This window comes from Phyllostomus discolor, chromosome 13 (genome assembly GCF_004126475.2).
Source record: "Phyllostomus discolor isolate MPI-MPIP mPhyDis1 chromosome 13, mPhyDis1.pri.v3, whole genome shotgun sequence".
NCBI lineage: Eukaryota > Metazoa > Chordata > Mammalia > Chiroptera > Phyllostomidae > Phyllostomus > Phyllostomus discolor.
Window position 1 is genome coordinate 39809581 of NC_040915.2, and position 106708 is coordinate 39916288.

Genomic DNA, 106708 nt, shown 5'->3' on the forward strand with positions numbered 1-106708 from the left:
GCCCCTGTGCCCCGACCTTCTCGTGAGGACCCCGGTCCTGTGGGGTCGGGCCCTCGCTCGGGGCTTCCTTGTCCCCCTCCCCTCTTTGTTGGAAGCCTGTTCGGGCCGATCACCTCCCCCACCCTCCCCCCCTACCCCCGCCGGATTTAGGGCCGAGCGTGACTGAGCCTCAGGGGGTGAGGTGACCTCGCTCAGACTTCTCTACGAAATGACGCAGTCAGAGGTGCCACCCACCCACTCCCAGGAGCCGACTTTGGGACGAGGAGGTGAGTGGGGCCGTTTCCTGGGATGCCCACCGGTCCCAGGGAGCCTCGCGGAGACAAGTAGGGTGGGCGGGTCCGGCAGCGCCCGCCCCCTGACGAGGTGTCCCATCCCTGTCCCCGCCCCCTGCGAGTCCCCCCCCCCCCCCCGTCAGGGCAGGAAGAGACTCTGCAGATGTGGTGAAGGGTCTGCAGGGTGGGGGGGGCTCTCCTGGATCCCTCGGGGGGCACCTCGTGCCGCCCGTGTGCACTGGTGACAGGGAGGCGGAGGGAGACTTGGCTGTGGGAGCAAAGGCCGTGTGGCGACGGAGGCAGAGACCCGAGCATGGCGGCCGGGGGCAAGGGCGTCACCGATGGCTGGCGGGGACGGACCCCCCCCCCCCAGAGCCACAGCAGGGAGCGTGGTCTGCCGACACTGGGTGACACTGGGTGGCACTGGGTGTCAGTCCCCCGACACCGATTCTGGACTTCTGGTCTGCAGGCCTGTGAGGGAGCCGCGCCTGCTATTTTAAGCCACCGGGTCTGTGGCCACTCGCTGTGGCCGCCACAGGAAGCTGACACAGGGACACAGCCGGCGTGCTCGCCGCTGCGGGTCTCGAGCTCCGTCCTGCCGGGGGACCTCACCAGGGGGCCGTGTGGGTCGCCTCGGAGCCTTCCCAGCCCGGGGACGAGGAGCTGGAGGCGCCTGCACTGACCCTCCTCAGTGGTTGGTTGGAGGCCGGGCCTGGGGCTCCGCCTTCTGTCCCACGAGGGACCCCGGCTGTGAGGGGGGGGTGCTCAGGGGGAGCGGGGGCTGCCGCAGGGGCCCGTGCGTGCGTGCGAACAGTGTGCATCCAGGGCACGTGGGTGGGCACTGGCACAGTCTGCTCCAGCGACGGAGCAAAGGAAAGCTCAGAGGGGAGTGCCCAGAGCAGGGCACGAGGGGAGGGCCTCCCGTGGGGCCCCTGTCGGTGCAGAGGTCGGAGGCGGCTGAGTGCCGGCCGAGGCTCCCGCTACCCTGGGGTCTGGGCCGCGTCTGCAGGGCCGCGCACGAGCCCCGCCTCCCACCGCTGCGCCGTCTTCTCTCCACACTCTTCCCGCTACCGAGTCCGCTTCCCGGGGCTGCCGCACCACGTCACCTCAACCGGGCGGCTCAAGCCCCGGAAATCTATTCTCCCACGCCCCCCCCCCCGAGGTCCGAAGTCGCAGGTCAAGGTGTTGCGGGACGGGGTCCTTCTGGGGCTCCCGGGGGACTCGGCTCCTGCCCCCTCCCCCCGCCTCCTTTCGGGGCCTGAGGGTTGCTCTCCAGGTGCTCAGGGGGCAGGTGTATAAACACCCCCTGCGCCCCCCCAGGTGAGAACACACTGACGTGTTCTAGGCCACCCCCCTGGGCCCCCCCCGGGGCTGAGCTCAGCGCGCACCTCCAGCACCCTCCGCTCCCAGCCGCCCCTGGGTGCCGGCGTCACTCCCCTCGCCCGGCCCACGTTCCCTGGGATCGCCCCCCCCCCCCACAGAAGCCCTCCTCTCAGCCCCAGTGTCCGGGAAAGCCCGAAGGGGAGGCGATGCAAAGTGACTGTGAGGTCCGTGGCGATTCGGGGTGAGGGGCTGGCGGGGTGCCGGCAGGCAGGAGGGTGCGTGGGTCTCAGAGGCCCTCAGAACCGCTGGGTGGGCGGGAGCCGCAGGAGAGAGGCCTTGTGGAGATGAGAGCTGGGAGCGGTCCAGGTGGGAGGCAGCAAGTGGGGGAGTCACCTGCGGACGCACCACCCTGGGGCCGGTGGAAGAGGGGCCAGGAGAGCCAGGGGAGGGCTGGCTGATGTCACACAGGAGGGACCCCAATGCTCCTAAACTCGTTCCCAGCGGGAGTGAGCTGGGCTCCTCAAAACCCGTGGTCCCCGGCTCTGTGTTAGCTCTGTCCTCCCCGGGGGACGGGTGGGTCTGCCATCGTCCCTGGGCCCCAGGGCACATGGGAAAGGTGGCCTCCTTCTCCTGTATCGCCCTTGTCTCTCTTCCTCTTCCTCTTCCTCCTCCGTTGCTCCGACAGTTCCCATCCCCTGGGGCCCACAGCCTCCCTGGAATCGGAGCACGAGTTCTATCTGCAAACCGCCCGTCATCCACACAGGCCATCCCTGCATGGCTCCACCCCCTGTCCCAGGCGAGGGTGGGGGTGGGGAGGAAGCTGACGGCACCCCCCTCACATGCTTCCCCCAACAAGCCCGAGAGGCGGGAATGACGTGCCCGCTCACAGACACAGAGAAGAGGCCTGGGCAGCAGCTGTCCTGGTTTCTGCCCGGTCCTCACGTTTCCAGAGGGCTCCCCACGGGGCCTGGGGGCCTGTGTCCACCTACAGCGCCCTGCCCAGGGAGGGGGTGGTGGAGGAGACAGGTTCCTCCAGCCTTCTGCACCCCCCACCCGTCCGCACCCCCAGTCAGCGCCCCCCAAACCAGACCCGCTCGTCAGCGCGCGGGAAGCACGGTGGTGCGGCAGGGCGTGCGGAAAGGCTCCATTTCTTTCGGGGAGACAGGTGAAACGTGCGATGTGGTGGCTATTTCTGCACGCTGTCACGTTCTGAGAGTCGCGGGGCCTGTGAAGACGGGGGTGTAAGAGTGCTGTGTCGCGTGCGTGCAAGCTGCTAAGAAAGGAGCTCTTCCCGGCTCCCTGCTCAAGGAGAGAAACCTGTCACTCGCTGAGCGGCGGAGCTCGCTAAACCGACCCGTATCGATCAGATGTCGGCCGGCTTGCACGGACCCTCCGCCACGCAGCAACCGTGTCTCCACAAAACCGGGGGCGGCAGGGAGGCCCACACAAGACAGAACAAAGCCAAAAAGGTGCGAGCCGCCCTCGGCTCCCGGACTGCAGGTGGGACTTGGTCCAGGGGCTGCGAGGTCGCTGACCACCTGCCGTCACAGATGACCGATCATCAAGCAAAAAAGTGGGGGTGGCCCTGGCCTCTCTCAGACCACTTCCTCTTAGCGGTCCTTCTGTCTGGGTTGGGCCCCCCCGCCCCCGCAGCAGACCCTGAAACAAAGATTCGAGGGCGGGTCATTGATGTGGGGGCGTTCTCAGGACCCCGGGAGGGGAGGGAGGGGTGTGGCGATGGGGCAGGGAAGGTGGGGGGGGAGGGTTTGCTGTGGAAGAGGGCCAGGCAGGCAGGCAGGCCTCACCCCCCACCCCCCGCCCCTGAGCCAGAGACAGCCTCGGGCTGCGAGCGGCGGGGCCCTGAGCGGGCACTGCTGGCTGCTCCTCCGGGAGGCCGGTCTTCCTCCCTCGGAACGATGAAGGGTCCTCCGCGTCGGCCCTGAAGGAGCGGATCTCGGTGAGTCAGCACACGCAAGGAAGCCACGCTCTCCCCACTTCCCCTCGTCCACGTGAGACACTGAAACACAGCTTGAAACACATTTTAAGACACATTTCTGACAGGCCCAAGGAAGTGAGCCCCTGGAGGAGCCGGCTGATAAAAGCAGGGCCCTCCTCCCTCTCTCACTCACGAGCCTCCGTCCAAAAGCTCGGGAGCTGGGCCGCGTGAGCAGAGCTTCCCGCCCCGGGCTGGGCAGCGAGGGGGCGGAAGCCGAGCAGCCGACGCAGCAGGTCCAACCCGCAGAACAGAAACCGAAAGGGCCGCGGCCGTGGGCCCCGCATCGAGTGGGGAGGGGTGGCGGAGCCCCTCGGCACTCAGGACGGCGTCCTGCGGCCCCGTCATCCTGTGCCCTCGGACCACGGCCCAAGAGCAGCGTGGAGAGAGGGGCGCAGTGCCCCTCACTGTGTCCCCGAACCTCCTCAGCTGGGGAGGGGTCCTCTGTGCACCGGAGGGGAGGGGACCGAGATGGTAGGACGTGTCCCCGAGCGACCAGGTGTGTGCGTCTGGGCAGGGTTCACAGGGTGCCTGGAAATCAGGGCGGGCATCGGCGCACGAGGGGCAGGCGGGGCAGCGGGGCATCTGCCCCAGGGGCGGGGGCGGGCGGAGCAGGCACGAAGCCCGCGGAGAGTTCCAGAGCAGCCGGAAGCCAGTCTGTTTCAGCGGTCAGAGCGGACCGGCGACTCGGCCCCAGGCCAGCGGTGAGCTCCGCCCTGAAAATACCTGCGCTCGGTCCAAGTTCTGAACCACTGCAGGGGGCCCGGCGGGGTTTGAATGCCAGAAATGCGAGCCTCACGTTCGCCCTTTCCTGTGACGTGGACGCTGGTAAATTCTGTGGCCCCTCCGGGGGTCGACCCCGCCCTGCAGTCTGCCCCAACCCCCGACCAGCTCGGCTGCGCACCCCGCTCCTCGGAGTGTGTTGGTGTCTCAAGTAAGTTTCCATGGCAACGAGACAGGGATGCTGGCCTTGGCATTTCCGCTGTAGGGTCTGGCCAAGGCAATTAGACAAGAAAAAATAAATAAGAGGCATCCAGACGGGGGGGAAAAAAGAAGCAAAGCTACTTCTATTTGCAGATGACATAATTCTGTACAGAACGAGCCCCAAGGAATCCGCTAAAAAGATTATTGAAACTAATAAATTCAGCAGGATTGAGAGATACGAGAGCAACGTACACAAACCAATGTCTATGCGCTGGCAATAAACACCCTGAACACAAAATCAAGAAGACAGCTCACTTACCGTAGCACCAAAGGGAATAAAACGCTTAGAAACACACTTAACGGGAGAAGTGAAGACTTACACACACTGAAAACGATGAGACATCGTTGAAAGAAATTTCAAAAGATCTAAATAAGCTGGAAGGCATCCCACGTTCATATGCCTTAAACTGATGTGTAGATTCGACACGGCTTCTACCAAAATCTCCCCTGGCTATTTGGCAGAGGTTGGCAAGCTGACCCTTAAATTTCATGCAGAAACTCAATGGGCCCGGCGTGGCCAAGGCAGCACTGGAAATGAAGGGCACCGTGGAATAACTCCCTCCTCCCGGTTAGAAACGTACCACAAAGCTGCTGTCATCACGACAGTGTGGCAGTAGCTCGAGAGTCGAAAAGGAGAGAATGAAATAGAGTGGACAGCCCTTGTTTACGGCCGGCTGATCTGTGACCAAGCCGCCAGGACCGTGCAATGAGGAAAGAAAAGTCGTTCCAGCCACGGCTCCGGGACAGACAGATGTCCACCGAAAACCAGAGTTGGAGCTAGACTTCACACCATAAACAAGTATTACATCAAAATGGATCGTGGACCTAAACATAAGGGTTAAAATTGTCACACTCTTAGGAAAAAAAACAGGGAAGTATAATTTGTGACCTCGGGTTAGTCAATGATTTCTTAGATAATCCAGCAAATGAGCAAGTGTCAAAAGAAAAAAAACAAACCAAAATAAAAATAAAAAGTCAAAATCAAAATTAAAAAAATACAAAGCTTATAAAAATGAAAAGTTTTGCACTGCAAACCATGCCATCAGGAAATTGAAAAGGCAACCCACAGAACAGGAGAAAATATTTACAAACCATAAATCTGATAAGGAACCTGTATCCAGAATATATAAAGAACTCTTACAATTCAAGGAAGAAGACACCCCCATTTTTTAAATGGGGAAAAGGTTTTTACAGACATTTCTCTAAAGGAAATATACAAATGGTCAATGAACCCACAAAAAGATGCTCTACGTCATTAACACATCTAAGCCACAGTGAGACACCATTTGACACCCATCATGTAAGACAGAAGACAGTCGCAAGCGTTGGCAAAGGATGGAGGAATCGGAACCCTCGTGCACCGATGGTGGAAACTTAGGATGGTGCAGCTGCTAGTGGGAACAACCCAAATGTCCCTCAACCGCTAAAAAGACAAACAAAATGTTGTACATTTATAAACAGGAATAATATTTGGCAATAAAAAGAACACTGCCCTGGCCAGCATGGCTCAGTGGATTGAAGTTGCCGGTTCGATTCCCAGTCAGAGCACACACCTGGGTTGTGGGCCGGGTCCCCAGTTGGGGGCGCAAGAGAGGCAACTGGTCAGTGTTATCTCCCATGCATTGCTGTTTCTCTCCCTCTCTCTCCCCCTCCCTTCCCCTCTCTCTAAAAGTAAATAAATAATTTTTTAAAGAATGCTAGGCCCTGGCTGGCGTAGCTCAGTGGATTGAGCACGGGCTGCGAACCAAAGTGTTACAGGTTCGATTCCCAGTCAATGTCCCTGGGTTGCAGGCCATGGCCCCCAGCAACCGCACATTGATGTTTCTCTCTCTCTTTCTCCCTCCCTTCCCTCCCTAAAAATAAAGAAATAAAATCTTTTTTAAAAGCTTGCTTTAAAAAAAAAGAATGCTGATACATGCTACAACGTGGATGAACCTTGAAAACGTTTTGCTAAGCGAGATACAAAGTCACTGTGTGTGATTCCATTTATAAGAAATGTTTAGAATAGACAGACCCATAGGGACAAAGAGGAGACCAGTGGGTGTGGGGGGGCGGGGGTGCAGGGGTGCGGGGACTGGCGGGTGGGGGTCGGAGAGTGACTGCCGACAGGCGTGAGGTGTGTTTGGGGGCGATGAGCACGTTTTGAAACGAGGCTGCGGTGCGATCACACAACTCTGCAGACGCACCAAAACCCGCCGGAGTGTGCCCTTTCGGCAGCTGAACTTCGTGGTACGTAACGCACAGCTCAATCAAGCTCTTGGAAACAGAAAGGTTCCGGAAAGTTCGGAATCGCCGGAGCCCCTTCCAGGCTGGTCCGCGTCTGCAGGGCCCGTGACAGACGCCTCCTGTCCTGTCTTTAAACAGCGGCGCCCAAACACACGGCCCGGCAGAGCGGCGGTGACACCGAACTTGAAGCAGCTCCTCGCTGCCACTTTTGCAGCCGTTTGGGAGTGTTATTCACGTCTCCATCCAAGGCAGGGCGGCAGAAGGCGAACCACACGCTGAAACACTTTCGTGTGGGAAGTACCTACGTGCGATCTCGCGCTGACTTGAAGAGTCTTTAGCGTTGACATTCATTCTTCTTAGAACTGATCGTGGTTTTTAAACCCAAAAAATAACAAACGACAACTTGTAACTGACTCTTGCGGCATTCTCACTGAAAGCCGTCGGGAAGAGAGAAGCGACGGTGCCAGCGATGGGCTCCGGCTGCCGGGGAGGCTGGCGCGGCTGCTGGCGCCGCCACAGAGGGCTGGCGGTGCGCTTTGGGGGCACTGACGGGGCCGGAGCAGCAGCCCCAGGCCCGGGGGGGGGGGGGGGGAGGTCTCGGTGGTTGTTAATAAAACGTGGACGGGTTGTTACATTTCAGGTCAAGTGGTTTCCCACGATAGGGGCCAGCCCACATCATGATTTAATCTCGGCAGCCCGGAGCTGGAGGCAAAAGTGGCAAAAGTGTGTCTGCAGATCATGTCACTGGCACGGGTCATACGTGTGGGGGGGGGGGGGGGGCCGTGTGGTTGCTGCTTCCTTTCCGTGCGGCTTTGCTCCTCGCGTGCCTGCTGTCAGAGGCTCTCCCGGGGTGCCGCAGACAGACCGAGGGCCAGGAGCAACCCCCCGCCCCGCCAGGAGCGACTGGACCCCCTCACGGTGCCTCACGGGCCTCGACGCTGGGGGCCGAAAGCCACTGAACCTCACGAGCCATTCTCAGCGTCTGCCTCCGCCGGGTGCAGTCTAATGCAGTCGGCCCTCGCTCTTCCTTCCGATAATCCCGTTCCCCCTTCCACGCCCGCGCTGTGACTTCCCCCACCCCCCGGCCCCCCACCTTGCTCCCTCGGCTCATGGGTTCTGGCCGAGGTGACGTTTCTCCCCGTTCTTACACGCTGAACTCAGCCGTGTTCACAGGAGCGCGTCACACGGACGCGGCCCTTTGACTAAGAAACGCAAAGGTCAGAATCACAAATTCTGCCAAAACCTCTGTGCATGGTCAAGTGCCCCTAGTTGTACACCACGCGGAATATTCAAGGGCTCGAGCCCACAGGATTAGGCTCCAAGAGGCATGGACTTCCAAGCAGTCGGACACAACCGCCACGCCTTGGTGTCCACGCCGGCAGTGACCGGTGTGCCCCACGCTGGCGGTGGGGGGCGGGGGGGGCCTGACTCCCCCGCCAGCTGGCGTGCTCTCGGGAGCAGACAGATGTGCACGGTGCTCACACACACGCAGAGGCCCTCGTGAGGCCCTGGCTGCTCTACAGCAGTTTGGGGAGCGCTGGTGTGCACACGGCCGTGCTTAACGTGGCTCATGCGATGAGCTGCAACATTCGTACTTTCAATGAGCCCTGACTGCGGGGCTCAGACACTGTGTCCTGCGAGCGGACAGAACTCAGAGCCATTAGTACGGCGCGGGCGCCTCCGGCTGCCGTCTGGAGAAGCAGGCGGGGGGGGGGGGGGGGCCGGGGGACGGGCCCTCGGTGGGCACGGGGGTTGACGGACTGGCCTGAACGTGCTCCAGGTTTCAGCAGGGGCCAAAAGCAAACACCAGGCCGCCTTGCGGTCCCGTGCAGAGAGGAAGGAACTGGGAGGTGGTGGAGCAGCACCTTCCAGGCCGCGGGTAACCCAGAGCGCTTCACAGCCTCTTCGGTTCCGGGCCGGGCGCACGGTTTCTGGGGACGAACAAAGCATCCATTCTGGGCTCGCCGCAGCCGCTGTGCAGACCGCCGGCCCTGCCTGCGACGGCTCGTCGCTTGTGGAGAGCCCCGAGCGCACGCACCGCCCTGTAGGAGGGATACGACGTGCCGGTTCCCCGGATGCCGCCTGACTGAGGGAATCTGGTGCTGGGGCCGCCACCACCCGCCCTGCCCTGCCCCCGGCCTGGAGAGGAAAGGGGCCAGCACAGCGGTCTGTGCAGAATGGGCCAGTGCCACATTTCTCCACGTGTGCCTGCCGCATAACGTGGCACCTGGTGGCCTCTCGTGGGCCCCCTCCTGTCCTCAGCCCAGGGCAGCGGCGGCCCCAGCGCCAGCCCAGCGTCGCTCCCCTGTCTGGGCAGGAGCGCCCCCGCCCCCCGCAGTGCCGTGATGGAGTGAATTTCAGGATCTCTTCCCCCCTGAGATACGTAAACGGCCATCATCATATTTCACAGCTCGGGCCACTGAGAACGGTCATGTGTGTATTACCAGCCTGCAGATGGGAGCGTTTTCCTCTTGGAGCGAGGCCGTGCCTTCTGCAAGAATTAAAAAATAATAATAATAATGAAGTCGAGGGTCATTTAAGGCATTTGGCGCACGGGCGAGGAGCTGGGCCTTTCGGCGGGCCGGCTGCTCTCCATCGGTGTGGGGGGTGCAGGTGCGCCGACGCTGCTCTGGAGCCACCCCCGCGCAGGGACGTGGCGCGGAAACAGCTCGGAATCCGGGGGAACGAGCTGGAGGGGGCAGGGGCGGCAACAGCAGGATAAACGCATAGAGTTCGTAAAACTTAATTAAGGGCCTGGAAGGCTCTGGTTTGCTCGCCATGCTATTTTGGGGGGTACTAATATATACCACGGCAGCGAGGTGCGGCGTCTGGGGGGAAAGCAATATATTAATTCTCAGATCAATAGTTTGTGAAATGCCTTCCTGCTGTCCCAAGTGTGCGACTGTTCCGCTGATAAGGAACGATTTTCCCAGAGTCGGAGGCAGCAGGCGGGATGAGATGGCTCTCAGGGGGGAAGGGCGGAGGGAGGGGGAGCAGAGGAGGGACGTTCAAGAGACACAACCACGGCCCCCCACCCCCACCCCCGGGCCCCTCTCTCAGTCCATCTCCCTCTCCGCACCGCCCGGCGCTGGCCCCAAGCACAGCGCTGTGACCGGGTCCAGGCGAAACCAGCCGCTGGCCTCCCGGCCGTCTCCGACCTTACACAGGGCTCAAGCAGCCCGGCCTGCTGTCTGCAGCTGAAATTTGGCGGGGGGGGGGGACCTGAAGCCGGGGAGTGTTGGTAAACACATCAGTGGAAGCCAACAGGACGGGGCGTAGCAAGCAGCTGCCGGGTTCGGGAACGGAACTGATTTTGTCAACCCCGCCCGGCTCCGCAGCCAGCACACGGAGCCCCGGAGTTCACGCCCCTGCCGTCCCTAAGGTGCCAGTTCGGGGTGGGCCTGTCCGGAGAGCAGGCTTGTTCCTCGCGCCTCCCCCCGGGGGCAGCCTGCAGCCCAAGGGCGGCTCCCTCTGGGGGGCAGCTGTGGCTCCAGACTCCAACGGGGTCCCCGCCCCCCTGCCCGTGTCTGCTCACCCCGCTCTCCCCTGCCAGGAGCCCCCCCCCATCTCCCTCCGCTGCTCCTCGTCTCTGCTCAGACGGGAGGAAGGCGGGCAGACACGTGTGCGTGGATGTGCGGGCCCCAGGGGGACGCTGCAGGGGCTGGGGCTCCTCCCGGGAGCTGGGCAGAGGGACAGAGAGAGGATGCCCAGGGCCCCGGCCGAGAGTTTTGAGGTCATCCCTGCAGAAGCTGCGCTCTGCCCGGTGCCCCACCAAGAGGCCTGGACCCTGGGCCTTCCCAGGCTGGTCCCGAGTCCCCCGGGGACGTGGGACTCCAGGGAGAGCCTGCGATGGCACACGGGACGGCCCCACAGCGGAGGCTGCGGGTGGCCCTCCTGGGCGAGGCTGGGGCGGACACTCACCCACACCCAGAGAGAGAGCCCCTTGTCTCCCGTGACCTCCAGCAGGGTGGGGGGCAACCAGGCCAGGAAGACGTTGTCCTGGACCCCCAGGGGTCAGAAGTCAGAGGCTTGGGGCCCTGTGAGTCCCTCTGGACCCTCTGGGTCCCACTCTTCTCTGCCCCCTTGGACCCACTGTTGCGATTCCTTCGGCAACGAGGGTCTTTGCCGGACACACCCCAATCTCTCTCAGCCAGCCGCTGGTCCTTTTCCTCGTCCACTGCACTTTTCACTTCCTCTCCGACCCTTGTGGTCCTTGTGCGTCCTCGGGGACTTTCTGTCTCGGCAAGTGCTGGGGAAGCCCGTGTCCCGAAGCCCCGCCCGCCCAGGACTGTGCTCGCTCGGCTCTCACGCTGGCGGCCGCGTGGCCGGACGCAGAACTCGGCGTTCACAGCCAAGCCCCCGAGAGCGCGGAGGTGCCCCTTCGCCCCATCCTTGCCCGGGGCCGGCCGGCGCTGCCAGCGAGAGCCCGGACCCCACGGGACCCTCGGCAGGGCTCTCCCCCACCCCCGCCCCCTCACAGATGTCAGGGTCTCCTCATCACCCGTCGCCGCCGCTGCTGCCTCCCTGGGGACACCGCTGGGAGCAGGTCCCTCGCTCCCCATCGTGTGGCTTCTCTCGGCTCCGCCCCCCACCCCCCGTTAAGGAGAATCGCGTCACTCTCGGGCTCCGACAAACACTGGCATGGGTTCATGATGAATTCCTCCTCCCAGCCTCTCTTCTCCGGCCCGGGATGGTTTTTCGGTGTCCCATGGTCTTTCTGAGTCGACCACTTGCGTCTCAGCATTTCTCTCCCGTTTCCTGTCTTGTGGGGGGGGTTTACCCCCCACCTCGGCTTCCCTGCCGGGACACAGAGGGGACCGGCCCCCTACTCTGGCCCTTCTCCGGATTTTATGTGTGTGTCGTACTGTCTTGGGGACGCATCTGGGACTTCCACCGCCTGCTCCTCTTCTCGGCCTGCCCGGGTCAGAGCAGTCCGCTCTTCCTCGGACATGGTTTCGAGGACTCCAGCCAGGGCAGTGTGGGGGGGGTGTCCCACTGCCTTCCCGGCACCGCCGCCCCCTCCCCACCCCCCCCCACCGTGGGAGACGGTGGTTCTGTGTTCGCGCTCTTTCACGGCGCCGGATGCGGCCCACGTGTGCGAAGGTCCACTCTCGCCGGCTGGGCTCTCGGGGCAGACGTGGCGTCCCAGCAGGCCACGGGACTCCAGGGCGGCGCCACGCAAACCCCGGCCTGTGGCCCGTGTCCTCCAACACCCGTCCGCGACGAGACGAGAACAGACGTCGAGACCGAGCGCTGGGAAACCCGTGCAGCGTGTTGACGTTGCCACGACAACCCAGCGCGATCAGCAGGCTAATTCCGTTTTCTGGTGATTCCCCTTTATGACATGTCGTAGAAGTACGGGCATCACCAGGCCGTAACGGGTGAGGAATTTGGTGACAGACGGGGGGTGTGGGGGATGTCCTCCGGCACAGCCGCTCCAGGGGGCCAGTGGGGGGGGGGGCTCTCAGGCTGCCCCCCTGCTGCAGGTCCCACCAGGCGGGGTCTCCCTGGGCCTCTGTGGAGTGTCGGTCATTTGCCCGCGTGAGTGACGGTGGGTGGGGGCTGTGGCTCATGGAGTGTCACTCCGGAAGCAGCCGGCCCGGGAGGCTGCAGCTCGGCTGCTGCTCCCCACAGATCACCGTCGCAGCAGCGCCGGAAAGCGAGAGGTTGTGCGTCTCCACCCACCCTACGTGGGAGACCGTCTGTGCTCCGGCGGTCCCCAGTGATGCACCTAAGTTTTCCGGTAATGCGGCCAAGCATCGTGTTTAGGTCTCAATTCATTACAATTAAGTGAAGTTTAAAATGTGGTTCCCTATCTCCCCGGGCACGTGTCACCCGCAAGCGCCCAGCAACCAGGTGTGGCCCGCGCCTGCCCTGCCGGACCACACGGTTTCGTGGGACCACAGGGCTCCTCAAGGCCACACCGTTCTGTGGGACCACGTGGTTCCATGTCTTCGCAGAATTCGGTGACGCACAGTGTGCTCACCGCTGCCAAAACCCATGTCCGGACACGGTTTAAATCTCTACACGTCTCACCCCGGGAACCTCTCCAGTTCACAAGGCCCGTGCGGCGGGGCTGGCTGGCAGGTGCCGCGTGCCGACGCCCTCCATCGCCGGGAAACCCGTGCGGACCCGGGACGCGTGGCCGGGAACCAGGTGAGGATGTTTGTGGCGACGCAGACCCGGCGGAACGCCCGCCGTGGCGGCACTGGCGGGGTGCACGGTGCTCACTCCACAGCCCTCTTCCGAGTGTTCGAACACCCTGATCCCAACCAAGGTGTTCGGGGAGGAAGGGGCTTGTCGCCGGGGAACCACACCTGTGTGGGATCTCGCCACCGAGTCTCCGGAGCAGACTCGTCGCTCGAGGGAAGGCAGGCCCCGAGGAGAACCTGCGTGCGGCTCCGCGGAGTCGGCGTTCAGACGCCCCAGGCGACAGGTGGGGCGGACCGCTCTGCGTTGTCACAGAGGTCAGCCGTGGCCGTCCGGGCGGGCGGTGGCGGAAGGGCAGAGGAGGGAACTGTGGGGAGCAAAGCCGTTTTTTGTTACAAGCGTGGTTTCACCAGGCGCGTTTGCTTCGTTAGAATTCCTTGAGCTGTTGGCAGAGTCTGTGAGCCGCACGGCGGGGCACGCCTACCCTCCCCACCTCGCAGAGGGGCCGCCTGGTGGACGGGCCTCGAGAGCCCGGGGTCAGGGTTGCGCCCGGGCCCAACCGCCTGGGGATGAGGACCGGCCGGCCGCGGCCCTGGGCGTTCACCTCGGACCCCTCCCTGCCTGCGGTCCTTGGTTCCAGTGTCGGACATTCTGGGCGGAAAGCAACCTCGGGGTCCCCCTGCCCACGGACCCAAGTGTACCTGCACAACTGCCCCCTCCCAGACCGGCCCAGGTCCCGGAGCCGCCCGGGCTGGGCCCCCAGTGCTGTTGGTCATCCCTCCTCCTGCTTAGCTGCTCTGTTGACAGAGTGGCTTTTCTCGGGGACTTCAACCAGGGGTCAGGAGGGTGTGTCTCTGGCTGGGGGGGGGGGAGAAGGGAGAGGTAAACTGAGGCAGAGTCGACCTGGAGGTGGTCGGCAGTGGAGCCCAAGATTCTCTGGTGCCGGTTCGTCCAGATTTTTACGTTGATCCACGTGAAACCCCGGCCCCGGCCACCCACAGTGTGTGGCAGAGCGGCTTGCCCACGGTCCCCGCCGGGGCTGCCAGGGGCAGGGCATCAGAACACCGGCACGCGGAAATCACAGCTTCTCCCACGGGCCCAGGGCCCGGGGCGCACTGGCGGGCCTGCGTGTGCGGGGGCCCCGGGCTGTGGGTGAGGAAGGGGCCGCAGCCTCTGTCACCAGGAAGTCTCCAGGGAAGGCCCTCGGAGGCCTGCCGACCCCAGGCCAGCCCCGGGAAGCTTCCAGAAAAGGCTTAGGCAGGGAAGAGGCCTGGGCTGTCCAAGGCTGCAGGACTCACTGCTCCCAACGATTCCGTGGGACCCCTCCCCCAGAAGGGGCGTCTCCCCCAAGGCCACATCTGAGCTCTGCCAGGTTGTTGAAGCGGGGTGGGGGCCAATGGCCCCAGGCAGGAGTCCCCCACCTGAGGTAGTGCCCTTACCTGAGCCCCCCCACCTCCCTCGGGGCCCACCAATCCTGGCCCCACACCTGAAATCCCACCCCAGGGCCCACCCCCACCACACCCACCCCGTTACCGGCCTCCTCCCAGGCCTAGGACCCAAACTCCTCCCTCCCCCTCTTCCTTATCTCTTTTTCTAACCTTTTGCATGTTTTTAGTCTCATTTCCTGTCGGGTTTTGCATTTCCCTCCCCCACCCCTCCTGCTCGGTGACACACTTTCTCTCCTTGTCTCTCTCCTTTGCCTCCACCGGCCTCCGGCCTGACTCCCGCCTGGGCGGCCCGCTGCCCGCTCCCGGCCCTGCAGCCCCCCGGCGGGCAGGCGGGACTGAGGGCAGGGCTCCCGGGAGGAAGCCGGCGGCCTGCACGGAGGAGGCGCGCCGCGGTTGGCAGAGCATGAGCGCCCCAGGTAGGCAGGCGCCCCAGTGGCCGCGCGGGGGTGGGGGGACGGGGTGGGAGTCGGGGGAGGCGCCGGGGGAAAGCGCGGTGGTGGCTGGGGAAGCGACTGGGGTGGGGGAGAGGAGACTTGAGGTTACGGGGTTCCCGACGGTGTGGGGGGGGTCCCTGGGGGCCGAGGAGGGGCTGTGAGGGGTGGCGGAGGGCGTCTGGGAGTGGCCGGCCGGGCTCGCCCGGGGCTGGGCCCCCAGACCTCCATTCTGTCTCTCTCCCCCTCTCTCCGCTGTCTGTCCCCTTCCGAACGTCCTCCCTCTCTCCCGCTTCCACCACCCGTGTCTCTCCTCCGGGCCCCTCTCGGGCGTCTCCGAGCATCTGCATCCGGCACGGTCCCCAGCCCCTTGGGGGGGAGGAAAGGGATGAGTAAGGGCCCAGCCTCAGAGGCCGGGCAGGGCTCCCTTCCTCGCACCTGCCCCAGAGGGAGGAAAAGAATCTCTTCTAACACCTGAGAGGACAGGAAGTTTCCAGACCACAGCCAGGCCTGACTCAGAGGCTCCTGAGAGCAGGGGCCCCGGTGGGGAGGGAGGAGAGGACAGCCCCTCTCACAGGGACTGGGTGGGAGGCCTGGGCAGGGCCCACGTCGCCCCTGAAGCCAGACTGAGGGTGAGGTCACCTCCCGGGACACTGCCCAGGCTGCGGACTGTGTGCAAGGCGGAGGATGGGACCCTCCCAGGGCCACGGGGCTGCAGCTGTGCCGAGGGGGCAGCCTGCCCGGCGGGAAGGGGTTTGTCGGGGCTGCAGCGTCTGCCCAGGCTCCTGCGTGTCAGCCGGGGGCCACCTGCACTCGCTCGGTCCTGGACCGGACTGACCTGCAGGCCCGGCCTTCTCTCAAAGAGAGCCTGAGGTTTGCCGTCGATGACACCTCCCCCGACCTGCAAAGGGCACCAGCCTGGCAGGCGGCGGGGGGTCCCTGGTGCCCTCGGCATGCACCGGGGTTCGCGCACACACGGGACCGGCGCTCCACGTCACGCTCCGTCCTTTCCGAATCTCCATGTCTGTCCACCCAGAGGCAGCTGCAGAGTGATGGCTCCGCGCAGGCCCCGAGGTGACCCGAGGGCAGGGGGCGCCTGGCACCCCGCCTGCCATCCCAGCAAAGCGGTTTGGACCGACGCAGGTTTTATTGGCGCCGGTATCAAACCAAAGGCCGGGGGCCCGCCAGTCCAAACGGCCTTGAGGCCGCCCAGGATGGTCCTTTGTGTGATTTTTTTTAGATTGTGGCAAAACGCACATAACATAAAAGTCAGCACCTCCGCCTCTGACCGGTGTCCAGTCCAGGGACAGTAGGCACATTTGCACTGTGGTGTGAGCGTCCGCACTGTCCACCTTCACCCCCCACCCCAGTGAGACTCCGCCCAGAGAAGCACTCTCCCCCCAAGCCCCACCCCTGGGCCCGGGCCCCACCCTCGATTTGCTGTCACTGCCACCGACCGACCACCCCAGGCCCCTCCCTTCGGTGGGCTCTTACAGCGCATGCACATCCTCCTGCGTCTGGGCGCTGTCACTGGGCCTATCGACTTCAGGGTCCGTCACCGTCACAGCAGGTGGCCGAGCGTCCTTCCTTTTCAAGGCTGGGTGAGCGTCCCCTGTCCAGGTGGACCCTACGTTTCTGTCCATTCATCCTCTCTACGTGATCTTTTAAAATGACGTGCAACCCCAACTCTTCTTCCAAAGCTGGTGGCCCTGGTAAGAGTCAGTCCGTGGGCACCCTCTAGGGGGCGCTGTGGGGGACCCAGACGTCCCTAAGCAGGTCACCCTGTGCAGGCCCAGTGTGCCCTGGCCAGCGTGTGGCTCGGACCCCCCCCCCCCCCCGTGGACAGAAGAGAATTTGGGGCAGAGAAGGTGGTGGCGGGAGGCCAGCTGAGAGATGCTGTGTCCCGAAGGCCTCAGAAAGTCAGAGGTGCTTCCGGGCTGGGATGGTGCAGTCTGGGCCGCCTCCCGGCTCCCTCCCCGCCCTCCCACGTGGAGTTTGTCCGTCCCTGGAGGCCAGACTTGTTCGGGTTCGGTGGTGGGGCGGACGGTGGGGGCTGCGGGCCCTTCTGTGGCCATAGCTCCTGGCGCCACCTCTCGCGAGACAGCCAGGTGGAGCCCCGACGTTCAGACGATGGGGGTGGACGGGGGCGTCGAGCGCTGAAGCCTGGAGCGTCCTCGCATCGGTTTAAAAGTGGCCTCTTTTCGGTTCGGCCGGGCCCTGTGCTGGGCCTTGGAGCCAGCGCCCCTGGGAGCGGGGACGGGGTTCAGTCCCCGCGGGCCGGCGTTCCCTGCGGCCACCCTGACACGGCCTGGCTGCTGCTGCTGCTGTTTCTCACACCCAGACCTCGGAGATTCGTCTTTAAAACAACGCAGGCCACGGGGAGAGGACGGTAGGAGTCCGTGCGCACCTCTTGGGTGTGAGGCCGGGGGCAGAGGGGAAGGTGCATCACGCTGCGACCGCAAGCGTGGGTTCGAGTTGCCGCCGCTCCCCTGTGCTCACCGTGTGACCTTGGGCGGGCCTGCGGCCACTCCGGCTCCCGGAGAGTCGTGTCTCCCCAGTGCAGTCAGGATGCTAATGTTGATCATGTTCCGGCCCGTCAGCTGCACGGAGCACAGAACGAGAAAACATGAGATGTGACATATCATTGCTTTTGCTGTCACTCCCAAGGTCCCGCCGGGGGCAGGCAGGCGGCCTCCCCAATCCGGTGCGGTGGGCTCGGTCACCTAGCTTCCCGGCCCCCCGGCACCGAGGTGAAGGGAAGGCCACCCCGTGCCGCACTGTCCCATGGGTCCAGAACCCGTGGGAAGTGGTGTCCATACGGGAACAGAAAGAGAAGGAAAAAGCAACTGCCGTGAAAGTCCCTGAAAACCACTTTTCTGCTAAAGAAAGCTTCAATAGGCACACTCCTGGGTGCCAGTCCCCTCCCTGCGCCGCGCCGTGTGGGCAGAGCCAGCTCGTGGGGCGTCCCGGACTCCCCGAGCTGCTCCCGCTCCGGGTCGGTGGTTCCTACGGGCAGTGAGTTTCAGGGGGCAATCGCTTGCGTTGTGGTCTGCTCAGGCCTCGGAGGTTACAATGGTCACTGTCCGATTTGTGGAACGGGTGTCGGTGGCCTGGTGGCTGGGGCTCTCTCTCCCCTGCTCTGGTCCTGGGGTCCGGGCCCCCAGGCACGTTGGTTGTGTCACCGTGCTCTGCCTCCCCCCCCACCACCCTGGCTGGTAGTATGGAAGCAGCTGCAGACACGTGGGGTGGCTGGACTGGGCCAGGGGCGGACAATGACCAGAACAGGAGGGGGCCCTCGACCAAAGATGGCTGACTCCGGAGTCAGGAATTCTACCCAAAGACAAAAGCTTTGAAAGGGTCTGAGCGAAGAGAACTCGAACCCACCCACCCACCCGCACGGCTCATTTTCTGTTGGGTAGGTGGGAAGGAGTACAGCGGGGACGCGCCCTTCTCACCTGGCAGATGGGTGAAGACCAGAAATGCTGGTAAAGCTGACCAGTGGCAGGGCGAGAGGTGGCAGGTGCCCTCGTGCCTCGGGCGGACGGTGCACCCGGTCCAGCAGGGTGGGTGGACGGACGCACCCCAGGGCCCAGGGACTCGGCTCTGAGACGCCCGGCACAGCTGGACCTGCCCGCCTCCTTGTGCACCCCGGCGGTAACTGCCCCGTCCTAGTTTCCTGCGGGGAGAAGCTAGAAGTCACACACAGAGACCCCCACAGGCCGCGGTCCCCACAGTGGGATTCTGCGAGCCATTCACAGGATGCAGAGGGGTCTGTCCAGGGCGCACACGGGAGTTTCTGGAAGGAAACACCAGCACGGAGAAGGAGGAGCTGCTCCTGGTCGGGCGTTGGGGGAACGGGGCTCAGGGGCCCCGTCCGGGGGGAAGAGTTTCGGTGTTTGTGCTGTATCCTTCTCTCCGGGTTGTTCTTACTGCGAGTGTCTACCGTCTTCATAAGTAAGACGCAAGCAGGAGAAAAGTAAGGTTAAGGAAAGAGGGGCCAGGGCGGGTGCCCCCTCCCCCCACCCAGTCTTCTGTTGCCAGCCCAGTTCTGGGCATCCCTGTTTCCTGCCAGAAGGACACCTTTCCCTCTGGAGCGGCTTCCAACTCCAGCAGGTCCCAGTCAGAGAAACCCCAGCCCCCGCCCCCCCCGTGCTCCCGCCGAACAGCAAACCGGGTTGGGGAAGGGGTCTCGGCGTCGAGGCGCGGCCCACAGCGCACTTCCCGAACCCGATGGGTTCCGTGGACGAGGCCCTGCCCCTCCCGGCCCCCCGCCCGCCCTTGAACCTCTCAGAAGTGGCATCACACATAGGCTTCCCCCGTCTCCAGCTCGGGCTTCCTTCGTGTTCTGTGTGGCAGTCATGGGGGTCGGCGGGGCGGGGGTTCCATCGCCGCAGGACCGCGTTGTACGAATCCACCGCGATTCACCGTCCTTCCTACGGCTGAAAGGGTCGTGCTGTCTGCAGCTCGGGCTGCCCTGGCGCAGCTGCTGTGCCCGTGCCCGCGGAGGCCTTGGTGGCCGGGACCCGAGCTTCTGATCGGAGAGGGCCAGCAGACCCCCGAGCCGGCATCGTCCGAGGGCCGGGACACGGTCGTTTCCCGGGGCGAACGCTGGTACGAAGTGAAACCGCCTCCTGCCAACAGCGGAGCTCCCTTCCCGGCCTCCGAGTCAGCTCATGTGATTCGTGGACGTTTTCGAAGAAGAAATGTCCTTGTTCTAAAAGGGATTCCAGCACGGCTGGCTCAGGGGGAACGTGCCCTTGAATAATAGCGATACCTCGCACCTGTCTCCAAGCTTCCGGCCTTCAGTGCTCAGACGCTGCTTGAAAACCAATTTGTTAACCTCCGCGGGGCCTGGGTGCTGGGCCCAGGGCCACCCTTCCTCGCCGGTGAAGGGTGGAGGGTGTGGGGGCCCCCTCCTCGTGGGAGTTCTCCATCTTTGAAACACTCGGCTTCCCCCTCGCTCAGGGTGGGGGGGCTCTTCCCCCGGGGCCCTGGAGGCTCCTGGGTGTTGAGTCGGGGGGGGGGGGGGGGGGGCCGCGGGCTGGGGGCGCAGAGGAGGCCGGCTTCGGCAGGAGGGTGGTTTTCTGTGGCCGCCCCGAGTCAGAAGGCCGCCACCGGCGGCAGAAACAGAGGGTGCTCCTCCAGGCACGGTGTGCTCCTTGGGTAGAACCATTACGGCTTTTCCTTCTCGAGTCTGCACGGTGATGGAGCTGAAGCCTTCTCTCCCACCACAGCCGCAGGCGGAGGTCCCAGGGTTAGGGCTCCGCGTGGAACTTGGGAGACGCCGTCCCGCCGGTGACGGCGTTCCGGCTGACCGCTTTGGAAGTGTGGTCTGCCCTCTCCGCCCCCCACATGATGGCCTCCATGGCCAAGTCCAGGGGTCCACTCTGAGTCCTCACAGGGCCTGGCCTGGCAGCATCCCTGGACACGGTCAGTCCCTCCCTCCTGCTGGACCCGGGGGTCCCGAGGTCCCGAGGTCGGGGGGGCCTCACGCCTTTGTTTCTCCCATGTCTGTGGACCCCCTCCTCGTCTCTCTTCTCCAAGTCCCCATGTCCTCCGCCTCCCCGGCCACAGGGCCTCGGGCCTCTCCTTTCTTCACTCTCCTTCCGGGGGGGGGGGGCACACGGCCTGGGCTCACTGCTCTGAAGGTCAGGCGTCCCCGCGCTCACACCCCCCGAGCTCACGACCCCCGAGGTGCGCCTGGCCCCTGCCGGAGGCCCCTCTGGAGCGCTGGGCTTTCGTGGGCAGCGGCCTCGACGTGGGTCCACCTGGACTCGCAGGAGGTCCGGGACCAAACTCCGGGTTTTCCACCCCACGTCCTCTCTCCCGCCCTACCTGGTGCTCTGTGTAACACCCCGGCCGGCCCCCCGTTTCCGCTCCCGGGGACACGGCCGCGTCCTTGAGCCCCGCACAGAAGGCCCGGGGCCCCGGCTGGGCGGGGAGGAGTGGGGTCCTCGGGCCCGCCCCTGAATCTTTCGGCGGGGACTTGCTTACCCTGCACGCGGGGCATAGAGCGAGCCGTGGGCCGCTGGGGCGCGTCCCTCCTCCCCTCTGCCCTCGGCTTCCTTGTGCACCAGATGCGACGCCGCCGAGTGGAGGCGAAGGGCAGGTGGCACGTGGGTTTCCTCGTGAGGGCCAGGCCCCGGCCGGCAGGGACCGCGGGCCCGAGGAGGCCCGGGCTCCGTGGAGAGAGTCTGTGATCGATTGCGCACGTCCGCTGTGGGCGTGAGACTGAAAATTGAAGCCTTGTGCCTCCGATTAGTCATCTCCGCCCTCGCTGGGCAGGACCGGGCACCCGCCAGCTTTAAACATCCAGGACGGCGCCGTGACCTTGAGCACATCAACTGTCCCAAGGTTTTGTTTCCACCCGGGCGCGATGGAGATAAATAAGGCCCGCCTCCCTACCGCACCAAATTGCTCCGAGGAGCACGGGAGATAGTGGGTGAAAAACTGCCCTGGAAATAACAAAACGTTCTAGAAATGGGAGGTTTTATTGTTATTAATTGACCTCGCTCGTCATGAATTCCTGTTAGTCACGCCTTCCTCTGAGCCATCTCACGGGGCCGGGCAAAAGCTTTGCTTTCGATTTGCCCTCCCTCTGGGGAGACGGTGGGTGGCACTCGGATGCTCTGGGGACGGCGAGGAGGGAGGTCGCCGTGGACGCTGGGGGTGCAGGGTGCGTTTCTCTGAACGACCCCCCCCCAGGCAGGGGGAAGCCTGGTGCCGCCCCCAGCGCCACCCCCCGCCTGCCAGCGCCATGCACCTTGCAGCCTCAGCCACGGTCCCCGCCCCGTGCCCACGCTTCTGCACAGTGGGTGGGGGGACTCTTCCCGGAGTGAGTTTTCACATCCCTTCCAGGGTTGTCCTTGTCACCCCGACCTGAGGAGTCCGGCGAACGCCCCAGGCGGGCAGCGGGAGCAGTGGGCCCCCGGGAGGTGCCCAGGGCCCCTCGGGTCCGTTTATGCCGCAGGTGCCTGGACGGCCCGTGGAGACAGCCCAGCACGTCCGCCGTTGTTACCTAATGGGAAAGACAAAAACAAAACAAAACAAAACAAAAAGCCCTGCCTAAATCAACAAGCCTGCCTCCTTCCCCCGCGAATGCCGAGGACGCCCCGTGTTTTCTGCCGAAACCCCAAGCACGGTCGCTGTTTGCAGCCCCCTCTGGGCTCGGACGTTTCCTGGGGGAGCCATCCGTCCCTGCATTACCGGGCGCGAGCAAAGCTTCGGGGCGTTTCTGCTCGCCGGCGGCGTGTTCTGAGTGGGATTCATTGCTCGGGCTCTTATTTATCAGCGAGTGTGTTTTATCGTAACGTGTTTCATTTCCTCCCGCCTGCGACTCGGGCTTTCTTCCTCGGCCCTCGCCATGAGCGATGCTCAGTGCGGTATGGAACGAGCGGCATTCAGAACTCCTCCAAGACACGCAGGGTTTTTTTTCTTCTGGTTTGATTTTTTTTTTTCTCTCTCTCTCTCGTGGCAAAAGAAGAAAGGACTCGAGTTTCCTGTAGGACTGGAAACAGTGAATCAGATTTTTGTTTTGCTTCAACCCTGAAAATCTCAGGCAGGAGCACAAGGGCTCTGGACGGAGCTGATGGCTGTGTTTCAGGGTCGGGGGGGGGGGGGGTCGGGGGCGGGGCTCCTTCCAGGCAGGCCACCCACGGCCGCCTGAGTCACGGCGCCGAGGGGGCCCTGACACCGCCCCGTCGCCTCTCCTGTTCCTCCCGTGGGCCTCGCAGCCATTCCGCACCTGGTGTTATTCACACAGCGGGGCGTGCCGTGGGCGTGGGCTCGGCCTCCCACCGGCCTGGACACCCGGGATGAGCCGCTGGACTTCTCTGCCCCCCCCCGCCCCCCCCCCGCTCCTCGCCTGCGAGGCGGGGACAGCAGCGCCCTGCTCGCGGGAGATTAAACTGGCTGCCGCGCAGCGCGTGCCGGGCCGGTGCAGTGCACATCTCGTTCGGGGACACACGCAATAGCGCGTGCTCGTCGCCAGAGGTGGGGCGCCCTAGAGTGAGCTCTGAAGGGTCCCCCCCAAATCTGAAACCCGGCGTGAGCCACCTGCCAAGCGTTTGCTTCCATCCCTTCGTCTGGTGCTCGTGCATGAACATGCATCACCACCGTTACCCACGCACACGTGGTCCCGGTGTCTGCCCGTCACGGGCCCTCTGCTCGGTGCTCAGGGGGCGGGGAGGATGAAAAACCGGGCTCCCCGCCCCCACCGGGCTGTGGTCCGGTGCAGAGGCCGTCAGCGGCCAGAGAGAGCATTTACGATGAAGGAGGCCCCAGGCCAAGGCCGCCTGCCCGGGGGGCTTCCCGGAGTGGGGCAGCTGGGACGGGCGGGAAAGGAGTGGGGCTCCTCGCAGGCAGAGAACAGCCGAGGCTTTCCGAGCAGAGAAGCAGAGGGGGGCCCGGCTGGGGGCGGGTGGGCTGTGTCCAAGCTGGAAAAACATCCTGAAGCTGTGGGGCCAGGGGGAGGAGAGGCCCCCAGGAGCCCCCAGAGGCTGCCCCACGGAGGCAGAGGCTGTCCTGAGGGTGAGGGCCGGCTGCCGGGGGCTGGGGCAGGGGTGCAGGGTCCGAGGGCACCACGGGAGGCCCGAGGCAGGGCCCTCCTCCCAGGGCACACGGGCCAGGGTCAGTTTTACTATTTTAAGTAAACGTCACGTGGAGGTGTCCCGTCTACGAGAGACACCCCCACATCCCGAGGGGGGCGCTCGGGGGATTTTCACAGCGCCACCTGCACCCAGATCGAGAAACATAACAGGGGCCGCCTAAGAAAGGACCGGGCTCGGTCATCGCGGTGACTTCACCGTCGGATTAATTCTCGGCGTGAGGGTGTCCCAGATAGTGCTAGGGGCATTCACGCATGGAAACAATATCGGGTGTTCGTGCAAAATGCCCGTCGGAGCCGGAGCCCTGTGCTGCCCTGCCCTGTCCCCGAGGTCACCTGGGGTGGCCGTTTTCCCTCTCGCACTTTCACTGCCCAGAAGTCGGACTATAAATATTTCACGTCCCACCGGCGTGACTGCCGAGGGCTGGTGAGCTGGCGGACCGGTCCGGGCCGCTGTGGGCGAGGCTGCTGCGAGCGTTCTTGTTCTCACCCTTTGGAGACACCCGTGTGCGTCCCACCCGGGAGGGTCTCAGAGGACGCTTGCACTCCACTCTGCCCAGCAGGGTCCCGAAAGCCCCGCAGCAGCCACGCCCCCATCCGCGGCCAGGGCGAGTGCCGGGTGCCCCGCATCTGTGTCCACACTTGGTATTGTCTGTCTCCTCGTTTTAGCCACTCCGGTGGGGGTGCCGTCAAAACAGATACTTCTGAGGTTTAAATTTGCGTTTCACTTATGGCAAAGTCGGGCGCCTTCTCACACGCTGGCTGGCCGCTTTGGATCTTCTTGGGAAGCTTTCGCTCCGGTCGCCGTGTTGTCATGGAGTCGCTGGAGTTCATACGTGACGGGTGGGAGTCCTCTGTCAGGTAAATGGGCTAGAGGCACTTTTCTTCGGTTTACGGCCTGCCCTTGAACTTCCTTAATGGAGTCTGCTGGTGAACAGCAGGTCTCATTTTAATACGGGGTTCTTTTCCCCTTACGGCGAACTCTCGTTTGAGTGCTGTTTAAGAGAGAGAGGCTGACCCCGAGGTTCGTGTTTCCTCTAAGAGCTTTATTGTTTCATTTCTCACAGTCAGATCCATAATTCACCTAGAATGAATGTTGCCTTTTAAATCTGCCTTGTTAAAGTGTAATTTACATACGACAAACTGTACCCACTTTCAGTCTGTAGCGCGGTGACTCGGGGTGGAGGTAGGCACCCACGTACCACGACCCCATCACGATGCACGGGCTGTTCCCATCTCCCCGCCCCGTGGCCTCCGCCCCTCTGCTGTGCAGGGCATGGTCCGAGGGCCAGCGCGCCGCCCCTCCTGGGAGCTGGTTCCATGCTCGGGGCCTGGGGCCCCGGCCTGGACCCACTGGGTCAGAACCCGCGTTTGAACAGGGCTCCCAGGTACGTCCCATGCACACGAGCGGCGTGGCTGCAGCCCGAGTTCCTCTGCAGAGAGGCGAGAAGCCACAAACGCTGGTCCTGTTGTCAGGAGCAGCACGGCCTGAAGCAAGGCCAAGGAGGCGATGGATTCTGGAGTTTGGGAAGAGACAGGAGAGAGAGGGACGAAGCCGGGAGCCGGCCTTGAAGTCACCCGGGAGCACCGCCATCCCCAGCGGGGCGTCGCCCAGGGGAGCGGCAGAGCTGCCCCGCCCGGCTGTCCCCCCTCACTTCAGTTCCCCCATGAGTTACCCCTCAGTCTCAGCTGGGGGACGGCGCGCTGTGTCCCCCCCAAGTAAGCCCACTGAGGATTCCTGCGTCTCCGGCAGGCGGGGCCCGGTTGAGGTTCCTTCCGGCTCTAAGAACCTGAGGTAGCTTCTTTCCCACGGAGGTGAAACCCGCACAACATCGGGCTGACCGTTCCCAGCGTGCAGTGGGGGGCATTTACTGCTGCCGAGACCCGCCGCCGTGGCCCTCGCCCGGCTGCACGCCGGTGTCCGCGCCCAGTCCTCCCGCCGCCTGGGCAGCCGCCCACCGGCTCTCCATCTCCAGACGCCGCCTTCTAGGGTTTCAGGTGAGCGGCTCGAGTTCTGGGCTCAGGCTCCCACCCCGGCGCCCTGGTCTCCGGGGCCTCCCCGCTGCGCCTGTGAGCCCCGCCACCTCCTCGTGGCCGAAGAGCAGCCCGCCTCGTGGACTCGGCACCGTCCACTCACCCAGGCAGTGCACCCGTGGACGCACGTTTGGTGTTTCCACGGCTGCTGGGGGCAGCGTTCTCGTTCCCCTCCGGGTCCAGAGGCCGTCTGAGCCCCTCCTGTCGGCTCCCCGGGGGACTGACCTAGGAGGGGAGCGGCGGGGTCGCTCCGTGTTCGACCCCCGGAGGGCTGCCAGGCCGGCTCTGCTGCGGCATCCTGCATCCCCAGCACGACTCCGCCCACCCTCACTGTGTGCGGCAGAAGTTCAGAAGGGAGGTGGCGCACCGAGGGGGAGGTGGCCAGAGGGGGCGCTTTGGTGGGGTCGCAGGGCCTGTGGGCGCTGCAGCGGAGGTGGGGAGGGCAGCCAGGCGCCTCGGGTGGGAGCCGGTCGGCGGGTCCAGCGACGGCCCAGCTGAGCGCCCACTCTCACAGGGGGTTTGCACGGGCCCTTTAGCGGAGGGCAGCCTCGGCCGGGGCTCCGGTCCCTGACTCCCGTGCAGCTCCTCCGCCTCTGAGCGGAAGTCTGCCGTGAGAGGCAGGCCGGGCTGTGAGAGGGAGGGCAGGGGACCCCGTGACAAGGTCCTTCTTTCGTCCCGACTCCTCCACGGCGGAGGCAGGGCCCCCGAGCTATCATCTGTCTGCTTCCCACTGTCATCAAAGACGTGTGCCCGGCGGGGAGGACAGGAAGCTGGAGTCGGAGTGCCATTGGGGCGGGGACCGCCAGCTCCCGCTTCCTCCCCCTCTGGCTTTAAAGCGAACTCCGGGGGTTACCACGGCGGGCCGGGCACCACCAGTCCTCACCAGGGGAGCTCAGCGCCACACCCGCGGGGCACTCTGCGGTGGCGGGAAGGGCGGCGAGGAAGAGGGGACAACAGGCAGCCCTCCGGCAGTGGACCCAAGGGCCAGCGAGGGACTTAGCGCCCCAGCAGGGCCCCGTGGGGCGGGGGCGGGGGCTGGGCGCCGTCAGCGGAGGGAGGGTCTACGGGGCCCTGTGTGAGCCCCTCCAGCCGCCTCGCCCAGCACCACAGGCTGGGTGGTGTCAGCCACTGAAATTTATTTTTTCTCAGTCCCGGGGCCGGGGTTCCAAGATCAGGGGTCCGCCGGGCTGGTTGCTCCTGAGGCCTCTCCCCTGGACGTCTAGGCGACCTTGACCTCTAGAGCACCTGCTCCTTGTCCTCACGCGGCCGAACCCCCGTGCCTGTCTGTGTTCTGATCTCTTCTCCTCACCGACACCAGCCCCGAGGGATGACACCCCGGTCCAGTGCCCTCGTCCTGGGTCAGTGCCGCCTCAAAGACACGGCCTCCGAGCACTGTCACGTCGTAGGTTCCGGGAGCTAGGACACCCACGGGTGCATTGTCAAGGGAGACAAGTCAGCCCGTAACACCCCCTGAGGGACTTTGGCTCTGGAGTGGCCCCCGAGCCAGTCCCTGCCCTCACCGGCGAGGCCGGTCCCCGGGCCGGCACAGCTTCCAGAGCCGGCCCAGGGAGGTCAGCCAGTGTGCCGAGACTGTGAGGCTTAGGACAGCAGGCACCCTTAGGTGCAGACTGCGGGGCCGCACCCAGGAATCTCACACCACCCTGGCGGCCCCTTTAATTAAAACTCACAGCATCTCTGGAAACGTGGGTGATCCGTCCAGTCCGCAGAGGGGAAAGGGGCGGTCCCCAAACCCGGAGCTCTGAGAGCACCCACCTCCCCAGTCTGGGGTGCCCCGGCCTGAAGACCCTGGTGGGTGAGGAGGAGGGGCCCGGGCAGGGAAGGGCTGTTCCCACGTGGCAAGCGGCAGGTCTGGAGGGGGCCTTGCCCGCCCCTCCCCGTCTGCGCCTTTCCTTCCCGCCCTTGTTCACCGTGGGCAGCGCTTTTACTCCTCTTGCTGGCCTTTCTCTGTCCAGCAGGCACCGCGGGGAGGCAGCGTATCCCGTGGGGAGGGACGCGTCTGGGCGCTGGAGCCGCGGGCTGGGGCCCCTCCCACCCGGCCTCTGCCAGTAGGCCGCCCCGGGAATGTGGCAAACTCACACCGGGCTGCCCTGAGCTCCGCCCCCTCTGGGGGGGGCCCAGGGGTGGGTGTGGCTGGCGTCCACTGGAGACGGGAGTGTGGGCGGTGCAGTGCGCGGCTTGGGGCCTCCTCCCCGAGCACGGAGCGCGCAGACAGCTCGGTCCATCACGGTCTACGGTCCCCGCTCCCTCCCCAGCCCCCTTTTGGGTTTTCACGGCGGCCCCCAGCCCAGTCTTCTCCCTGGATAGCCGGGGAGGCCGCCTAACTTACACCCCGACCACGCCACTCGGTCTGATGAACACACGGAAGACCGGCTGCCTCTGGCGCGCAGTCCTTTGGATTTTGGCGCAAAAATGGATCCAAGCGGCCACCATAGTCTGGACGCAGAAACAGCTCTGTCCCGTCCCCCCCACCCGCAACAACGCCCTCGCGCTGCTCCTTCGCGGCCCCGCCCCGGCACCACCGCCGCGTTCCAACACGGGCGTCTCCTGTTTTCGAGAGCCTCGTGGCAGCGGAATCCCCGCCCCGTGGAGCCCTGGGCGACCGGCGTCCTGCGTCCGGCGCGCTGTCTCTGAGGTTCATCCGCGTTCTCGCGTGTCCCCGCCGCCGGCTCCTTGGACGGCCCGCAGCAGCCACGCCGCGGTGCGCCGTGCCTGGTCCCCAGCGGAGGACGTGGGGGCTGTTTCCAGGTTTGGGTGGTCAGGCTCGGAGCTGTTGGAAACGTCCGCGCACGGGCGTTTGGGGGGCCACCCGTTCTGGGGTTTCCGGGGCCAGCGCCTGAGCGCGGCGTCACTGCAGAAGCCTGTGCTTAACTCCGTGAGACACCGCCGACGCCGCCTTCCAGGCAGGCCCAGCGGCTGCACCTCCTCCCCGGTGTCGGAGCCCGCAGAGTGTTGGGTGTCGGGGTGCCGCTGGGAGGGTCGGGGTGTCGTGGAAGCTCATCACGGCTTCACTCTGCCCGTCCCCCACGGCTAACGAGGGTGACGCATTCACACGTCCTTCTGGTAAAGCGCCTGTCCAAGGCTTTCGTTCATTTTTAAATTGTTTTTTTTCTTTTTCCTTAGCGCTCACTCTTTGGTCCCTTTTATGTTCTGGATGCCAGCTCTTTGGCAGACAGGCGATAGGCAGGCCCTTCTGCGTCTGGGGCGGGTCTTCTCCTTCCTGTGTCCGGGTGGTTGCGGGGGCAGCGTCTTCAGTTCTCAGGAGGGAGTCCCACATGTCCCCCTCCCTCGTGATCACGGGCTGTGCTCCTGTCCTGTCCAGGAACTCTTCTTCGTCTGAGCCGTCGCTGCAAACGTTTCCCGTTTTCTCCTAAACGTCGTGTCGTTGTAGGTGTTATCCTTAAACACGTGATCATGATCGAGGTTGAGTCTGTTCTCACACGAGGGGGGAGGCGTAGGCTGACGCTCATCATTTTGCAGACGGATTTCCAGGGAGCCCGCCACGAGCCACTGAAAAGACTGCCCTCCTTCCACACGTAGCATTTGAACCTCTGTCCAAAAAACCCATCAACTGGCCGTACTTCCGTGGGTTCCTCTCTGGAGTCCGTCTGTCTGTCCCCTCACCAGCGCCGTTGTGCTCTGTCGGCTGCTGCAGCTCCGCAGTCCTTTAAAAGTCAGGCTTTCCAAATCGCTTTCACTATTCTAACGCCTGTGCGTTTCCGTGCCAGTTTTAGAGTTGGCTTGCCCCTGTTAGAACTCCCGCCGTGACTCTCCGACACAAACCAGGGCGCTGGAGAGAGTGAGAGGCAGCACTCTGCACCGACTACCCGGGGTGGTCCCGGGCGAGGGGGGGGAGGGGCGGCGGGGAGGGGCCCTGGCCATGGATGTCTTTCTTGACGCGAGAGGCTCAGGCGGGACACGGAACGCCCAGGGGCATCTGACCCTCATTGCGTGCAGCGGGGCCCTCACCTGTTAGGAACCGGAGCCCGTACTCTCAGTATTATGAAGTAGCCAAAGATTGTATCGGTGTTTGGGTCTGTTCTATACTTCCTTTATTCTTTATTTTTACCCTTACCGGAAGACATTTGGTCATTGTTTTTAGAAAGGGGAGGGCAGAGGAGAAAGAGAGAAACATCCATTTGTTACCTTTCACACGAGCCCTGGTCGGAGATCGAACCCACAACCCAGGCACGTGCCCTGACTGGGAATCGAACCTGTGACCTTTCAGTCTTCAGGACGACAGCCAACCCACTGGACCACCCAGCCAGGCCAATCTTTTGTGTATTCTTCTTTCTAAAAATTCATGCCTCAAACATTCTTTTAAAATCCTCGAGGACCATAGCCAGAGCCACCGTCCCTCTGACTGATGAACGTGTCGTCACCCCCGGGTGCCCCCTGCGGAGAGCGGCGCTGAAGGTTAGGTGCTGCTCGCCGGACCTCTTTCGAGGCGCAGAGAAATGAGCTATACTTTGGGGGCATCACACACCTTTTTCCTTCACTTGAAAGTACGTGTCAGCTCTGGCTGGCGTAGCTCAGTGGATTGAGCGCGGGCTGTGAACCAGTGTCGCAGGTTCGATTCCCAGTCAGGGCACATGCCTGGGTTGCAGGCCATGGCCCCCAGCAACCGCACATTCATGTTTCTCTCTCTCTCTATCTCCCTCCCTTCCCTCTCTAAAAAATAAATAAAATATTTAAAAGAAAGAAAGAAAAAAGTAAGTCTCAGAGCTCTTTCTGCATCGGTACAAACCCCGCCCCATTCTCGACACCTTCAAGGTCCTCACCGGGGCAGGAGAGCACCAAGTTTCACGTGCCCAGTCCCGTGCCGATGGGCATTTAGGGTTCCTTCCGGTCCTGCTCTTCCTCGGAGGCACACACCTCCGAGCAGAGAGGGGGCTGCGTCTCCCGGCGAGGCGCCCACGTGGAATTGTCCAGTGCAGGGTATGTGCGCTGGGTCACAGGGATATTGTTAGATTTCCCCCCAAAACTGGCTGGACAGTTTATATTCTCACCAAGACAGTGTGAGAGTATTTTTTGCCCTGTACCTGGGCCAAAACTTTGTACACCCAAGACTGAAGTGTCGCCACTCAGATTGCCAGAACACGCTGACATAACGACACAGACAGCTGACCGTGTCCGGGGCATGCCTGCACGAGCTCTGGTGATGTCCGTGGGCTCACGGACCCCATGACGCAGCCCCACAGCGACCCCGCAGGACGGGGTCCCTCGTTGCTCCAGCTCCACGGCGGAGGACACTCAGGTGCAGAGCGGCCTCTCGTTGTTGCCCGGACTGTGCGCCCTTGCTTCCCCCGAGCCTGACCGTGACTTCAGGGTCTCGGTCGCAGAGGCCCCCATGGCCTGCGGGTCGGCTTCCTTCTTTCCTCTCCCACCACATTCCTTGCCTTCTTCTTGGAGCTCTGCACAATTTTTGTCTCCCGTGTCTTGGGTGTGCTCCTGGCCCACAGCTCACACTTCTAACTCGGTCGCGCCGTGTCCCGTCCTGCGCTGTAAGTATGTCGGGCTCCGAGGCATCCAGGGTCTCCCTGAGGACTCGGGCTGACTGCGCCCTGCTCGGGAACGCTTTCCTGCCCGGGACTCTGGACATGTTTTAAATTCCTTTCTTCTAACGCTTTTGGGGTTTGTTATTTATTTTTTTAAGTCATTCATGTATGCTGAACTTATTTTTGCCCAGGGGCCCGATAGGAATATCGGTTTCTCCAAATTGTTAGCAAATCGTCCCCACGGTCCCCGAATACTGCTGTCAGCCCTCCCGCTGCCGTGCCGCGCGCCCTGGCCACGCACCAAACTTCCACACACAGTGGGGCTGTTCACGGGATTGTGTCCACCGATCTGCTTGTCTGTCTGTGGACCTCGATGGCCCGCGGCTCCGCAACATGGTTTAACAGCCGGAGAGAGAGACGTTGTCTTGGGTGTAGCCGCCTTGCCGAACTCTCATTGGTCATAGCAGTTTATGGTCTCGTTGTTGTTCCTTTTAAAACAATGCTTCATGTATGTCTTTACAGCACTTTTGGTGGATAGGCTGGAGGTCGTGTTGTTTCGTAATTCTTTTTGCTTTTGTATTATTCGCAGCAGAAATGCCATATGTTATTTCTGCTTTCCACTGCTGCTTGGAATTTCTTCTGTGGCGAATGCACGGCGGTAAGATGCCCATGTGCCCTTGAAACCAGCCCGTCCTCTCCGTTATGGGGTGCAGAGGCTGCTGACCCATTAGAGCAAACGTTCATTGTTTTCGCTCCTGGGACCGTGCATGCTTGTCCCCTTCGTGGGGGCTTTATGAAGTCCCTCGCCGTGACAGCGACTTTGCCGGTTTCTTCCTGCCCGTCTCGCGGCTCTGCCTCTCGGGCGCCGGAGCCGGGCTGCGAGGCCCGGGACACGCACAGGGGAGCTGGCTGCTCTTCGCGGCGTAAAGCCCTCCGTCGCCCCTTCTGGCGTTTCCCCTTCGGTCCACATTCCTGTCGGCCCCTCTCCCGTCGGCCCCTCTCCCTTCGCTGTAATTTCTGATACAATGGACTTAACGTTTACTATTCCTAATCACGGTGACTTGGAGTTCGCGTCACTTTTTTAGCTCCCTGCCTTGTGTAGAATCGACCGGGTCCTCTCTTCTTCGTTCCGTTTTTCCTGCGATGGTCCGCTCATCGCTGTTCCCCATCGATCTTCCGCCCGGTGGTTGCCTCCCTTGTTGGGAGCGGGTGACAGGCGTCCGATCACGGCGGCAGAGCGGCTTCTCCCTCTAACTCGGCCCATTGTTGCGTCGGCACCTCGGGCGCTCTGTCGCTCAGTGCACGTATGTTTGTAATTGTTACATTCGATCGATGTATTGACCCTTTCAGCAACGCGAAACGTCCTTCTTTGTGCCATCACAATTGCTACTTAAACTCTATTTTGGCTGATGCTCGGGGAGCCACCCAGCTCTCTTGGGCTACCATGTGCCTGGAGTATCTCTCTCCCGTTCTGAGGGTCAGGCGGTTGGGGGGCGACACTGGGGGCTTGGGGGACACAGTTCAGGCCCCAGGAGGCGGGACCATTGTTTCCTACGCCCTGTGTCTCCCCCTCGGGGTGTTCCCCTGCTGCTGATGGGCATTGTTTGGTGGTGGTTTCCCTGTAGGCCTGTGGATGGGAAACACTTTGAGTCCTCGCATGTGTGTGTGTGTGTGTGTGTGTGTGTGTGTTTTCTTCCCTCCTCCCCTGGGGTCCCTGTGTAGCCGAACATAGAATTTCAGTTCACAAATTATGTTTCCCTGGAACTCTGGGGGTACCACCCACGGCCTTCTCCTTCCAGGGTCACACCAGCCGGCCGGACCCTGTCTCTCGTGGGCGGCACACGTGGGGTCGACCAGCCCTTGGGATTATCCCCCCGGAGCCTGGCGTTCCCACGTCCATCGCCACGGGCTCCCTCCTCCCGCCGCCTCCTGGCCATTCTCAGCTGCAGGCTCTCGTCTTTTCCCGGTCCCGGAACTTTTTCCCAGCGTTTCTCTGAGTGTGTCTCCCTCTCCGTCCTCCATGTTTCCTCCTCCTGGGTCGCCTGCCGGAGGAATGCTGGGGCGTCTGGTCCTCTCCTCCGCGTCTCCTGACCCTCCTTTCATCCTGCCCGGCCCCCTTGCCTGGGTCCTGGGAGACCCGCTCAGCTCAGCCTCCCAGCCCAGTAACCCCACCGCAGGCTCTGTGCGTCCTGCGCACCCAGTCCGCCCGCTGGGTCCTGCTCCGGGGATGCTCCAGATCTCGGAAGGAGGGGTGCTGGTTGGGCCGGGGTCTCTCGCACCCTCCTGAGGACGTTCCGTGTGCCTGTTCGAGTGACTTGTTCTGCTGCTCCCTCCGGGCACAGGCCCCTGGCAGGGGCTCTGCTTGTCACACTGGGTTGTTTCAAACGTCGTGTCTCTCGGTGAGGGGACGGAACCCACACTGGGCGTTTGTTCTCCGCGGCCTGTCTGCCACCACTGCCTCTGGTCCTGGCAGCCTTTTGTGTGAGAGAGAGAGAGAGAGAGGACCCCAGGGGTGTTGGGGAGAAAGAGAAAGGTGCTTTTCGTGGCTCAGGGGCCCCTGTTCCTCCCCCCCAGACACTGCCCCGGCTCTCGGACCACCAGGCCCGGGGAAAAACAGCGCCCACCGTGGTTTGCAGAGGGTCAACCAGCCCAGCGGCGCCCGCCCCTGGCAGGATTCTAACTGTCACCTCGGGGTCACTCCTGCGTCTGGCACGTTCAAGCTTGGAATCAGCCCTTTCCATTTGCACTTAGGTTTCCTCTTCCAGTCCCAACAGAAGGCTCCCCTGGGCTGGGGGTGGGAGGGAAGGGGTGATGCTTCGCACACAGCTGCCCTCCTCCATCCGATCCTGCATTATTGTTTCACGTGCCTGCGAACCACTACCGGGTCGCTCGGAAGATACGGTTCATCAGAGACCCAAGACTTTTCTTCCCTTTCCTTTTCCTTTCCCCACGAGCCCTGGCCAGGCCCACTCTCCCCTCTCCTGTCCTCGTAGACATGTATATATGTTTTCAAGGCGCGTTCCGAGCACTTCACTCCCATTTTTATTGAATTCCATCCGTGGTTTGGGCCTTGCCTTCGAGCCTGTCGGGCCCCTTTGAATAATGACAATGAGCGTGTGTCACGGCCACCGTGTCCTCCAGCACCGTGGGACGTGACGGTCTGCAAAGGCTCCTCCTTCTGTCTCCGCCGACCTCGCCGCCGGAACCGGGCGCCTTGGGGCCCAGCGGCGAGCTCTTGGCCTCTCCTGGGGGGCCCAGCCCCGGCTTCGTCTCTTTATTCCGCTGCCGCCGCCGCCTGTTAGAGGATGCTGTCTGACAGCCGTGAGCTCCCCGTCGGGAGAGGCCGTCTGCCCACACGCTGTTATCCCGCCCGCAAGGTTATCACAGAAAGGTGGTCGGAAGCTCACGCAGGGTGTGCTGTGGAGCCCGGCAGGTCAGCGCGCGATGCCGCCTGCCGGAGTTTCTCGGGGGGAGGGACCCGAGGCGACCTCCTGGGGGAGGGTGTGGCGCTCTGCCCACACACTCCCTCCGACAAGGAAGCGCGTTTGAGCCGGGATTTGCGGCTCTGACTCAGCCCACGCCGTGCGGCCGGGGGCGGGAGCTGGATCTCGCAGACCGAGGAGGGCCTCGCCCCAGCTGCTCACGGGGCTCCCTCAGACTGTGGGGCCCCAGCCCGGGCCCCCGCATTGCCCACGCTCCCTGCCCCAGCCCGGCACCACCCCACCACTACCACCTGGCAAGGGCCCAGAAAATGCCGTCCTCTGAAATTCCACCTGACGGTAACCGAGGGGCAATGAAGGCCATGGCCCCCAGTGCGGGCCACCCACCCTGAAAGGTGAACGGAGCTGGGCTGCTGGAGACGTGGGTGCCCCCTGTGCACCCCCTCAGCAGACACCGAGCCAGCGTGGAGCCGGGAGCACCGCTCCGTCCGTCACAGCCTCGGCTCCCTGGTGGAGGGGGCGTGCTCCCCGACGAGCAGGACTTGGCCAGTGCCTCCCACCTGCGCCGGCCTGGGAGTGCGCAGCCCGGAGCTGTGGCCGAGTCCCCGCCCTCAGAACAAGCGCAGGAAGTCCTGGCGTGGACACGAGTGCGTCCACCTTCGCCAGGTCATCGCTGGACGCGGCCCTGAGAGGGGGCTGCTCACAGCGCCGGGCCGGCCACACGGGCCGCGTGGTTTTTCGGTAAAATAGAAGACGCGTTGTCCGTGTCCACCGATGACTGCACTGACTTGGACGTTTCGAGTGTGCCGCTGTCTCCCGGGCGACCTAACGTTGGTTGCTCTCGACAAACGTCTCCATTCGACCACTGTCGACTCCAGCCGGCCCCCCCGACCGGGAGCGTCGCCCAGCGAGAAACCTCCAGCACGGACCTTCGCAAACCAGCCCTGACACGTGCGCTCCCTCACGGCCCCTCCCCCGCACGCGGCACCCATCCGTGCTGGGTTCGGTGGCGTTTTTACCTTCCTTGAAACGGTAAATCGTCACCTGCCGCAAATGCTTCCTTCCCTCCATCGTCGATATTCCAGTGGCCACACGGAAATTCACCCGTTTTGAGTAAGGTTTTTTTTTAAATGCATGCTGATAAGACAGCTGTCACCGTACAGACTAACAAAAGTGTTTCAAATGAAGCTAAAGACAACTAAGCGCGACTAGAGCCACCGCAGGGAAAAACCGAACGAGCTTTTTGGCCGACCCCATACACGCCTGGGAGCTGCTTCAGGAGACAGGGGGTCGGCGCTCAGACCGGCTGGGAGGGGCTGCCGGCCGCACCCCCACCCCGCTCCCCGACGGTCACGGGAGCGGCTCTGAGAGCCCCTGCAGGTTTCTGACACTGTGTCCCACGGCCCCCTCCACGCCTTTGTTTTTTTTTTTTTTGGCTAACCACACACAGAGGGAAATTCTGACCCTCGGAACCCAACTTCCCTCACTCTCTTTTCGAACTTGCCTGGTGGGCAGGCAGCTTGCTCCTTCATTCGAGTCACTGCCATCGAGTCTCTTGCCACAGTTTCCTAGTACGGGTCTATCTGTACATTGTTTATCTCGCACCGACATCCCCCACCACACTGCAAGCTCCTTGCAGGCAGGCCTGCACCGACTTCCTTCTCCTCTCTGAAGTCAGTGCTGAGCCACGCCCAGCACACAGTAGGGGCTCTGCAGGCTTTATTTTGGGGGCAGAATTGCTCCCGTGCTCAGCCTGTGAGCACGCTGACACACATGGAGTTGCACACCTGGAACAGTACGTTGTATGATGTGTGCACGGTGTGTGGTGTCTGTTAAAATAAGCACACGTGCAAACCCGGTGCTGAGGGAGCAGATCCGCGCGGAGGCAAACGTGGGCCCCAGCACTCCCTGCCTCTCCCTGCCTCTCTCCCGGGGGGGCCACCCGGAAGGACCACCCGCAGGTGCCAGGGACGTCGCCCCAGCCCTGTTCCTCTCACAGTTTCACGCACCTGCAAACAGGGCGGGCAGCCTGCCAGACGTCATGGGGCTGCACCGAGCCTGACAGAGGGGGTCCCTGACCCTGGGGGCCTGCAGGGCGGGCAGGCGGCTGCGCGAGGAAACCGCAAGGCCATAACCCAGGGGCAGGGCCTCCTCACCGTGAACTTGGATAGCAGCAGTTGCACCTTTATTCTCACGGACTCTGACGACGATCTGGCACTTCCTTCCGATTACACATTCAGGGGACACGCACCGCAGTGTCAGGGGCCCTGGCGCTCCGTTGCCAGCGGGAAGCACAACTGTTCTCATCATGGCGACATCTCCACACGTTGTTTGCTCTGACCGGCTTCAAACCCTGGGGCGGTGTCCAGCTGGTGCCAGGCACGGGGGGTGGGGGGTGGGTTGCGTGAGAGTGTTGCCGTTTTAAATGACCGGATGACTCTGTTTCGGCCTCGTGGGTCCCTTCACGTATTTAAAAACATGATTCTGGAAATGGTCCCAGACACCACATGGGTTTGGAAAAGTTAGGAAGCACCGCCCTGGGGTGGTTCCTGCAGGAGCCATAAGGGCGGGAGCAGCCGGAGGGCGGCAGGTGGAGGCCCAGGTGGCGGTGCAAGCCGTGCTTGCACAGAGCAGCCACTGGGCAGGACGGAGCTTGTCGTGGCCGGCCCTCTGCCAGCCCGGACCAGCCTGAGTCGCAGGGCGTTGGGTGGAGGGCAGGTGGGCAGAGCTCTGCGGTCCTGGGAACAAGGACAACGTCTTCCGAAGGAGAAGGTCCTTCTAAACCAGCTCTGGACGGTCCCGCCGGCCTTGGGGGACAAACGGATGCAGGAAGCTCCAAGGAACTTTCTGGAGTGTGCAGCGGGGGCTGGCGAGCCCATCGGGAGTAGGGGGCATGCTCGGCAGCGTAGGGGTGCCCTGGGCGGCGTAGGGGTGCACTCAGCATCACGGGGTGGTGACAAGTGGCTCCCCGCTCCTGCGGAGGAAACAGGCAAAGGAAGGCGCGTTACGAATGGTGTGTCAGCCGGAACTGTAAGGTTCTTGGTTTTACTAACCTGTGTCACAACCTTAATGTTACTTAAATGGGGTTGGTGGTGTTTTTATTACAGTTTTCCCTTCTCTCCCCCACGGCTGCTAATATTTCGTGCCTCGGCTCCCCATTTTCTGTTGCCACCCATTATCCATTACTGTCACCACCCCGCCAGGATGTCCTTGGAGGGGACTCTTAATGGAGCTGTCCCGGTTAAAGAAATTCAATGTGATTGAACTGCAGCGAAGAATCAAACTCCAGATCCCCGAAAGGGATGAATGATAACGAGGTATTGGAGCATATTGCTTATTTATTACCGGCAGAAGGCAGGAAAGCATTAGCATGGAAAACGCTAGGAATTAATCACAGCTTGTGATAGGAAACCTGAAAAAGTCACCTCCGTCTTGTTATTCCCGATGTGTTGTCCCCCGGTCCCCACCGTCCTTCCCCGATGGGCTGGCCTCCCAGCTGGCCCGCCACAGGCGTAGAGGGGACGGATTACGCCAGAAAGGTGGCAACTCATTTGCGTGTCGCCTGGTGTTTAAAAGAGGGTGGCGGGGGATGGGTGTCTGCAAGCTGACCTAGAGTCCAGCCCTGGCCCCCCCGCTCGCTCGCTGCAGCCTCAGACAAACCCCCTGGCGTACCCAGCTCTGGGTCTCCAGCCTGTCCAGCGTCCCCAGCTCCGGGTCCCCAGCCTGTCCGGCGCCCTGATTCTGAACCCTTCCTCTCAGAGTCATCCTGGGGGTTAAATGAGCTGCTGCTGGTCCCTGTCTAGTCCCGTGGCTCACAGTGGCTGTTGGGGACTGACAGAGGGGCACAAGGCCGTGTCACTCCGCATGCTATCGATGGGCCAGCATCGCATGAAAAATGCAGAGTCCCAGGCCCCGCCTCTGCCCCCTGCCCCCCGTGTTAGACTCCGCCGTCAGCAGGATCCCTGGGGAGACAAGGGGCATGAACGTTTGAGAAGCCCCGGTGCCCGTCCTTGTGCGCCGCACAGGGCGGTTTTTACTGAGCCGGAGCAAGGGCGCTCTGCGTCACGCCAAAGCCAGGGAAGAGGTTCCTTCACACGGAACACATTCACGGGATATTTGCATGGGAAGGTGCCCGGGAAGTCCTCGAATCCTCCTCTTTGCAGATGGGGAGACCGAGGTCCCGACGGGTGAAGGGTTCGAGAGAGGCTGCGGAGCTGGAGTGGTGCCGTTACATGAAACCACCGCAATGCCTGGCCTGGAACCACCGCGGTAAACGGTTCGGCTCCGGAATTCGCGATCGCAGCCGAGCTCAGCTGCAGAAGCGCGTCTCTGCTCCGGTGCCGCCCGCCGGGCCGGGCCGGCCCCACCCCCCCCGGGGCTCCGGGGTCCGCTCCCGAGAGGGCACACGGGCACGGCAGCAATGTCCCGGGGAACAGGCAGCGGCTCCCCCACCTGCGCCTGTGGATCGAGCTGTTGCACAGACTCCAGGGGAGGAGACGCGGGCCCCGCCTCCCGAGGAGAGGAGCGGCAGAGCACGTGGGGCCGGATTTTTAAACCTCCACCGGTAGTCTTTCGGAGGCCTGGGATTTCGACATAGGTTTTTCTAGCACGGAGCTCTCTCTACAATTCCAATTCGAACTTCCCTCTTGATCTGTCCTTGGGGGGAAATTAGACCCTGTCAGCTTGACTCTGCATAGAAATAAAAACGGCCCCCTCTTTTCGTGTGATAATGCACGCTGAGCGCCCAGCCCATTCCAGCCTCCTGGCCCAGGGAGAGTCCCCAGGGGCTGTCATGGGGGAAGTGGGGGGCGGGGGGCTGGGGGGGGGCAGCTGCCCTGCCTGCCAGCGTGCTCATCTCAGGACTGTCTCTCAGTGAATGCAATTCCGCAGTAAGACCTGGCTGGCACCAAACTCCTCCGGGTCCTGCTCCCGGCTCACCTGCCCACCCCCACCACCCCCGGGCCTCACCCCGCCCTCAGCGCAGGCCACTGCGGGAGCTCCTACGCTTCCTGGCTTTCTTCCACTAGAGAAATGCGCTTAGCCCTCCCAGAAACCCCACCAGCACGGGCATCATGAGACCTGCTTTACAGACAAACCGTTCGCAGACCACCTACAGATCCCTAGAGAAGGGGTCTCCGCAGACACGGGTTGGGTGCTAAGGGTTGAGACGTGTTCCCCCGCTGACGTCTGGCTCTTTCTAGTGGCTTTCCCTTCAACTTCTGGGCAGAGGCTCTGGGCCGTTCTCCCCCTCCATTCTGCTGTGGACAGAGGCAGCTGTTGAGAGAAGACAGAGTTGGCCTCTGGCCAGGCCAGAGTGCCCAGGACCATCCCACAGGCCCAAGGAGGGCACCTGGGACCCACATGCGATTCTCTGCCCGAGGGAGGGGTCTTGGCGTCCTCCCAGGCCACCCAGGGACCCGAGGGGGGCGGGAGTGGGAGCAGGGGGAGCTACCGGGGCAGCGGGTTCTGCCGCACACGGCGGGCCTTCTCCTCCGCGCTGCGTCTCCTGGCTGGCTTCCGTGGCGACTTCATTAGCAGCAAGCTGCTAATTGAATGTCATATTTATGATCCGAAAATAAAGTCACCCGACCTTTTTGAAACAGGGTTTTATGAGTTTTGACTCCAGCAGCTGCGTCAGCAGTCAAGGGCCTGCGCGGCTCAGACCCGGGGTTGCGACGTGAAGATAAATAAAACAAACAACCCAGGAGGAGGCGGGCTCCGGGGGCCTCCAGTGGGTCAGACCAGGCCCCCCCTCCGCCCCCCTCCCCGGCAGTGTCAAACAAGGAGCTCCTCCCGGCCCCCTTGGGCTTGCAGGGGCTGGGGCTTAGGGCTCACACAGCACAGCCTCAGTCCCAGTCGGGCGTGCTTCGTCTCCGGGTGTCCAGGCTCCTGTTCTGGAAAAGCCACCCCTCACCCAAGGCCTCCGGCCCCAGCCTCGCTCACTGGGTGCGTGTGCGGGAGGCGACGGGCGGCCGCAGCCCTTGACATGTGACTGGGCCGCTGCCGCCTTCTCCGAGGGGTCTCAGGACGCCCTTTCCTCCGGGGCCCAAAGTGACCCCTCTTCTTGGCGGCTGCCCGAGAGAACCAGCTCGCTCTGCCCTTCCCCGGTGGCCTCGCCCCTGGTGGGCCTCCACGGACGGACGAGCCTGGAGGGAATCTCCTCGCCCCGTCACGGGAAGCTGGGGCACTTGGTCTCTCCCTCCCAGAGGGAGCGGCTGGAATCCCAGAGCTGGACGGGACGTCGACCTTCCTGGGTCTGGCACTCCTGTCCCGCTCCCGTCCCCGGCACGTGGTTGGGCATCTTGCCCCTGAAATCCTCCCGTGGGTGGGCAGCTCCGCTCAGCTTGCCTGGGGCGAGTTCAGGCTTCCTGACGTCTTCACTGCTGCCTCTCCCGTCTGGGCTGGGGAGGCCCGGCTCGCTCTGCGGGAAGGAGGGAAAAGGCGCGGAGGAGGCCAGGTGCGGAGGTGCAAAAAGATGGTGCCCACTCCGCCCCTAACCTTGTCCGGACCTCTGCATTCAACACCTCCCCCTCCAGGCCCTCTTCTGCACCGGGGGTCCACTGGGGGGGGGGGGGGGGCTGCGATCCTGCCAGGCCAGCGTGTTAGCTCCTGGCGCTTCCGTCCCCTCAGCGGGCAGCCAGGGTGGGGGTGGTGAAGTGGCACCCAGGCCCGAGAGGCCATGAGCTCCGACCGCGTAGCCTGCGTCTTCCCGCCGCGCTCCCTCCCATTGGTTCACTCTGGAGAACTGCGTGGTGGCGTCCCGCCAGGCTAAGCGCAGGCCCACCCCAGCGCCCAGGGGTCCCATCCCCAGGTGTTTGCTCGGAAGGAGGACTTGTGTTCCGGCAGCGATGGGAACGACGATGTCCCAGGAAAGGAATCGGGACACCACCCGAGTGTCCGTCAACAGGGGACAGGCGAACGGACCGGGGCAGGAGCCGAGGAGCAGGTGGCGACACCCCGCGGGGGGGCGCGCTTCGCCGGGCACGCGCAGACGGGCCTCACCCGGACTGCGGTGCTGTCCACACGGATAGAAAACGCAGTCTCGGCGCCGCGGGTGGGGGGCGGGTGGAAAGGGCCCGGAGGGAACTTTCTAGGGCTGCGGCCGTGCTGATCCCTTGATGAGGGTCTCCTTTCAGGGGCGTCTTCTGTTTCCAAACTCACCGAACCGTGTGCTTGAGATGCACGCGGCTTACTGATCACACCCACCGTTTCTTTAGAAAAGACAAGGGCCAGCCCGCCCCCTGGGGACCGCCGCAGGCTGGGGAGCGGAGGGGGATGAGGCTGCCATGGCCATTTGGGCCGCGCCAGTAGGGCCGTGGCGCACGGGGCGAGAAACTCGCGTCTGGCTGAGCCGGGAAGGAGGGGACTGACTGACGGGCTTCTAGGAAAGGGGCGGGGCTGAGCTCTGTGGACCACCTGGCCGTGCAGGGCGCCCCGCCCACCCGCCCGCCACCCCGCCCTCTCTGTCCCTGGCAGCGTGTAGACTGGGGGCGCCAGGGGGTGGGGTGCCCGCTCCCCTGCAGACGGACAGAGGTCCCGAGAAGCACGTGGTGCCGTGCTCCGCTCTGAGCACCTCGGTGGGAGGCTTCCAGAAGAATCTTCCAGAGGTGCACTAGGCTCCCCGCTTCCTGCCAACCGGCTCCCTCCGAGTGCAGTTCGGTCAGGGGACCGCGCTCTGCTGGGTGAGGTCTGGCACAGCGGCAGGGCCTGCAGGACCGGCAGGATGGGCAGATCTGGGGTGACCCCGGACTCCTGCCCGCCCCTGCCGCCCCCAGTGACAGATAGGGCCCCCAGTTCTCTGCCGCCCCTTGCGGCCCCCTTCTCGTCTCCCGGCCTCTGCTCTCCGTGGAAACTCACCCACAGCCTCTGCTCAGAACCGAAATAAAAAGGGAAGTAGAGCAGCCCACCCAGCCCCCACCTCTGCCCCTGCTAAAAATAGACGCGGCCTCTGCGCGCCGCGTGTGGGCTTCTGGGGAGGCCACTGCTCTGCAGCCCGGACGGCTTCTGGGGCCCGGCAGGCGCCGCGCTGGAGGCGAGGGGTCAGGGAGGAGCTCGGAGGGACCCCGCCGGCCCGGGCACAGCTAGTGTGCAAACCCGTGAGTACGTTCCCCAGGGGGAGCCAGTCCTCTCGCTCCGGGGCAGGCCTGTGCGGAGCTACAGGGGCCACGTCCTGGCGCAGAGGGGCCCCCACCACCCATCTCTCTGCCGTCGTCCACACCACGTGCTCTCCTGGCTTCACCGCCTTCCTCTTCATTCCGTGATTTCCTCGACAACATGGGGCCCCTCCCCCGGGGGCTGGGCAGCCAGTGCGCGCTGAGGCTTCGCCGCCTGGGGCCCGCAGCTGAGCCAGAGGGGGCTCTCAGCAAACACCCGATCATCGGTTTGGGCAGAACTCTCCTGTTCTGCTGGGTGGCTTTGCTAACTTTCTGCCAGTGAGGCCTCAGCGAGGCCCAGCCGCAGCTGAGGGGGGCACAGGGGTGTTCCTGGGGGAAGGAGTGAGATCCCCGTGACCTCCGCTGCGTGGAGAGGAAGTGGGTGCCGTGTCTGGTTCCAGGAGCCGGGCCCCGGGCCTCTCCGTGAGCCCTGCAGCCCTGCCCTGTCCGAGACCCCTGCCCTCCCTGGGAGCACCTGTCAGTCGGGTCCCCAGAGGGTCAGTAAGATTCCGCCGTCGGCGAAGACCTACGCCAGTTGTGAACCCTCCAATAGTCCGACCCAGGCCAGCCGTTCCCACCAGCAAAGCCGCTGGATAGACAATGCAGAGGGAGACCCAGATCCCCAGCCTGGGAAGAGAGGCCCAGGCCCCCGAGGGAGCCTCCCCCCCACCCAGGACCCCTGGAAGGCACCTCAGGAGGAGCCCGGTTTCCTAATGAAACGCTTCCGCTAGTCCTGTGGGCTTGAAGGACGCTTCGCAGCCCTGGGCGGGGGTGGGAGGCCGGGGAGAGCTGGTCCTCAGGGACCGAGTCCTCTTTCCGTGCTCGGACCGATGTCACTGCTTTGAGGAAATGCGCTGGGGTGCAGCGCTGTCCTTCAAAACAGGGAGCACGTGGTTAATTCCTGGGGCCTCACGGTCACGCAGCAGATTGGCCTCCCTGGCTGCAGAAGTCTCCCACGCGGGTCGGAGGACGCCCCGGCCTGGACCGTAACATGCGTGTGTGTGACGCCGGGTGGCCAGCCTCCAAGCTGGGCTTTGGCCGGCAAGAACAGATCGGTGCCCAGAAGGGCAGCCAGGTTGTTCCAGACAGCCCCCTCCCCCCTTGGGCCCACTGCTCTCGGGTGCCTGGGGGTTGTGTGGATGGTGGGGCCTTATTTAACTACTGGTGGTGTTGTCACTTGGCACGCCCCCCCCCCCCCCCAGCCCAGGCTTCCTGGTGTGCATCTGATGCAGGAGCTTGCCCGGCAAAGGACCTGCAGACGGTCTGTGGGCAGGCCGCCTCCCAGGGCCCCCTCTGCACGGCTTTCGGAGACTCGGTGAAGTGTTTCCATCGTGACTGTGGAGGGAGCGTGAAAACAGCGGAAAGAAAAACACAGTCTCGAATTTCTGGTGCTCGGTCATAGAGAAAGTGAAAGGCGACACCCACCAGCCTCCGACCCCGCGAATTCATTCAAGGCACTTGCACACACACACACACACACACACAGGGGGGTTAAGGGGGGGCGAGCTGCCCAGCCCCCCTCCAGGGGCACGTTGGTGTATGTTGAGATGTTCTGTGACACTCTCCTGGTCCACGGAAAATGTGAGTCCTCATATTTTTTTCTGCATCTCAAGCTCTCTCACGGCGTTCGAGCAGGTGAGCCGGCCTTTGGGAAATCAGTCAAGTTCATGGGCAAGTTGCTAAGCTCTGGGGAGCCGTCAGGACGAGGGGTGGCCGACACCGGATGCTGAGAGGGGCAGCAGCCTGCCCCCTCCTTCACACCCCTGCACCGCCGCCTCCCGCCCTCCGCCTGATTTGCTTCACTTCTCTCTGCTCCGGGCCACGCACCTGCGCCGGCTAAATCAGACCCTCAGTTCCTCTTCCCTTTTCTCGGCCCGCTCGCCCGCCCCGCGCGCCACCTGCCCTTGCCGCCTGCCAGCTCTGTGGAGCTGTGTCCTCGCCCGAGCAGCCCGCAGCAGGCCCCCTCCCGACTCCCACGGCCTCCAGAACCTCAGACGTAAAAGCCACCGGAAGGCCACGGTGACGTGCGTGAGGCTGCCCCGGGGCTCCGGTCCCCCTCACCCCGCGCTGCCCTCTCCCAGGCCTGGACCTTCTGGCCCCCATCGGAGTCGATGGTGCTTCCCCGCAGGGCTGCCCGCCGGCCGGGGTTGGTGCTGGTTCCGAACCCGACACCGCACGTGCGCTCAGGAAACCGCAGCCGTTCTCGTGTGTTTTATTTTACTGATCGAAGCGACATTCTCGCCACAGAGTTCTCCACCGTAAAGTGGACCATCGGCGGCTTTCAGCACCTTCACGGTGCTGTGCAGACGCCCCCTCTGCCTCGTTCCCAAGCATGTGCGCGCCCCGAAGTGAAGCCCCGGACACACCAGGGGTCGCGCCCACCCCCTCTCTCCGTAAGCTCCCGGCCGTCCCCAGCCTGCGTCCTGTCTCCGCGGAGTCGCGTTTCTGGGCGTTTCACCTGCACGCAGTGCGCCCTGCGTGCCGGGGGGTCTGGCGTCTCCCTCCGCGGAGGGGTTTCACCTGCACGCAGTGCGCCCTGCGTGCCCGGGGGTCTGGCGTCTCCCTCCGCGGAGGGGTTTCACCTGCACGCAGTGCGCCCTGCGTGCCCGGGGGTCTGGCGTCTCCCTCCGCGGGCCTGGCGTCTCCCTCCGCGGGCCTCGGTGAACGCGGCGTGTGCCGGGGCTGCGTAGCGTTCCGCCGTGTGGATGAGGTGTCTCTATGTTAAGGTCGCTGGTGTGGCAGGTTCGGGGCCCCCCGGGACCGGGACGGGAAGCTGGACAGTGGTAGGGGCGGGGGACCTGGCTCAGCGCCAGACGCCGCAGAGACCCTGGAAGCAACCACGTGGTCTCTGCCCGTCGCCCGCGCCCGCGCCCACCCCCCAGGGACACTCCACCTTCCCGTGGATTCGGGGCTCCGAGCCGCCCCTCTGAGTGGTCAGTTGGGGACGTGAGCAGCCCTGGCCAGCCTTCCCGAGCTGCTGTCTGGCGCTGCTCTGAGGACACGATTTCGGCTGGTCACGGCCAGCCCTGGATCACCTGAGCAATAAGGAATAACCCAGAGTCCGCTGCAATGGGGGGCTGCGGGGGTGGGGGGTCGGGAAGGAGGGGCCCCATCCCAGGAGAGAGCTGTGTGCTTTGCCGTCAAGTGTGAGTCGAGAGCCCCCTCCGGCGCCCCCCACTCCCCCTTCTCTCTGTCTCCACGTCTGTCTAACTGGACACGAAAACCTGTTTCCCGACGTGGTGGAGGCTCCACGAACGCGAGGTCACTGACTCCCACCCTTGCCGGCCCTTCGGCAGAGGCTCCAGACGCAGAATCTGACCGGTGTCGGTTTCCCTCCCGCACGGCCTAACCGCACAGGGACCCTCCTTGCTGTGATAACCGCGTCGTGGATAAGCGCTTCGGGCACGGGCATCCTGCCTCTGGCTCCTACGAGTGTCTGGGGGGACGGCGCCGTTGCCGCACGACGTGCAGAAGAAGGGGTGGTGAGGCAGGTCGGGCGTCTGGACCCTCCACAGACTGGGTCATCGGTCCCCAAAGGCCTGGGCGGTGGCCGTCCCTATCCGTCACTCTCCTGAAAGACAGCAGTGAGACGTACGGCTTATTTTCCGGCCCAGCTGAAAACCAAACCTCGTTGCTGGACCCTGCGGCCTCCCGTCGCCGGCGTCTCCACTGCCTGTTTTGTCCCGGGGAGCAGGGTCTCGAGCTCACAGTCTAGCGTCGTCCTAGGTTGGGGGACTGGACCTCGGCATGACCACACGGAATTTGTGGAGTGTGGTTTCCCAGCTCTTCGGAGCCACGGTGGTCTCTCCTGAGGCTCGGCTGCCTCCACCGTCACCGTCTGCTGTGGGCTGTGTTCCTGGGTCATTCTGTCCCCCACTGAGACTGAATGCGGCCCCACTGCGCCTCAGTCACCCTCAGACACCGCTGTCCCTGCCTGTCCAGGCAGGTGTCCCCTGAAGGCAAGCTGGTGACAAAGCGTCTGTCCCCTTCCTGTGACCTTTCACCTCGAGGGGGTGATGCGCGAGGCTCCCTCCCAAGGACGCTGGCTCGTGCCGGGCTGACCACACCCAGAGGGCCGCTGCCCCGGGAGCCAGACGGAGCCCCAGCACTGAGGACAGGCTCCCCTTGGGGAGGCCAGGGCCTCCGGGTCCGGGCAGTGACCCCGGGGAGGAGCGCACGGCCCAGGTCCGTCGTTGCCATGGCACGGAGGCCGTGTTGGGTGACAGCGCCCGACGGAGCGTTCTCCCGCAGCACCCAGCGCGGCTGGCCTTCCTGCGCGGCGCCCGGCCCGGGCGGCTCTGTCCCTGCAGGTCAGAGTCGCAGGGACGTGGGTGCCAGCCTCTGCTCCGTGACTGATTTAAAGAGCAAGACAGACCGGTGCTCAGGCCCGGAATGCAGGCGCGGCACAACGAGCCGCCGGGGACAGGCGAAGGGCAGGCGGCCCCGTCCGCAGCCGTCACGGGGAACGCGAGCCATGCCTGGAGACCGCGGCCTCGCCCACGAAGGGAGGAGGCTGCAGTGCGGGGAGGGGGGGCCGGCGCGTCTCCATGGGACGTCACTTTATGAATATTTCACGCCGGTTTGCACAAAAGTCTGGCAAGGCCTCGGGGCGTACCGGAGACAGAGGCTGGGCCCTGCCCCGAGGATGGCGAGCAACGTGGTAGACAGACAGACAGACAGACAGAGACGCCCTCACCCGGGTGGGGGAGCTTCTAGCCGGGAGCCCAGCCGACAGGGCTGAGGCCGCCCACGAGGTTTTCCTCTGGATCCTGTTCGGTGTGAGGGTGATTCCGGCGGATGCCAAGGCAGACGCTCTGAGTGTCATCGCGAGGTCGCCACCGGCCTCTGCGGGGTCGACTCAGTGACATCGACTTGGCGACATCCCGTGCCCGCGTGTGCACTGCAGCGACCCAGAAGTTCGAGTGCTGATTGTCCGGTCCACACGCCCACGGGGGGGCTCAGAGCAGTGGAGCGGCATGCCCAAGGCCACCCAGCAGCCAGCGCCAGAACCGGGTCCCAGCCCGGACTCTCTGCCCCCCCCCCCCCCCGGGCCAGGTCCTGTCCCTGAGGGCTCAGAGGACGCCGTCGGTGGGACAGTGTCACTTCTCCCCAACCAGCAAACATGCTGTAGCCTCTCTAGGGCGGGAGCCCCCTGTTCCTCACGTGGGGGTGCCCTGCCCACCGGATCCCAGCCCCAGCTCTCTAAAGAGACAGAGATGGCCCGTCTTAACAAACTCGCTGTCACCCAGCCCTCAGACCTCCTTCTTGCCCTCACACTCCCCCCCCCCCACACCCCAGTCCTCTGCTGCCTGGGAATGTGCCCAGTGACTTGATGCACAAGAAGACACAGCTCTGACCTCAAGTCCCGGGCACCTCGGGGTGACATGAGGAAACCCGGGCTGCTGCCTCCCTCACCAGCGTCCTGACCAGACCTGAAGGCCTTTGGGGAAAGGGGCGCTGCCCCCCCCAACCCCGTGCTGCTGGGGCAGCCAGGGCTGCACGCAGAAGAGCACCCTCCTCGAGCTGTCCGGTAACGAGGGCACCTCCCCAGCATCTCCCGTCACCTCGGAGAGTTCGAAAGCTGGAGACAGAAACACCCCACCCCCACACCGCCACCCTGTTCCCGTGTAAGGAACCCTGACTCTGCATTTTCTAGATATAAACCCTCAGGTCGATTGAAATGGAACGTTAGCAGAGTTATTTTCAGACGCACAACAATGTGTGTTGAAGTGTTGCTACGTTTACCTGCCCCCACGACATCTGGTGAAGGGGGCAGCCCCACCCACGGCTGGAAACGCAGTTTAAATTGATTGCTGCGTCTATCCCAAGCACATTTCCGGCGTGTCCTATAAGTGCCAAAGGGAGAGACCAGGGCGTGTGCTGCACCCGTCTCCCCCGCCAGGACCAGCGCTGGCACTGCAGGCAACTGCAGCTGAGCTGCAGGGGGGGCCCGAGCGACCGGCTCTGCGTCCCCCGCTCCCTCTGCTCTGCGGGGTCCGAGCGGAGGCTGACCTTTAAACCTCGGGCCGGGCCGGGCACCCAGGCACCCGGGCTTGCCTCTCCCTGCCTCTGTCCGTGCGCCGGCCTCTCCCCGTTCCTTCAGAGCCCCTCTCCCCGCCTCCTCCCCTCCGCTCCACACACACCGAAGTTGCCGCGGCGCCTGGTCCGACCTCGTCCCTCTCTTTTCCCTCCTGAACCTCATCTCCGGGCATGGAAATAAGGAGCGGCAAAGGGTGGTGGCCGGACACGCCTTCGCAGAGCACCAGCCGGCGCATCCGTCTGTCCTGCCCTCTCTGAGTTCCTCCTCGGTGGTTGACTCAGGACCGAGCACACTCTGTGGCGATGGGATGTTTTTATCATAAAACCTGAGGTCACTAGAGCATTCCGTTCAGAAAACGTTTACTGAAAACACCTCGGGCTGCAGCGTGCGGTGGTGCACCGTCTTGAGCCTGGCGTGACGAATTCACAGACGGACCGTGGACTCTCCGGCCCAGATGACCGCACAGTGGCCGAGGCTGTGAAGAACAGGCCAATGGAAAGGGGTCTCATCGGGCCCACAGATGAGGCAAAGGGCTGTTTTTGGAAGTCCACAGGCACCTGAACCGGAACCAGCTGGCACTCGCCGTGACGTCACCGTCCCCGTGGCAAAGACGCAGGTGCTGCCCAGGCTTCCGAGGCAGCCATAGGAAGAACGTTTCCTGCGGGTCAAGGCCGGGGTTCTCCGGGAGGCCGGCCGCAGCCCCGAGCTGCGCCCCCGGAGGGAGACGACGGGGCAGCCTCACACTGGGGCCTGGGTGCGGCGCGGCGGCACAGCCGGCCTCCCGGAGACCCCGGGGGCGGTGGGCGTGCTGGGTGCGCAGCTCTGGAAGGCGGACGGAGCAAAGGCTCCCAAGAAGCCAGTGTGATGAATTGGTACACATTTCAGGACAATTTAAATCCGTCACTCCTAATTGTGCTTTTCTAAAAAGCTCTCTGCAGGAGCAGTGGGAAGAATGAGGCCCGCAGGGGGGAGCCGTCTCCTTGGGCGACAGGGGAGGTGTGCGCCCTCCCAGAAACCCCCCATCTGGGCGCAGGTCCGAAACCGCCAAGGGAATGAGTGTGGCCCTGGGGCAGGGCTTGGGGGGCCGGGGGCGGGGCTGATGTGGCCCCGCCCTTGGTCTCTGGGTTCCGTGATGAATGGGCCGTGCCCAACCCCCACCCCCATCCCGGATCGTCCTGACTTCCTGCTGACGCTGCCTCTCTCCCTAAAACACAGCGAGTCGAGACATTGTTATTCCGCAGGAGCTACGGTCCTGAGCCCGAGGCACTGGAAGTGGCGGATGGAGCCCCTTGAGGAGTTCGAGTACAAACACTGTGGGAGCCTGGGGAGGCAGCGGGGGTGCGGGGCAGAGCCCTGCGCTGCCGGGAGGATGTGCCCGGGATGTTGGGGGAGCCGCTTGGCTGGAACCAGAGAATGGGGGGCGGGGCTAAGAGAAGTGACGGACGTGGGGGAAGCTGGGACCGTGGGCTGAGATGAAAACCGAGGGTGCGTGCTCAGTAGAGGCCGGGCCGTGGCAGGAGGGGAGATTCACCATCCACCCTGTGCGCTGCGAGCCAGGAATGGCAGAGCACACCGGCTCCGCCTCGTGGCATCGTAAGCCCCCCGAGTCCCGCCGTTTGTCTCCACCCCCACAGTGCTCCGTCCACTGGCCGCTCTTAGTCTGTATTGATCGCCTGCTCACCCCGGTTTCACGTCTGGTCGAAGGGACAGGGACGAATGACAGACAAGGCAGCTGCTGCTGCTCAGGTCGCAGGGCGGAGGTTTCTGCAGCAGGACCCAGGTGACGTTCTTAGGCATCTTGGATCTTATTTGTCACAATGTATCTGTTAGGATGGTTTTCCTAACTGCAAAAAAATAAAAAGAAAAAGAAAGCCAGAATGTCATACATACGAGGGGTGCTATTCTTCTGTGGACCAAAGACTGGAAGGTTAGCTCAGACCCAAAGTCCTGGCAGCATCCCAGGCAGCTGTGCCTAGAGTGTAGCCTTTGTCTTCGTGGTCACAAGAAAGCTGCTGTGCTTCAGAGCATTGCATCCACATCCCAGGTAGGACGACAGGGAGAAATAAGAGGCTCCTCTCACCTGATGCTGCCCCCAACCTAGATGCCTTACCAGAAACTTCCACTCCCGTCACATTGGCCAGGGTCCTGTCACACAGCCGCCCTAGCTGCAAGGGAGGCGGGAAGCCGAGTGCTTCGGGTCAGCTCTGTCGTGAAGCAAGAGAGAATGGGTACGGGGTCGGCAGCTGGCGGTGCCTGCCACTCCGCCGCGAATTTAAAATGGTAATTGCTGTTTTCAAAATACGTATCAGTGAAGTTCTACTGATTGCTGTACACGTGGTAATTGATGGGAAATACGATCATCTCAATATTTCGGTGGGACGAGCTGAGCTAGATGGAGGTGAAAAGTTGACGGGCTGGCAGGGAGGGACCCTGCCGGGGAGGGTCCCCATTGCCTCTCCGAGTGTCCTTCAGTAGCGGCGAAGGGGAGAGGGGGAGGGGACGCGAGGAAGGGGCGCCTCTGATTCTTTTCCATAGAACTTTAGTTCCCCGGGCTGTAACCCCGGGATGGCTGGGGTGCTGGGGTGTCCCCACACTTCCCCAGTCCTTCCTCACAGGCACCAGATCGTTCTTGTAAATCATCCTTTTCCCTCCTTCTTTTCTTTTCTTTCTTTCTTTTTTCCCCCAGAACTCCTTTCAAGGAACTGGAGGTCTCATTGGAGTCATTAAACCTCCGATCTCCAGCCGCTCCCCCCAATCACCCAGGCAAATGAGTTAACTGTGAAGTGTCCCTCTAACCGAGCGCTGGGCCCATCCTAGCCCCACAGCTTGCACCCCGGGGACACCTCCTCCCTCAAGGCGGCTTGTTTGCAAAGGGCTTGGCACTCGCTGGATTCGGAGGAAGAGCAGCCCCCTTCTTTGTTTTATGCAGGATTTGACTCGTATTTATTCACCCGATGAGCACGCACTGAGTAGCTGCTGTGAGCACGGCCCTGTGCTAGGTTCCTCGGGGAGGCCAAGACGAGGCGGACGTGGGGCGGGCAGCGGGGCCGCTCGGAACCTGCTTTCTCCTCTGTAAGATGGGTGGCTGTGTTTTACAGGGGAGGGTCCTCGGGGTGTCTGCCCACAGCACCCGCCACACACCTTCCCCTAGAGAGCTGTTTGAGGGCGCGCTCCAGCTCGACGCGGGGGTAGGGCGGTAAAAAGGAAACCGTGGAACCCAGGGAGCAAGGAGTCCAGTGGGTTGGGTTAGCTGCTGCATTTCATGCGTGTTATGTGTGACGATGGCTGGTCCCCTCAGGGTCAGGTGACGTGGGGTCAGCGAGGGCTGAGTGGGCATCTCTGCCCGGCCCCTTAGTGGCTGTGGGGTCTCCCCTCGCTCTCCGGTCCAACCTCCTCACCATGAAATGGGGACGATGACACCTGCCTTCCCACGCTGCTGGGGAGGTTGAGTGGGGTCGCCGCTGCCCCGCCCCACGCACGGCGAGCGCTTCTGGCTTAGGAAGGGTGAGCTGTCACGCGGCACAGGTCCCAGCAGGCGGAGTGTGGTGAGTGCGCAGCGAAGGGAGGGTGCCAACCCCTCAGACGTCCATGCGTTGTTTCTACTTCCCGGCACTGACCTGTCATTTTTCGTTAATTCTTTTTTACCCAGAGAACACCTATATCGTGCAAGGTTAAAAAGCAACGTAGGCTCGCAATGAAGTCCTCAGTTCCCAACCTGCCCATCAGCAGCCCCCGTCCTGACCCCCAGAGGCAGCCCCCTGTAACTCTTCTCATTACTGTTTTCCTCTGTGATTTACCGCCTTCCTCCTGCGTGACACGCTGGCATTGACACATATCGATACCCCTGCCCTGAGACACTGTCCCCATACCGCCAGGTGGGCGGGAACTTTGCTGTCTCCTACACCCCACCGCACACGCTCCCCTCCTCCACTCTCCCAGTGCATTTAGGTCCGTTTTCGTGTTGCAGTTTTTTTATCCTCACTCAAGGACACTGTCATTGATCTACAGAGGGGGGGAAGAGAGGGAGAGAAACACCATTGTGAGAAACATCAATGGGTTGCCTCCCACACATGCCCCAACTGGGAACCGAACCTGCAACCTAGGCCTGTGCCCTGACCAGGAATCGAACCCGTGACCTTTCAGTTTACGGGATGGCGCTCCAACCAGCTGAGCCACACCACCAGGGCCATGTTACATGTGCACGACTAGGTGAATACTGTTTATATGGAGGCAAGTCGTGTGCTGGAGTTGTTTCTTTTCTTACCTTTTTATCCTTGCCTGGAGTTGATATTGCCTCTCTTTTTCTTTTCGTTTGCTAAGACTGTTTTTATGTACCTGTCCTTAATTCTTTTCCCTGACTCTCAGACCTGCCCTTTGCCTAACAATATCATTTCCTACATTGTCAAACATACGAGATAATCATTCCGTGTTTTCACCCCGCGGCCTCCCTCCCGTGGGCCCTGGGTGTTCCTGCCATAAGCTCGCAGCTGCTTTTTGCTGCATCCCCCTCCTCCTGGAAATTTCCCTGACGCTTCGTCCCCTTGGGGTCTCTGTGTCCTGGGCTCCACACCACCCTCTGTACTGTCTGATGCCTCCTTTTGCTGCAGCACATCCTCAAGTAGCTTCCTAAGAAAGGCTTCCGGGAGATCGGTGTTTAGAGTGCTTGCCTTCCTGAAAATAATATTGCATTTTCACACATAAGAGTTCCGGTGGGTTTACAGGTCTGGGTCTAAGGCATTGTCCATCAAAAATGTGAAGGTGTTGCCTTACAGCCTCCGGGCTTCTGGTGCTGCTGTTGGAAAGGCCAGAGGCCAGGCTCACTCCCAGGCCTTTGCGGGTGAGCTGATGCTTCCTCTCTGAAGCTTCGGGGGTGTCTTACCCACTGGCGCCCCGAACTTTCATAATGATGTTCTGAGAAGGTTCTTTTCCACCAACTGTAGCGAGTGCTCAAAGACGCGTCCTATCTGAAGATTCCTATTCTTACATTTGGAGAATCCTCTGATATTATTTCTCTGATGATTTTATCCCTTAATTTACATTAGATCCTCCAAAGACGTGCCAGAAAGGAAATATCACCTCTGTAATCTCTTTCTAGGATTTCTATTTATTGGATCTTAGACTTTATAAGTCAATCTCATCCCCCCGCTTATCTGCCTTCTCTTAACTTTTTATTAACTTTTCGGGTGATTTCTTCAACTTCATTTTCCAAACCTTCTTATTAATGACACATTTCTGCTCCCATGCTTTAATTGCCAAGAATCCGTTCTTTTGGGTTGAGCACGGGCTGCGCACCAAAGTGTTGCAGGTTCGATGCCCAGTCCGGGCACATGCCTGGGTTGCAGGCCACGGCCCCCAGCAACCACATATTGATGTCTCTCTCTCTCTATCTCCCTCCCTTCCCTCTCTAAAAATAAATAAATAAAATCTTTTTAAAAAAAGACATCAGCAGGGCTGGTTTGTTCTGAGGCCTCTCTCCTTGGCTTGTAGATGGCCGCTTTCTTAAAAAAAAAAAAAAAAGAAAAAAATACTCGTTCTTTGTTCCCTTTTTACAGTGTTATTTTATAGATGCAATATCTTATCTAATCTCTTAATGGATTTTAATGATCAAGCCGTGATTTCTGAGGTCTTATCTGACTGTGCGCTCTGCTCTCTGCGGTTCCTTGCACCCACTGGGTCTCTTCCTCTCTGGTGGCCGCTGTCCCCAAATGTCACCTGAGGGTGTCTGTTCTCCGGTGGGGGCAGCCAAGACGGCGTGGACCGGTTCCGCGTGTCAGCTCACACGCGTCTCTCCCAGGATGGATGGGCTTCCCCGGCGGTGCCCGGGCCCCACACCCATCACTCACGGAGCGATCGATTCCTGGTGTGAGACGCTATAGTTCTTTCCAACGCCGAGCCAATATCTGCCGTGTTAGAACTTGGCTTTGCTCCTGTCTTGGGCTTGTGCGCTGAAGGGGAGTTTCGTGTGTACACGTTCTGGTCACAGACAGTTAAAAGGCAGGCTCTGGTAGAAAGGCAATGCGAGGATCTGTGTGGGAGTGATTAAGGGGAAGTCAGAGACGCTTGGATCCCGGCCCCACCTTCTTCCTTGCTAATGCCGGGACTTGGCTGCCCGCCAGGCCTGCTTCCCAGTTTCCTTGGCGGTGGGGATGACAGAAGCCATCAGAAGAATGCCACGTGTCTCAGACAGCCCCGGAGCTCCGTTAGTTATGCTTAGCACGGTGCCTGGAGCACGCACAGGGCTCTGTGAGCTTCAGGGACCCTGTTTCAGCCGGTTGACCGTTAACTACCTGTAAGTCGGCTGCTCGGGAGACTCGGCCTGCACATGTCCCCGACCTCAAGTTCTTGGGGTGTGATCAACGTTCTGAGGGCAGAAGTCCCGGGGCCTCGTGCCTGGCCGTGCTGTGCCCCAGATTTCCCAGCCCGTGTCGGCACGTCTGGGGGTGGTGCCAGCATTCACAAACCCTTCTTCCCTCCGCAGCAATTAAAACCTCTCTCGCAGTCACAGTTTCCAAAGCCTTTTCTTCTGATGATGAAAGAAACACACGTTCCCTCTTTTTCTAAAAAATGCAAATGCAGGAAAGTATTATTTCCCTTCGCCTTTGCCCGGCGGCCTGGGGACGGCCCTGCTGGTATCGGCCGGGCACTTGGCCCTGGAGACCAGCCCCCTGCCCTCCCCTGCGGCCCCCGCAGCGGGCGGCCGCTCCATCCCGGCCAAGTGCAGGGAGGCCGTGGGGACACCAAGGAGACGGTGTCCTCCAGAGAAGCGTGGCATTGCCACTTCCCGGGGCGAGGGCCTGTGACGAGGGTGTCACTCTGATCCGAGCTGACACCCACCGAGAGCAGCTGCTGTCAGCTCCGGGGGCGCTGGTGTCACCGGCAATTAATCCTCAAAGCCCAGATCAGGTTCCTGATTAAACGGTGGCGTCCCAGGGTCCCCGTCGAGGAGCACCTGCCTAAGGCCCCCCGCACAGGGACCCGGCAGCTGTCAGGACAGGTGTCAGGCCCAGCCCCCCTTCCCGGGTCTGAGCCTCCCCTGCCCCTTCCCCCGTGGAGAGCAGCCCTCCCCTGGGAGCCCGCAAGCTCCTGGAGCTGCCGAGCCAGGCAGCGAGCCGGGCGCCATGAGGCACGCCACCCCGGGAGATCGCCATGTGCACTGTGGAGCGTTCCTGCCCAAACCCACGGCGAACCAGGGACTGACGATACGGTTCTCCAAGAAGGGAGCTCTTCCGGCCTCGGGGACGTGGTCGCCGCCTTTGACCTTGTGTGTCAGGAGCTGATTAGGATGTCTCCCCTCGGTGCGTGCTCCTCCTGCTGCTGCAGGGAGCATGCCCCCCAAGGGGACCTCTGCCCTTCACTCAGTCCCAGAGGTCGTGGGCCTGGAGCCGAGGCCCTTCCCCCCCCTCCCCGACAGCTGCTGGGCTCGGTCCACCATGCGAGTCACTGTTTTGCAGAAAGACTCGATCCTCAGGGTCACCATGACCCTTGCAGGGCCTCCTGGCTCTCTGACCGCCACCTCTGCACCGGTCAGACCATCTTTCCTTTTCCAGGTCCCAGCCAGCGCCACCCCCGGTCCGGGAGGAAACCGGCTCAGGGAGGGACAGGCCCCGGCCAGGAGGCGTGATGCCCAGACCCCGGTAACAGGAGGGAGCTGCCACCTTGAGCGCCGACCACATGCCAGGTACGTCGCTGCACCCCTCCTTCACGCCGAACACTGGCTGAGTGAGGCTGCCTGACACGTGGCAGCGAGGGGAGGCCCCAGCAGCGGGCGCTCGGGGGACAGTCTGAGAAGGCCAGCACACTGGGGCACCGTCAGGGTGAGACCAGGAGGGCTGGCGGGAGGCAAGCCACACAGGGCCTTCGGGTCAAGGTGAGAGTTTGGGGCTTTGTGGCAGTGGCAATAGAAAGCCACGTGGCGGATGTTTGGAATGAACGAGTGACAAGTGACACCAGCAGCTCCCGTGGGGGGTGCCCCTGGGCAGCTCGTCCCCTTGTCCTATGAAGGGGTGAGCAAACAGCCCTGCCTGCAAGGCCTGGCCCAGGACCTTGAACTTGCCTTTGCTGCTGTTCATAAAAGACCAGTGTGGTCCAGGGTTTGACCCGAGACCATGCCAGACTGTGCCAAGGGTGGGGTCGGATTGCCCCCAGCTCCGGTGAAGGCCGGGGGGAGGAAGGGCCATCCAACGTGGATGCTGCCTCTTTGGGAATAGCAAAGGTGGGTATGTTTTCCCCGTGCGTGGAGGTGAGCACCGGGGGCGGGCGCATCCACGTGGCACGCACCTCGGACCCCCGAGCACCCAGGTGGCCGGCACCATGGTATCGAAAGGGCTCGTGGGGTTTGGAACCTGTTTGTGAAGCCAGGTTGTTGTCTGTGCGAAGTCTGGGGGACTGAATGGGACGAAAGCCTCACTTTTAACCCCTTTAAATCAGCTGTTGCCCGAAACAGCAAATCCTCATGGCCAATTGGTCGCCTGTAGCAAAGGATCCGGCCAAACAGCTCAGATTAACCGGGAGGTGACCAGGCTGTGGGACCAGCCCGTCGCATGGACACCTGAGTGGAGCGACGTGGCTCAAGGCCCGTGTTGAGGGAGGACTTGCTGAGTGTGAGGGGCGCGGGAAGGGCGGTCCTGTAGCAGGGGACCCATGGCTGCCTGCAGCCGGAGGGCTGAGTTCTGGAGGAGATGGGAGAGACCACGAAGGGGCACGGCGTTTCTTGGGGGGGGGGTGGCGCAAATGTTCTGCAGCTAACTGGGGTGACCGCTGGGCAGCTCAGAGAACACACCGCAGACCTTGCCCCGTCCACGCTCGGGAGGGGAGCTGGCTGGTGCAAACCCGACACCGGGTGAGAGCCGTTCCCAAAGGAACACATTAAATTCACATCTATCAACCTAAATGCATCTCAAAAAAAAAAAAACCATAGAAAAAAGTGAGTGGAGGAAGGAAACGGGGAAGCCTACCGCATGGCATCGTGGGTGTGAAACTGTCAAAAAAATGACGGCACGAATTGTACTTGGGAAGGCGAACTCTTGGCAGGTGTGAAAACGTGGATGGACGGGTGTGCTCCCACCGCCACATTTTCTCTCCCTGAATGTTTTTTTACATGCCGTGGCTTCTCCGCCCGCTGTTCGTGGTTAGCAAGCGTACAAAAGGGTGTGTGCGGGGCTGGGCGAGAGTGGCCTCACGGCCGTGGTGTGTGAGGCCAGGGCCCGTGAGGCCACTGTAACCGTCGTAGCCCGCACGTCCTTCTCCGTAGGAACCGGTCAGCCGGCCCCTGCCCACCCCAGCATGCCCACGGCCGCGCACCGTCCCCCTCAGTGGGCAGAACGCCATCGTGCCGTATTCTGCCGTGTACAATACGCTCCCGTGTGTAATACTCACCTACATTTTTGGCCCAAACTTTCAGGGGGGGGAAATCTTTCATTTTAATATTTTAATTCAATTTTTTATTTATTTATATTTAGGAGCAAAACCAATTACCGTATTCCAGGGTATTACTTCGTTATAAGGATATCACTACTCCTTTCTAGAGTTCCATTTCTAGTACATACGCATGAACAAAAGAATTAAGGATATTCATACAGATACGGAATTAGTGCATGGTACTACCCGTGTACAATGCGCATCCTTATTTTTCCCTCAAGAATTTGGGCAAAAAAAAGTGCGCATTATACACCGCAGAATACGGTACTTCCTCTACCGGGGGCCTTTCTAACCTGGCGAGCGCCGGAGGGCCCCGCCCCAGGCCCCCGCTGACGGACGCCGCGGCCTCTGTGCGCAGGCGGCGGGCCCGAGATGGACGACTACATGGAGACGCTGAAGGACGAGGAGGACGCGCTGTGGGAGAACGTGGAGTGCAACCGGCACATGCTGAGCCGCTACATCAACCCCGCCAAGCTGACGCCCTACCTGCGCCAGTGCAAGGTCATCGACGAGCAGGATGAGGACGAGGTGCTCAACGCGCCCATGCTGCCGTCCAAGATCAACCGCGCAGGTAACCGCGGGGCCGCGCCGTGAGGGAGGGAGGGGGGGCGCTGCCTCTCGCGGCGGCGGCGGCGGCAGAGGGGAACCCCGCCAGGCGGCTGCACCGGCGGGAAGCGTCTCGGCCTCGCGCAGCGTGCAGCCGGGATCCAGGGACCTCTGTCCAGCCCTGCCCCCCACCAAGCTACGGATAGACCCGAGAGGGCCCACGGACTTGGGTAGGGGAAGAGGACGTCCCTTTTACCCACCCAGCCTGAGACGCAGCATCCCCGTCCGTTAGGAACCCAGGTGGGCCACAGCTCAGGTGACTGGCCCTACCTGTGACTTTGTCAACAGTCAAAGTCACAGACGTCATCCCATCACATCACCGCTGTTTCAGGTCTCCCCGAGTGCCGCTGACGCTCGTCTCTCCCTGAGATCGGAGTAGTGATTAGATTTGCCAAGAGATCACGTTATTTAATGCAGAAGTAAAGAAGCACTTTTATTACTGAGTCGTAAATTTAATATCGGGTCACTGTATTTGATTATAGTGGATTCCCTTGTCATCCCATGCGTTTTATCTGTTTAAACATGTTATTCTGCGAAGGGGTCAGACGGCCCTGGGGATCCGTGGCCCTCTGTTACAGCCGTTAAAGGTGACGCGTACGGTGTGTGAAGTTCGTTCTGGTTTTCTGTGCGTGTGTGTGTGTTTACACGTCCGTATATGTGTCTCTGTGTGTGGGCACCAAGTCACGGCGTAAAACAGCTTTCTGTGGCTCCGTTTAAAAGATCTGAGAATCCCTTCCCCACTGTGTGACCGGCGATAAGCAGCCCGTCCGCTGTGACCCCCCTTCGTGCGCACGGCAGACGCCCCTAATCACAGCACGCCCTCCCACCGAGCTCGGCCGGAGCGGCACACGCCTCTCCACACGGCCCCCCCAGCCTCACGGCCGAGCGATCAGCTGACACAAGATGAAACTGGCTTGTTACGTCTATCCCAGGGAAAAGGCGGAGGGTGAGGGCCTCCAGGGAAGAAGTGTCTGAAAATAAAATGTTTAAGGAAGAGTCAGGAAATGTAAACATTAAGGGGAACCAGCCGGGTAGAAAAGCAAGCTGCTGGGCGAATTACGTGGAGGTTAAAGACGTTTCCAGACGGTCTGATAATCCCAGGGAAGAACGGGGCGCCGGGCCCGCTCCCTCTGACTGCTCCGAGCTCGCCCCGCAAATATTTGTCTTTCCGCTCTGAATCCCGGAGAACCACATTTCACCCCGTAATGGCTCTTGCGCTTCTCGCCTCCTTCCATCACCGGGGCGCTGGTGTCAGTGCGGTTCGTTTTAAAACCCCGGTCAATTGGGAAGCTCTTTGAAACTGCGGGTTTCCCGGGGCGTAGTTTCATTTATCCTGGTTCTAGCGTTTCCTGAGAGCAAGGAAACGGACACCCGCTGCATCTCCGCTGAGGGCCTGGCACCTTGATCCGCGTTGTCTGGGCTCCGAGCTCCGACTGGGGAGTGACAGCGTGGGGTGGCGCTGTCTTCCTAGAGTTTGGGGAGGGGCAGGAGTCCGGGATGAGACGAGACACGGAGATTTGCGTCCGGCGACACTGGGGTCTTCTCACCGGGGGACTCGGCCTCTTCCCCAGGCCGGCTGCTGGACATCCTGCACACCAAGGGCCAGAGGGGCTACGTGGTCTTTCTGGAGAGCCTGGAGTTCTACTACCCGGAGCTGTACAAGCTGGTGACCGGGAAGGAGCCCACCCGGCGGTTCTCCACCATTGTGGGTGAGTGGCCGTGCGGCCGGGGCACCCGGGCTCTGGTAGGAGGGGGCGTGTGTGTGCATGTCCACCGGCGGGACGGCTCTAAGGCTATGAATCTGCGCCGTCAGGACAGCGCCCTGTGCCACACGGGGGCGCTCAGCCACTGACCTCTGCCTGGTGCTGAAAGGGGCAAAGGGGAGGAGAGCCGAGAGAAGGGGGTGTTCCTGGAACAGCCCCGTGAGCGCTGGTGGGGGAACAGGTGCTCTTGCGACCCTCTGGCTGTTGTCCTCTCGCACCCCTGAGCCAGCGTCCCTGAGCCAGAGCCCTTTGCATCTGGTCTTGACCTTTCTCCTAAATAGCCTCGCGTCGGTCTTCTCTCCGTCCCCCGCACCAGCCCCGCCCCCTGCGACCCCTCCGCCTCCGCCCCGGTTCCTGCTCGGCTCCGTCCTTTCTCCTTGCCTCCCGCAACCCCCCTGGGCGTGAAACCTCTCAGTGCTTCCCCGCGGCTTCGTCTGAAGACCCCGGCCTTTCACGCAGCCCACGGGACTCCCGCGGACCAGCCCCTGAGCCTCTGCCCGGGCTCCCCACGCTTCGGTCTGCCTTCAGTGCCCGACATGGGCCAAGCCCCTGCCTCCTCCCGCCGCGCCGCGGCGACGCACCCCCTCCCTGGAGGTGTTCCCTCTGACCCAGCCTTCAGCTCCACTGTCAGGAGCCCCTCCGAGCGCCCGCCCGCTGCCCACCGGCGAACCCCCTTGCACACTCTCACCGCCACCCCTATACCTGTAACTCCATGGCATCCGCTCGTCTGCAGGCGTTTTTGTGTGAAATCGTTTGCTTTCGTCACGTCTGTCTCCCTTACCAGGCCGTAAACTCTCTACTGAACGGAGGATGCTTTGTTCGCGTGTCCGGGTGCCTCGCGGGTGGTGGGGAGGGCTCGGGAGGAAGCTGCTGGGTGGAAGACGGTGTGTGTTGGCTCCTGCGAGCCCGGGCCGCAGACCTGACCCCCGCCCCGCCCCGCAGTGGAGGAGGGCCACGAGGGCCTCACGCACTTCCTCATGAACGAGGTCATCAAGCTGCAGCAGCAGATGAAGGCCAAGGACCTGCAGCGCTGCGAGCTGCTGGCCAAGTCGCGACAGCTGGAGGACGAGAAGAAGCAGCTGACGCTGACGCAGGTGGAGCTGCTGACCTTCCAGGACCGGTACTACAAGATGAAGGAGGAGCGCGACAGCTACAACGACGAGCTGGTCAAGGTCAAGGACGACAACTACAACCTGGCCATGCGCTACGCCCAGCTCAGCGAAGAGAAGAACATGGCGGTCATTCGGAGCCGAGACCTGCAGCTGGAGGTGAGCGCCGCGGGGGCGCGGGGCCGACGGGCGGGCGCGTGCGTGCGGACGGGCGTCCCCGGAGCCTCGCTCCCGGGTGGCGGAGCGCGGAGGATGTGTGCTCCGGGAGGCCTAGATCCGCCCAACGCATGCGCACACCCGCCCCCGGAGCTTAGCGCGAGTCTAGGGCCCGTCCGCACCTTGCGCGTGTGTGCCCATGCGCGCACCGAGCGGGGGCCTTCCATCCACGGGATCAGGACCCTGGTCCCCAAGGTGCACATGTGCACACGGGCGCCTGTGAACCCAGTGCAGCTTCCCTTCTGCTCAGGAGCCCAGATCCACCACATGCGAGTGCAGACATGGGGGCATGCACTCACTGGGGCTTCCCTCGAGCTCGGGGCCCCACTGCGCTACGCGCATGTGCAGGCGGGTGCACCCTGCCGGTGGACCAGGCCAGTGAAAGGGAAGAGGGAGGAGCCTGGAGGCCCAGGCGAGGGTGGGCTCCCAGGAGGGTCAGCCAGGAGCTGCGCACGCACCTGCTCCATGGAGGCGTGAGGGCCTCAGGCAGGACACGGCCCTTCCCATCCGTATGCGCACAGCTCGGCGTCACGCAGTGGGGGAGCCAATCACTTACCCTCCAACAATCCGTGGGCCGAGTAATCGATGTCATTAATGAGTTCATTGCCCGGTGGAGACGGGGAAGGGTATTTGCTTAACTCATTCATTCCTCGTACGCACTGAGCGCCCTGGGCCCAGGCTGTCGCCCAGGGGTACCTCCTCAGGGCGCCGGCCCTGCCCTTTGCGCTCACGTTCTAACCCGAAGACGAGCAGAGAGAGAGCTGGTGGGACCGAGGGCTGTTACCCAGAGGAAAACAGGGAGCGGGGGACGCTGTCTCCAGGCGGATGGCCGGGAAGGCCAATGACAGGGGGAGGCCCCGCCAGTCTCAGGGCAGAGCAAGAGCAGGTGCAAAGGCCCCGGGCAGGGGGCAGGCTCGGTGTCCTTCCGGGGCCCAGTGAGTAAGGGGCCTGAACGGAGGCAGGAGAGGCGGCCGGAGCCCAGGTCCGGGGGACACGGCAAGAACCCTGCGATTTATTCCAGTTGTGGTGGGAGGCCCCTGATGGATTGAGAGCTGGGCAGTGACAACTGATTTATCTCTGGATGCCGGGTGGAAAATAGACGCTCAGGACAATTTATTAAAGCGCCTGCCACGCATAAGGCACTGTGCTAAGCACTGGGGGGGGGGGGGGGGGGGGCACAGGGGTAAATATCCTGATTTCTGGTCAAATCACATGCGATTCGGTCACAGCGGACGGATCAGGAAACGATCCGCAGAATCCGAGTGAACTAAGTCGGCGGCCGAGGGGACCACTGAGCGGTGTTTTCGCTAAGAGCAGGAGCGTTTGCTCAGCTCCTGTGGATCTGAGTTCCGACCCGGCTTCGGGCTTCCCCGCCCCGCTGACGCTCGGCCTCAGTTTCCTCATCTGTCAGGGGCAGTGGTGGGAAGAACACCGACGCCCTCAGAGTGCAGACAGGGGGCCCCCTGAGGCTGGGCAGCAGTGGCTGACCACCTGGGGGCAACGGGGGCCTGGACCCAGCCCGGGGCACGGGCGGGTGGGGATCTTCCAAGGCCTGTTTGTCCCCCACGATTGCTAAGGAGGAGCGATCTCTCTGCCATTCTCCCCAGGATTTGGGGGCGTTGACCAGTGGCAGGGACAGAGACATTTCCATTCTAGAACTTTCCCGTGTATGACATTTCCGCGCAGGTGCACTAACAACGGGAAAGCGCGTCTAGGACAGAAAGGTCCGCTGGGCCAGTGCCGCCCCTGGGTCCTTTCTCGGCCCCAGGCTGCCCCCTGCCTGCCTTCTCCCATCTACCCCCCCCCAGGCCACAGTGCCCTTTCCCCTACTAAAGCCACCACGCTCGACCTGCCAGGTGCCTTGAGGCCAGTCTCTCCATGAGCCTGGACTGGGAGAAGGTCACCCGTCCCTTCGGTGCCGCCTGTCCTGCAGCCCTCGTTCTGGGTGTCTTCCCAAGGCCCACCGGTCTCGTGCTCAGGCACGGAGGTCACGGCGCCTCCTGGCCCCGGCTCCCGACACTCACCCCTTGCCGGGCAGGCCCCGCACATGTCCAGCGGTCCCGGGGTCAGATGCCCTGCCCGCCGCCTGCAGGTCCTTCGGACCAGAGAGCCCATCAGCTTAGACTCCAGAGGGCCTCGAGGTGGCCTTGCAGCAGGGTCGCCGGGGGCTCTGATGAAGCCTGGCATGAAACCCAAGGGGACAAGCCCGCACCAGCGGGGCCGCTCTGGGGGGACAGGGGGGCGGAGTCAGAGTGGGCCCGGAGCCCTTGGCCGTGTCCTCGCTCCCACTCCTAGCACTGCGGCTCTCCCGGGGACCCTGGGGCTCAGGGGACCGGAGTGGGAAACCCATCACAAAGGGGCACCGCGACGAATGGCACACCTCGGGGACACCAGCTGGGGACCCTTTATCCCCCTCCGTAACCCGTCTCAGCCCGCAGAGCTACCTGGGAATTTCCCAGGGGACGGAGAGGCCCTTGAGACTGGTCTCAGTGAACGAACCAGGAGCCCGCCGCCACCCCGGAGGAGGTGGCTTCTGATGCTGGGACAGGTTTCTCCGAGCCCTTCCCGGCCACCCCCCTGGAAGGACAGAGGGGGGCCGGTCATGCCCTTTAAAGCTCCGGGGGACCGGGAGGGACGTTGCCTCTCCTGGGTGTCCCCCGCCAACCGCCTCCCCCCCCCGGTGCTCTGGGGTGCCCCAGATCGACCAGCTGAAGCACCGGCTGAACAAGATGGAGGAGGAGTGCAAGCTGGAGAGGAACCAGTCCCTGAAGCTGAAGAACGACATCGAGAACCGGCCCAAGAGGGAGCAGGTGCTGGAGCTGGAGCGGGAGAACGAGATGCTGAAGACCAAGATCCAGGAGCTGCAGTCGATCATACAGGTGAGGGCAGGGCGTGGGCGGGGGACACTGCAGGACCTCGGCCCCCTCCTCTGCACGCGGCAGGTGACCAGGCCCCCCGCTTCTCGGACACGTGACACTGTGTGACATGATGCCGGAGCAGGGCTCCCTGAACCGACACACTCCACGGAAACCACTCCCTGGGACATCGGTGCCCGGGCGCCATGAGCGGGGAGGGCGCCGGAGAGGCTGCCTGCTGGTCCTTAAAGATCCCAACAAACCCAGGCACCAGCCCTGTGTGGTTCAGTGAAACGTCCAGGGCCTCCCTGCCTCTGTCATCACGGAGTTGCGGTGGGGACAGAGGAAACCACTGTGGAGTGGCACCCCAGGGTACAGACATTAAGGGAAGGGAAAAAAGCAGCCGTGCCCCCCCTCCAGAACCACCCCTGGGCCCGGCAGCCCCATAGCCCGGTCCCAGAGGCGCTGACACAGCGCGGAGGCTGCGGGAGCCCGGGCTCACCGGCCCAGATCGTCGCCATTTCAGGGGAAGCTTCCAGAAGGCAGATCAGCCCTGCCCTCGTTATCACCAGGAAGCGTGTGGAGGAGCCGCTCTGCTGGGCTCTGATGGAGCTTGGGGGCGTGGGGGGGATGCGCGAGCAAGGGGCCTCGGGGCATTCCCAAGCACAGGCCGGGCTGTGCTGCTGCCCGGGCGGTGGATTCCTAAATAAGACGCTGCTTACGGACCCGAGAGACGGATGCATGTCTCTGCTTTGCTGGCACGAAACCTTCTGGCCTCCCAGTGCTGCTGCTGGCTGTGTGCCCACTGCCTTCTCCCCCCCCACTGCCGTGTCCCCCTCCCGCCCCCCCCCCCAGGCCGGGAAGCGCAGCCTGCCGGACTCGGACAAGGCCATCCTGGACATCCTGGAGCATGACCGCAAGGAGGCCCTGGAGGACCGGCAGGAGCTGGTCAACAAGATCTACAACCTGCAGGAGGAGGTCCGCCAGGCCGAGGAGCTGCGAGACAAGGTGGGGGCCCGCGGGCCATGGGGCCACCCCGACCCCGCACTCCCCTCCCGACCCCTGGGGTAGACCCCCTCCATGTCCACTGTCCAGCGTCATAGGTGTCTGCACGGGCCCCCACTGCAGTCCCCCCCACCCAGCAGGTCTGCAGCAGGTCTCAGCTCACGGGCTGGCCTACCGCCCTGGGGGCTGCTGGCCGCAGAGCCGACCCTGGGACAGGCCGGCCTGCCCTAGCCGGGGCTCGGCGGGTGCGGTGACCTCTCCCCGTGTCCCCGCCGCGCCCGCAGTACCTGGAGGAGAGGGAAGACCTGGAGCTGAAGTGCTCGACGCTGGGGAAGGACTGCGAGATGTACAAGCACCGCATGAACACGGTCATGCTGCAGCTGGAGGAGGTGGAGCGGGAGCGCGACCAGGTGGGTCCGCCGGCCCGCATGGGGGTGCGGCTGAGGGCAGTCGGGACTGATGCTGGGGCACCCGCAGGCCACGCCCAGCCTCCAGGCTTCGCCAAAGTCACCCCCGATCTGGCTCCCTGGTTTCCATTCCAAAGACAGGCTCCCACGGAAGGCATTCAGAGACCGTTGGGTGCTGCGGGGCCGAGGGGGCAGGGCAGGGCCTTAAATGCCCGGTCCCTACAGCAGGGCAGCTGCGCTCTGGCCCTGTCACACCGGCTGTGACTGCGGGCACGTGCGCACGCTGGCGGCCTCCGCGCCCTCCTCCGTAAACGGGGATCCTGCCAGCACCGCCTAGTGGCGACAGTAGGGACAGCGCCGGGCTGGGAGCAGGGGCGGGCGCCAGGGGGCGGCTGGGGCGCGGACCGAGGGGGAAGGGAGCGCCTGTCGCCCAGACGCTGGGGCGGAGGGAGAGCCGGGGCGACACGCAGGGTGCCGGGTGCGGGGGCTGGGAAGCAGAAGTCGGGGGTGGGGGTGGGGTGGGGGCCGGGGTAAGGAACCGAGCGGCCCCGCCCGCAGGCCTTCCACTCCCGGGACGAGGCGCAGACGCAGTACTCGCAGTGCCTGATCGAGAAGGACAAGTACCGCAAGCAGATCCGCGAGCTGGAGGAGAAGATCGACGAGATGAGGATCGAGATGGTCCGCCGGGAGGCCTGCATCGTCAACCTGGAGAGCAAGCTGCGGCGCCTGTCCCGCGACAGCGGCAGCCTGGACCAGGTGGGGCCGCCTGGGGGGGCTCCTGCCCCGCCCCACCCCCCGCACGGCCCGCCCTTGAACTCCCGCGCGTCTGTTAGCGAGGAGTAGAGCCCTTAGTGCCGAGGTCGGAAACCGCGGGTGCAACCGGGGCTGGGCTGTCCACCCAGTAGCCTCACCCCCTTGGTCTGCACTGGGGGTTGCCCACGCCGCCTGGACGACCACCAGGTCTGAGACGCCTGCCCCTGCCAGTTAGTGCCTGTCCTCGTGGGCGGGGTAGAGGTCAGAGTGCGCGCCAGGGCGGGGCCCTGTGAGCAGGGGGCGGTGCTGCACCTGTGGGTCCCCGCGCAGTGGGCTGCAGGTGCAGTGGGAGCTCCCACGCAAGAGCTTGTCTAACGCAAGGGACCATCACCCTGCGAGGCCCAGTGACGTTCTCATCCACCGAGGGAGGGAGGGAGCCAGGGTGGCTCGCCTGAGGGCACCACCAGCTGGCGGCCTGGGGAGACTGGGACCAGATCCACCCCTGCCCCCGGGAGCACTCACCTGGCCCTAGGAGGCAATCCAGGGAAGGGGCACGTGGCCCCGGGGAGGCGGCTTCCACTCCGGCTGCCCGGGGTCTTTCTCCAGGAGACACCCCTGAGTACCAGCCCCCAGGCTCCCACTGGGAGCGCTGCCCTCCCCCACCCGGCCTCCCCCAGCCAGGCCCCGCCCTCCTCCCGGCTTTGGCTGGAGTGTCCAGTCCTGGGCTGGGCCTTCTGTGTTGCACCCTCCACCTGTTGAGCACTTCGGGCTGAAGCAGAAGCTCCGGGAAGGCGTCCAGCACCTGGGGCCGGGAGTGGCGGGGCCTCGGGGACAGCGGGAGCAAAGGCCCGGGGGTGTGGCCCCCACGGCATGCTGTCAGCAGCCACGACTGGCGGTCTTGTCGCCGCGGAGGGGGCGGTAGGGACAGGCAGGGGACACACCTGGCGGGGGTGGTGAGAGGGAGCCCAGTGGCCTGCAGTCAAGGACCCGCCTGCCCGTGGCTCTGGGACCGAGAGGGGGTTTGTGCGGGAGGTGAGGCCGGGAGCTCTGGCTGTGGAGGCCGTGCGGCCCGAGGGTGCTAGGGGGGGACTCTGGGGGCCGGCAGACGTCACACCACGCCACACTTTCACCCCTCACCCCTCAGGCGACATACACAGACCAGGAGGGCGGTGCCCGGCATGGTTTCATCCTCAGTCTGTCACTCGGTGGTACTTCCATGCTTGTAGCCTGGGCTGGGGCTGGAAGTCGGGGCAGGCCGGTGGCCAGACCAGTGGGTGGCCGTGCCTTCCCTGCTGCTCCCTGGCCGGGGGCGGACGGGACAAGTGGGCCTGAGGCAGAGAGGGGGCCGAGCTGGAAGACAGCCCTGGCATCCAGGGAGACTCGGGCCCAGGGAGGGAGCGCGGGCCGTCCTGAGCTCCGAGCTCAGGGGCCCTGTGCGGCGCCGGCCCCAGCGCAGAGCGATTTCGCCGGCCGGTGGCTGCTGCTCGCCCTCCCTCACGGCGCTGCCCTCTCCGGGTCTCCAGAGCCTGCCCAGGAACCTGCCGGTGACCATCATCGCCCAGAACTTCGGGGACGCCGGACCCCGGACCAACGGCCAGGAAGCCGACGACTCCTCCACCTCAGAGGACTCGCCGGAAGACAGCAGATACTTCCTGCCCTACCACCCGCCCAAGCGCAGGATGAACCTGAAGGGCATCCAGGTACCTGTGGGGGCCGGGGACCCGCGGGTGGGCACTGTGCCCACACTCACTCCCCCTGTGCTGTGGCCAGTCGCCTCGTTTTTCTAAATGTGGTCAGAGAGAGAGAGACAGACGGACAGACAGAGAGAGAGTAAGAGAGAGAGAGAGAGAAGTGGTGTTTCCAGCCCCGTCTGTGTGTCGACCAGCTGGGTGCTGTGGGCAAGCCCCGCGCTTCTCGAGTGTTGACCTCGCCTGGTGTCCGGCGTGCTCGGTGGCCCAGAGCTGGCTCTGGGCGGGGAGGGGACGCGTGAGTGAGTGAGTGAGTGAGTGAGGCAATGAGGCGATCTAACGAGAGGGGGCCGTGACCCCCCGCCGTCCCCCTGCACCCGTGGAGCCAGAGGCAGCGGGTCGGAGGCCAGCAGGGGACCCTGCAGGGTGTCACACGTGGCCCGGTCCCCGTCCTTTCCTGAAAATGCCGGGCACCGTCCTGCGCGGCCTGGCCGTCCCGCGTGCACCCCCCTCCCTGCCACCTCGGGCCCGTCCCATCCGAGCCTCAGCCTCCCGAGGGACGGCCTGTCTGTGCCGGCAGCTGTCACGCCGGCTGCGGAGCCGAGCCGCTGAGCCGCACACCGTGCGCCTCCCGTGACCCAGCAGTGCGGGCTCGTTTCCGTGTGTGTGCCTCCGCCGCTCTGGTGACATGTGTCTTGGGCCTGGTTTGATTTGTGTCCCCTGCCCCCCCCTTCAGCTGCAGAGAGCCAAGTCCCCCATCAGCCTGAAGCGAGCGTCAGATTTTCAAGGTCAGTGAGACGCCGGCTGTCACTCTGGGCTCTCCGTCCGTCACTCTCTCGCCTGTCACTCTGGGCTCTCCGTCTGTCCATCCGCTGCACCCACGGTGGCGCTCTCTCCTGTGGGGGAACCCGGGGGCGGGGGCCCGGGGGCCCCAGGCGGTGGGGCGTCCCCAGTGAGAGGAGCTGATGTCACCGTCACTGCAAGGGTAGGAGCTGCCACCACCGCCAGGTCACGTCTATGGTGCCCCCGCCCACCGCCTCTCCCTGGGGTGCGTCCGGAGCCCTCAGGGCTGCAGCTGAACTCGGGTGTCTGGCCCCGGCTCATCAGCTGGAGGGAGGCTCTGCCCGCCTCCCGGAGCCCGGGCCCAGCCCCACCCCTGGTCCCCCGAGACACACTGTCTGCAGAATTCCTCTCACGGTCCTCACCGTGGCCCAGGAGTGGTGACTGGCTGGCCAGGGTTCTCCAGGTGAACCAAGCACCTACTGTGTGCCAGGTACCAGCAGGCCCAGGTAGACGCTCCCGGAGCCCACGTGCCCAGGGCCATCGGGGAGCGGTGGGAGGTGCTTCGGACGCCCGGAGGAGACTTGGGAGGAGGGAGGCTGGAGAGGAGCCTGTCAGGGAGCGGACGTTTAGGCGGGGCCTGGACAAGGGAGAGTTTCGGGGCCTCCAGAAGGGCCCCCCACCCCGGACAGGGCCGGGAGCAGAGACAGGGTGCAGAGCCCGGAGCAGCCCCCGCTGGGAACGGCGGCCGAGGCTGCAGGACAGACAGATAGGCCTGAGGGCGGGGACCCGTCCCTCGGAGGGGCGGTGCGGAGGGCGGGCAGTGGGGGTCCCAGGCTGCGCTGGAGTCTGTTCTCCTGGGGCCTGGTGGAGGGTGGGTGGGCAGGCACCTGCTCATTCCCTCACGGCCAGATCCACCGTCTCAGGACCTTTCCCACCAGGAGGGCAGTGAGAAGGGCCTGGGGGGGGGGGGGGGGGTGCGGGGGGCATGCGCAGAGCAAGCAAGGAGTTCCTTGGCCGCTCACCACACCTTAGTGGCCCCCAGCGCCAGGTGCGGGGGGCCAAGAAGGGCACCTTTTGGTTCACCTCCTTGAGAAGCCCGTAGGAGAGTGTGCGTGCACCCAGCTGTCTGTGTGCCCGTGCCCAGCACAGGGTGGGGACCCAGATGGGACTGCCGGCCACTCCTCTGCGGCAGGACAGGGCCCCGGAGAGCCCGGAAGGGAAGGGAGGTGCCCCATCGGCCCCAGCCCCTGGGGTGATGGGAGGGACATTCCAGGTCCTGGAGAGGGCTGGTCCAGGCCTTGACTGAGGGCCCCGGGCCCCTCGGGGGGCAGGGACGTGTTGGTGGAGGAGACCGGGCTCCCCCCTCCCAGGAGACTCCAGTGGGAAGGGGCAACAAGAGAGAGCAGGCCCCCGTGGGAGAAAGGGGCGGGGCCACCCAGGCAGGACAGGCACCCCCTACACTCGTGCTGAAGGGGCACTCAATGCCCGGTCCCCTCCTCTTTCCCGCTCCGCCTCGCCCCACCGTGAGGACAGGGAGGGGTCAGGAGGAAGAAGGCACGGACGCCAGCCCCAGCTCGGCCCGATCCCTGCCCATCACAAACTCCTTCCCCAAGATGGTAAGCACGGCCCCGCCTCCCCTCCCCCTCCGACCCAGCCCCCCAGCCTGCTCCCCGCTCTCCTGCACCAGCCAGCCCGAGGCCATGCCACCCCCTTCCGGGGCTGCAGCCGGAGTCCTCCTTATGTTTATTTAAAGATGTTTCCAGGCCTCCTGATGTATTTACACCTTCTGGCCTCCTCCTCTCTCAATTTGACACTCGGTGGGAGGAAGCGACGGGGCTCCCGGGGGCTGCAGCGCGCTGCACCGGCTGTGGAGATTCTGCCGCGACTCCTCAGCCCCCGGCAGCGCTGGCAGCCCTGCGGGTGGGGGGCCAAGCAGCTGGGGCCCCAGACACCCCTGAGCAAAGGCTTGGTGCCCCCTCTTCCAGCCCTACGCCCCCCACCTCCTGGCGAGCCCACCTGGGCCGGGCCAGCCAGGGTCTCAGCGCCCACTCAGTGCCGCTCCCCCAGCCAGGCAGCAGCAGACGGCTGGGGAGTCGTGGTTCTAACCCCAGGGGAAGCCCTGAGAAGCCTGTCAGCTCCGCGTCCAAAAGCAGACCCTGGAGATTCGATAACCGATGACGCCTGTCTCATGGCAGCTGGGGGTGGGGTGGGGGTGGCAAATCCAGGCTCTCCTTGAAGGCAGCCCTTGCCAGAAGCCAGCAGGCCTGGTTTGAAAGCATCCCCCCTGCCCCCCCCCACCCACACACACACACACCAGGCCCGAGGGTCTCCATCTGCTTTAGAGCAGGGGCCCACAGGCAGTGCAGGGGGGGGGAGTGGCGCTCAGTCTGTGCGGGGTATAAGGCGCCCCCTCGGCCATCCCCCACCCACTGCCCTGGCATCCTCCCCTCCCCCACCCCCCATGCGAGCGGTGTGCACCAAGCTGGGCCACCCCGGCAAGGTCCCCTCTGAGGCCCTGCAGCCCCACTCCCGCCTCGGGACAGGGAGGGGGCCTAGGCCGAGTCACATTTAGCCCCCGTGTGTGTATGACGTTGACGCCCGCGGGGGCACGGACGTCTGATGCGGGCTCCCCGTAACGCCCCCGCGTGTGCGCCCGCAGCAGCCGCACCGCAGCCGGTCCAGCATCATGTCCATCACGGCCGAGCCCCCGGGAAACGACTCCATCGTCCGGCGCTACAAGGAGGACGCGCCCCACCGGAGGTGGGTGCCCCTCCGCGCTCACCCCCTGCTGGTCCCGGGCGCCTGCGGAGGGGGGCGGCATGGCGCCTGCTCTGCAGACGAGGGGGCGGAGGCTGGGAGCAGGGGGCACAGCTCTCCCAGGGCCACCCAGCCGGCTCTCGAAGGGCAGACCTGCCCCACTGCCCCCCCAGGCCACCCAGAAATCGGGGTCTTTCGTCCCGTGGCTCAGGGCCCAGCTTTTTCCTCCAGAGAGAGAGAGACCCTGTGCGTGGCCGCAGCCCCGGCTCCCTGTCCCCCTTCCTCACCTCTTAGAGGCTACCAGCGCCCCCAACAAGCAAAGCCACGGGAGAAGCGCACCTGGGCCTCAGGTGTCTCCATGTTTGGCTCTCTGCCCTCCGAGTCTGAGATCGCGGGTGGTTCCGGAAGGGCCGCCAGCACGGAGCAGCAGGTGGGGTGGGACCCACGTCTCTGGTCCTGCCCGGCGCCTGGCTCAGGCCTGGTGGCTCTGTGGTGAGAACCACACTCGATCCACTCGGATCACGCTGGCTCCCGGCTCCCGGCCCGGCCTGGCAGAGGGCGCCGGGCCCTCACACAGTGTGGCCCAGCTGAGTCTCCCCCCTGCCCCCTGAGGACCTTGGGTCCGCTGTGTCACAGGAAGGGAGAGTGGCGGGAGCAAGGAGCACGTCGGGGACTCTGCCCGCCTGCTAGTCAGGCCTCTGCCAGGGAGGCCCAGCCCCCAACCCCCCACCAATGGCGTGCAGCCTCATCCGGCCCGCCCTGGGCCCGTCGCCGTTTCCCCTCCTGCCAACCATCCTCTCCGTCCACCCGGCCCTCGAAGACCCAAAGCCGGAGCATTCCAGAAGCTCCCCCTCCCTGGAGCTCCCGCGCACACCGCCAGGTGCACAGAGCTCACACTCACGAGCTCTCCCGCTCCTCCCCTCTGTCTTGCAGCGCCGTGGAAGAGGACAACGACAGTGTGGGGTTCGATGCCTTAGACCTGGACGGTAGGTGCCCGGCCGCCCTGAGACCGCAGGTGTGCAGGGGCCATGGCCACCTGACCTCCAGCCAGGGCAGGGCTCGCCTGGCTGGAGCCCTGCGCACAGTAGGTCCTCAGGAACCCGTGGGATGGATTCTGAGAGCAGTGCTCAGGTGCTGTTTGCGCTCACAGAACTCGGCCTCGCCCTGGGGCCAGAGGCACCCGGGGGACCTGTCCTTGGAGTCGTGGGCGCCGGGGACCACCGGCCGCTGCACACTGGTCAGGGCCCGTTTGGGTTTTTGAGAGAGGAAAGCTCGGTCGCCTGGCCCGGTCTGACGGACCCCCAGCGACTTTGCAGGAAGAAACTATCTTAGAGGAAGGCCCGTTGGGTAGAAGGTGGCCGGAAGCTGGGAGACCCCTTAAGGATTATCCGTTTATGAAGTGGTTAACCATCCCGTGCAGGACAAGTAGGAGTGGGGAAGGGAGTCAGGGATTGAGGTGGGCGGCAGTTAAAGGGTTTTCCCGCCCCCTGGAAGGAGGTCCGGGGCAGGCGACCACCAGGCAGACCGAGGGCAGGTCCTGGACCAGCTGCCGGGACAGAGCTGGTGGGAGCCGGGGTGTCGCCTGGGCCAGACGGCTGCCCAGAGAGCCGTGTGTGCGGCTCAGTCTCCGGGGCGAGAGCGTGCGCTGCACCAGCGTCGCCCCTCACAGCCGCGGGGCCAGGTCCAGCCCCCAGGCCTCGCCTCTCGGGGCCCTGGCACAGGTGCCTGGCACTGGTGAGCTCCCTTTGAAGGGGCTCCTTCGGGCAGGGACTGGACCCTCGGCCTCCGGGGGCCTCCGGGGCGCTGACCGATGATGCGGCCCCTTCCCCAGGCTCCCTCGCCCAGGGGAAGGATTCCCCAGGAGGGACCCGGCGCCCACCCTCGCGGCCCCGCCTGCTGCTCCCGGCTCCTGAGGGGTCCCCGTTCCTTTGCAGACGACAGTCACGAGCGGTCCTCCTTCGGCCCCCCCTCCATCCACTCCTCCTCCTCCTCCCACCAGTCCGAGAGCCTGGACGCCTACGAGCTGGAGCAGGTCAACCTCATGTTCAGGAAGTTCTCCCTGGAAAGGTGCTGTGGTCTCGGGAAAGGGGACCAAGGGGGGCGGGGTGGAGTTGGGGTGAAGGGCATTCACTCCCTACGTCCCCCCCGAAGGGAACCTGCCCCGTCACCCCTGACATCTAGAAGTGCAGTCCAGGAACCCCAGCATCCCCACATCAGAAATCACTTCCCCTGCCCCGGATCAGGCCCCGGGAGGAAGGGGACTGGCCTGGGGGGGCCGCCAGCCGGGTGGAGGTGGCCCAGCTCCCCACCGAGTCTGCACAGCAGGGCCCCCCCCGCCAGCTCCCTCACAGTGACAGCACCCTGAGCACCCGGCGGCCCCGGAGCCTGCGCCCTCTGGTCGGCCGGGAGGGACCTAGGTGTCCGGGGTCCGGCTGCCAACTCCCGTTCCGTTTCCTGACCCAGACCCTTCCGGCCGTCGGTCACCTCAGGGGGACACGTGCGGGGCCCCGGGCCCTCGGTGCAGCACGCCACGCTGAGCGGCGACAGCCTCCCCTCCCAGCTCACCCTGCTCGGGGGCAACGCGAGCGGCAGCTTCGTGCACGCGGTCAAGCCGGGCTCGCAGGCAGAGAAGGCCGGCCTGCACGAGGGCCTGCAGCTGCTGCTGGTGAGGGGCCGGGGCCGGGGCCGGGGCGGTGGCTTGGGGGGCAGACCCCACCCCCACTGCACCAGCCGGGCCCCTGTGGGTCTGTGTGTGCACATTCAGGTGCCCCGGGGGGTGGGCAGGAGGCAGCGGAGCCGGTGAAGTGGGGTGCGGTTGGCTCTCCGCGGCGCTGAGCGGGCCAGTGCGGGGAGACAGCCCTTATTTCTGTGGGGAGCCGCCCTGCCGGCCGAGGAGCCCCTGAGGGAACGGCCTGTCGTTGACCCCTAGCTGGAAGGCTGCATCAAGGGCGAGAGGCAGAGTGTGCCCTTGGACACCTGCACCAAGGAGGAGGCGCACTGGACCGTCCAGAGGTGCAGCGGCCCTGTCACCCTGCACTACAAGGTCAACCAGGAAGGTACGGCCGCCAGGCTCTCCCGCGCTCGGCCACCGCCTGCAGGGCCCCCGGGGCGGAGGGGGGCCCTGGCCTCCCCGGGGTTCCATGGGAGGAAGAGGCCGGGCCCAGCCCCGTCGGGAGGACCTGACGGGGCTGGTGGGCAGGGAAGGGCAGGCGGACATGAGTGCACACACAGACGCACCTGCCTGGCTCACGGTGGAGCCCGCAGGCCCAGCCACACGGCGGCTGCTGGACCCGGACAGGGGAGGCCAGGGCTCCCTGCCAGGTCCGGCTCCTCCTCCTCCTGGCCAGGCCAGGTGGACACTGGCTTCCTCTGTGGGGCTTCCCAGCCCCGAGGCCAGCGTAGGCCCTGGGGGGCCGCTGTGGAACGAGCAGGGCTGTGGGGCCACACTGAGAGCCGGCCCTGCACCATGGCGCCTGGACCCACAACAGCCCGCCCCCCGCTGCGCACACCGGCCTGGCCCCCGACAGCTACCCCCAGCCTCCTTGCTTGGCCAGGACGCCCAAGCAGCGGGCACTGAGCTCGGTCTGCCGTTCCGCACCGCCCGAGTGCTCGTCCTCACCTCCCGGTCGTTTCCTGCATGATTGTCTCTGCAGCTGGTCTTATTTTTAACCACCGGGCTCATGAATGTTTCAACAGAGCATAAATAGCCGCTTTCCTCCAGCCCTTCCCCGCTGCCGCCCGCCTGCCCCCAACCCCGGTCGGTGCGGGGGGTGGGGGTGGTGCTCCGAACCCAAACCAGGGCCCCCTCCTCCCCCTCTCTCCCGGGCCTGGCTCCTCAGCCGAGCAGGAAGCCCCCGGGCAGTGCCCCCCAGAGTTGTGCAGCGGGATAGCCCCGCGGTCTGGGATTCAGTGAAGGAAAGGCTCTCTCCGGCAGGCCCAGGTCTGTAGGTCTCTCCTCCCGGGCGGCGGAGAGTTCAGACAGCAGCTGGCATTCACGCACCCCGGCGGGGGGCAGGGACTGACCAGGAGTCCCCCGTTCTGACCAGAATCCGACTGGACCACCCTGCGGCTCACACGTCGCAGCATGGGCGGGGCAGACGTTCCTCTAGCGATTTCCGGGCCTGGCTGTCGGGACTGCGTCGCTGTGTTCATGGGGTCCCCTGCACACGGGCTGACCAAGGGGCCGACATTACGGATCATGTCACAGGCATTCTGCATTCTGCGGCATTAACTCTATTCACGGTCCGTGCCCTGCCTGCTCCCTTCCAAAGGGATTTGTGAAACTTCAGGCTGAAGAGCAACAATGTTACATTAGGTTAAAACGACACATGCTGTGGTCCTGCCACTTCAGAAACCCCCTGGCCGTGTCTGTCCGAGCCAAACGTGCACGGTCAGTGACCTGATCGGTCCACTTCTGTGCCTGCATCCAAGAGAAGTGCATACATGTGTCCACTGGAGACATTCGTAACAAGGTTGATAGCACAGCAGCGGCCCGAGACAGCGCCCGTGTGCACACAAGAGAAAGGAGAAATCAGCACCAGGTGGAATAGTGCGCGGCGATGAAAAAGCACGGTGCTGCTTTGTAGCCGCACTGTAAGTGGCTCTCACAGGCACGACGCTGAAGCCGAGAGAAGCCAGCCGGGGACAAGCACGTGCCGTTTGCTCCCACGAGTGTGCAGTGGGGCGCGGCTGGTCTGCCGGTCGCAGGCAGGACCGCGGTTCCCCACAGAGGGTGTTGGTGGAGAAGGCACAGGAGCCAGGGCTCTGGGTGGTGCTTGCCCACTGGTATCCATTCCTGCACGGGCGTCCAGCTGAAGCCTTGAGAATGATGCTGTTCGCTGCGTGCACGTTTCGCACGGCCCGCAGGGAAGAAATCCAGTAAAAACACTAGCACCGCGTGATGGCGGGGGACACGTGGAGACTGTGGTGGAGATGCCGGATTTGTCGCAACGTGGCACAGAATTTAGCTCTGAGCTCCCTGGCAGCCAGGACCATGAGGGAAACCTATAGATGACCCAGCTACTCATTCCCTGGCCGCCGGCTCCCAGAGGGACCCCACGGGTGGGGTGGGGTGGGGTGGGGCGTGTTGCTGGGGGCGGCGGCGGCGGCACCGAGTGGGCGGGTGTGCGTGCCCCGGGAGCGTCTCTGCAGCCCCGCCCGCCCCCCCCCCCCCCCCCCCGCAGGGTACCGGAAGCTGCTGAAGGACATGGAGGACGGCCTCATCACCTCCGGCGACTCCTTCTACATCCGCCTGAACCTGAACATCTCCAGCCAGCTGGACGCCTGCTCCATGTCCCTCAAGTGCGACGACGTCGTGCACATTCGGGACACCATGTACCAGGACAGGCACGAGTGGCTGTGCGCGCGGGTCGACCCCTTCACGGACCACGACCTGGACGTGGGCACCATCCCCAGCTACAGCCGGTGAGGCCGGGGGCTCACGCCGGCTCCTTTGCCTGTTGAACAGCGAGGCCCAGTCCCACCCCCCCCCCCCCCCAGGCGGGCGTGTTGCTGTCTCCCTAAATCCCAGCGCGCCCCCTGTCGGTCATTCCGGGGCAGCCGGGCAGCCGCCAGGGGCCGAGCGCCAGCCTGTCCCCTGGATAAACGCACAGGTGTCAGTGAAGCACCTAGAAACTCCGGCTGCTCAGCCAGCCCCTCGAGGGCAGGCAACCTCGGGACACCCAGCCTCCAGATGAGGAAACTGAGGCTCAGCGCCGAAGTTCCCCGAGTGACTTTGCCTCAGCACCACTCCGATAGCACTGGGGGCCGGGTGGCGCTGCGTCCTCCGCTGGGAGCCCCCTCTCACCTCCCCGCCCTGAGGCTCCGCCCCCTCGCACCTCCCCGCCCTGAGGCTCCGCCCCCGCACACCTCCCAGCCCTGAGGCCCCGCCCTCGCCCAGCCCTGAGGCTCCGCCCCCTCTCACCTCCCAGCCCTGAGGCCCCGCCCCTCTCACCTCCCCAGAGCCCAGCAGCTCCTCCTGGTCAAGCTGCAGCGCCTGATGCACCGGGGCAGCCGGGAGGAGGCGGACACTGCCCACCACACCCTGCGGGCACTCAGGGTAGGTCGCCAGCGGCCTGCCCTCCTGGTCTCCGGAGGGATCCCAGAGGGGGGCCGTTGATCCCAGGGGGACACGGCTCTGGTGCTCGGGGGAGCTCACGTGTCCTGCCAAGCCCGCGGATCTAACGGGGGGCGGACTGATTCCAGAACACCCTGCAGCCCGAAGAACCGCTCTCCACCAGTGACCCGCGAGTCAGCCCCCGCCTCTCCAGAGCGAGCTTCTTCTTCGGCCAGCTCCTGCAGGTAAGGCCCGCCCAGCGCCAGCGGACTCGCCCACTCCCGCCACAGTGGCCTGTCCCCTCCCTCCGGGAACAGGGGCCGTATCCCAGCAACAGCAGAGCGTCACCTCCCTCTGGGATGAACCCAGAGGTTCATCCTCACAGCGACGGGTCGGGAGACAGTCTCTGCACTGGTTCGAGGCAGACCCCGCTCTCATAACAGATCTGAGGGTGCTTACCGCTAAAGGCAACGTAACCCAGCTGAGAAAATGCTAACAGAAAGCCCAGAAACCCTGTGTCAGGAAATGAAAGTGAATATTTCAGCCATCTGCTTCCTCTAGACCCTCAAACTGAGAATGGAATTTACCTCTGAGCATCCCGGCAGCCCAGGAGAAAAGGGAAACCCAGCAGAGCCTTCATATTTTCTCTAACCACCAAAACGTGTCAGCTCTTTGGGACCAAACTACTTTTCCCTTGGACTTAGTTCTGAAAGGACTGTTTTTGTCATAGATTGTTTCCCAAGGAAAACTGAGTGGTAGCGTAGTGACTGGTAGCAAGAAGTGATTTGACACAAACCCTGGGCAGGCGTCCGACCTGGCTGTCTCGCCTGTCCCTGGGGGAGGAAAGCTGAGGGTGTCGTGTTGAGACATGGCCCCATGAGCGTGTTCCTGTGCTAACGAGGTCCCGGGGAGCTGGTGTGTCTCCCCACGGCCCCATCCTGATGTGGGGACACAGGAAACCCAGGGACGCGGTGTGGCCCCAGAGCCCAGGCAGACGCGAACAGGCGGCAGAAGGGAACCCCAGGGCGGTCTGAGCGGCCTGCGGGCAGCACTGCACCAGAGCACGTACTGTCACCCTCGAGTGAGACCCGCTGACACCCGAGGGCCGTTGGCCGCAGGGCAGCCCGAGGAGTACGGCGAGAACCCCGCAGCCCTCCCCACCCCCGGGACTCGCCGCTGAATCTCGGAAGTGGTCGGCGCTGCCCGAGCAGCACCAAGGGGAGCAGGGCAGGGGGGAGCAGGCCAGGGGGTGCAGAGAGCGGGGCCCTGGGGGGTGACGTCCTGCCCACACCCACCCGGAGGGCCATCTGGGCTGTGCTGCCAACGAGGCTCCCGGCCAGGGCCTGCAGCAGCTGGGCACCCCCAGTCCCCACGTGCCTGTGGGGCCGCACGCCTAGGTCCCCCCAGAACGCCGTTGGGGCTGCAGGAGGAACCGTGGAGCCCCACTCAGCACCAGTACCCGGGGCTCCAGGCCTGGGAGAGGCAGGGGGTGGGCGCCTGTCCACTGGGTGGGCTGATGACACCCGGACATAAAGGCCCCTCAGGCCTGCCAGGTGCCCTTGTGTTTTCCCGGGGGCTGAGGCAGCTCGGCCGGGCTGGACACGAGAGCGGGGACCACAGCCGCCCCCACCCCGCTGTCCCCCAGTTCGTGAGCAGGTCGGAGAACAAGTACAAGAGGATGAACAGCAACGAGCGGGTGCGCATCGTGCCGGGGAGCCCGCGGGGGGGCCTGGCCCGGCCCTCGCTGGACGCCACCAAGCTCCTGACCGACCGGCAGGAAGGTAGGGCACTGACCGTCTGCCTCCCTCCCCCCGCCCCCCCCCCCCCCCCCCCCGCAGAGGCCCGGCGGTCTCAGGGGTCCCGCAAAGGGGGGCTGGGGCGTCTGCTCCCTCCCCATGGGGGTGCCGCCCAGGGAGGATCTGCCTGGCCTCAGCTGCGGGCGGGGGTGTGGGGGAGGGGGCTGCCAAGCTCACCCTGACGAACACCTGCTGCACTTGGTTTGAGTCCCGGCACCCGGGGCTCCCACGCCGCAGCCACGGAGGGTGGGAAGCTGGGAAGGAGGCCCTGCCCCCTCCCCGTCTCTGTCCCTGGTGGCTTCCCGGGGCTCCTGGAGTAAGCCCCCAGCCCCACCCGGCCGGCCCTGCCCTTGGGGGGCTCCCACTGTCGCCTCGCTGCCCAGTGTCTGCCCTCCCTGTGCCCGGACCAGGGCTGCTCCGGCTCCCTCCCTGCCCAGGCCCCTCCTCTGAGCGGCCAGCCCCGACCCCCCTGCTCCAAGCCGCTTCCCCAGAGCTCAGCACCATCCGAAGGGACAGAGTCCGTGACCTGCTCCTTGTCCACCTTCTGCCACCACAGCCCTCTGGGCACGGAGCATCGAGAGGCAGGGCCCGGCCCACGGCCACTTCCTGGGTGGTCCAGGGGCGTCCTGGGCCCCACGGCCTCGCCGTCAGCAGCCATCCTCCAGAGCCAGCCCCCCGTTTCCGTTCTCCCCAGAAAGCTCCCCAGCAAGCCTCCGTGGGGCCAAAGGGCACCCAGGGCTTCCTGCCCGCCCCCGGGGCCAGGCAGGCCGCGGTGTCACAGCCGGCCCTTCCGTGTCCCCCCCCCCCCCCCAGAGCTGGACCCCGAGAGCGAGCTCAGCAAGAACTTCAGCCTGGTCCCCTACAGCCTGGTGCGCGCCGTCCACTGTGCACGCCGCCGGCCGGTGCTCTTCACGCCCACCATGCTGGCCAAGGCGCTGGTGCAGAAGCTGCTCAACTCGGGGGGCGCCATGGAGTTCACCATGTGCAAGCCCGGTGAGCGCGCCCCGCACCCCACACCCCGCACCCTGCACACCCCAGGAGCCCTCCGAGCCCGCGCCTGGGCCGGCCACACCACCTCCCGGGGCTCGGGGGCGGCCGGAGGGCGGCGGAGTGGCAGTGCCCCCTCCCGGCCCGGTGTGGACGGGGGGGGGGGGTCTGCGTGCCTGTGCCCGCCTCTCCCGGTTCCCGGTGGCCCGGAGCCAGGGCAGCAGCCTTCCCTTCCCGGTTCCCACTGAGCGCGGTGGGTGGGGGTCACAGAACCCGCCAGGAAACTCCAAGTGGGGTCTCCACTCGGGGCCCTTACGTGGGAGGCAGGCCACCCGGTCCCTGGGGGCTTCTGCATCCCCCTGTGGCAGGGGGCAGCGATGGGTGGATGGGTGGGTTGTAGGTGAATGGATGAATCCATGGATAGATGGGTCGGTGCCCTGATGGATGGATAGATGGGTGGGTGGGTGGGTAGGTGGATGGGTGGATGATGGGTGAGTGGGTGGGTGAGTAGATGGGTGGATGGGTGGATGGGTGGGTGGAGCAGGAAACCCTCCACGCTAGGCAGCTGCTGATGGGCACTGCAGCACGGTGCCCGAGCTACTTGGCCAGGGAGCCTCGTTGCTGAGAGGCCAGACCAGGAGTGTGCACTGCCCAGCTGTCCGTGCGCTGCCGGGAGGGAGGAGTGTCCACACCCCCGAGGGGCCTCGTGGTCTGCCGCGGGAGACGGGGTTTATTCAAACACGGCAGAAGGGGATGGGGATGGGGACGGGGGGTTCCGTCCAGCCCGGAGTGGAAGACCGGGGTGCGAACCGGACAGTCGCCCCGAGTCACCCCGCGCCCGCCCCCCGCAGACGTCGTCACGAGGGACGAGTTCCTGCGGAAGCAGAAGTCGCAGACCATCATCTACTCGCGGGAGAAGAACCCCAACACCTTCGAGTGCATCGTGCCCGCCCACATTGAGGCTGTGGCGGCCAAGGTGCGGGGGCGGGGCTGGGGCTGAACGGGGGCGCCTGCCCGGCTGGCCCTCTCTGGGTGGCCAGGGGCCAGCGCGGGATGCCTCCGGGCTCTCCCCTCCCGTGGGCGGGGCTCCCCGTTTCCCTGCCCCTCCCCGCCCCCTCGCCCCTGCTCTGGCCTCGCGCTCTGAAACCTGCCGTTTCTGCCGGCTCTTCCCAGTGCCCACGTCCCCGTGCGTGTGCTGTGCAGGGACGGGGGTGCCTGGCCGTGACCCCAGGGCCGGCGTGTCAGGCTGAGAGCCGGGGGGAGCACGGGGGTGGCCGATGTCGTGTTTGGGGGACAAATGAGGGGACCCGGAGCGTCAGAAGGGTGGTGGTGGCGGCATGCGATGTAGAGTCTGCTGGGGCTGGGGGACGTGCACGCACAGCTCCCGACCTTGGGCAGCGACCTTGGGGGCGGCCAGGGACTCCACATTTGCCGTCCAGCTGCCGGTCACCCCGGCACCCTCCCGGCCAGGCCACTCACTCAGACAGAAGCCCGGGCGGAGCCACCCGCCTTCAGCCGTGTGGTGCTGAGGTCGGGTGGGGAGTTTGGCCGGTGGACTGGCTGGACGATGGCGCAAGGGTGGGAGCCGAGGTCCCGTCCACTGGGACCGCGATGCCGTCCAACAGACGTGCCTGTTCGCAGGCCGGGAGGTGCTGCGCTGGAGGGGGCGGGGGCGGTGACAGACGGACGGACGGACTGATGGACAGACGGAACCAGGGGGCGCCGGGACCTGGAGAGCCCCCCAGCATGTTTGCTTTTGGGACTGGCTGCGCTGCCAGCCTGGGAGCGCCTGCCGTTTCCCACATCCGTGCTCTGTTCCAATGCAAAGGTTGCTTCTTTCTGAAGTGGCACCTCCAGCCAGGCAGGGGGCGTCCCCGTTCAGAGACGCTGAGCTCGCCGGCCCAGGGAAGGCACCCCCAGGCACCTCTCGGGTTCCTGGCAGGCACCCCCAGGAACCTCCAGCCACCTCCCCTCTCGTGCATCCCCTGCCCCTTGCCCGGGACCGAGGACGCCTTCTCAGGCCGCGGAGAGCGGCAGGTGTCCTCGACACCGATGCCACGTTTATTAGACCCTTCCATGCTGTGGGTCTGCCCCGGCCGGGCGCCCGGCTCTGCGCAGCAGCGGGGACCCAGGGTGGCATGCGCGGGGCCTCGTCCTGAGAGGCCGGGTGTCGCCAGGGGGTTGTTCCCCAGGTCAACGGCAGCGCTCCCGGCGCTCAGCCTGCCCGTGCCCCGGGCCCCGGCCCCGGCTGCCGGAGCAGGGCGGGCCCACTGCTGACCGCCGCCCCGCCCCCGCAGAACAAGCACTGCCTGCTGGAGGCCGGGATCGGCTGCACCCGGGAGCTGATCCGGTCCAGGATCTACCCCATCGTGCTGTTCATCCGGGTGTCGGAGAAGAACATCAAGAAGTTCAGGTAGGGCTCCAAGCCCCCCCGCCCCAGCAGCGCCCTAGAGCACCCCCTCTTCTCCCATGCTGGCCGCCCAGGACAGCCGGCGTGGTGGGCCGCCAGGAAAGGTCCGGTTGGGACCTCGTGCAAGGCCTCGAGACGTGTGGAAGGCTGGGCTGTGGGGGCCGATGGCAGAGGACTCTGAGGTTGGGGCCCCACCCGTGCACGGCATCCTGCACCCTGACCCCGGGTCTGCTCGCTCACCACAATAAACAAGACTGAGGGCTGAGGCTGCTTCCTTCTGTCACCTAATGTTGACGGAGCGCCTGCTTCGTGCCGGGACCTAGGGGACCCAGGAGTGAGCAGATGAGACCCAAACCCCTCCATCCCGGCAGGATGGCCGGGCCCAGCCCAGAAGCCGGCGTGGGCGGGCAGGGCGGGCACAGGACGTGGCGTGGCCGCTGCGGGGTCTGGGGGCAGGCTCCTCAAAGAGGGCCGCAGGGTCGGCACGGGACCCAGCCAGCCCCCCGCCACCAGCCTGACCCCGAGGACCGAACAACACAGGGACTCGGGCAGGCGCCCCCACCCCTGTGCTGCTCGCCAGAGCCGCCCAAGTGTCCCTTGACAGACGGATAGACGAGCGAAACAGGCCCGTTGATACGCTGGGCTGTCGGTCAGCCTCCAAGGGCAGGAAATGCCGACACGTAGCACACGGGGGGAACTGAAGTAACAGGGGACCCACTGTGTGCCAGGGAAATCACCCAGACACAGAAGGACGAAACCGTGTGACCCCACTTCCACCGGGCCCCTAGAGGAGCAGTCAGATTCACGGGGACCGGAAGTAGGAGGGGGGTGCCGGGGGTGCAGGGCGACGAGAGTTTACTGGGGACAGGGCCCCAGTGTGGGACGATGAGAAAGGTCTGGAGACGGTGGTGGGGACGGCTGCGCTGCCATGGAAATGCACCTGCCCCTCAACTGCACGCTTCGACACGGTTAGGACAGCAACTTGTATTTTATGTGTAGTTTGCCACAGTTAAAAGGTAAAGAGAAAGTTGTTTTTTTTAAATCCCCACCTCTTGGGGTTTCTGTAATGGACAGAAGAGAGGGCTCGGGGTGCCGAGTGCTGGAAGGGGGGCCACTGTGGGGAAGCAGCCCAGGGAAGGGTGGTCAGCGGGGTGGCCCGAGGAGGGGAGGGGAGGGAGTGGCCGAGCAGGACAGCGGCCCCCCGGGGACCAGCCTGCAGCCCCGCCCTGTGCCCACAGGAAGATGCTGCCCCGGCCAGAGACGGAGGAGGAGTTCTTGCGCCTGTGCAGGCTCAAGGAGAAGGAGCTGGAGGCCCTGCCGTGCCTGTACGCCACCGTGGAGACCGACATGTGGGGCGGCGTGGAGGAGCTGCTGCGCGTCATCAAGGACAAGATCGGCGAGGAGCAGCGCAAGACCGTCTGGGTGGACGAGGACCAGCTATGAGGCGGGCGCCCCGAGTCCGAGCGGGACTCGGGCGGGGTGTCCGGCCCCCCACCCCCGCCGGGTAGTGCTGCGGGGGCGAGGGCCACCGTGTGGCCCGCAGAGCCGCCCCGGCCTGGGGGCTCCGTCCCGCCCAGTCAGAGCCCCCTCCGGGGAGCCCTGGGGGTCAGGCGTCTCGGGAGACGCCTGGCAGCTCCTCCTGCCGGGGCTGACCCCGCTCACTGGTCCGGCGCCGCTGGCCGCAGCGGGAGGCAGGGCCCCACTCGGGACACAGAGCCGGGCCGAGGCCGGCGGCCCCCGGAGCGGAGCAGCCGTTGAATGTGAGCGCTGGGCAGGCGTGCCGCCGGCCTGCCTGCGCTGGGGACGCACGGGGCGCACGTGCCCGGGGGAAGGGGGCGTGCACCGCGCCATGGTTTTCCTTGCATTAAAATTTCTCCACTTCCTTATCTCCAACCATCTCTCTAATGGGGTGGTTCGCAGCCCTCGTCTCTTCCCAGACTGCAGACCGCCCCCCGCCTGCTCGGGTAGGGCCCCGTGCTGAGTCGGGAGACAGTGGGGTGGCCCCCCAACTCGTGGGTTGGGGCTCGTGACTAAGATGCGCCCTGATGTGAACGAGCCGTCACAGCCGCCCTGGGACAGGCCCATGCGGGGAGGCCTCGCCGTCCGTGCCCCTGCAGCCCCCCCCGCCCAACCCCTGCCCACGCTGCCGCCAGCCCTGGGGCCGGGCGCCCCTGACTCAGCTCTGCGGCCCGCGTCCTCTGTCTCTGGGCAGCGGTCCCACCTGCAGCCCCCTCCTTTCACTCTTCAGCCGGGCTGGGGGGGAGCCTGCGGGGTGAGGCCCTGGCTGCGTGCGCCCCCACTGCCCGTGAGTGGGCGGGGGCGGGGGTGGCAAGAAAGCCGAGCTTCCGTCCACCGCAGAGAGCAGAGGCTCTGTGGGCTCTGGAACCGCTGCTCTCCCGGACCTTCCTGACACAGAGTGTGAGTGCGTGCCCAGCGGGGCCCAGCTCCAGCCTGGCCCCAGGCTGGGTGTCCGGCAGTCGGTAGGCGGTGGGCTGGGGTCTGCACCCAGGCCCGTGTGTTTGCAGGAACTGTGGGTGCACCCGGTAGCTGACAACCCAATATCTGCCTTCCCTTTCTTTCCTAACAGAACCCCGATTTTCATCATTTCTGGGGAACTAAGCTAGAAGGTCATGGCTCCCCGCCTCCCTTGCAGCTAGGGCAGTCAAGCAAATGTAAAGGTCAAGTTTGGGGGAGAGACAACACCGACCAGCAGCCTTCCTCCAGCTCCTGGTCTGGAATACAGGCCTGATGGCTGGCGCTCCAGCAGCCATCCCGGGTCTTTGGGTGCCCCCGAAGGTGGACACCCCATGCAGAGGGTGGTGGCATGGAAAGACAGAAGGAACCGGAGTCCCGGGTGGCACGGTGAGCCCAGGGCTGCTGCTTGGGTTTCTTCCACACAAGGCTGAGATGGTCCTCCTGTGTTAAGTGGCTGTCGTTTCTGTTCTCGGGCAGTGGCAGCCTCGAGGAATTTGTAAGCGATACAGGAGCCATCCTGTCCTTTACAGTGTCAGGCACCAGGGGGCATGCGTTCACCCTCGGCTGGTGTTGCCACGTAGTCCGGATGTGAATTATCCATAAAAGAGCTGGATAAAAAAAAAAAATGCTGTGCACCCTGGAGCGTTTTCTAGCATTTTAATCCTTAAGAGGCAAGTTAACACAAAGTCCCAGGAGGCGTGAGTGGCCCTGGGGGTCCCGGTTGGGGGCTGGTCCTCTCCTCCCCCCACGACCCATCTGTGCACCCTGTCGGAGCACGCCGGGGAGGGCGACGCCTTTGAAAGCAAAAGACGTTCCTGGGGGAGCCAGTCAATGGTGCCCCTGCCCCCAGAGCAGCCCAGGAACTGTGGCCACACCAGGCCCAGTGGCCCTGACTCCCGGGCCCAGCGGCAGTAACTCGGGGCCACGTCGGCTGCCCCCCGAGAGGCCCGGGCGGGCAGGGGTCCTGCTCTGGTTAGTTACCCAGTGCACCCTCCCCACGCCCGGGCGGCCGCATTTCCACCCAGAAACCGCCCTCCCTTTTAAGTACGTGCAGCCGAGGGGGCCGACGTGACCGGGAAAGACGCCGGGCACCAAGACCTGCCGATGTCCTCGCACTGTTTATTCTCATTTACTGATTCAGCTTGAGGGCCGTCCGGTTTGCCTGCAGAACAACCAGGCTCGAGGCTCACATGTAATCTGGGGGCTGGGGTAGAGGAGGGATGAAGGTGGGCCGCACGCCTGGGGAGAGATCTGAAGAGAATTTGGGGTGGGGGGGTTCCCCGAGTTCTTCTAACCAGGCCCTGGCGCAGGGCCGTGGGTCGTCCGTGTGTTGATAGGTCAGGGTGGGAGGGAGGGGTCAGGAATGGGGGGCTGGGCTCGGGGCCGCCCCCTGGGTGAGCTGGTGACGCCTGCGGGGGGGCTGGTGTTTGGCCCCCAGGGAATCAGCCCAGGGAGGGTTTCAAAGAGGAACCCTGACATCAGGTGCTGGAGCCCCAGGCTCCGGCGTCCCAGCTGCCGAGAGCGAGAGCCCGGCCGCCGCAGCCCTGGAGGCGCTGGGAGAGGCACGAGGGCCTGGCGGTGGGGGGGCGATGACCGTCCTGCGACGCCCGCCAGTGGCCGCAGCAGAGCCTGCAGCTGAGTGTGTCCCCAGGAGCCGGCCCAGGGCTCGAGGAGCTGCCGGGAGGTGCACCGCGGACCGGCCGCCCACACAGCGGGCCCCGAGCCTGGGCCCTGCTGATGACACCCCAGACCAATGACGCTCGGTCACCTCCAAGGCCCCCAGTGTGCGGCTCAGAGCCCCGGAAACCCCGCTGCACGGGTGGGCCCACGGTCTTCGGAGGGAAAGCCCCGACTTCCTCTGATCCCCAGCGGGTCTGGGGAGCCCCCAAGACGAAGGGCCACTGCTCTTGGGGTGGGCAAATACTGGTGACTGTGTTTTGAGGTCCTGCTCTGTGCCCAGCACTTCGTAAGTGTTCTTTTACGGATCCCGTCTTCCGCATTTTCCACAGCAGAAAACTGAGGCTCAGAGAGGTTAGGTCACTCAACCAAGGTCACACAGCCGCTAAGCTGCGACTCTACCTGGGCCTCGCGGATTGGCCAGAGGCAAGCTCCCCCTTCGCTGGATCTTCCGATTCAGAGGCACCGACTGTTCAGGGCCCTCGTGGTGCCTGTCCGGCCGCTCCTCGGCTCCCCCAGTGGCAGGAGAAGGATCCCAGGCAGCAGCGGGCTTGGGGCCAGCTGCAGGATGATTGCCTGGGGCCGGCGTGGGTTTCCCCTCCTGGACGGAGGCAGCCTGCGCATGCCCCAGTGGCTCCAGGCCACAACTGGGTGGGGGGGTGGGAAGAGACTCGGGAGGGGACCGTCTTCGAGCCCTGGCGTCAGGCCAGCAGTGTGCTGCCCACAAAAGCCGCTGCATCTGCTGGCCTCGTTTCCCCGTGTGTCTATCTGGGTCAGCGTCCCCTCCCTCCCCGCCCTGCCCGCTGCCCCTCCCAGGTGCGTCCTTGCCAAGGTCGGCCAGGACACCAGGGCTACGTGATGGGGAGACGGGCTCCCAGCACCCTCCCCAGCCCCGAGTTACCACCCAGAATGTTCTACAGGGCCCCTGGCAACTCACAAAAGCCTCGCCGTGGGCTCTGAGGACCGGGACGAGAGAACTCTCCAGAAGGGGTGGGGGCCGCACCAGCTGGGGCTGAACCCTGGCTCTGTAGTTTAAACCCCAAGAACCCAAACTGACAGCACCTAGAAGTTCCCCCCAGACCCTCGAACTGCCCTCCCTCCAACCTGCACACACCCAGGCCAGCCGGGCCAGTGTCCCCCGTCACCTCTCAGGCCCACTGCAGGGAACCAGGAACCTCCAAGAGAGGAGTCCCTTCGAGAACATTGTTTTTTGTTTTTGTTTTTGTTTCAAGATTTATTTATTTTTAGAGAGGGAAGGGAGAGAGAAATATCAATGTGTGGTTGCTGGGGGCTGTGGTCTGCAACCCAGGCATGTGCCCTGACTGGGAATCGAACCTGCGATGCTTTGGTTCGCAGCCCGCGCTCATTCCACTGAGCTCCGCCAGCCAGGGCTTAGAATGCTGGTTTTTAATCTTGAATTTCGCATCCGTTGTTAAGCGATAAAGCATTTGCAGAGGTCAGAGGCCACGCATTAGAAAAGCCCGTCCATTTCAGACTCTCACCCCTGCCCGTCCCCACCCTTGAAACGCACAGAGGCCACGTTCACGAGATGTCACAGGCGCCCTCCCTTCCAGAGCCCCCGGGCACAGACGGGCGATGGCGATGCTCCTTCCCTTCGGCGGGCGGCAGCAAACACAGTGGCCACTCTCTTCCACACTTTGCTCTAAACCCGGCCCGGGCACCTTGGGCCTCATGTCCCCCACAGGCTGTCCCCCTGCAGGAAGCGCCGGGTTCCTCCCTGCCGCTGGGGACGTCCCTGTCTCTCCCCCACCGTCCAGCCACCGAGGGGCGGACGTGGGCGGAGCTGGGAACTGCCAGGACCCACCTCCTGGGGTCAGGGTCCCGAATGTCTGCCAGCCCAGCCCCACCTGAGGACTGGCCCGAGAGTCCCTGGGGGTGGCCTGGGTGTGCTGGAGCGGGGGGCGTGCCAGGTGTGGGGGTGGTCCCGGCGTGTCCCCTGTTCTGGTTCTCTGTTACTGCATAGCAAACGACCCCAGCGCTTAGTGGCTTCACATGGCACCCATCTTCTAGAAGTCTCCCCAGTGCTTCAGGAGTGCAGGCAGGGCTCAGCTGGGTCCTCCCCCGTCCCTGGGACGTGCTCGGCGGCAGGCGGGGCCGGTCGCACCTGTGCTCTGGCCCAAGCCTGGCACGTGGCCTCCAGCGTGGCGGCCTCCAGCAAGGGGCCTTGTCACTCGGGGACTCGGGCTCCCAGAGAGAGAGAGAGTGTGTCCCCAGGGGACCCAGGGCCCAGCCTGAGGTGTCCCAGATGACCAGCCCAGATCCGAGTGGGAGGAACTAAATCCAGCCCGAGGTCGGTGAGTCACCAAGAATTTGCAGCCTCATTGAACACACCTGGGCCCCCTCCGGACTGCAGATCTCTTCCTGGTGGCCGTGTGGTTGCTCAGGGCAAACAGGTGACAAGTGACCCCACAGTGCGGGAGAGGGCTGGCCTCCTGGGCCACTGGCTGGACCGCCGGCCTCCCTGGGGGGCAGGAGGGGGCTAAGCCATGCGGCTGCCACTCCCACAGTGCAGGGCAGCTGGGTGGGAAGAGCAGGAGCCCTGGGGGGCAGGGCAGGGCGGGGCACGGCCCCACCTGTCCCCTCGCCAGCCAGACAACCCACCCTGAGGGCACAAGTGCTCTGGGACCTCTGGGGCAGTGACCCCCACCCCTCGCATCCCACCCCCACACACACTGATTACCGAAATGCGGCGCCACACCAAAAACGTATTTTTTGCGGGTCTGACGAAAACACAGATACAGTTTGGGTTCATTCACCGTGACGTCGGTTGTGCTGGCTGCTCTCACTCTCTGTTCGCACCGTCTAAGGAGAAAGTGGCCAGCGCCCCGGCTGCACACACAGTCCGGTGTCGCACGTTGGAACCCCTCGCCGCACGCCGGTTAGGGGTCGCCGCCGTGGAGAGGCGGGCGAGAGTCTCCACTGCGCTGTTCGGTGTGGTCGCCACTGGCCACGGTGGCTAATTGCGTTTAACCGATGGAGTTAGATTAAAAATTCAACTCCTCAGTAGCACAAAGGGTTTCTCAAGTGTCGGAGAACCTCGTGGAGCTGGTTGGTGGCCACTGTACTGGACGGCACAGACTGGAGCTCTGTTGGCCGGCACCACCGCGGTTCCCGCCACGACTCTGGCGCAGGGCTGGCCCCTCCACCCTGAGGTGTATCAGCCCCAGCTCCTTTCTCTGGGAGCTGGCAGCCTGCCGGGGTGGACGTGTGAGTAAGCGAGTCATGGCATTGCCGTTGGAGGTGCCCGGTGGCCAGCAACGGTGTGAATAAATGAGGTGGGCCAGGGTAGGGCACTAGGGCCGGGTGGGGACTGCGGCAAATTGGCAAGCACGTACTCCGTGTAAAAGGGGCAGCTGGCACTCTGCCCCAGTTGGTTGGCGCCGTGGAGGAAGCAAGGCCTGGCTTGCCAGGTCTTCTCACTGTTCAAGTGAACTGCAGGCTTCCCTCTTCGGTCTGGTTGCCTCCTCAGTACCAAATGGCTGCCACAGCACCAGGCATCACATCCTCTACAGGCTGGTGCCCAAAGCAAGGAAGAAGGAGGTTTACCTCTTTATGGTGGTGGAGCATCTCAGCCCCAAGGGTCCTTCCCTTATATCTCACTGGCCAGAACCAAGCACATGCCACCTTGGGGCTGTGCCCACTGGCACTCAAACATAGGAAACAGGCCTGGTCTTTAGGGAGGCCAACGTTTGTCACAGGGGAGCCTGTTCAGATGACACGGTCTCCTCCAGGAGGTGACACCTGAGCAGGGGCCTTGAGGGAATGTCCGTACACGTGCCAAGAAGTGGTGCAGTAGCATTCAAGCAGTTCGAACAGCGCGTGCAAAGGTCCTGAGGCAGAGAGAGCAACCTGCACGAGGGAGCCCACGTGCCAAGAAGGGAGGGGCTGCGGTGTATGACGGACAGACTCCACCATGGACCTTCTGCCTCTGCCCACCCCCTGCGTAGGCCCCTACCCTTCCCAGACCCGGAGACCTTTGGGCAGGAACTGTGGTAGGACCTGGGGGGAAGTTTCCAGAAGAGGAGACCACAGCTGTCAGGTGAGCTGCTGCTGAGAGGGGAAAACGATTGTGTTTTGCAGCGTTTGCTCCGTAACGTTTAAGAAACACACGCCTCGGAATTCCATTTTTAGCTTCTGGGCTGTGTTTCTTGGCTCAGGATGCTTTTGAGAGACGGCCCTTGGGTTGCGTCTTCAGGGGGGCTGAGACCTCACGGGGCCAGAAAGCTCTCACGGGGCAGCCGGGAGCCCCGGGGACGGCAGGGCGGCCAGAAAGCAGGGTGCTCGGGTGTGCTGAGCCAGGGGGCGTCCCTTCCCACTGGGTGGCCTTTGTGGCAGCTTGATGGCAGCCGGGGAGGCGGGGGGTTTACACTTTGGGAATTGGCAAAAGCTGTGAATGGGGGCTGTCTCCCCTGGAGAGGAGTTGTGGAGCCTTAGCCCACAGCTGTGTGCGTCCCCGCCCGCCCGCCCCCAAAAGCAGGGCTGTGGTCCGGTCACCCCAGTCTCTCTGCCTGTCAGGTTTCTCTCTCTCTCTCTTTCTCTCTCTCTCTCCCCTGCTCCCCCCGCACCCGAGTTGCTCATTTATATTTGGTTTCCACGCCCACGTGACTTGCAGCTCAGAGCCAAGCGACCCAGCTCCCAGGTGGCCCCCCTGGGTCCCACAGAGGGGGCTGTTTGGAGCAGCCTGAGCCAGGCGTCCATCCGCCCTGGGGTGACCAGCTGTGCCCGCAGGTGGGCTGGGCCGGGGGCTGGCCGGGCCCAGAGAAGAGGTCATGGGTGAGGGCAGCCACGTGTGTCCATGCCAGCGAGCCCCCCCAGGCCCTCCGGCTCTGGGAGTCCGGGCCTGCTCCTGGCTGACCCTGCGGAAAAGGGGGAGATGCCGGAGAGACAGCACAGGGAGGGGCGCCCGTGTGGGCAGGTGGGGACGCAGCTGCAGCTCCGAGAGACAAAGGGCAGCACCCGCCCCGGCCCTCCCTCCCTGACCTCCCCCGAAAAGTCGGGCTCACGCCTGACTTTTCTCCTGGCCCAACTGTTCCACTGAATGTTTATGCATTAACAAAATCACGCGCCGAAGCTGGACACCACTTTTATTCACGGCTGGTGCGTGCGGGTCTCCACCTGGGGGTCAAAGTCCTCCTCCTCACGGGCCTGGGCCAAGGGCACCGTCGGCCTCCCAGGCAGCCCCTGCCCTCCCCCCCAGCGGTGCCGGCCTCCTGTCATCGGGCCCTGTGGCCCCGCTGGTGGCAAACAAGCCTTTCTCTCCATCAGGGCCCCACTACATGCTCCCGCATGCCCCTGAGCACCACCTCCGGGGAGCGGGGCAGGGATCGCCTGCCGCCTTCGCTCCGGGGGCCCTCAACCTCAAAAAACACAGGGTTTGGGCCACCTGTCATTTCCTAACTGGGCACCGACCTGGGCCACTGACAAACAGAGCCCCCATTTAATAGAGGGGGAAACCGAGGCTCAGAGGGGGCTCGCCGCCAGGAAAGGGGGGACCTCGGGGCACTCCTCAGAGCTGCCCAGGGCTTCTCTGGTGCAGGCCATCTGGAGCTCACTTCCAGCTCTGTTGTAGGGGTCAGACCAAGGTCAGACCGAGTCCAGGAAGACCAAGGAGAGGGTGGGCCCCACGTGCAGGGGTCTGTGGGAGAGGCCTCAGGGCTGCATGCCGGTGGGGCCCAGCCTGGCTCTCCCTGTCCCTTCCCAGCCACTCACCCGGCTCCTTCATGCCCTCCACCCACCCCCAGGGGTACCAGCCAAGCCCTGGCACAGCTGCCCGAGGGGGCCAGGGCCGGCGGCAGGAAGTCTGGGGCTCCCTTGTGGCGGCGAGTGGGGGAGGGCCGAGGGGGAGAGCAAGGAGATTTTTGGCTTTCTGGTTTGTTTGGATGCTAAAGTTAGCTCCTGGGGAGTGAGGGGGCCAAGGGCTCAAGGCTTCTCGGTTCTGGCTGCCCGAAACCCCAGGTGCCCGGCTAAAGCGGTACCGAAAGTTTCCGAGCCGCCGCGCTGACTGGAAATGAACCCAGCACAGGAATTTCTCCTCTCCTGTCACATGTCAGGCTGGGCTGCGATGGGCTGAATGGCACCGCGTGTCTCCCCGGCACCCACGCGGCCGGCTGGACCCGGCTGTGTGTGTGCATGAGCTGTGAAGTCGTGTGCACGTGTGTGTGTGTGAGGGGGCTGGGGAAGAACCGAGAGCAAAGACAGACACACACACACTCGCGGAGAGAGGAACCCAGACGGGAGACCACGGTCTCCTCCAGGACAAGACGGTTCGTGCCTTCTGGGTCCCCGGCCCGAGGCCCGGCCCCAGGTGGCGTCAGGCACCTTGGTGACCGCTGTGCTCGGTGGGCACTGCTGGGGAGCGAGGGGACCCTGGGCGTCTGCGGGCTGGGAGATGCGGGGTGCCAGCTCCCCGAAGGTCCTCTGTAGAGTCGGACAGTAAGACCTGGGTCACTGCCACCCGGGGTCGCTGTGAGGACCCCGTGAGCCCCTGCAAGGAGCCCCGAGTCTGCATCTCGGGCTCAGCGGCTGTTGGCTGCCCGGGAGGCCCGGGCACCTCAGCTTCTCCAGTTGCATTTACCCAGATTCAAAGTTCCAAACCAAACAAGCACAACATTTCCTCCCCGAAGCCTACTCCATACGTGGGGTCGGCCCCACCAGCCCCGATGGCCAGCTTGACCCCCCATGCTCTCCTGCTTGTCTCCCTCTGCCCCCCCCCACCCCTGGGAGCCTGCCTGGAGGGATCACCCCCTAACCAGCGTCGAGACCCCTGCCTGCTGTGTTTCCCACCACCTTCCCCTGCGAACCCCTTGGGCATCTCAAAGCAATGTCTTTGAATATCGGGTGGGCCAACGAGTCCATTTGTTTTATTCCACGTGATGGCTCCAGTGGCACTCAGTTGTCTCTAACTTCATGCGGCACAGTTTCGTTCGAGTGTATTGTGACAGCTGTCATGTCAGTGTGCATTTAAGAAACATATCAAAATTGCTGAGTCTTTGTGGAGTCATTTTAATATTGAAGATGGAAGAAAACATGCCACGTTTTTGGCATATCATGCTTTATTATTTCAAGAAAGGTAAAAACATAATTGAAACGCAAAAAGAAGAAGTTTTGTGCAGCGCCTGGAGGAGATGCTGTGGCTGACCGAACATGTCAGGAGTGGGGTGGGAGGTTCCGCACTGGGGAGTTCTCGCTGGACGGTGCTCCCGGGTCAGGTAGACCAGTTGGACTTGACAGCGATCAAACCGAGACATTCATTGAGAACAATCAACCTTATACCTCGTGGGAGCGAGAGCCGACATACTCGAAATCAATGACGTTATCGGTGAACATGAAAAAATGGGTCTTTCATTTTCCAGGAAAAAAACAAGCAGACTTTGGGGCCAGCCCAAGACATCAAGTCAAACACACAGGATTGCCTCGGAACTCGTCTTTGCCTCGGAAGTCATCAACCCAGTTAAAGAGCAAGTTCCTCATCTGGTCACTCACGTGCTTTCTCCCTGAGGCATTAAACAAGACTCCACGGCAAGACCTAGCGATGGCGCCATCCGCGTGCTCTCCAAGTCGTGATGAGCCTGAACTACTTTCCGCCACCTGCGGCTGCCGCCAGGGCGAGATGCAAAGACGCCGGTGTTTCCATCTGGAGCACGTCAGACACCCGGCCAGGGCCCCTCGACAGTAAGGAGTGCAGACCTTCAAAGTGTGAGCGCGGGGGTCCTCGCCCAGAGCTCACCTAGAGAAAGGCCGTCTTGCCTTGACCTTGGAGGCCCTGGCCGCTTCAAGTGAACCGCTTCCCGGACACTCACAGCCGCCCTCCGCGCCAGACGAGAGCCAGGAACGGTAAGCTGCAAACGCCAGTCAAGCAAGACCAGCTGCAGTGGTCCTGGTGCCCCGGGAGCCGGGCGAGGGGCGTGGCGGGGCCGGGCAGGACCCCGGTGGTGCGGGGCATCAGCAGGGCGCAGGGCAGGTGGGGTGCTGCTGGCCAGGGCCCACAGCGACGTTTGTAGGACCAGCTTCCTGCAGCACTTCGGGTCACCGCTGGGCGGCAGCACGGCCAGTTCGAGCCCCGGGTGTGGCCGTTGGAAATGGGGTCTCTTTCCCCACCCCCGCAGCTGTCAGTGGCGTGGAAAGATGTTAGGAGGGGTGAGGGGAGGGAGGCGCGTCCGATGCCCGTCATCTGGACAGGAACCGACTCAGCAGGCACGCGTGTCTGGAAACCCTCCGTGCAGCCTCAGCCGAGGGGTCGGCAGGCGGGTGGGTGGGGGCGGGGGCACAGAATGTCTCTGTTAAATGGCACCGGCCGTTCACACTCCATTATTATCAGCCTCCAGGATTTACAGCCGTCGTCGGCTTCGATTACCATCAACCGCTGTGTTTGTCAAGGGTTTTGCTTTACTCTGCCTTCCTTTCTCATCTCTGGACCCGGAGGGCGCGCCCGCACCCATGCGCGCGCACGTGCATTGGGTTCCGCGACTGAGTCCGGAGTCTGGGAAGGCTTCTAGCGCCCCCTAGTGGCGAGAAGGGCCCCACTACGCTGTGCCCGAGTGTGAGTGGGTGTGGGAGCGTGCGTGTGGGTTGTGTGGGTGTGCCCTGCGTATGGGCGTGTGCATGGGCACACGTTTGTGTGCATGTGTACGGACGTGTGTTTTGATGAGATGTACGTGCAAGTGTTTGGGTATACCTGGGTATGACTCTGTGTGTGTGTGGGTGTGAGTGTGTTTGGATGTGTGTGCACGTGTGACGGAACTCTCCCAGGATTAGCGTTCCCCGGACTGCGGGGAACACGGTCTCGCCCTGCCGCCACGAGGCACAGGCGCCGTGCACCCGCCTGCCGGACCATTGTGCTGTTCATTTCCCCTCTGCGAAACACCACGGAGCCGACGGGAGGGCTCTTCTTGGCGTCTTCCGCCCAGGTGACCTGGGCCCTGCAAGGCCTGGCACACCCGGGAGGTCCCAGACCCTAAACGTCCTGCAGGTAAACCAGCCTCCTTCCCGCCGGCCCCGGGCGGCCTGTGTGGAGGAGACACCCGTGCAGGGACGCGTGATCGCCAGCCCCCATTCGCAGGGGGGGAGCCTGGCCGCGCCCTCACGCAGCTGTGGCCCCGAGCAGGTGTCCGGAGTGGGCGTGGACCTGTGCGACGCGGGACACGGCGGCACCTGGACGGCCCACGCTTCCACCCCACCACCGCCCCCCGAATCGCGGTTTGCGTTCCCGCCGTGGGAGGCGCATGCGCACACATGCGCAGTGGACGTCGCAATGTAAGAGCACAAGGGGCACCGGGGACGCGTATTTTTGTGTCATCAGCTATTTGGGGCAGGCAGGGCTGCTTCCCCATAAATCACAGCAGTGCGACGCTTCCTTTTATAACCGGCTTGTTTCTATTGAAAGGAGGGCGACAACTTAAAGCGAGAGGACATCGGGGTCAGGGTTTGCTGCGGCCGATCAGGTCCTCCAGGCCTTGGGGTGGGTCGGACTGGGGCTGGGGTCCCACTGTGCCCGCTCAGCAGGCCCCCCGGGCGCAGCCGCCCAGAGGACGGGCATCCTTTTCTGTGCCCGAGGGGACCGTCCATGCACCGGAAACTGGGAGGGTGGAATTTGAGGCCTGGACGACAAAGGGACGATGGGTCACTCGTCCTCCCTTCCATCTGATGGCAGGGACGACCTGCATCTTTTCCACCGCCCCCGCCCTCCGTGGGGCCCACGGGCCTGATGACCAGGACCGCGTCCCGGTGACCGGGGCTGGCCCCAACGTTCCTGCTCACTTGCTGTGTGACCCCTGAGAAGTGCCCGTCCCTCTCTGGGCCTGAGTGTCTCCATCTGTACCCCCGAAGGTGGGACCCGATTGGGAATGGTTGCTGAAGGCGCCTCGGCTCGCAGCCTGGGGTTCCCTCTGACCCCCACTCTCGCTGCCACACGGGCCACACGGATGGCTTTTCCGGGCGGATCCAGACGGCGGAGAACCGTCTCCACCTGAAGCCGATGGACTGACACCTCACTCGGCAGCCTCAGCCTGATCAGCCGGCCCCACCCACTGAGGGAGTCAGGGCCCCCACCTCGCTGCCTGGCGACAGCTGAGTGGTGTGGGGGACGCTCCGCTGACAGCCTCACCCCCAGGTGGGCCGGACACTTAGAAACCCGTCCTGCCGAACCCTCCAAACACCCTGGGTGAAGGTGCCTCGTCATTCCCCGCGCAGGAGGAGGGAACGGAGGCTCAGGGAGGGCAGGGGACCCGCTGCTAGGATTTGCCACCAGGCCCGGCGCACCCAGCAGTGCGGACTCTGCGGCGCCTCCGTGTGGAGCACCTGTGTGAGTGGGCCCCGCCCAGAGGGAGGCCACACGGAGCAGGCCTTCGAGGGCCTCCGTGGGAAGGGAGACACGCAGCAGCAGGCGGACATGTCTCCCTAGTGGACACCTGAGAGAATGGGGGGCTCCCAGAGAACCCCAGGTTCATCAACCCTCCCTCCCCCAACATCTCCACGCCCGGCCCTAGCACCTGGTGGAGCTTCCAGCCCCCACTAGGGGGCGACATGGGCACCCTCCGTTCCCTGAGCCTGCTACAGGTTTACACCTGAGCCAGGCAGGTATGACCAGATGAGGGGACCGGGCACAGAGGGGTATGACCTTGCCCAAAACTCCCCCCAGGCTGGCAGGACCTTGAGACTCCGGGGAACAGATGCCACCTTGGGGCGCCCACCATCGCGTCCCGGAGGGTCTGGCCGAGGCCCCACCCCCTCCCCCACCGCGCAGAGGAGACCCCGTCCTGGGGCTGAGCCCACCTCTGCCCGGGCACCCGCACCCTCACTGCGGGCTAGGACATAAATTAAAATTCAATTTCATTAAGCCGGCACACAATCAATCCCCGGCTCCGACTAACAATGCCAGGCGGGGCGCTTCCTCCGCGGCTGTAACTCACCCGGCCTCCCCCGCTCTTGTTCGCAAACTGCTGGAGCTGCACTTTCCGCCCAAATTTATGGCGCTGGCCGCGTCTGGGGCCTGAGTTACAGCCGCAGGCCTGACGGGGACTGCGTTATTCTGCATCTAATCCTCACGCGCGACAGCCTGGGGAGGGCCGCGTCGCTCTCCGCAGCCGGTCCCCCCTACCCCCCCCACCCCCACCCAGGCCCGCACTCCACTCTCAGGGCTCGGCCCACCTGGGTGCCAACGCCCAGCTGACCGCTTCCCCTCGTAACCCTGTGACCCGTAAAGGAGGGCGTGCTGGAACCCCATTTCACAGATGGGCAGAGCGAGGCCCAGGCCTGCTACCAGCGGAGCTCATGGTGCACTGGTGAAACCCTCGCCAGCTGCCATGGCCCCAACGGGTCACAGAGCCAAGACATGCGAGCACCCAAGGAATCCTGGGCATGTGGAGAAGAGCAAGGTAGCTGCGTGTGTCCTCAGAGGCAGAGGCGTCCAAGGTGTGCTGACAGGTGGAAGCAGCTGACAGGAAGAGGCACATGCAATGCGTGGTGGAGAGTGTGCACATAGGATGCAGGCCCGTGTGCACAGAAAGGTGGGGGCGGCTCAGCTCGGGGCTGTAGACCCGGACGGAGAAAGGGTGCTCGGGTCCCCCCTTGCGTGGTGGGATTCGAGGTGAGCACACAGTGCGTCCGTCTGTAATGACAAAAACCACAGCCTTTTCTCAAGACCTGAATTCCCCCCTCGGAGCATCTGGCTGCATCTAGAAGTTTCCACACCCCCTCTGGATATCAGATGTTCATTCACACTGGCCTAGGCAAGGAGGGCTCAGCAGTCGGTGCCCCCATGCCCACCCTGCTGGGACCCTGGGCACCTCCCACAGGGACTGGGGTGCCCAGCCAGGCTCCCCGACCTCTGACCTCTTTGTCCACCCTGAGGGGAGGGGAATGCTGACTCTGGGGCTGTGGAGGGGGCGGGGGCTGGCCACAGCGCAGGGGGAGCCTGGGAGAAGCAGGGACTCGTTCAAGGTGCAGCCCCGGGGCAGCGTCTGCGCCTTCTTCACAAACGCTGTGGGTCCCCAGTCTGCACCCCGCCTCTGCTCCTGCCCACGGCCTCCGGGAGGGGGGCTGGCGACCGTTCCCAGCCTGCACGGGGGGGTCCCAGGGTCCAGAGCAAAGCCTGCCCCTGGCTGCTTCCCTGTTTCCCATCCTTTGAGCCAGCGCTGGTCAAAGCCGCTTTCGCATCCCTGGGGGCTGCCACATCCGGACCTGATTCCTGCCCCCAGTCCAGGGGCTTGTGGGCTCCGAAGGGGCCAGAGACAGGCACCCAGGGCAAGCCGGGCCAGCCCGGGCAGAGGGGCAGCCCACCGCAGAGCGGGGCCGCTCAGGAGCCAGTCCTGGAGACGGGGGTGGGGGAAGGTGGCAGCAGGCACAGCGCCTTTCTCTCCTTCGTCACCTCCACCCCCCGTCCAGGCCCCCATCGCCGCGCACTGGACACAGCCGGGGTCTCTGAGAGAAGGCCCCCCCCCAGCCCCGGGCGCCTCTCTGCAGCCTGAGGGAACTTTCTAGCACACGCAGGTGGGTCTCGTCCCTGTCCAGCGCACAGACCACCCGGGCATCCCGGTGCCCTTGGGACCAAACCCACCCCTCCGTCTGCTCTCTACCTCCCGGGCCAGCTGGATCAGCTCCGCCCCTGCACACACACGCGTGTGCACACGTGTGCACTCAGTCACGCTCCCTCCCCGTGCTCCCCACTGCCTGGCTGGTTCCCACACCGTGAAACTCAGCGGGGGCAGAGGCGGGCTGGAAGTGAAGCCTTGAGTCCCTGGGGTGAGGGGTGAGGGTCCCTGTTGCTGCAGGACAGGTCCTTCCCCCAGAAGTCCCCGGTCAGGGTCCCCTCCTCTCCACAGCCCCCCACCTCCCTCCAGTTCGCCCTCAGCGCTAGTGTTAGCGCCACCTGGTGGACGGTCAGGGCCCCACGAGCCACGCGGGCAGGGTGGGCTCCGCACCTGGGGGTGCAGCCCCCCCCCCCGCCACACCAGCCCCTGCCCCTCCAACATGACACCCCCAGTCCTCATGTCCTTCAGGGGGCTGTGGACAACCCCGATGGGGCGGGGTGCCCTTTGCTCACTCATTTGGCTTCTTCGTGAGTTGAAATGCACCTTTCCTGTTCCTAATTAACTTCTCTGCCACCCTGCGTGCAGTAAAGGCTGATTTATCTCCACCTTTCCACGCGCCGGGGACGGGGGGTGGGCTGGTGCGTCTCAGCTGCGAGGACTCGGGCGTAGCATCTCAGTGAGACACAGGTCCCTCGTCCTGTCGGCGTCCTGCCGGCAGCACCCCGGCTGCCGCTGCTGTAAATCACGGCTCTCTCATAATAACACCGTCTGCCCTGTGGCCACACCTGTCAGCCTGGCTCAGGCTCAGCCGAGTGACAGTCACTGCTGACTCTGTGGACAAACCAGGCCTCAGGAGGGCGGGAGGGAGGGCCACGGAGAAGCCAAAGATTGGACCCGGGCGACCCCCAGCTGCACCCTCTGAGGCCTGAGGCCGGTGCTCCTGGTGCTCAGCCAGACCCAGGGGTCACCTGGGAGGCGCCCTCCCGAGGTGTCCTCTGCCAGGGAGACGCGCCTGCCCACCCAGGGCAGACGAGGGCCCGCAGCCAGCAGGCCCAGGGGAGCCTCAACCAGTGAGGGCAGGAAGAGGGAGCTGGTAACCAGAAGGGGGGAGCCCCATGTGGACCGTTCACCAGTTGCTGGGGTGCAACTGCCCCCCGGGCTGAAGCCGAGCTCTCACACGCTGCCTGCCCCCCAAAGTGAGGAAGGACTGTGCCCTGCAAGAGGTCCCGGCCACCCCCACCCACCCCAATGCACACCCCCTATGGGAGGGGGTGGATTCACACCCCAGCTCCGGTGGGGGGTGCAGCACTGAGGCGGGCCCCACAAGGGCTCTCCGAGGGTCCCAGCAAGGCTGAACCCCGACGACCAGACATATAATCCCCTCGGCGTGAGTTAAACCGTGCCCCCACCAAAGAAATGTCGATGTCCCAGCCCCCAGAACCTGTGCAGGGACCTCATCTGGGAACAGAGTGTTTGCAGACGTCCTCGGGTCAGAGGAGGCCGCCCTGGAAGGGCAGGGGCTCGGTCAGGGCTGCAGTGCGGCCTCAGGCACTGCCCCACCCCCGCCACCAGGCCTTCTCCCTCCCCTCCTCCGTTCACAGCCGTCCGACCTGCACGTGCACACGCACGCACACGCATGCGCATGCACACACCCACGAATGCACACACTTCCTTTCGACCCCACGCCCTCCCTTTTGGGTGGATGGAGAACTCAGAATGTGAACTCTTACCATCACTTTAAAAATGCATGGTTCCAGGAAGATCTGTGAAGCCAGCGAGGTCCGGAGCCAGGCCCCCGACTCCTGGGAAGGGGACGCTCCTTCCCAGCAGCCAGAGGGGTGGCAGGCGAAGGGGTCAGCACTCCGGGTGGCTGCCACGAGGGCTCCCGCAGCTCACCACACTCATGGAAGCCCCAGCAGCCGGACCCCTAGGGACAGACGGAGCCCGGGGACGTGGTGAGGGCCGGCACCATGCCAACGTGGAAGGCAGCGGGCAGAGGGGCGGGGGGCGGGGAGCTGGCTGTCACAGAGGAGACCTCCTTGGGAACAACTAAAGAGGGGGGTCAGACAGCACGGTGTCCCCTCAGGGGGCGCCAGCGTCGGGGCGACCCGCAGCCCAGGGCCTCCCCAGCGCAGCACGTCTGTGCTGTCCCTGCCATGTAACGGCCGCTCCAGGCGCAAAGAAGGGCACGGGGGGCCGGGGGGGCTCCACCCTGAGTTTAAGTGACCACCACGTTTACCTGGAACTGGCCAAGGTAACATCTGCTGGCTTCCGGTTGACCTGCAGGAAAACAGTGCCCGTGGGCTGAGAAATGCATCCCCCCACCCCGGTCCCGGGCCCGCTTCTTCCCTACGGGAGCCAGGAAGCCACCAGAGCTCCGCCGTGAGGCTGAAGGCAGGAGTGGCCAGGGCCCTGGGCTGGACTCGGACCCCCGAGCTAAGGCCCCAGCAAGGGGGCCAGGGCCGGTCCCAGGGAGCTGTGTCAGGAGACTGACCTTGCTCCCCTGGGCTGCTAGTGTCCTGGAGGGGGCGTGTTGTGCAGCTGAGGCGGACGACCGGCCTTGCACACCCGGCCAGGGCCAAGGCCGGTGGGTGGAAGGGGTGGCCACAGACCTCCCAGGTTTGGCCCCCCTCAGGCCTGTCCCCCTTCCCAGGCTGCTGATAGCCAGGGCAGGGGCAGGGGGGTCCAGGGGGAGGTGTGAGGCTGGTCACACCTGTCCGGTTCTGGAGGAGGAAGCCCAGGTGCTGACTAGGACGAATGGCAGCATGGAGAGCTCATCTGCGGCTCACAGATGAGGTTTCCTGCATCCCCGCGGCCTCCCCAACCCCAGCAGACGCCCCCGCTGGGTTTTCTTGTGGGGCACCAGCGACACCTGGTGGTTGCAGGAGGGAATTTCAAGCCGTGCTATCTGGGATGACAAGGACACCCCCAGCAGGACCCCACCGCCACCCACGGAGCCTGGCAGTGGCTCAGCAGGTGCCTGAGGACCTCAGGACAGGGGCAGTGAGGGACAGCCACAGGGACCACACCTGCCAGTCAGGTGTTCATTCATTCATTCTTTCTTTCTTTCTTTCATTTCCCCCCAGTGAGCACCAAGCACCCACCGCACTGGACTTAGGGGCAGAGAGGTGACAGAAGGGCCACATGCCTGGGTTCCGGAGCTCGAGCCGTAACAGGGAGGCGACAACCAGCAGGTGAGCAGTGAGACGTTTCCACAGTGCTAAGCGCAGCGAGGCTTCTCCAAGTTCATGAGTGGAGCCCAAAATCTTTCACAGGGCCTTCAGTGAACCCCGCCTCGGCCTCATCTCCTGGCATGCACCCCAACATGGGCCCCGCACCCCAGCCTCACGGAGCACCCTGAAAGTCCTGATCTGTGGAGACCTCAGGGCATTTGCCCACGCTGTTCTCTCTAACTGCAGGCCCTTCCCAACTCATCCCCATGACAGACCCCACTTGCTCTTGGTAACAACACTCAAAGGCCACCTCCTCCATGAAGTCTTCCCTGATTTCCTACAGGCAGATTCCGTGCCCCCCCCCCCGCCCCCATCCGTTGTTTGCGTACCTGGTAGGGATTGTCACAGAAGGTCAGCCAGCGGAATGCTGTGAGCACAGGACTGGGGGCTGGGAAGAGCACGTGTCCAGCCCTGACTCAGTGACGTCCTGGTCTTGTGGCCTGGGGCCCAGTGCTTGACCTTCTCAGCCTCGGCCTCCGGGCCAGTGGAAACAAGGACTCACGGTAACAGGCGCCCCCTACCGGCCAGACTTCAGACCTTCAACGCGGTGCAGCGCTCCGTGCGCACTCTGGAAAGACTGGGCAGCCATTGGCGGCGGTTGTCAGGGCTGTGGTCCCCAGAGGCCAGTCCAGCGCCGTCTGTGGTCTGGCTGCCCCACGAGCTCCGGGCGTCTCACTGAATCTCTTCTTCCCGGAGCCCCAGAGTTGTGTCTGGGCTGCAGGCCGGAGGCTGGGGAGTATCAGGTGTCCCCGGGCAGCAGCAATAAGGGAAAGAGGTGGCTGAGATGCTACCCCCCCGGGCTCCCCATCCATACAAGCCGGAGACCACCAAGGAGGCAGAGGAGAAGTCAGGAGTGGGGGGAGCGCTGGCGGGCCGTGGAGAATGTAGGAGACTCTTGGTGTGGGATTTTCACTCTCCCTCCCTACCCAGGCGCGGGTGGCGGGGAGGGGGAGGAGGGGGGAAGGAGGAGGCAGCTGGTCCCCACCCCGTCCTGGGCCCTCCGGACAAGGCTGGGATGCTCTGCAGGAGGGGGAACGGTGAGCATGAAATTGGATTTGAGGTGGGAGTTTTAGAGTCGACCGCACCAGCCTTTTTATTGCCGGGGGAAGGGGAGAACCCGCCGGAGCCCGGGGAAGGGACAGGAAGTGGCGACGGGAAAGAGCGAGGCGGCAGGCAGTGAATCACCAGGGAAAACCCGACCGTTTCCGGCACATTCCCGGAGAGGCCAGAGGTTCAGCAACAGCCGCGCTTGCTCGCTCGTTCATCGCCCCCCCACCCCCCCCCAGGCCTGGAGCGAGCGGCGCCCTGCCCAGCACCCAGGCCGCCCCGGCCCGGTCATTCCCCCCGAAGCCTCCCAGACTCGCTCTTGGCCACAGACGACCCTTGCTGGTGCTCCCAGCAGCAGACGCAAGACCAGGAGCACCCCTCGACTGGTTGCACGCTGTGCTGCCATCTGAAATTCTTAACACCTTCTGGACAAGGGACCCGCATTTTCCTGCGGCACTGGGCCCCACAGCTTACACAGCTGCTCCTGGCAGGGCTCCTTGCTTCCCACGGTCACCCCCAGGGTCTCCGACCGCGGCAGGCTACCCCGCCCTCGTCTGTCCCCAAGAGGCAGGCTCTGAGCCCACCGCCCAGGGAGGTGTCCTCTATGTCCCCTGAGTGCCTCAGTCTGCCCAGGCCACCAGGCCAGGGGCCCCAGAATGCAGAGGAGGGCCACCATCAGCCACAGGTCTGCCCATTTCAGGGGCAAGGGGGTGAGGAGGGCACTGCTCCCCGCGGGGAACCTGTAGGAAGTTAGGCAGGATTTCCAGACAGCAGCAGAGGGGCAGGAAGGCCAAGGGCAGGGCCAGAGACAGACCCACAGCAGGAATGAAGGCGGTGCCCCTGCCGTGCATGAGTTTGGGGTTCAGTCCCCAGCTGGGGCACACAGGAGAGGCAACTGATCCGTGCTTCTCCCTCACCGATGTTCCCCCCCTCCCTCTCCTCCTCCCGCCCTCCCCCTCTCACGCAAAAGCTTTGAGAATGAAAAGAAAGAATCGCTGACAGCTCCCCAACAGGTTCCCCCTCCGGGGCTTGGGGAACAAGTAAGTGGAACCAAGTGCAGATGGGGGAAGTGGCTCGGGACACGGTCTGGGTTCCCACGGCCGACTCTTCCCTAAAAACACGCTGACTTCGGGGGGCAGTTAGCCTGCAAGACGGCCAACCGTCTCTTCTAAACCACGCCCGGCAGCACCTGGGGGACCCCTGTCCACTTTCAAGAGAAGGGACCAAGCTCCTCCAAAGAGAGGGCCCTCTGCAGTGCTCTCAGTGTCCCCGGGGACTGTGCCTGCCACCCACCCGCCCACCCATCCATCTGTCTAGCCACCCATCCATCCACCACCCATCCATCCATCATCCATCCATCAGGTACCCACCTACCCACCCATCTATCCATCCATCATGCACCCACCCATCCTCCCACCCACCCACCCAGCCAGCCAGCCACCCATCTATCCATCATCCATCCATCAGGCACCCACCCACCCATCTATCCATCCATCCATCATCCATCATTCATCCATCAGGCACCCACCCATCCATCCACCCACCACCCATGCGACCACCTATCCACCCTTCCATTGTCCTTCCCTCGATCCCTCCCTACCCCTGTCTGCCCAGCACACAGTGACTGTGGTCCTACTGTGTTCCCACAGGCACAGGGGCTCCAGCCCTGCTCAGACGGACACAGACCCCGCCTCGAGTCCGCAGTGGGGAAGACAGACGACATTCAACACACAATCACACACGTAGTTTAAATGTGACTGCCGCCTGGGAAGGAAGGAAGGGAGGGGCACCAGGGGAGAAGACCCTGGGACTGGGGCCTGGTCTGGGCTGAGGGGACAGCAACCTTCCCCCGGGGGACCCAGGGGGAGCCAAGCTCTCCGGAGTGGCCGGGCTTGTGGGGAGGCAGGAGGAGGAAGGGATGGTGACCCTATTTTCAGTTACTCAAAAGGGCCGCACTGGGCAGGGGTGGGAGGTGGGGGGCTGGTGACGTTGTCTGGGCAGTGCTGGGTGCCCCGTGAGGCTGAAAGGTCGGATTCAAACTGGGGTTTGGCCCCGCCTTCAGTGTGACTGCGGGCGAAAGTGTCCCTCTGCCTTGCAAAGGGCCAGCTTTTCCGACTGCCGCGTGCAGATGCTAAGAGTAACAGTGAGCACGTGTGGGGATCTTGCTCCATGCCCTTTCTCCTGGGACGTCACACACATCCCCTCCTTCCATTTCTGCTGGTTCCAGCCTCGTCCTGCTATTGCAGCTCCTTTGTTAGCCGCATTTCCCAGATAGGGAAGGCGAGGCTCCATGAGACCCCACCGTGGGCTCGGGGTCACAGGGCCAGCAGAGGGTAGAGCCGGGGCTGGGAAGCAGACCGACACCCTGAGCCCCTGCTCCCACCTGTCAGGCTGCTCAGCTCCCGAGGTGGTAATGTGAAGGTGAATCAGGTTACAGCACAGTGACCAGTGACCCCGGAATCCCTACTAGGACGTGGTGCCAGCCAAGTCTAACCAGCTGAATGTT

General features: G+C 64.1%; 1 protein-coding gene across 3 annotated transcripts; it reads left to right on the forward strand.

The window, feature by feature from the left end:
• Window positions 1-14670: 14670 nt before the first annotated feature.
• On the forward strand, window positions 14671-84997 carry CARD11 (caspase recruitment domain family member 11). 3 transcript variants are annotated; one of them, XM_036013856.1, is made up of 25 exons: window positions 14671-14812; window positions 56163-56293; window positions 58391-58603; window positions 60210-60347; window positions 61344-61669; window positions 64426-64605; window positions 65437-65589; window positions 65871-65996; window positions 66552-66749; window positions 68270-68446; window positions 69171-69222; window positions 70751-70830; window positions 71877-71977; window positions 72908-72960; window positions 73909-74041; window positions 74438-74639; window positions 74904-75030; window positions 77158-77398; window positions 77936-78032; window positions 78179-78274; window positions 79675-79810; window positions 80639-80818; window positions 81664-81788; window positions 83110-83225; window positions 84461-84997. In XM_036013856.1, exons 2-25 carry the CDS (start codon window positions 56287-56289, stop codon window positions 84663-84665), a joined length of 3462 nt encoding a protein of 1153 aa, XP_035869749.1. In that variant the 5' UTR covers window positions 14671-14812; window positions 56163-56286; the 3' UTR covers window positions 84666-84997. The 3 variants fall into 3 exon arrangements, with proteins under 3 accessions (XP_035869749.1, XP_028383068.2, XP_035869748.1); XM_028527267.2 differs by having other exon boundaries at window positions 70751-70833; window positions 84461-84996; XM_036013855.1 differs by lacking the exon at window positions 14671-14812 and adding an exon at window positions 42381-42518 and having other exon boundaries at window positions 70751-70833; window positions 84461-84996.
• The last annotated feature ends 21711 nt before the right edge of the window (window positions 84998-106708 follow it).

What these genes read in the sequence shown, in the direction of transcription:
- CARD11 (XM_028527267.2), top strand. An exon ending in ACCATCCCCAGCTACAGCCG is followed by an intron (nt 77,399 to 77,935) that starts GTGAGGCCGGGG and finishes TCACCTCCCCAG; the next exon opens with AGCCCAGCAGCTCCTCCTGG. An exon ending in TTGAGGCTGTGGCGGCCAAG is followed by an intron (nt 81,789 to 83,109) that starts GTGCGGGGGCGG and finishes CCGCCCCCGCAG; the next exon opens with AACAAGCACTGCCTGCTGGA.